The sequence below is a fragment of the Pogona vitticeps genome, chromosome 12, assembly GCF_051106095.1.
Source record: "Pogona vitticeps strain Pit_001003342236 chromosome 12, PviZW2.1, whole genome shotgun sequence".
Taxonomy (NCBI): domain Eukaryota; kingdom Metazoa; phylum Chordata; class Lepidosauria; order Squamata; family Agamidae; genus Pogona; species Pogona vitticeps.
This window is the reverse complement of record NC_135794.1, coordinates 14,867,130-14,971,428: the sequence shown is the minus strand read 5'-3', so window position 1 is coordinate 14,971,428 and position 104,299 is coordinate 14,867,130. Positions and strand designations below refer to the sequence as shown.

Below are 104,299 nucleotides of genomic sequence, written 5' to 3'. Positions count from 1 at the left end.
TAAAGCCCTAAACGGTTTAGGACCTCGATACTTGGCGGAACGCTTACTCCCAACTAGTTCTACCCGTGTCACCCGTGCGAGCCAAGAGGTGAGGCTGAGGAGCCTGACGCCAAGGGAGGGCCGGAAAGAAAGAACTAGAAACCGGGCCTTCTCAGCGGTGGCTCGTCTCTGGAATAACCTATCTCTGGAGATTCGCGCTGCACCCTCGCTGGGTACTTTTAAGAACCAACTAAAAACATGGATGTTTAGGCAGGCCTTCCCTTCCAGTTAATTCCTATCCTTTTTCCTTCTCTTTATTTGATTTATTTTTATTTTTCCCATCTTATAGAATCATCTAATTAATTAATTGTTATAAATTTTTTAGAACTTGTTATCATTTGTTGTAAGCTGCCTAGAGTGGTCGAAATGACTAGATAGGCGGGGTATAAATACAATAAATAAATAAAATAATCATCACCTATGATTTTGGAGCCAACTGTGTATCCATCCGACACATGATCAGCTCACACGTAGTTAGCTTTCCAATCAGGATATCATGGGTCACTTTGCTGAAGTCCAGATATAATAGAGTGTTCCCTCTATCAAGGTTACCCAATGAAATCAGATTAGTCTGGGTAGGGTGTGGTAGCAGCATCTCTTTGCTGTTCTGCTCTTTGCTTCTATCTAACTCCCTTTTTAATATTGTTTATCGCTCAATAGTTTAACTCCTTCCCACATAGTTTTTACATTATTTTTGATGCAGTCTTTTAGCCAGAATTATTGCCCTTACTGAAGACAGGAACATTAGCTCTCCGCCAATCATTTGGCATCTCACCTGTAAATGGACAGTGGTTCTGAGAGTTCTTCAGCACCTCCAGATGCAGTTCATCCAACCCTGGTGATCTGAACTCATTCAGGGTTATAAGGTATTCAATCTTCAGATGCAATCTAGTTTCCTCCCCCCACTTGCACTTCACATTTGTCTGGAGTGTCGTTCTGTGTCCTATGGGAACAGATTCTGATCTGGATTGCAGAATCACCCAGTCCATGAAAGCGTATTGACTAGTTTCTGCATTTCCATTTTAGGTAACAGAAAACACAGCGAGGACACTACTGTAAATAGATCGTTAGATTTTTATTAACTGTAATTCACGGTACAGCCCTTTTCAGTACTGAAACAGGCAAAGTGCAAAAACCTGCCATGTTTATGCTGTACTTTCAGTCTTTGCAGCTGCAGCCTGAACCTTTGCTTTCCCCTTTGCTGCTTTCTCTTCTCTGAGCTTGTGCTGTAGTGAGGAAAAATACCGTTACTCTTATTATTCTGAAACACAGATATAATTTTAATCAACTCTGAACTCTACTCACATTTTTAGCATGACGCAGAATGGTGTTGCGTCTCATAGTCTTGGCATATGGATTCAGTTTAATCATAACTCTCAAATTCTTCAGTGGGTTCTTCTTAAGAACTCTGCGGTGAATCTTCTTCCTGAAGAAGTTAAGAGGAATATGCATAATTCTATTATTAATAGAAATTTGTCTTAATGTTTTAAGGAACATCAATTTTTTATTACAGAGGCAAAATAGAAAGAAAAGGGAAGAAAATTACTATTACCCATGCATGTTTTTGCCAGAACAAGACATTTATAGAAGCAGATGTTTGAACTTTAACTCCTTGTATTCTAAAAATACCTAATTAAGTCATGTACTCCTTTACCATTCACACTGAATTCTGAAAGATAAAACACTTACTTTGGTGGACGCAGGGCTTTCTGGATTTCTTGACTTTTCAGGATTCTTCCAAGATCTGTATTAGTCATCTTGTGCATTGGTAGGCTGTATGGAAACACTGTAGATTACACTACTGCTAAATTAAACTGTCTCCTCTATTTAAAACAAAAAACAAATTCTGTCTAACAAACAAACTACGCGTCATATGGGGTACCATGCTACGTACATATCTTCCATCTCTATTCATGACATGACAGAGCAGAAGTTTGAGTATCCCAACCTGAAGAGGAGCAGTATCTGGCTCACACTGTACTCTAAACCAGTGGTCCCCACCATCCCCCCATGCTTGCACCCATGCACAAAGGGGGCACTCATGCACATGCACAAAGGGGTGTGTGCACATGCTCATGTGCAAAGGGGGGCACTTGCGCGGGGCATGCTTGCACGCATGTGTGAAGGGGCTGTGCAAGGGGTGTAGGAGATCTGTCTCCACGGACTGGGACCCCTGCTCTAAACTATCTTCCAGACTCTACTCCACCACATGCTCTTCTACAATCATTTCAGACTAAAACAGAACGATTCAATCTATATCTAAAATAATCTTACTTGTAGTCACTCTTCAGAGTGGCTGGTTTACGCCAAGTGCCATACAAGTCATCCAACTTGCGGAAAGCACTTTCAGTCCAAATGCAGAAACGTCCAACATGGCCACCAGGAGCAAGTCTCAAAAGATTCAACTTGTTGACATCGAGAAGAGTAATTCCTATTAGATAAGACAATAGTTGTATTAAAAACTGCAAACAAATCCTACCTATGAAAAACCAAGATAACATTCTAAACTTTCAGAAGATACATGATATGTGTCTAAAGGACGTTTCCTCTAAAGATTTCCCAATTTGTATCAAATCAGAACTTCCACCAAATCATGTGTTTCAGAAACACGGACCAATGAAGTGGAATATCATCATTTTTAAACTTTTAACCACAAGCTTCAACATCTTATATCATAACTCAAAACAATACCTGGAATATTCCTGAAAGCTTTAATGATGCCATTATCCTCATTGTAGATTATGCAGGGCCCCCTGCGCTGGATACGGCGGCGATTCCTCATTTTACCTTTGCCTGCACGCATACGCTGGGAGGCATAGACCTGGGTGAAAACATCATAGTTATTAAAAAGCCCACACCAAATAGACCACTTTTTCAGGTCTTAACAAATATGTTTCTGCAACTCAGTATTTCACCATCACCACTGTTCATCTGAAACACGGACCAGTGAAAAATTCATCACTTTGCACGAGTAACTAACAGCAATAAGAATCAGTCTGAAATGTGTTTCAAGAAATTCTAAGTATGAACTTTCAAACTGAATGCACTGTTTTATCATTCCACTACTACCTGATACTACCTTTACTTTGGCATTAATGATCAGATCACCTTTTTAATATCATTCCAGGCTTTCAGCTTCTTAAGAAGTAAAACAGCTTCCTTTGTCTTCTTATAGCCCTCAACTTTGTCTTCAACAACTAGAGGAAGTTCCGGAATCTCCTCAATGCGGTGACCTGACAAGACAAGTTTGTATTTAAATGCACATTGATGGTGATGGCGCAAGACACTGAAAATTAAAGTCAGGAAGAAACTCTTCTATATGGCTATGAATTGAAAAACCTATATTATTATTATTATTATTATTATTATTATTATTATTATTATTATTATTATTATTATTATTATTATTATTACTACTACTACTACTACTACTACTACTACTACTACTACTACTGTAATTTGATTTGTACCCTGCCTATCTGGACCAATGGACCATTGCTATCTACATAGACTGATATTTCTCTACTTCTAGATTTCGAGGAATCCTACTCCAAAATTTACCCAGAATGAGTTTTGTTGGTAAGAGAGAAAAAAGAGTTATACCTATGGGCGTAAGTGTTCCATTCCATGTGTTTGTGCTTTGGCTGCCAGGTGTCAGCTGGAAGTCACTGCAATACTTCATGGAAGGATAGTTTCACCGTCAATTAAGATTTATAGAGGAGCTTCTCAAGAAACTACCTTTCCCACTGCTTGGGGGATTCTGGTGCTTTCTCAGAGTAGGAATCCTAGAAATTCAAAGTCATCCCAACTCCGTACATACCCCCCAAGCTATCAAGCACACTAGTCAAGTATACAGTATACCCCTTTTCTATCAGCTTGGATTTGAGTTAAAGTAAACTATAAAGTATTATTTGAACCAGAACTCAGAAAGGTTAAATTTAATGATGTGATCCCCTCAACTGCACTCCTGCATGTGCAGTATTAGCACATATTGTTTCACAATTTTTGTCCAGATTGTCTCCACCTGCAGTCATCTTCTGTTCACTGATACTGAATGTCTGAGAGTATGCCTTTTCAGAGAGATAAAAGTTGAATTGTATCTACACAAAACTGCACAGTAGCAACATCTAGGTTGTCACTCTAAAGCACAGGTCTCCCACAGCACATCCAACCTCCTTTGCCTTTTTATCTGGCCCTGTGGGCGTGCACAGGAGCGTGTATGCATATCTTCCTTTGGCCCCCAAAAATCGGGAACATGCATTGTTGTGGCCCTCACTCTGAAAAGTTTGAAGATGCCTGCTCTAAAGGAATCAGCATCACTCAAAGAAATTCTTAAGAACAATTCTTTACATTTTAATCAGCCTTTCAAAAACTTCCACAATCATATAACATATTGAGAAGCAAAACTCCAATCAGAAAATAAAGTGAATTGCTGTAGGTATTTCTGGAGACATAAAACCAGCTTAAGAATATAGTTTTGAGAATAGTATTTACCAAAGTATGTACAAAAGAAAATAGATAATTACTGTAAATGTGCGCAGATATGGAACCTTATAAAATTAAGGCACCAATTCAGGAATGGTTGGACCCTATTTACAAGAGTTTTGAAATGACTGCATACACTACTCCATAAGAATTACAATACATTTTAATTAAAACTAAGGTAATTTATCTTTTAAAAAAAGCATTCTAACAATTTTTAAAATCCAATTTGAGTAAAATTAGTTAATTTTTTTAAAAATCTATTTTTTTAGATTTTTATCCACTGTCTTCCACAATCCTATAAATACTAATTCTTCCACCATAGTCCTTCCAGTCAGTTTTATATTAATGGCTACATATAAAGAACATACTTGCCTTTGGACATAACCAGTGCTGGAAGGGCTGAAGCTGCCAGAGCTGAGCAGATGGCATAGCGTTTCTGGGTTACATTTACTCGACGATGCCAGCGACGCCAAGTCTTGGTTGGGGCAAACATGCGACCTCCACGACACATCTATTCAGCCAGGTAAAGAATAGTACTGCAATTTTTATTGTAGAAGACCACCTTCCAGCCTTGCTCAGAGTTAGGTGTTCAGCAACCATCTGTACCAGCCTAATGACAGCAGGCAACTGTCGCTGAGCACAGTGTAAGACGCAAATTACGACATCATAGCAAGTATGGATCTGTCTGCTGTTTTCTAACTATGCCACATATGGTACATGGCATCAAGCTCTCGGTTATCTCTAGCAGTGTTTCTAAACATTGAGCCCTAATGGTTCTCAGAAAGCTTTTAGTCACACTACCACAATGACTTTTTATGTGTTGACATTAACATTATTTTACAGAGAAAACCATTATTAGCTCTCGAGTGCATAATCTGAAGGGGAAACCAGAATTAAGGATACATTGCCGAAAGCACCCTGGCCTGATCGATGAGTTCCACCACCACGAACCCTTGGGATACGAGCAACTGCTCTTCCAGTGCCCCAAGATTCAGCACTGGTCTGATGCCCTAAAAAATTAAATACAGAAGTTATTAATTACTAAATGCAAGGCGTCATTCCTATAAGTGTAAAAGGCAACAAGAGAACTTCTACCCATATCACAGAGCTCAAACACATGGATCAATGAAGTGGAATTTCATTATTGCTGTGTGGCACATAAAAAATTAACTGCTGTAGCTCAGCTTCCACATCTGAGTGACTAAACATGTAGCCCTACAATATCCACACAATGTTTTTATGCAAGCAACACATGAAGTGAACTAAAATTAGTTTACTCTAGATTTTAATGTAACAAATCACTTTATTTCATTTATGTGCCATCTTTCTATAAATGCAGCTTGCAAGTTAATTTAAACAAAGAATTGTTAAAATTAAATAACAGTGCTTCTCAATCAAGTCCATTGATCAAAACTTGCTAGAAGAGAAAAGCTTTTTGTCTGCAGGCAGCAAAGGGGTCCAATGTTGGCTGACATGGAAAGAATTTCCACAGCCTAAAAAAGGCCCTCACTCACATCCTTACCAGAGATGAGGCTGCAGGACCAAGAGAAAGGCTTCCCCTGGTTTTCAAACATGTGAATGCTCATACAGTGGTGCCTCACACAACGATGTTAATTGGTTAAAAAAAAAATCAACGTTGTGTGAAACATCGTTCTGTGAAACACCATTTCCCATAGGAATGCATTGAAAAACGGTTAATCCGTTCCAATTGGAACGGATTGCCATCGCTGAGTGAAAATCCCCATAGGAAACATTGCTGTGTGAAACAATGTTTCCTCCATTGGAATGTATTGAAGCCGACTCAATACATTTCAATGACTTTGCGAAGTCCTTTTTCGCTCCTGTAAAAGTGTCTTACAATGTTTGGAAGCCATTTTAAATGCTTCCAATGGTTAGCCCACCTCCTGAAACCTATGCAAACTGATTTTGGTGTTGTTCTGACACTTCGTTAATTTATGGCAATTTTTTTGTTTTACACCCTCATTGAAATGCATGGAGTTCAATGAGGGGGAAAAAACAAAAAATTACCATAAATTAACGAAGTGTCAAAACACCACCAAAATCAGTTTGCATAGGTTTCAGGAGGTGGGCTAACCATTGCAACCATTTAAAACAGCTTCCAAACATTGTAAGACACTTTTACAGGAACGAAAAACAGACATCGTTGTGTGAAAATCTCCCATAGGAAACATCGCTGTGTGAGGCGGCAAATTTAACAGAAAAAGGCATCGTTGTGTGAATTCATTGTTGTATTAGGAGATAAAGTCTTCAGACAGACTTATGGCTTTGTAGGTCATAAACAGCACTTTGACTTGGTGCCTGAAACAACTTGTCAGTGTAGCTTTTTTAACAGGGAAGTTATAACTAACTCCAGCCAGCTACGTATTGTCATTTTTATTTTAAAAATCAGTGGGCTGTTCCAAAATGTCCACTAAACTTTCTTTATATTATGGAACAATATAACATATTGTTAAATCTCACCTGCAAGTTCACTGACAGCATAGGGCTGCCTATTGTTCTTCCGCAAATTGGTATGAACGAAGTTCACAATATCTGGACGAATAGGAGCCTTGAACACAGCTGGCATGGTGACATTTTTACCCGATACTTCACCTTTTTCAGAGTACACCGATACTAATGGACGAGTACAAGCCTGGGAGAAGGGGAAGAAAAATGAAAACATTCTTAAATATCAACACTCATAATAGTGTTGTGCCAGGTATAGAACAGTAGTAATTACACTAATCTATAAAACACTGCAAACCACATCTAGTGTATTCCATATGCCCTTATTGATTTCTAAATTCTGATGCTTACCAAAGGCAATGCTTCCAAAAACTAATGCCACTACATTCAAGATAGAGATGTGCTGCAAGTGGACATTTTAATGCAGACTGAAATTTAAAATACAGGAAAAAATGTGAACAGGTTGTTAAAGAGGGTCTACATTTTGTATGTTATATGTACTACTATTTTTGAGCATACGAGCAGCAAAAATATTAATATGCATGTAACAAGTAGCCATGTGAGATCAGCTCAAAGATCTAGTTTATTATTCTGTTAGCAGCCAATTAGATGCCTAGGAAGATATCATTACACAAACATAACCTCACTTTCCTATTTGTGCTCCCCAGCAACTGACATTCAAAGCAGATATATGGGACTGAAAAATTTCCCATGCTATATTATTCTGGAGGAAAATTCTCACATCACACATGTCTGTGTTATTTCAAGTTCTCTGCAGTTTTAGTGCAATCAATATCAGATGCACTAACTATAGGAAATGAGCTTGTGTAAGTTATTCTTCTCATAAGTCAAGCAATGACGAACTCTAATATTTAGTTACCAAGGAGGAAACTGAAAAGTAAGGTATACCAACAGCTTCCTGTAGTTGCCTTCTGGGTAGATCTTGATCAAACTTATGTATGGTATATTTGCTCTCTACTGCTAACATTCTTCAATAACAAGCTTAATAACATTAAGCTGAGTAACATTTAGACACACATTGGAAAATTTTCTGGATAAAAATCCTATTTCTACTTTTTCCTGCATTATAGGTTGAGACACATACTTTCTCTCAATCTGGAGAGAATATTTATCACAACTATTGACAGTCGTATTGTCCAGAAATCTTTTATCGATAATTTTACAAACCGACTCCCAGCCACGATTACAGGCTTTTCCACTCAGTATCATCTACTAACACCCGAGGCTCTTCCCTACACTCCCATGCATCTGCTCGGCCTGCAAGCCTTCTTGTTTTCAAGAGCATATCACATCTAGGATGTGCAGATTATTGCTCTGCTGCATCGATATGCAGCATTTAAAAAAAATAATCTGCCTTGTACCTTAAGGCCGGATGGCTCCGTGGCTAAGGTATCGGATTTAAGTTCAATTCCCAAACCGGGCCTCCTGGGAGAAGAGCCAGCCTGTGTGGCCTTGGGCAGACTGCACAACCACAAGAAGCCCCCAAAAGAAGGGGATGGTCAATCACACTTCTGACTATAGGTCAGAACTGACGACAGACTGTTTAATTTCAAACCATACATTTGTCCCTCCTTCCTAAAAGCGCCGGCTATCCGTCCCCTTCTCAGCTCCCTTAATTTCTAAATGCGGCGTTTTCCTCGGGGAGGCGGTGGATCTCCTCCCCCACCCCCGGCCGGCCTCTTCATCCACCCCGCAGGCCGGCCCCCCCAGCCAGGCTTTGCTTCCACGCGGCAACGGTGAATCCTCCGCTCCAAGATGGCGCCTGGCCGGCTGGTTGGCCACGCCAATCTGCTTCCCCGAAGCCCTCGGCAGCCCCTCTTCGCCTCTCTCCGTGGCATCGGCCCTTGAGAAGCCGCCCCGTCCTCGACCTCCCTCCCGAGAACACCAGCCACCCCTTCCCTTCTCTCACCATGGTGGCACCGCTCGCGACGGGCGGCGGAGCGCCTAGAGCTTCACTCTCCCTCGGCCACGGCCCAGCCGGAAAAGGAAGGTCACGTCGCCGCCGACTCCGTTTTGTTCCTTGCGCGGTCTCCCCTGCTTAGCTCCGCCTCCCTCCGTTTACGCCGGTCCCGAAATTCAGTCATTCCTCCTGAGACTTCACTTAAAATTAGTGCCGCTCTTTTAGCTAATGGACGCTGAGGAAAATGATATCTCCAGGCGCGCCCTTCGCATGAAGCCGCCTCAGAAGGGCGAGGGACTATTTTTTTTGGCGAGAAAGCCGAGCCTGCTCACTTTGGCGGAGGGATTCTTCTTCATCCGGGTCGCGCGGGAGGAGGGAAGGAAAAAGTCCTGGCGCGCAGCTTTGATTAGGCGGAGGGGAAAAAAAAAAAGGGGGCGACGAGGAGGAGAAGCCCCGCCGGGGGAGCCATGGCGTCTCGGCGGCCGGGGCGGATGGCGGAAGAGCCGGTTCGCCAGTTCCAGGGCTTTCTCCAGCAGTTAGTAGTCTAATCTTTCTCCTCTCTCTTTCTTTTTTTTGTAATTTGGCCGTGTTTTTTTTTAAAAAAAAGCTTTTTTTTGTTCCAGACTGTCAGACAGCCCTCGCGACTGTCTTGCAAGGTAGGACAGGCAGTGAGTTTTTCGTCCCCGAATGGCTCCTAAAGGAGGGACGCGCTTCGTGAGAGAAGCGGTGAAGGGTGAGGTAAATCCAGAACTAGAGAATGAAAAAGGACTTCATAAATCCACTCCGACGCCAGTCCCATTGGTTCAATGGGTTTCCTTTAGTTGTCCGGTGCATTTGTCTCTCAAGTGAATTCAAGGGGGCATCTTTCTCCTCCCCCCTATAAAGCCTCACAACTGCTTTGTGAAGTAGATCTGTAGGAGTGTTGTGACGGGCCAGAGGTTTCCAGGTGGAAGGTAACAATTGGATTTCGCCCTTATGAGTGTCAGCCCATTAACAACACTATTCTAGTCTCTTACAACGTTAATATATACGAAATTTAATTCCTTTGTGCAGCTTTGATGTGACTCATCAAAGTTAAGGTTTGTAAATAAGAATCTGCTGGCAAGCCTCACATGTAGGTAAAAGTGGGCCAAAGTTGCCTATCTGGGGCTTCTGGTCGAGTGGTGAACACCTCAAGTCACATCTTAAAACCGTGTTTCCCCGAAAATAAGACAGGGTCTTATATTAATTTTTGTTCCAAAGAACGCATTAGGGCTTATTTTCAGGAGATGTTTTATTTTACAGTCCTGTCATCTTCTGGTTACTGCCCAAGGGTGAAGGGTGGGGTTTCACTTTACTGGGGTTTATTTTTGGGGTAGAGCTTATATTACAAGCATCCCGAAAAAAATCCTATTAGGGCTTATTTTCAGGTTAGGTCTTATTTTCAGGAAAAACAGAAGTGAATTTATTGAAAATGTTAGCATGTTGAAGAAAAAGCAACTGAGTGAGACTGTGTTTAGTGAGTTTCGGAGCTAAGAGGAAGAGACTTTGTTCTGCCTTGTCTCAAGTAGCATGAGAACCAGCAGAAGGGCCTCTAAAGAGGGTCTTAACACCCGACAGGTACATATGGGAGACGACAGCAATTTTCACGGTGGAGAGAGTTGAAGAGCGGTGTGCCCCAGGGATCTGTCTCAGGAGCAGTGCTTTTCAGTTTGATCATAAATGACCTGGAGACAGAGATGAGCAGTGAGGTGGCCAAGTTTGCAGATGAAACGAAAATTTTCCGCGTGGTGAAGACCAGAAGGGATTGTGAAGAGCTCCCGAAGGATCTGTCTAGGTTTGTCATTGCTTTCGTCCCAAGAAGCAGCTGTCTTTTAATTTCGTGGCTGCTGTCACTATCTGCAGTGATCATGGAGCCCAAGAAAGTAAAATCTGTCACTGCCTCCATATCTTCCCCTTCTATTTGCCAGGAGGTGATGGGACCAGTGGCTATGATGTTAGTTTTTTTGATGTTGAGCTTTAGACCATTTTTTGCAATCTCCTCTTTCACCCTCATTTAGAGGTTCTTTAAGTCCTCCTCGCTTTCTGCCATCAGAGTGTTATCATCCACATATCTGAGGTTGTTGATATTTTTCTGGCAATCTTAATTCTGGCTTGGGATTCCTCCAGTCCAGCCTTTCGCATGATGTATTTTGCATATAAGTTAAATAAGCAGAGAGATAATATACAGCCTTGTCGTACTCCTTTCCTAATTTTGAACCAATCAGTTGTTCCATATCCAGTTCTAACTGTTGCTTCCTGTCCCACATATAGGTTTCTCAGGAGATGGATAAGGTGGTCAGGCACTCCCATTTCTTTAAGGACTTGCCATAGTTTGCTGTGGTCCACACAGGCAAAAGCTTTTGCATAGTCAATGAAGCAGAAGTAGATGTTTTTCTGGAACTCTGGCTTTCTCCATAATCCAGCGCAAGTTAGCAATTTGGTCTCTAGTTCCTGTGCCCCTTCAAAATCCAGCTTGTAGTTCTGGGAGTTCTCGGTCCACATACTGCTGAAGCCTACCTTGTAGGATTTTGAGCATAACCTTGCTAGTGTGTGAAATGAGTGCAATTGTACAGTAGTTGGAGTATTCTTTGGCACTGCCCCTCTTTGGGATTGGGATGTAGACTGATCTTTTCCAATCCTTTGGCCACTGCTGAGTTTTCGAAACTAGCTGGCATATTGAATGTAGCACCTTAACAGTGTCATCTTTTAAGATATCATTAAAAAGAGGATTTAAAATAAAACAGCCATCATTATAGTGCCATTGTACAAAATGCTGGTAAGGCCACACCTGAATTATTGTTTACAGTTCTGGTGGCCACACCTCAAAAAAGATATAGTGGAACTGGAAAAGGTGCAGAAGAGAGTGACTAAAATGATGACTGGGCTGGGGCACCTCCCTTATGAGGAAAGGCTACAGCATTTGGGGCTCTTTAGTCTAGAGGAATGGCACCTGAGGGGTAACATGACTGAGATGTATAAAATTATGCAGGGCGTGAATAGAGGGAAGCTCTTTTCTCTCATGCAATACCAGAACTAGGGGACATCCACTCAAACAGTGTTGGGAGAGTGAGAATAGACCAAAGAAAATATTTATTTACCCAGCATGTTGTTAGTCTGTGGAACTCCTTGCCACAGGATATGGTGATGGCATCTGGCCTAGGTAAAGGTAAAGATTCCCCTTGACAAATGTCCAGTTGCGTCCAACTCTAGGGGGCGGTGCCCATCCCCATTTCCAAGCCATAGAGCCAGCGTTTGTCTGTAGACAATTTCTGTGGTCACGTGGCCAGCGCAACTAGATGTCACCTTCTCACCATGGTGGTACCTATTTTTATCTACTTGCATTTTATATGCTTTTGAACTGCTAGATTGGCAGGAGCTGGGACAAGCCACGGGAGCTCACACCATTGTGTGGATTTGAACTGCTGATTTTTCAACGTAGCCTAGAGGCTTTGTGTTTTAAACTGCAGCACCACCACATCCCTGGCGTCTGACGTAGATGGCTTTAAAAAGGGATTGGACATATTTCTGGAAGAGAAGTCCATCACAGGTTACAAGCCATGACAGAGTTGTACAGTCTCCAGGCTTAGAAGGAAGTTACCTCCAAATGCCAAATGTAGGGGTATTAGGAGAAAAGTATCTAGTTGTCTCCTGTGCTCGCAGAGGCATCTGGTAGGGCCACTGTGAGATACAGAAAGCTGGACCAGATGGGCCCTTGGCCTGATCCTGCAGGGCTCTTCTTATGTTCTTATGACAGTCCTCAAGGCAGCTTAGGCCTAAACCTAGTTGATAGTAAAAGAGCTTAATTTTCCACTTCATGCCAAGAAACACTCTGTAACCCCAGATGTGTTACATTTATGAAGCAAAAAGGTAAATTTGGGATCTCTTAACAATTAAGATTATAATAGGCTGGATCAATAAGACAGAGAATTAAATAGTCTTATTTTTCAAGCCACCTCAGTTAGACTGGACCTACAGAAATAAATCCGACTTATAAGTCAATTGGGTCTACTCTAGTTGATATCAAAGCTGGATTTTATTGTGAGTTTTTGATTTGCACAGAAATTGATGAGGTGACTGAACTGGTACTGTCCATTCTAGCTAGATTTAACTTATTTTCAAATTCTCTTGTCACATTACATGATTTTCTTTAGTGGGGCTAGCAGTTACAAATTAGAATCTTATGTGGCTTTCTACTTAATGAATGTTCACAAATGATATAATCAGCTACAATCTGAAGCATTTCATTATCTTGCTCTGCTTTTTATGCAGGCTGGTCATCAAATGAGTGAAGTCATCCTCACTTTGTATTCTTGCTTCGGTCTTTCTGAGTCAAGGTTGTAGTCCAGTGTATGCTGTAGTTTCGAAATAGGTACCTGTTAGTCTTTTTCAGCTTGTATAACAAAAGCAAAAAAGGAAGAGGCCTACTGGTACCTTTAAGACTAGCAGATTTATTTTTCCCACAGTGTTGGAAATTTATTCAACAGATCACTCTTGATCCAAAAATCTTTTTGAAACTGACTGAACTGATGATGCGCAGTTAAATCACTCTGAAGATCACTCAAACTCTCTTGATCTCTGCCTCAGCTTGGGTGGGTTGTACTTCAAATGGATTCAAAATCCAATCCAGGATACTCAGGTTTAACAGGTCATTAAATCTTTCTTGCATATCCCTGTGTATCTTCTTGAGATGCTTCACATAAATGGTAAGGTCATCGTCCATCAGTGCCTCTACGATCATCTTTGGATCTGGAAATTGTAAACATTCTTGACATCCTTTATTGTGCCAATAGGCTTCGAGTTTCTGGAGGAAAGAAACAACTGCTTCCTTACTATCTACAAGGTTACTGTTTTTGCCCTGTAAGGTCTTGCTTAACACGTTAAGTTTTGAAAAATATCTGCCAGATAATATACAGTATGTCTGCATTAGCATCGACAAGTTTTTCTCCATGCTCTTTATCAGAAATGAAGGAAATGAAGGTTTCCCAGAGTGTAGCAAAACACTGAAGGCAGTTTGCCTTGGGAAGCCACCTAACCTTGGTGTGCAGCACCAGCATCTGGAAGTCTTCGTTATTTTCTTCACATAGCTACCAAAAAAGACGATCCTGAAGGACGTGAGTTTACGACCTTTATGACAACTGAAAGTGAAATATTGAGGTGTCCTCCCAAGTTCTTCGATACTAGGTGCTCCCTATGAATGATGCAATGAAGAGTAAAGATAGACGATGTAATTGTCTTTAGATGGGCAATGAATCCTCTGTATTGACCAACCATAGAAGGAGCACCATCAATTGCACAAACAGTTACATTCTCAATTGGAATATCGTTCCATTTAAATAACTTTTGACTTCTTCAAAAATAGACAGTCCCTTAGTATGTGTTTTAATTTTCCTGGCAAACAACATCTCTTCCATCAGTTCAATGAAACAAGGAGCCCAGGAGACCTCTTGCCCCTTGGAGGCAAGAGAGGTAGAGAGAGGCCCCTGAGAAAGAGAGAGCAAGCATGCAACCCACTCCTGCATCCCACCTCCTGCCACTGGTCCCACCATGCTGTACTACCAGCTTTCTGACTCACTCCATATACATACACATTACAGTGGGGTCTTGACTTGAGAACTTAATCCGTATTGGAAGGCGGTTCTCAAGTCAAAAAGTCTGTAAGTCAAGTCTCCATTGACCTACAGTGCATTGAAAACCGATTAATCCCGTAACAGGCCGTTTTTGTTCCATTTTGGTTTTTTTCTGGTCTGTAAGTCAAATCTCAGTCTGCAAGTCAAACCTAAATTTTGCGGCCAGAGAAGTCTGTAACTCAAAAAGTCTGCAAGTCAAGCCGTCTGTAAGTCAAGGGTCCACTGTACAATACAGAGAGCAGCAGCCCATTCGCTGCATTCAGAGCTGGCTTCCAATAAAAGCAGGCAGGATGCTTACTTCGGCAATTGCTGGGGAGGCAGCTGGCAGAAATGCCTCAGCAGATCAGGCTACAGTCATGGGTGGCTTCCAATGAAAAACAAGTACGGTGCCTATGTCAGCAATTGCTGGGGAGGCAGTAGGCAGATTGCCTCAGTTAGGTTACAGTCATGGCTGGGTTCCAATAAAAAATAGCAAGGTGACTGGCTTCCAATGAAAAAAAAGGCAGTCTGCCTGCATCAGCAATCACTAGGAAGGTAGCAGGCAAAGTTGCCTCCTTTCTGTTCTAAGAAAGCCATGAAAACAAGGAGCCTGCACAAAGGGCCAGGCCCATGCAGCTTAGGTATTTCATCAGTTAAGTTACTAGGGGTCCCCCACAAGCCCTTGGGGCTTATCTTCTCACAGATCTCAGTCTGTGGCCCCCTTCAAATGTGCCAGGGCCTCTGTTGAGAATGGCTCGTGTAAACTTCTCAGTTCATGTTGATGGTAAGATGAATGTTACTGAAGAGGAAACTTTTCAAGAGATTCCTTTCCATGAGTCCAGATAATAAAGATCTCTCTCAGTTAGGAGAGAGGCTTTAGGGTAGAGGAGCTGAGAAAGTATTTTCCAGGCTATGAATGTGTTTGTATACTGTAGTGTCATATGCATGACCATAGCTGTGCTGTTGATCTGAGAATCAACATTGTCATCTACCCCATCTTGCTCCTCACTACGTGTAGAAATTTCTGGTATCAATATTGTGTTCCTTGTGTAATCCTCACAGTTTGTAATGAAATAAGTTTGTTAATTTCAAAAGTACTACAGGCCTTTTCTTTCAGTTTTGCTATACATATGGTGCTAAAATCTTGCAGTTTTAGCAGCTGCACTGCATAAAGCTTATGATGCAGCAGCATTTTTTTTCAGAAACAGAGAAATTCTGATTCCCTTAAGGAATCAGGACATGCGGGGGGGGGGGATATCTCAGAAATTGTTTTATTTCCAAAATTGGTTGTAGGTCTAATCTACTACTTATCGGGAGTTAATCAAGCCACAGAAGACAGGATATGGCTAAGTAAATGAAGGGCTACGGAAGTGTGTTTGTGAACAGGCTTGATTCTCAGTATGCTTCATTTCTCAGGGCATATGTGTGCTTTGGGTCATATTTTGAGATTTTTGTTACCTGTAAATATGCGCTTTGATTAGGCTCCTTTGATGAAGGTCAAATTAATACATTTAAAATATATCTTAGCCTAACCAGCGCCACCTTGCTTTCTGTAAATTGCTTTGCTACATAATTGTGTAAACCTAATGTATCAAGGTTTTTGCCTAGTAGAGAAGAATAGACAAAGGGAGGGAGGCTACCTGAATTACTGTTGCTTGTAACTAACTAGTCTAGCTGAGAATGTGTCCTTGGGAACATGGGAGGAACATGGGAGTCCAAGCGCCAGGAACTGGGAGGGATGACATCTGCAAAGGCTCCTTCTCCCCTCCTGCTCCTGCCCTTGTTCCTGTCCTTTGCCTCCCCTTACTCAGTTGAAGGTTTATAAAAGTATCCTCCATAATGAGCGCGGCGCGCCTCTTCCTCGCATGTTTCTGTGTGTGAAATGCGACTATTTGCTTGCTCTCAGCTGAGAATAAACAAACATATATTGGATCTCTCTGTCTTTGACTGATTGACTAATATATTAGAGACAGGCAGAAAGCTAGGAAATAGTCTTGGCACCCTTCAGTATGTTGGTTACTCCTTCTCCCCCAACTCTTGCCCTGTGGTTCTAATAGCAGCCAGAAATTTTCTTATTGTTTTTTTTTTCTAGACTTCTTCATGTTAGATCACAATGAAAATGGGGGGAGCCACAACATTTATGCGGAATGAATACACTATACCAGATTATATTTTTTAAAGTCATTTTGCATATTCTGAAAGAGATTGTAAACATTTTTTTTACCAAGAAAGGAAGGAGTGGACTTCAAGTATCTCTGTCGTCTGATCAATAAATGAATTATTTGCTATGTTTCAGAGTATATGAGGAAGGAAAGAAGAGTAGCAATGTACCATGTGCCTTTAAGGTATGCATATGTGATTTTTTTTCTCAAGTAATCATTATGTTTTCCCCAGATACTTGACATGCTTTAATTCTTGTCTCTAGTGCTAAGCTGTGCAATTTTCTTCTGCAGGGTAAATAATCTAATGCTAGAAAATAGAGTTTTTCTAATCAAGGCATTAACTTGAGGGTCATTTCATGTCAAATCAACCAATGCATGGAACCTTGAAGTGTTTAAAAATTTTTTTTTCAGATTGTTTGGTTCACCCGTTTCTGAGATATTGCATTTTCAAAATTGCAAAAAAATGCCATAATTCACTAGGCACCATAACTTCAAATGTCATTTAATAAATACCTATGATAGCTACAGACCTGGAACAGGTGTCATTGTAAAGCTTATGAATAGTGATTACATTTGATATACAACATGATGCAGTTGTGCATTTTCAAAAAAATGTACACATTGAAAAAAATTTAAATTTGAATTTTTTGGAAAATTGAATTTTCTTAAGTTTTCAAATAATTCACACTTAAAGATACGTGTTTTGTAGCCAGTCAATTCAAATTTCAGGCTGGTATCTTATTGTTATCATACCAAAAACATTTTCTTTTTGGCAGTAACAAGGATTTAAAACCCTAAAGTCCATTTTTTACAATTTACATTGATGAAATTCTGTGGTAAACTGAAATGAATCCAAAAAACATTATAGCAGGATTTTTACAATCAGATTGAAACACTCTCTGTGTGTGTGTGTGTAGGGAGATAAGGTGGCTATCTTGGTAAAGGAACTGTTCAAAACATACAAGACAAGCCCTGACATGTTTGTGCCTGTTTAATCATGTGACCTTTCACCACCATTTTACATTCCAGCAAACTGAGTTGTGGTTTGGATCTCAGTGTGTGCACTTCAGTTCATTTGGACAGTGTGTTTTAGTGCAGTTGTCTAGGACATTTTTGTTGTGAAGCTCCTATATTAGTGTTTATTAAGTTTAATTAAATAACTGATGACTACATACTTTTAAATATGGAGGAAAATAAGTGGTCAAAAACTTTTGCAACCCTTTTATAAAAGGGGGCACTGGGTTAGTAAAGACTTAAGGAAAGTAACTGATTTCATGACACATGAGTACTTCCTGCAGATGTTTTCCAACTGATAAGGAAAAGAGAAGCCTTATCAGATGGAAAACAATATACTTGAACAGGAAATTCCTCCTGAGAACTATGAGATTCCTGGTCCTAGTCATAGTAAGGAGTCTGAGTATTTTGACCCTAATGCAGCTTTTAGCCACTTAAATGCCTCTTTGACCTTCTTTGGTGTGTCTTTGGTGTGTAAGAAGAAAGTATTAAAAAGATCTAAGAAGTATTGTAAAGAGAAGATCGGGAAGATTAAAAGGACCTACAAAGAGTTATTTTGTACTTCTGAAGATGATTCAGACGAGGAAGAAAGCAACTGTGCTGACTCAGAAATTATTCAGCAACTACACAAAAATTTTAAAATTGCGAACAGAAGTAAAAAGCTCATGATTTTGACAGTTTTACCAGAAGGCTGGTCCTGTAAAAGAATAGAAAGTGAATTCAGAGTAAGTAACTACATTGCAAGGAAGGCAAAGAAACCCGTGAAAGAAAAAGGAATTTTGTCCTCACCTAATCTCATACCTGGAAAAACGTTACCTGAAGACACAGTTAGTTTAGTAAAGGAATTTTACTACAATGTAGAAGTCAGCAGGCAAATGCCCGGCAAGAAAGATTATATTTAAATCAAAGACAAAGATGGTTGTCGAACTCGTGTCCAAAACCATGTGATACTTGGTAACATTAGAGAAATTTACCAAATTTTTAAGTCCAAGTACCCATCTGAAAAGATAGAATTTTCAAAATTTGCTGTGTTAAGACTATGGAACTAAATTATAGCAGGAGCTAGTGGGATTCACAGTGTGTGTGTGCACAAAATACATCAGAATATAAAGCTCATGATTGCTGGTGCTAATTTAAACAAAGTGAACCTGCAAGGACATGATACTCTTTTAAAAACATATCAACATTGCTTATCAAGAATCACATGTAATACTCCAGCAGAGAAATGTTTTTTTTGGTTAGCATGATTCATGCCCTAGCAGTGATGAATTCAAGGAAGCCTTACTGACAAGTCTTGAAGAAGGAATGATTGATAACATCACCTACAAGCAGTGGGTTTCAGTGGACTGCTGTTCATTTGAAACTTAGCAAAACCACAGAGGATTTTGTTGAGGAGTTTTCAGCCTAGCTAATCATCTTGAAGAAGCATGATTTCATCACCAAACAGCAACCTGCTTTTTTTGCAGAGACGAAAATTACACTTTGCCCTAACGAAGCTGTGGTGATGTGATTTTTCTGAGAACTATTTATTCATTCAAGATGAAGCCCAGTCATTCCACTGGAACAACTCGATGGCAACTGTTCATCCCTTTGTTGTGTACTACAAGGAAAATGATCAACTAAGACATAAGAGTTTTGTTTTCATCTTCGAATGCCTGAAACATGACACAGTTGTTCATGCTTTCCAAAGAAAACTTCATTTCTAAAGTGCCCATCTCTAGTTTCTACACTGAATCAGAGAGCACATGCGTAGCCCTGTTCAATACAGACAGTAGAGCAGTGGTGGCAAACCTTTTTGGGCTTGCATGCCCAAACTGGGAGAAAAAAAATGTGGGCGGCAGTGGCAGCAGAAGGGGGAATCCCAGCACAGAGGTGCCTCAGGACCCCACTCTGGATCCCCTGCCAGTACCAGCTGCTCCAGATCTGCCTGCGGAAGCGTCAGCACCGCGGCTGCAACCACCTTTTCAGGTTTGGCTGCACGGGGTGGGGGAATTGCGATCTGGCGACTTACGGCTCACGTGCCGGCAGAAAGGGCTCCGTGTGCCAGCTGTGGCACGTGTACCATAGGTTTGCCATCACTGTAGTAGGGTAGCAGGCCTACTGTTACAATACTCCTATGAATCTCGGGATAAAGGCTTCCATGTACAGCAGTGGGAGACCACTTCATTATAGGTCTGAAGTCCAAATATGTATTGCTATTAAGGGGATCTGCAAGAGCAAGACTACATCAAAATTATGCTTGAGATATTATTTTGAGAGGTAGTTGTTAGTTAGTAGACATGAACAGTGGAACATGCTTGAACATGCTAATGATATAAATTAGTTATAACGTATAATTCTTCAAATGTTTAAAAAGTGAACTATGCTAACAATCCTGTTTATTTTGGCAGAGTGAAATGCAGGGCTATTTGATTGGCGAAGGATGTGCAAATCCTTTAGAGAACTTCTGGAATAGAAGTGATGTAATGTTTGTTATAGAGAAAATGGTACGTTGTGTATACTTGTTCAAAATTATGAAGTGGCTTTTCTAGGAGTTGTCTTAGTACCAGAAATAAGAATATTTATTCTTGTAGAAACCATCGGAAGAACCCATCAGTTTAGAAGAGGAACAAACCGATGACACTCCTAGTTCTTTGATTGTCCCGAAAAGCAGTTCTTCAGTGCTTGCTTTACCTGTTTCAAGAGCGAGGTGATTTTAATCTTGTTATCCTTTAATTTAAAAAAACAACAACCTCTTATCCAACAACCAAAACACAAACTCTTGTATTTTTCTGTTATTTAGCCAAATAGTTTCAATTATGTGTGTATATGGAATAGTCAGCGTTATCCTTAATAAACGGTCAGATGTAATGGTTCCAAAACTGGTGCAAAATGAAATAGATTTTATGTTTTTAGCTAATCTGTCAATCATCTAGCTGGTTCTTAACCAAATAACCATATTTTGAATTTTGATGGAAGTTGAAACTGTGCTTAATTGAATACAGTAGGGCTGCGGTACCTGTGGGGGATCAGTTCCAAGCTCCCCAGTGGATGCCTAAAAACGTGGAAGTACTGAACGCTATATATTGCATGGTCTCTGGCTCCCTTTAGTGGCCAATTCTGGAAATACATAGACATTTGTATTTCTGGGGTGTTTTTTTTTAAACATATTTAGTATTTTCAGGCAGTGGATAAGTAAATGAGCAGGTACTGATCCCACTGATGGGGGGGGGTGTCCTGCTATTCTTCCCTGTTTATTGCATTGTGTTGGGAAGTGACAGTGTGAGGATACGATAGTGAGGGAAGTTTTCTGTAAAGCTCCTCTTACTAAAGCAAGAGATGAATCTCTAGTTGGACCCTAAGGTTCCAAGCTGGAGCTTTATATGTTACAGTTTACTACACAGTATTGAGCTACTCCAAGTCAAGGAAAACAAATGCAAGAGTAGCAGGTAACTAACAAATAAAGGTAACTAAAATTGAACATATGTGACAATAGAGAAGATTTTACCAATATTCCCCTTGCAGTGAACTCTGACATTAATGAAGTGTGATGTTTTTGCATTTGTTTCTAGGCAATTGATTTCATTCTATACAATGTCTCAAAATCCAAATATGAACCACTTAAAAATAAAGATGCCAACAGGGTTTCCTCCCCTATGGGTGCGATGTGATGGCTCCGATCCCAAACAGACAATCTGGCTGGGAGCTGAGCCACTCAACACAGAAAACAAACTTACAGGGATCAGCCTTCATACAGTCAACTGCACTGGTAAGACTTTCTCCTGGTTGGGACATTTCTCTAGGTGTTTCACCTCAGATTGCCATGGCATAAAAAAAGAAACAAAAGTTTCTTAATGTTTGAAAGTATGTAAATCCCTTTGAGATAAAAGGTGTGTGTCTGCTACATAAATAAAATCTGCTTAATTGGAGTCCTTGAGAAAGAGAGTTTTTCAAATATGATTTTTGGTTGTATTAGTTGATGCAGCATTAATTTAAATTCTAATGGCAATGCTTGGAAATGCAGCAATTCAGTCTTGATCAGGTACATGTGTTCCTTTGTTTAAACAGATGCAGGATGTGTATTATTGGTTACTAGTGATCCCTTTTATCCAGTGCTCTGCATGTCAATTTACACATGTGTAAGTGAAATTCTCTAAGTTGCACTTGGAAGTTAAGGGATTTCTGGGAATGCATCTGATCACATGATTCTGACCAGCATCCATTGCAGTTCATATTGTTTGTTTGTTTTAACGTATGGCATAAGTCATTGATGAACTATATTAATATTAGGGGGAAACTTCTAATTGAGCAAAACTTCAAAGCAAATTGACCCATCATTCTGCAAATTCTTTGGTATTTTAATAATCCATGCTAAACTCAGATTCTTTGTCCAGGTCCAGTGTCAAATAAAAATTATTCTGCGGACTTGGAAGAACTGAAAGAGAGACACAAAATGAGACATCATTCATCTGATGTAGGTATTAGTATATGTATACTTTTGGTTCACATCTGTAAAAGTATTAAAACTTAATACATTTTTAAAGGCACTGGACTGAAAAATTCAAGGTACCGTATTTTTCGCTCCATAAGACGCACCTTTCCATAAGACGCACCGATTTTTTAGGAGAAGAAAACAGGAAAATATAATCTGTTTTCTTCGCTCCATAAGATGCACAGACTTTCCACCCCCCTGTTTTGTGGGAAAAAAGTGAGTCTTATGGTGCAAAAAATACAGTAAGTCTTTGATTTGGTTCTTAAAACAATGATAATGGCGTTTAGAATGGAACTCATATAGAGGTGGAGCCTTTGAAGAGCATCTAGCTCCCAGAAATTGACACCTCAGAAATGAAAATATTTTATGAGTAGTCTGTTCATTTAAACTCTGAAGAAATTTGCTCAGAAATAAGCCTCTCTGATGAGTACTCCCATATAAGCAGCTAGAATTACAGGGTTAATGAGAATTTGCATGGTAATTACTTTCACTTGGACTTTCAAAGTCTTTTTCTTAAGTATTGACTCTTTGAGCTAGCTTGGTATAGCTGTATACCTTGTTCTTTCTAGCTGACGATAAAGGGTTTTGCCCGTTACGAGTTCCTCGAAGTTACGTCATTTGGATCCTTGTCTTTAGAGGATACCCTTACTCCACTGGGGAGACATATACATGCTGATTTTACCTGGAACACTGTAACAAAGTTGCTGCAGACACCCCCTCTCACTTCAGTTGCTACACTGGTAAGTAGTGAAACTCTGGTTTTATTAATGAATATTGTGAACCAGTGACAGTTTGTAAAGCTATTTATTAAAATAAATTGGATCTTGTAATGATTTGTTCCATTTCAGTAATCTTATTTTTCAAAATTTTAGAAAGTTCAAATGGCATCTGGGAGCCATTTGAGTTCTGTTTATGAGCTGAACAGGGAGCTGCAATTCCTCCTTGTAAGTATAATTATGACGTTTCCAATTCAGGAGAAAACCATTGACAAGGATGCTTGTTTGTTTTTAATCAATAGTCTTTTGAAATTTGAAAGTTTTGGAAGAAGTATCTAAAGAAAATGAAATTGGTTCAGTCATTTTAAAATATGGAGGAAAAAGATTATGGTAGTTTCAGCAACATTTTCTTCTTTTTTTGGAAAAGCATAATTAAGAATGAAATCTTAGCTTACTTATTAGAGAGTAATCGCAGTGGGACTTCCTTTTGTGTAAATATATTTAAAGTGCTTAAAATAGGATTGCATGTTTGTTTTTGTATATTGTACTAAATCTGGAACATGACCAATACATAACTCTACATTTGTTTGTTTTCTTTTGGGGTTTTGTTAAAAGAGTTTAGCTGAGAACCTGAAAACTGGTACGATTGACTTGCCTAAGCCTTCGGGACAGAAACCTGCTGTTGAACTAGTGAAGAAACTTTTGAAAGGTAAGTTGGTAATTTTCTATAAACAGTTGCAGTTGTTATGCAAAACTTAATATAACTATATTTTTAAAAGGTATTCAAAATCCTGATAATTGGATGCATTAGAAGTCTGATCTGTTCAAATTCAGTGATGTGTAACAAAATGATCTGCTTTACATTCATATGACTCTTCTAAAAGTGTCTTGTTTTTGCCTTGTAATTGCATCTTCTGTCTCCTCTTTCAGATTTAAAGGATGAAGTGAATGGGTTGACAATGCCAAACCAAAATGATTCAGAGGTATTAATAAGACTGTTCAAGGAAAAAACACTTTTGTAAACGGCTGATATTCTTCTTCTCATTGGATCCCAGACAGAGACTCACTTTGGTGCCTTTTGAACCTTTTTTTTAAAAACTGAGTATAATGTTTATAAATTTATATATATTTTTTTGCAGAACTGTATTGAAACATACAATCACAGTTGGCCCTCCCAGGAGATAAAGCTTGCTAAATTTATCAAATGTCAGTTTGTATCAATGTAGTGTATGATCTACACATGTCCAGAACCACTTAAGGGAGGTAAATGTCAGTAAGCTACCCTAATAGTTTCCTAGCGACAGTGACTGGGTCTTGCGACTCTGGCAGCAATGCTGCTATAGCCATCGATTCTGTCCTCCTTGGGAGAGGACGGGTCTGCTACCAATCTTCTTGCATAGCACTTACTCGCTTCCAGTCTTACCCAGTGCCAGCAGCAGCTTGAAATAGGAGCAGAGATGCTGCTCACATCTCAGTCTACTGCCAGTAAGCCTGCTAGGGCGTTGGACGACCCAGCCTCTGGCTTCCTTCGTGTGCCTATGCTTGGTGGTGATACCATAATGGGGTAGATATATGAGCCATTACGAGTGAGCTCCACTTTTTGTTCCAGGCTTACCTGGTGGTGGTAGCTCTGTAGTGCCACCACTGCTGCTATCAGCACTAAGTATGTGTGTAGGAGAGACTGGCAGTGGCCTTCGAGCTGGGTGAAGCAGTCATAATCTCAACCAGCTCTTTCCAAGGGGAAGGCAGATAAAGATTGACACTGCCCATTTCAACTTGAAGGGGCACAAAATACTTGCAAGTGATAAATCTCCTTACGTAAAAACAGTTGCGGGGAGGAGAGATGAGATCCAGAGAGGAGGAAAGTCGTGAGTCTAAGACTGAATTCCACAATGTTTGGCTTGGCTGTCAGTTAGCAAAAGAGTAGGAAAAAAACAACTCCCAGGGCAGTCCTGCATATGGCTACTCAAAAATAAACACCATTCAGGTTACAGATAAGTTAGTACAGTATAGTTAAAAGTATTGGTTACAAAACTACACCCTTTTTCTTTTGCCGCCCCTTCATCATTGATTAGTATGACTTGATTTTTTAAAAACTTAAGGATGATTTTTAAAGTGTCAAATTTGGCTTTAAAAGCAAGGACATGCCTTTCTGAGGTGGATCCAAAGCTTGCCTGCTTCGCCATGAATCTGTCCCTGGGGGTCTCAGGTATCTGGGACTGTGTTTTTGTCCTTGTAGTTTAAGAACATTTAAGCATCTGTTTAAGAACATGAATTCTGGATACCTTCCAGATCTCTGGAATGATCTCTAAACAAAATATTACTCCACAATTTTCCTTTTCTGCTAACTTGCTTTTAATATTTCATGGTATAATAGTTCCCTAGTGCTTGCTCCCCAGTCTCTGTATAAGAAGGATTAGCAAGGGAATTCTGTCAGACGTAATGGGATATACACAGCATTATACTACATGAGTTGAAAGCGGATAATCCTCTGACAAGCAACACTGAACCTTAATAATGGAAAAAATATTCTGAAGATAAAAAGATATACATATTTTTTAAAATTTACAAATGCTCTGGTTTGTGTTCCATCAAAGCACTTCTAATATCGAATAAAAGTGTTGGAGTAGGTAGGTTTGAAGGAAGCATGGCTTTTGTTTTGTTTTCTGGAGAGCTGTGGGTTATGACGCAGTCCGGGAGAGAGCTAGGGTGCAAGTGAGAGTACTCTATGAATCTGACCAAACGAGGGATTACTCATTATCAGTCCTCCTCTTTGGCAGTGATGATAGTGACAAAATGGTGTTTCATGCCTCCTCTTCCTCTTGGTATTGCTCAACAGCTTTTCTCTAAATTGTTTTGCAGCTGTTATTACTCTATGGGTTTCTTTTTAAATGTTCTAGAACTGTGTTCCTGTTTCTCTTGTAGAGATGGGGTGGGGTGGGGAAATAACATGCAAGAGTGAAATATAAATAATTGACATGTGTGGCTTTATTTTGAAGGATTGTATTGAAATTATTTCCTTTTTCTCAGAATTCCCAGGATGATGATGCTTCAGCTTGTGACGCCATGAAAACATTTTTTAGTAAGAGAGGAGACCTAGACTTTGTTGAACAGCTGTGGTGTAAAATATGGAGGAGTAGGTATATTTCTAGATTGTAACTCAGGACATCTTCATTATTTTAAGATTTTTAGCCTTTATTCAACTGGCTGGATGAATGAAATGCCCTTTTGAAAATTCATTTGTTGGTTTAATCTACTTTAATTGTTGTCCTTCCTATATTTTAACATTTAATTCTTTCCCCCAAGATGTTACTTCATATGGAGAAATGGTGGAATGTTTCACACTGATAATGAAATCCCTTCAACGCGGCGAATTGCAGACATGGGTATGTAGGACAGGACAGGAGTGGAAGCTGGGCAAGGCAATCCTATAGATCAGTGGTTCCCAACCAGATGTTCTTGGGGTGAAATTCCCAGAAGGTTTCATCAATAGCAATGCTGGCTGAGATTTCTGAGGGTTGCAATCCAAGAACATCTGGGTCACCCAAGGTTGGAAATGACTGCTACAGAGCATGGAATATGGGACACTATTGCCACTGCTCCAGCAAAATGGATAATCATATTTTGTACGTACTCGATGTGGGAGGAGAAGGAGTAATCCATAACTGGAAAATGAATAGATGGTTTTAATATAGCTGGACTGCTCCCTGTGTCCCTGGAAACACTAGCAAAGACCACCAGTGAGAGGCTGTGCCGGTGATGGCACTTGCTAGCTGCCAACAACGAAGCTGACGATAGTGGGACAACCCTCTCCGCTATAAACGTCTGTCTTACCATGCACAATACCTTGCAAACATACTGTTCCCACCCCCAGAAGAAAAAACAATGACAAAATACTGGGAATTCTAAAAATTTATCTTGTTCTAATTCCAAAGGAATATTTACTTTGTCATATTGGCAAAAGTTCTAGTTGAGCTTTCTTTTGCTGTTTCAATATGCTTACAAGGAAAAATAAACAAAAAACCTTTTAGCAGCTCAGATTGGTTCCTTCTTACAAGAAATCTAGAGGGCTTTAGAGGCATGCATCTCCATTCTTCTTCTTGCTCTCTTAATCTAAGACAGAGCCATCTAGAATCTGGCATAACCTGTGTTTTTACCAAGAAGACTCAGTCTGTGAATATGTCATGTAACTGAGTTTCCCTAGAGATTACATACAGTAAGTGGCATGATTGTATACTGAGTAAGTATAAGCAGCGTTGGGCAACCAGGATGCCGTTTCATGTTATGAAAAGGAAGCTGCAACTTCTTCTGTAAATGGAAACAGTAAATTGGAGTTTGTTTCACACCTTTCTGATGAATCTGTAGGTTCGAGGCAACAGCAAACAAAAGGGATTTGTTGTTGTTGTTTAATCTTTTAGTCGTGTCCGACTCTTTGTGACCCCATGGATCAGAGCACGCCAGGCCCTCCTGTCTTCCACTGCCTCCCGAAGTTGGGTCAAATTCATATTAGTAGCTTCGGTGACACTGTCCAACCATCTCATCCTCTGTCGTCCCCTTCTCCTCTTGCCTTCGCACTTTCCCAACATCAGGGTCTTTTCCAGGGAGTCTTCTCTTCTCATGAGATGGCCAAAGTATTGGAGCATCAGCTTCAGGATCTGTCCTTCCAGTGAGCACTCAGGGTTGATTTCCTACAAAATGAATAGGTTTGTTCTCTTTGCAGTCCAGGGACTCAAGAGTCTCCTGCAGCACCCATTATGCTGACAAATGAGCTGAAAACTGAATATTTTGTATGACTGCTTGGTTGCTTAGCAGCCGTTTCATGTTGCTAATAGTGACCTGGCAACATCCTAATGACAGGCATGCCTTTCGTTGATGTACAAAAATCAAACATATCAGTCAACTTAATCTAGGAAAAAGAGAAACTAAGATAAAGATAACATGAAAAAATTAATCAGACAGGATGGTGGAACAGATAACTTAAGCACTGATACATAGCAAAGGATGTAATAGATTTCTGCCTGATTCCTTGTCTTGCCAACTGCAGAGAACAATAAACAATAGTAGGTGTAAGAATTTCCCAACTTAACATGTTGGAGGATACTAGCCTTGAACCTTAACCTTTTGTAGTCATGAATCCAGGGCACTGGGTACCCAGCATGGTGTAGTGGAGAGAGTACTGGACGAAGACTCAAGAGACCTGGGTTTGATTTCCAGGCCTTGCCATGGAAACTCACTGAGACAGTTGGAACTGGTGAAACCATTCCTTAAATATTTCACTTATCTTGAAACCTAGTTAGGGTCTCTGTAACTTATTTCTGGGTTGACAGCACGGAACAGGAACAGCCAAGATACAAATTCTAAGAAGGGGAAAGTATCTACTAGAAACAGCTAACTGGAGTTCACCTTACATCTCTTCCCCTTTCTCCTAAAACATTACTGTATAGTGCAGAGAGAAGAGTTGTTTTACCCAAAGTCAAGCAGCCCTTGAACTTAATCCTCCCTCTGAGATGCTTATGATGTTAGAGGCTTGGAAAAGCCAGTTCTTCCTTTTCCCACAACGCCTCCATATCCCATTCTTCCTGGAAGAATTTCTTTTTCCTAATCCACAGTATAAATCTGTATACTTTTGTGCAGACGGTCTCCCAGACATGAAATCATTACTATATTCTTGTTAGTTCTTTTTTGCTTCCAAATTCATAGGCAGGCAAACTCCTAAATTTGCTATTTGGAAAAAAAGGATTATCAGTATATAATTTAACTGATCAGGTTTTAATTTTACCTACTATATTTCATATATGCTCATAATATGCAGAGCATGCTGTGCAATGCTCTGATAGGGATAAAAGAAGCAAAGCAAAGTGTGCTGCTTATATACCGCCTCATAGCTCTTAAAGCACTTTCTGGGTGGTTTACAAGTTAATTATGCAGGCTACACGTTGCGCCCCCCCCCCCAGCAAGCCAGGTACTCATTTTACTGACCTCGGAAGGATAGAAGGCTGAGTCAACCTTGAGCCAGCTACCCGGGGCCGTCTCATTTGTGTAGTCTACAGAAATAGGTTCATTTAAATATAACTTTCATTGTAAATATGGTATATTTTAAGATATGTAGTGATACAGCTGGATAGAAATAAAATGTTATGTCTCCACAGGTTCATCAAGGAAGTAGCAGCTTACTAAGTCAATTGATCAGGCAATCTTATCATGGAGCTGTAGAGACAGTTTTTCTTACTGGTGAAACTCCAATACAAATGCTTCTAGAAATTGGTATGGACAAAATGAAGAGAGATTATGTCAGTTATTTTGTAGGTATGTCTGAATTTTCACCTAGCCATTGTGTTACCCTTTAGCTTTCTCCTAACAATCTGCCACCTTTTGAATTAATCTCCTTCAATTCCTAAACTGAGATTGGGCAATATATTCATGAAGGCTGAGATTGGGCACATCATCCAATTAAGTTTGGAAATTCTAACAAGCTAATTATTTAATTAGAAGTTGGATTTGACCCCACAAATAAGGCTTATGTATATAACATTTACAATAATGGTCAAGATCTTCTTGCAAATTTCCCTAGTGCAGCCGGAATGACAGTCTCATCAGTGGCGGATTGCTGCTATTTAAAGAGCTCCTTTTTTATATTAAATTGGATGCAGCTTGCGTCCAATGAGATGAAGTTGTGTCTGGCCTGAAATTGAAAAGAGAGTTCTTTTAAAAAAGCAGCAATCTGCCACTGCAGTGATATCATTTCCACGGTGGCCGTGGAGTTGCATAATGAGTGTATTCCAGAACAGACCATCTCGTCTGAGGTGGTCAGATGGCTCATGCCTTTGGCCCATTTCAAACAGAAGCTAACGTTTGGTTGTGGCAAACTTGCAAGGTGCTGAGGAGCTTTCCTATCCATCTGGATTGCCATTCCAGTTTTCTTACTAGACAGGATATATTTACAAAGCAAGTGTGGAGTCTCACGGTTGTCTATATAACCTTACAATTGTGGGCCTTTAAAATATATTAAAGCTAAACCTCTCAGTGTTCTAGTGTATATTTTTGTCGTGTAAAACTATACCTAAGGAGAACAATGTTTGTTTCAGGGAAGGAATTTGCAACACCCACTCATCTGGTAAGATACCTCAGTTTTTTTTCTATCTGTTTGAGAGCAAAAGCAGTAATTTGGGCTTTTGCCGTTTAAGGGGACATGGGAAAATTCTGTTCAATGTGCTGTGTGTTCAATAATTTTATTGATCAAACATACACAGTTAACGTCTTAAGTGTTGATTCTTTTGGTTCATTGTCATCTCTTTGTGTCAAAGGATTACTTCATGTCTACTTCAGTAGATCTGCCGGAACAAGTTCATCGTCTTCAGAAACTTCATCACATTCTGGAAATTGTGGACAACTGCGTAGAACTTCTCAAACTTGAGCACGAGAACCTCATCTTTTTGACACAGTAATGGTTTGCCAGGAAATCTGTCTAAAATATGAAGAACAGCAGATTGCCTTAAAATGTCAAATAATATGGAAAGATGATCACAAAAGTTCTAGTACTGAAGTTGAGAAAGCACCAAAATTTTGTTTCTCCTTTTTTCCAAATGTGTGCAATAACTACACTCATCTTTTTTATTTGTAAGAGTACAGTGGTGCCCCGCACAGCGAGGTTAATCCGTTCCGGATTAACCTTCGCTGTGGGAAACATCGCACTACGGAACACAAAAAGGCATTGGAACGCATTAAACAGCGTTTAATGCGTTCCAATGCCATAGAATACTCACCGTTGTGCAATGTTTCCCAGGGGCCGGCAGCCATTTTCGCGCCCTCCCCTCGCACAACGAGGGCGCCAAAATGGCTGCCATCAGCTGTCCGGCGGGTCCAAAATGGCCGCCGGAACAGCCGAAAGGGGCCGGGGCGCAGCATTTTCACGCCCTTGGTAAGCAAGGGGAGCGCGCGAAAACGCTGCCGGAAGCCCTGAAATGGTTGCGCGCAGCCATTTCGGGGGTTCCGCAGCATTTTTGCGCGCTCCCCTTGCTTACCAAGGGCACGAAAACGCTGCGCCCCGGCCCCTTTCGGCTGTTCCAGTGGCCATTTTGAAGCCGCGGAACAGCTGATTGTCGGGTCGCGAAGCGAAGGTCGGTAAGCGAGCAGCTTACCGACCTTTGTTCTGCGATTTCCCGCCTATATGGGCACCGTTTTGCGATCGCATTTGCGATCGCAAAAACGGCCTCATAGAGCGAATTCATCGCTCTACGAGGCGCCCGTTGTGCGAGGCACCACTGTATTTAAGAGAGTTTTGCACAGCATTAAACCCTCTCAAAAACAACTGCACAGTTGTTTCTCATTGACTTTTTTCAACTTTGATATTCCTTTTTATGGGAGAAGAGCAATGCTTAATTTTTATCAATATAGTTTTAAATTGCTATATTTTTATTAGACAACTCAAAATCCAGTTGAAGTAATGTAAGCCGTATCACTATTTTTTCCTGAAGAAACAGCAGGTCTGTGATGTAGCTGCTATCTTGCCCAATGTTGGTTCATGCCAGGGCTCTTGCATAAGACATTCCCACTTGGTTGGGCTATGCACAGGTCTTCCTAGTACAGAGGTGCCCTGCATAGCAACGATAATCCGTTCCGGATAAATCGTCGCTATCTGGAAATGTCACTATACGGGGCAAAAAACCCCATAGGAACGCATTGAAACCCCTTCAATGCGTTCCTATGGGGGATAAACTTACTGCTAAACGGAAATCCTCCATAGGGCCGCCATTTTTGCCGCCTCGGTAAGCGAGGAAATGGCACGAAAACGCTGCGGGCAGCCATTTTGTTGATGCAGCGGACATTTTGGAACCGCCGATCAGCTGTTTTAAAACATCGCAATGCGAAGATCGGTAAGTGAAACGCTTACCGATCATCGCAATGCGATGTTTTCCCTATTTAAACATCACAATGCGATCACAAAAGCGATCGCAAAATCCGCATCACTATGCAGATTTGTCGTTAAACAGGGCGCTTTTTATGCAAGGCATCACTGTATTTGTTTAGTTTTTAGCCAACTGATCTTTATAAAGAATACAATTGGTGTGCTATAGATTGGTTGCAGTGGTAGATGTTCTTGTGTTCCTCTTTCAAGATTATAGATGTTAAGAGAAAATACATATTTCCATAGGTCCTGCATAAACTACTACAAGGAAAATCCCTTGAATGAAAAGCATGAATTTCAGCTACCTATCAGGACAACTTTCGTGAAGGACTTCTACCAAAAGTAAGCCAAATCTTAGTACTTAAACCAGGTGTGGGCAAATTTGGAAGCTGAGGGCCACATTTGCTCAGGAGGAAATGTTTAAGGATCACACACCAACTAAATGCCAAAGAGCCATTGAATCACCTTCTCTCTTAATTCATTCATCTTTCATTCTCTCCCACTCGCTTGGATTCCCAGTCCTTGTCTCTGTGATTTTTTTTATTTTAAAAAAACAGAGCAATACATCATTGAGACTGGGGAGCCATACTAACCTACTGATGAGTGTGTACCTGTTTCTGTTGGTAGTTTGGGAAAATGAAGCTTTAGAACAGAGAGAATGCTGAGCCTTCTTCTGTGAACCAAGGAGAAGGATATTCTTCTCTCCTGGAGAGATGTTATGAATTGGGAAAACATGAAACGTCATAATAGCTACATTATGTTGTTTATTAGGCAGAGAGAAAAAAAATCCAGATAAAGGAATGGGAGGAAGGATGTTGAAAGATGTGGGTTGTCAAGTGATCTGAGCCTGCAAAAATTATGGAGAAGGGAAGGCTATGGTTCTTGTGGGCTTTCCGGGCTGTTTGGCCGTGTTAAGGTTTTTCTTCCTAACGTTTCGCCAGTCTCTGTGGCCGGCATCTTCAGAGGACAGGAGTTAGAACTCTGTCGTGTGTTCACAGATTCTCTCTGTGTGGCTATGGCCCTGTTCATTCTGTAATATGCTTCTTCCACAGGGAGAGAGACAATTTCTGCTATGAACCCTGGAATCTCTGTAACTGTTGAGTATAAAATGTTGGTTCTTACAATTGATTTTTTTAAAAAATTTAACTGTTATTTCAGTGCTGATCCCCAAGTATGGAGAGTGGAAATCAGCAGTGGACAAGAAGAGAAAAAGGTTAAAACAATATGGCAGCTGAGCACCACCCTTCCGGCTGAACACATGAACCCAGCCAATGTAGGTGAGCAGTCTTCATAATTGGAAATGCCATGTGCTGCCTTGCCTGTTCCATCTCCAGTGATATTCTTGCAATTGCCTTTTTGAAACATCCTGTGTAGGAAACTTGTGCCTCTGGTAAGGGAGTCAATAAGGCATTGGTACTATAAGAACCTAAGTGCCAGCATAGGCACTTTCATAGGGTCACTCCAAAACAGTTATTAGGGGCCATGGCTAGCCTCTCCCATCTGAATAGCTTAATCTGCTTGATGGCAGAAGAGTCCTGTGAACCATTCATATCCTTTAAGTGAAGATGTGTGTATCAACAAAAGAGAGACCATCCACCTATAGATCCTGGGACGTGGAGAACAGGATATCACAGACCACGTCTGCAGTTTTGATCTGTGAGAAAATTTGGAGCTTTTTTCTGCTAGTTAAAGTAAATTGAATCCAGGGATGAGTGTCTGTCCCAGCCTCCTTTTATGTGCAAGGAAGATGCTAAGTTTGTTCCTTAGCAGTGGGGAGGTGGACTTTTTCAGTGCTTATTTTTCCATGGAAAATGTTCTGATACTTAAAAAAAAGAGGTCCATAACATACATGAGTACTGTAGATGCCAATATAATATTCAACAGCCATGGCAGTTTCAGAGTTGTCTGAGCCAGCAAAGCCATTCTCACATGAATACAAAGAGCAGTATTCCATTTATTCTGCTCACGGTGAGATATTTTTACAACGGTCTTATGAGTCCCTGATCACTGCACCACAGTGACTTTCCAGTTGCGATTCTCACTGACATTTTAGATTTAAAAAGCCAGAATGCAGATGTGCTAATGACCTCTGTGCTGGTGGTAAGACAAAGAGAGAGTGGCTGCCCGAAGGTGAATAAAGTGATGTCTTTAAGACTAGCATTCTACTTCTGCATTCAAGGCACATCATACGTTGTTTGCTGTGGTTTTCCTAAAATCTGTTGATGCTTTCCTTGGTCTTGCAGGTCTCCTGAATGATACAGAAGCTTGCGACAGCAAAGAGGAAATGTATTGTATTACCCTCATGGAATGCTCATCAGTGTATTTCTTATAAAAATATACTCTTTCAGCCTCCATAATTAGTGTCAAAATGGAACTGAAGTAACTGTTTCCACTTTGTGGACTGAAATTAGTGGTGTTATATTTTTAAAGCACTTAGTGCAAAAAGAGAAATTATGAACATAGGAGTTAACATATTACACATAATTCTTTCAAACAGTTAACATAATATTTACAATATACTAGAATTTATCTTCTCTTTTGTTCTCTTTCTTTAGTTTTTACATTAGATTACAGAGGGAAGGAGAGGAGTGGTCATAGAGTGATAACTGAAGGAATAGATGGTGGAAGTGGTCAGGTAGCCGTAAAAAAGGAGCTGCCAGGGAAGCATACATGGAACTTGGCACTTCCAGGTTATCTATTTTAAAAGCATGTTTATTTTAACTGTAAAGTAATTTCAGATGAACCAGCACCCGATTCCATCTATTTTTAGAAATTAATCCCTCACACGAAGTTCCATCACAAGGTGGTTTCTTGCCAAACTATGCAAGAATGTGTTGTGTTACAGTGTAGAGAGGCCAGAGCTAAACTGAAAAAGGGTATTAGGGACACCAAAGCTATGTACAGCCGGAGGAGTGAGCAACATCTTGAGAGCTCTGACACTCGTCGGGTATGGCATGGCCTGGGACAAATTACGGGGCAGAATAACAAAGACAGTCGGGCTGAGCACTTAAATCTATTTTTCAGCCGTTTTGAGGTGGAAACAGGAACAACCATTATTCCAGCACCTACTGTCTATAATACATCACTAGAATCTACCATTGACAGACAACCACTGCTACTGCAGATTTCACATGTGAGACGTGCTTTTCAGAATATTAACGTTCGAAAGGCAGCTGGACCAGATGGAATCATGGGACGATTTGTATGGGGCTGCACTGCAGAATTAGTTGGAGTTTTTATGGATATTTTCAATCCTTGTTGCAGTGTTCTGTCCCCACTTGCTTGAAGACATCTATTATAGTGCCAGTCCCTAAGCAGTCAGCTGTGGTGTCTCTCAATGATTATAAACCAGTAGCTTTATTATGAAATATTTTGAGAGATTGGTGCTGGATTATATTAAGGCTAGTCTTCCACCTTCTTTGGACCCATGGCAATTTGCATGCAGGAGAAATAGATGTACAGTGGTGCCTCGCATAACGTTTTTAATTGGTTCCAAAAAAAAACCTTATGCGAAAAAAACTTTATGCGAAACACCATTTCCCATAGGAATGCATTGGAAACCAGTTAATCCGTTCCAATAGGTACGGATTGCCGTCCTTAAGCGAAAAAACCCATAGGAAACATCGTTAAACGATACAATGTTTCCTCCATTGGAATGTATTGAAGCCGACTCAATACATTTCAATGGCTTTGCGAAGTCAATTTTTGCAAATTTAAGTGTGTCATAAAAGGGTCAAAAATGGTTTTAAATGCTTGGATTAGCTTCTGCACCCTCTAAAACGGATGCAAAAGTTAATTTGGCTTTGATCTGACTTTTCGTTAATTTATGGTGAATTTTTCCCCCCAACTTTTGACAGCTGTCAAAATCTGACAGCTACATTGTTTCCTATGGGGGAGAAAAAAATTCACAAAAAATTAACGAAAAGTCAGATCAACGCCAAATAAGTATGCACACATTTTAGAAGGTGCACTAACGATTCCAAGCATTTAAAACCGTTTTTCAACATGTTAAGACACTTTTGTAATTGAAAAAATGAACATCGTTAAGTGAAGCAGGGGACCTAAAACAAAAAACGTTAAGCGAAGCATGGTCCCAAAATCGCTATGTGAAAATCGCCCATAGGGAAAAACGTTATACGAAGCACAATCTGACTCTGAAAAAATAAACGTTAACCGAAAAAACATTAAACAAAGCAAACGTTATGCGAGGCACCACTGTACTGATGATGCTATGTCCATTGTTCTGCATACTGTATTAAGCCACTTAAAACAACAGGGAACTTATGCGAGGCTGTTGTTTGTGGATTATAGCTCTGCTTTTAATACCATTCTACCTAATAGGCTGTTTTTTAAAATGATCAACCTGGGATTACCTCAGAAGATTTGTGTGGGGGTAAAGGACTTTCTGACAGAGAGGCCACAGTCAGTAAGGATGGGATCTCACCAGTCTTCTACCCTGGTACTAAGTACAGGAGCTCCCCAGGGCTGTGTGCTAAGTCCCTTCCTCTATTCCCTGTACACACATCCCACTGTATAACACCAACACAATTAATAAATTTGCAGATGATACGACAGTGGTGGGCTCATAAATAAGAACAATGCGTCGAAGTACAAGGGTTGCAGACGATACTACACTAGTAGGACTTATCTCTGGGGATGATGAGTCTGCGTATCGGGACGAGGTATTACAGCTATCCCGCTGGTGCAAAAAAAACAATCTTTTATTTAACATCCAAAAAACCAAGGAATTCATAGTGGACTATAGGAAAAAAAGAGCAGACATTCAGCCACTGTATATAGATGGAGTTTGTGTGGAACAGGTGGTTGAATGTAAGTTTCTTGGGACTATCATAACAAATGACCTGACTTGGAGTGCAAACACCGCTGCGTTAATCAGGAAGGCACAACAACGGTTGTATTTTCTAAGGATTCTTAGAAAGCAACAATTGACTGAGAGTTTGTTAATCACCTTCTATCGGAGTTCGATTGAGAGCATATTATCCTACTGTCTCTGTGTATGGTTCACGAGCTGCACAGTGGCAGAGAAAAAGGCAATTCAAAGGGTGATTAAGACGGCCCAAAACATCATTGGCTGTTCACTCCCCTCTTTGGAAGAATTGTATAAGAACAGATGTAAGAGGAAGATATCTAACATACTGAAAGACTCCTCTCATCCGGGATATCAGCTCTTTAAACTATTACCATCAGGAAGGAGATTCAGGGTATTGAAAGCAAGGACAAGCAGATTCAAGAACAGTTTTTACCCAAGTGCAGTATTGAGTTTAAATGTGGGGCCATAGGTTTTTGGTGGATTTTAATTGCTGAGAGAAAACGGGGTATCTATATTTGGATGATGAAAGTTGTGTATATTTTAACTTTTTTTTGTAGTGTTGTCCAGTTTTACCTTGGGGAAGAGCACCTCATTTCGTTGCACCCACTTGTGAGCGCAATGACAAATAAATTTCTTATGTCTTATGTCTTATGTCTTATGATACTCTGCTGTAAAGAAAATAATCTTACATTTAACATCAAAAAACCGAAAGAACTCATAATTGATTTTAGGAGGACAAGAAATGCACATTTGCCACTGTACATAAATGGCGAGGAAGTGGAGAGGATTGGTAGTTTTACATTTCTGGGCACTTACATCTCAGAGGACCTCTCATGGACTATAAATGCCAACATGCTAGTGAAGAAGGCAGAGAAGAGGCTGTATTTCCTGAGAATGCTTGGGAAGTTAAATTTATCTCAGCATTTCTGTCCTACTATCGTAGCACCATTGAGAGTGTCCTAACCTATGGCATTCTGGTATGGTTTGGGAGTAGTTCTGTAGTGGACAAAAACGCTCTACAGAGAATCATTAAAATTGCCCAGAATATCATCGGGCTCCAGCTATCAACCCTGGATGACATCTTCACATCCCGCTGTCTGAGGAAGTCACACAACATCCTTATTCCCATCCTGTTTACAACTTCTTTGAACTGTTGCCATCTGGCAGAAGATACTGAACAATTAAGACTCGGACCACATATTTTCTGAATAGTTTTTATCCCAGAACTATAATTGCACGTAATAATGAACTTAAAGACCACCAATAGTGAACAGTTGGACAGTGTTACTTAGCCTATGGTGTAGATGTTTGTATTTATAGTGGGGGATTTTTAGTGGGTGGGGATTTTTTATGTGTGTGCATGTGGGTCTGGTCCTGGGTGTCTGTGTGAATTTCATTGTATGTATATACTATGTATAGATTTATGATAACAGTAAATAAATTATTTGATAATAAATTAAAGTCATAATAACTGTCAAATTTCTCAATATGAAATTGATTCCAAAACCCTGCCTCAAGATTGCTGCATAAACATCACTGTCCTTATCTCTATGAAAGGAGATTATAAAAACAAAAATCCTATGAAAAAGAAGCCAACAACTTGTCTGTGTGATATTATTGAAGTTAATGCTCAGTTCTGGCTTTATTTACTTGCGTTCTAGGTAACAGCTACTAATACTTTTGTTGAAGAGGTGAGTTCAGGGGCGATTTTCATCTCCGTACAACTATTTCTTCTTCGATATCATTAAATATTCCAGAATATGAAGACTGTTGATTTTTAAGATTGCATTTGACTCCTTATACAGTGAGAGACTGTAGACTATTAAGCATTGTTTGGTTCATTTAAAAATCTCAGGCCATAGCCTGAAGCACTTGGTTTTTTGAAGTTAGACAAATTTAACTCTCTGTCTGAATGGAGAGCAATAAGAACAAGAGCTTTGTCACTTTGCTGCTCCCCAGCAGAATACACGAGTGTCATGACATATGGTACAAATCAGCAAGTGCCAAACAAGTGGATGTAGCTCTTAAGGAATCTTGTGGGGTTATTACTGGGTGCCTGAAACCTGCACCCATTGAAAAAGTCCATCATTCGGCAAAAAAATTACAAGTTAACATTAGCAACCTCCTATAAAGAAATTTATATAAAATGTTCTATAGATGGCACTTGCCTTCAGCCAGACTTGCAAAAATGTTTACAAACATGTCAAATAAGTGTTGGAAATGCAAGAATCATGAAGGAACTACCATGCATGGTGGACATGCGATAAAGCAAGAAAGCATTGGGTTAAAATTCATATGTGGATTAAGCAAATGTCACAATAGGAAATAGAATTTAAACCAGAAATATTTTTATTGGGATTATTGCCAAATAACATAAATACACAAAGCTACTACCTAATACTACATGTTTTGACAGCAGCTAGGTTAGTTTGGGCACAGGTCTGGAAAGGAGGAAAATCCACCAAAGGATGACATGATTATTAAGAAAATATTAGAAAGTGCAGAAATGGACAGATTAACAGAGATTAAAAGGACAAGAAAAGTCAACTTTTTACCTAAACTGGAATTTATTTTATGATTGGTGGAAAGCAAAAATCCCCTAATCATGGAATTAAAATGAATAGTATGGATAGGATCTCGCCAGAAAAATTATACCAATAAATAAGATTGCTTGCAGGTGAAAGCTTATACTTTTATGTTTACACTTTAAAGATACATGATGTTGTACTTAAATGTTTTTAAATTTTATGTTGGAAAATTATATATATATAAAATATATATATATATTTAAAAGTCCATTATTTGGCTGGCATTGCCCCTCAGGAAGTATGTCAAGCGGTACTAGCAACTCATGAACAGAATAAGGAAATACGGCACCAAAACCATCCCCTTCATGGACACCAAAACTATGGCTAAAGTTGAGCAGAAGTTTTCAGCACACCTCTCGAGTTCTAAACAGTAAACCTGAGGTTAGGCTAAACCTAGGGAGAGCAAAAACTACACACTTTGCCGAAAGGATGAGTATTGAAGAGTGTTCTGCCACCAGGACAAGACTCTCGCTGGGCCCCCTGGAAGTTACTTGCAGACTCCAATGTGAAGTAGAAAGATCAAGGAATACTCAAGTAAAATGAGGTTACTTGGGTACAGGACAATTTTTCTGTGGCTGTGGAGAAATTCAATCTAGGTGCATGCAATTTATGTCCCACCACAGGTACAAAGGGATGGAGCAAATGGCCGAGGTAACGCTACTGAAGTAGCCCGGTTCCTGGTTTTAAAAAAAAAGTCTAATATTTTGATTTGTTTTAATTTTACCTACATTTCATATACATCCATAATTTTAGATTGTGCAACTCTGAGACAAATAAAGAAAAGAGTTATATTTGCATGTTGCCCAAAACAACTAGCTACAGATTAACATTACTTTTAACGAATTGTTTTCAAGCTGTGGCCTATTTACCCTCTTCTTGTGAGGATCTGTTCATACAACAATTGAGTTGGATGGGGCCTGTAAGGCCATTTGAGTCCAACCCCCTGCTCAAGGGAGGAATCCAAGCCAAAGCAGATTTGACAGAGGGTTATCCAATCTTTTCTTGAATGCAGTGGTGCCTCGCAAGACGGGTGTTCTGTTTTATGATGAAACCGCAAAACGATGTTTTCTATGGGGGAATTTTGCTTTGCGATGATCGGTTCCCTGCTTTGGGAACCGATTCTCGCAAAATGACGATTTTAAAACAGGTGATTGGCGGTTTCAAAATGGCCGCCGGGTAAATAAAGTGGCTCCCCGCTGTGTTTTTGGACGGATTCCTCGCAAGACAGCCACCGAAAATGGCCACCCCTATGGAGGATCTTCACTGGACGGTGAGTTTCCAGCCCATAGGAATGCATTAACCAGGTTTTAATGCGTTTCTATGGGCTTTTAAATATCGCTTTACGATGTTTTTGTTCTATAGCGATTTCGCTGGGACGAATTAACATTGTAATGCGAGGCACCACTGTATCTCCAGTGCTGGAGAACTCACCACCTCCTGGGGTAATTTTCCGTTGTCATACTGCTCTAACAGTTATGAACTCTTTCCTGATGCTCAGCCTAAATCTTGCTTCCTGTAGCTTGAGCCCATTGTTGCATGTCTGACACTGAGATGATTGAGAAGTGACATAAATGGTGGAAAGGAAGGCAGAACACTTATGGACCTGGGGGATTGAGCCAAATTAATAAAAATGAAAAAAAGTGCCAAGGATAAAGAGCTACAATTTGTGGTATGGCTTAGGCTACTTCTCACAACCTCCTTGGGGTTAAGATGAAATAGCCCTCCCCACCACCCTCCCTTTTGTCCTCCAGCCCCTGGGCCTCCTTGCAAAGCTAGACTGCTCACCCAAGGCAAGGCTGCGGGAATCAGCAACTGACTCTGGGGTCCCCTTATAAAAATCTGTCTCCATGGGCAACTCATCCCAGCTGTGACATTTCACCCTTACTTTCCAAGTCTCACGCAGGTGGGCGGAAAGTCCTTTGTTGAGATGTTTCCTCAATTCCTTCCCATGCCCAGAAGAAAATGATATTTCGCTCTGAGGGAACATATTTGTTCTCTCCTCTTAAGCGGATTCGAGCTCTCTGTCCATCCGAGGGAGCCCCAGCCAGCCAAGCACTCGAGGAAAACAGGCAGGAGCCAGTCCTGTGGGCGAGCCGAGTAAAAAGGCAGGGAGACGAAAGGGCAGGAAAAGCACCCTGGCTTTCATAACACAGGGCTCTGATTAAAACAGAAAGAGTGGAGAAGGAAGAAAACCCTGCAGGCCCATTTCTCTTCATTTCTTTATAGAGTACATTCTTTTTGCCTCCTCTGTTTATTTGTTATTGTTGTTTTTTTTTAGCCATTTAGTCGTGTTCGACTCTTCGTGACCCCATGGATCAGAGCACGCCAGGCCCTCCTGTCTTCCACTGCCTCCCGGAGTTGGGTCAAATTCATGTTGGTCGCTTCACAGACACTGTCCAACCATCTCACCCTCTGTCGTTCCCTTCTCCTCTTGCCTTCACACTTTCCCAACATCAGGGTCTTTTCCAGGGAGTCTTCTCTTCTCATGAGAGGGCCAAAGTATTGGAGCCTCTGCTTCAGGATCTGTTCTTCCAGTGAGCACTCAGAGTTGATTTCCTTCAAAATGGATAGGTTTGTTCTCCTTGCAGTCCAGGAGACTCTCAAGAGCCTCCTCCAGCACCACAGTTCAAAGGCATCAATTCTTCGTCTGTCAGCCTTCCTTATGGTCCAGCTCTCACTTCCATACATCACTACTGGAAAAACCATAGCTGTGACTATGTGGACTTCTGTTAGCAAGGTGATGCCTCTGCTTTTTAAGATCCTATCCAGGTTTGTCATCGCTTTCCTCTGAAACCACATCTGGCTGGATCTCTGGGGGAAGGGACGCATGAACAGCATGCAAGGAATCTGGCTACCGATGTTGGCTGCATTATGCCTTTGAACAATCTGGAGTTCTTATGTGTCAAGATTTTTTTGCCTGCCTGCTGTGAGAAATTTGCTTTTCTTTTCTTCTTTTTCTTTCTTCTTTTTCTTTTTCTGCATAGCAGCTGCCTTTGTCTTTGTAGATCTTGAGTGCAACCAGGTAAAGTTCTGTTTTCCCCCAAACTTGTCTTCTTAAACCTTTTGTATTTCCTTTACTAATTACCTTTGGCCTGGCCACTGACTGAACCTGGGGGGTTGCAATCTAGTGCCCATTTCCTATGGCAGGAGCCCCACTGAACTCAATGAGATTTCTTTTTGAAAAGATCTTTGTAGAACTTTGCTGTTAGTCTCTCATAAAACAAACAAAAAAACAAAAAAACAGATGTAATGCACAAACAATTAGGAACCCTCCCCTCCATCTTTATGGAACAATAGCTGTTTAAAATTCACAGTGATTTAAACAGCCTGGATGATTGTATAATGAAAGCTGGCAGTCCGTTTCTTACGAAAGCTGCAGTTCAGTTGATCCCAAGTACACTGCAAATTCGCACACATCCCAAAGCCCTTCAGAAAAGGTCTTGACTAATTAGTGCTCAAGGATTAGAAGAATTTCTGCTTATAAAGAAATCTTCTCTTTCTTTCCCTCCGACCACCTATACATGAAACGGAGGGTGGTAATCTCCATCCCTTCCAAGGTTTATGGAAACAATTAAAAAAATTAAAGACAGTGGTTGCATTGTGGCTAGTGCTATCCTTCTACTTTCCCAGGTGAATTCCTAAGTAGTTGCTCCAAGCATCTTAAAAGCTGGCTGGTTGTTTTGTTTCATTTGATGCTTGTTCGCTTTTCAAAAGTTGTACTCCACCGGTGCAGTTGTCAACGGACTAGTCTCTTAAGGAAACTTTCACCTGCCATCTGGAGTCCTTCCTGACAAAGTTCAGGGGAGGGATTTCATGAAAAGATAGTGCGCCTGAGCAAAAACCAGCATTGTCTTGACTTCAGGGCAAATGAGGCAACTAATTAGAACATGGGCCCATCTTTGTGGTTTTTAATAAGAAGCATTAGTAATGTTTGCTTTCAGGCTAGAGAGGGTGAAATATTTGTAGAGGAGAGAGTGGCCTTTATCTTTTACGCATCACTTTAAATCACCTGAATTTAAATCTATGCACAGTACTTCCTTATCCCTTTCTATACATGCTAATTGTTGCATTTCAGGTCCCCAAACCCCTCCCCCTCTATGCCCAAAATTGCTTTTCTTGTGTGTTTAGGTCTGAACAGACAGATTCTGATTTTTAGAACAGAGCAGTTGCATCTTTCATCAGCTTATTTTGTTGTTTTAGTAAATCTCTGTGCTGTCAGGAAAGGGAAAACGGATGGGATTCCCACCCACGGTGACTAAACCTGAATCTTTGTAGGAAAGCTGTGGGGTTTTTGGTTGACCTCTTTCAAGAGAGGTTAAGGATTATTCAGTCAGCCTTCCTCCCTCTGTCTGTGCCTTTGATGTACCCAAAACATGCTTCAGACTTGCCTCAACACCCAGAGGTTAAATGCTCTAAGTCTTCAGGATGTTAGTTAGCCATTGATGAATGTTCATTAAAGAACGAGGGGGGGCAGTGCTAATCTTTATCAGCAACAAGGATAATCCTTCTGAAGCAGTACGTAAATCAGGTTATGATGTAATTCAAGAAAAGAGTGTGTTACTGTTATTCTTGTGTTCCATCAAACTGTGTGATTTATGGAAACCCTATGAATCCTGGATAGCCCTGCTCCGCTCCTGTAAAGGCAAAGGCCATGGCTTCCTTTATGGAATGAATGCATCTCATATTTGGTCTTCCTCTTTTCCTGCTGCCTGCAACTTTTCCTGGCATGGTTGGCACCTCCGGCGAGTCTTGCCTTCTTGTGATCTGGCCAAAGTATGACAGCCTCGATTTCATCATTTCTGTTTCCAGAGAAAGTGCAGGCTTGGTTTGATCTAGGACCCACTTGTTCATCTTTCTGGATGACCAAGATAGCCACAAAACTCTCCTTCAGCACTACAGTTGAAACAAATCATTTTAGCCACAATTCAGCCGGTGAAGCTTTTCCCCAGCTTGGAGGTGCAGTGAAGGAAGAAAAAGGTATTTTAATGGTTAAACTGTTGGCTGCATTGCAGCAATAGTATAAACTGAAGGGGGAAAAGAAAATTCTAAACTGGGAATTGCAATTTTCGAAGAGTATAATTTATTTATTTGATTTATATCCCGCCCACCTGGTCTGGTCAACCACTCTATAACCACCCAGGTAAAGTAGTTTCTGGATCGCAGCTGCCAGTATCCACCAACCAACAAGGCCTGTAGTGAATTGAAAGCGGGGAGTGGGGGACTGAAAGTTATTTGCAAAAGTTCCTTTTTCCCAAGCTCAGCAGCAAAGCTTCCCCCCTCCCATCCCCCACTACCTTTTGTGTGCCCTTTGGTGGGAATACTGAACAGGGGCTCCTGACATGTGGCCCCCAGTCTTTGAAACTACATTTCTTCAAGAGGATAGATGAGAGAGAATTTTTGTTTCTCGTTAAATATCTAAAGCTCCAGACTTGAGATTTAAAATAAAACCCACCCACCCAGGGAGAGCATCAGGCGGAGAACTCCTGTGTTTTCAAGGCAGGAGACCTCCTACCATCCAGGAGACGTCATAACAATGCCAAATGTCTCAGTGCCTGCTGGGGGCCAACCCTGCCAAAATGCCCAATATCTCCATGCCTGGAGGCAAACCAAACTACCTCTGTGCTATCTGTCTCTGTGCCTGGAATCTTCTGTGGACCAAGCTACTGAATAACAGAACAGAATAACACCTTACTGACATTGCATGTGCAACGAAATCACCAGAGTGCTATCCATCACTCATTCAGCTAAGACTCCATGTAACTCCTTACAAAAATTACAGCATAATCTTCTTAGGCATCCTTCAGTCTTGAAAGAACATGGTAATGCGCTCTGTATGAGTGTCCTCTCCAGAGCACGAAGCCTGGGTAAAATAATATGGAGGATAGGCTGTTTCCCAAGCAGCAAATCCCCCTCTCCAGGTCGCTGAAATAGTCCAATGGAAAGGCAAGGGCCAATACAACTGGTTCCAGCGATGTCGCAGGAGTTGCCAGAATGATACGAACTGCCTCCGGGACTCTGGCTCTGTATTTTGCCTTGAGGTTTATTCCTGAAGCCTCAGTGGATATAGCCACAAGGCAGTGGAGGTTTGAAATCGGAGTCTTCCTTCTCCTAGATGGGCTGCCTTCCAAGGCTGACGAGCCCCACCTACCCGGTCCAGGTGGATCGCGCTGAGTCAGAACTCTCCACTATGACCTGTCGGTCTTGGGTGCCCCTGCACGGCATAGCCCATAGCTTCTCTGAGTTACTCAAGCCCCTTCACCATGACAAGGCAGCAGTCCGTGAGCAAGCATCACACAAACAAGTTTAAGGGGGGGGGGGTGAGAACCACAGGGTCAGTTTATTCGCAAGGCGTTCTTTGCGGCTGGTACACGGTCCCTGGGAGCCGGTCCAGCCCATCACTTTCTTCACCTGGGACAGCTTGAGGGGCTGCATGGTGGCTGGGTGGACTCTTCTGGCAGGCTCGCTGAATATACAGCAGACACAGACAACTATTTCTACTTTGTCATACAGCCCTACAATAAAATCAAATTAAATATTAACTGAATTTAACAAAGTCGCCGCCCTTGGATAAGAACTGTGTCTTTGCTTTAATAGATCTCTATTGTCTTCCTGATGGCAGTACTTCAAGCAAAGATGTGTCCCAGGTGCGAGGTGTCCTTTATAATATTGTGTGCTTTTTAAAGACAGCAGGACCTGTACAGGTCCTCCAATAGTAGCTTCTGCTATTGAGCAATGGCCCCCCTCCCACACAAATCTTTGCACTGCTTTGGACCCTTCCCATGGCTCAGTGGGATTTGAACCTCGATCTCTCAAGTCCCAGCCCAACACTCGAACCACAGGACCCTACAGCCTCTAGCACCAGAAGGCTTCACATCTGAAGTTACAGAGTCACACGCCAAGCAACCCAGCCTTGAGTGCAGGGATTGATTTACAGTCTGAACAGAAGGTGTGGATTTAGAGACCCTGAGGAGATTTGGTAGACTGGCGATTTATGGTTCAATCAATAATTGTCAGGCCACCTCTAACTCCCCTGTGTAAAACACAGGCTCTCCCTTTAATGTATCTCATCCCATGCTTGTCGTCATATTTCTCAATAGCAGAATCTCATATTGTGTTTAATTGGGTTTTTACATTTTGTAACTTGGCTGCGGTCACACTTGCAAAATGTTTCCAAGTTACTCTTTGTGAATTTTGACACTTTTAAAACAAAGTCAGACAATGTACGGCCATTATTGATTCTTTTGTTTCCCCCCTGTGCTATATCCACATCAAATCCAGCCCGCTGGGAGGCTTCTACCATTTTTGTTCCACATTTCGTAGAGCAATACTACCGGCATTTATTGCATTCAGTATGTACTCCTAAATCAATTTATTTCCTTTACTTCTGGCATCCGGTCCCACCTCCCACACCTACTTTTGACCAACTCTCTAGCATTTTTAAAATTAACTTTCAAATGGGAATGTTAGCATGTTTGTATTCTTCTGTCCAATGTGGCATGAAGTACAAGAGCGTGCTGGGGGTTCTCCTCTATGGAGGGTAAATCTTTCCAAAATATGGCACAGAGCACTATGTGGCCAGCAATGGATCACCCTTGAGCTTGCTGGCAAGAGGCTTTCTGACATCAGCTTCAGCAATCCGAGGAGCTCTGCACAGGCAGCCTGAGTTGGAAAGATGGGCTTGGTGGGCATTAGGGAGGTGGGCCAGGTTGTACAAAGGTATGCAGAGGAGAAGCCAACTCTTGATCCCCTCCTGACTGGAAAATCATCACAACCCTGAGCCAACGCTGGCCCAAGGTCCATTGCAATTGTGTCAATCTTAACAGCAAATTGCCCCTAGTTAGAGTCACCACTTGTACTCCTTGGCATGCACATTGAGCATGATGAGGTCAACAAGTGGCAGTTCACTGCTGTGATTTATGCATTTAACACCAGTGTAAACCACTGATAGGATTCTGGCCAATACAGTATGTAGATTCAATTTGGGGACCTCACAAAGAATCCGCACATGACCAACCACCCTACTGAGATGCACTCCAAGCCCTTGTCCGTTAGCTGCATTGTTCTTCAGTAAGTTACATAGACTTGACATGAACACCAATCAGATTCTGGCCACCCACACAATATGCCAGTGGCTTCCATTTTGTAAGCTGTGTGCATACAGATCAGGTGACAGGCACCCTGCCAGCCTAATGAACCCTACCCCCTCTTCACATTGCCCTGGCAGCAAGACTGAGGTCTGCGCTATTCCCAGCAGGCCTATTGATGGCTGAGAGAGGAAAATGTGAGATTAAAAGCAAAGCCCCTCTCTCTGATTGTGAGGCGACAGCTGTAATCATCCTGTGACGCGGAATCAAAGGGGAAGTAATCAGAGAGGGCAACAGGCTGTGACTAACGACTCTTTGGCAGAGGAGGTTGGGTGGAGAGAAGGGTGAAATCGCTCAGGGCAGCACAAGGAAGGGACTCCAGCTTAGTTTCTATAGCCGTTTCGTGCGCCACGTGCTGACAACACAGAGAGAACAAAACTGCCTGTACCTTGCCTCTGTAAACAGGCTTCCTTCAATCATAAGGCTTAGCTTCCTCCATCACAAGCCTTATGGAACTGACGACAGTGGATACGGAACAAACCAAATGGAACACACCTCTTGGAGGTGGAGCCTGTAGGCTCAGATGCAACAGGGACTCGTGAGTGTTCTGAGCCAAGAGGATGAATTCTCAAAGCTAAGTTTTCTTAATTTGGGGGTTAGAAAATGGGGAGGACATCTTATAAACGGAAAAATACAGTATTTAATTACTACATGTCTAAACTAGACAAGGGACGTGGTGGCTGTGTGGGTTAAACTGAGGAAGCCTCCGTGCTGTAAGGTCTGTAGATCTTCAGCTGTAAGATCGAATCCACGTGATGGACTAAGCACCCGTCACTTGTCCCAGCTCCTGCCAACCTAGCGGTTTCAGAGCATGCAAATGCAAGTAAATAAATAGGGACCACCTCGGTGGGAAGGTAACAGCGTTCCGTGTCTAAGTCGCACTGGCCACGTGACCACGGAAGATTGTCTTCGGACAAACGCTGGCTCTATGGCTTGGAAATGGGGATGAGCACCGCCCCCTAGAGTCGGACACGAATGAATAAAAATTGTCAAGGGAAACCTTTACCTTTACCTAAACTAAACAAAGCTGCTCTATTCATTTGAAAAAGCGTGCTTGGAGAGTAAAAAGCTTATGAAAAATAAAAACTAGTTCCACTTACAGGTGCTACTTGACTTCCACTTCTCCTTTGCTACAACAGACTAACACAGCTACTGTCTAGATTACACCAAAGCTAGGATTCAGCCCTTTAGACCTACCTTTTTTGGTCCCTCGGAGAATAAACTGAATGGATTGAACCTTCGGTTGCCTGTTTTCTTCTGAAGCCACAGGATTCAAAAGCCAAAACAGAGAGGAAAGAATTCTCAGTTTCATAGACTTACGCAGTTCTTCCTCTACAACCTATGACTACATTGATTAGTGCGTCTCATTTGGGGAATCACTGCCTTGCACCAGTGGAGTCTGGAGACTCTGGTTTTGTGAGGGGTAGTGAAGCCGCTCTAGGTTTTAGCGAAAGGATATGAAAGAAGCTATTCAACATTCAACGTGCTGGGGCTATTTGTGGGGGAGTGGAATTCAGTACCTGGGATAGCTCTGGCCAATTTCAGACTAAAATCCAGTGTGCCACTGGCCCACTTGCCCAACCCACTCTTGCTTTTACTTTGCTATAGTTTAATAGAAACAAAAGCTTTGTAATAAATAGAAAGTAAATGACCAAAATGAATAATATGGAGAAGATATTGCTGAAAAAATGTATTGGTATACAAAAGGCTAGTAAGCTAAGCTTTACAGTATGTATTGTTTATATATATATCTATATTTCTATATAGATATAGATATAGAGATAGAGATAGATAGATAGATAGATAGATAGATAGATAGATAGATAGATAGAGAGAGAGAGAGAGAGAGAGAGAGAGAGAGAGAGAGAGATAGACAGACAGATAGATAGATAGATATGATGCTGTTTCTTCCATATTTGTAAGTTTTATGTTGGGAAAATAAAATTTATTAAATACAAAAAATATAAGATGCTGTTTGTTACATATTTGTAAGTTTTAAGTTGGGAAAATAAAATTTATTAAATACAAAAAAAGAGAGGCCATTTTACCTCAGCTCTACTTTTTGACTTAGCCTCAGGAGGATGGTTTTCCTTGTTTGCCATTTCTTCAGACATGACCAGTCCAGGTGTACTCCCCCCCCTCCGGTCTTCAGGTGTTCTAGCCAACTTCAGGGAGATTTACTGGGAAAGCCAGTGAGCAAGTTTACTCACCCGGTTGTGACATCATCAGCATCACAGGCCTGAGGCCAACATTATTATCTCATGATACAGACAGACTGATCTTAAAATTTTATCAGTCACATTGAACTGGACTTCAGAGTACAGGGCAAAAATTACATACATCCTAGAATATTTCATTTGTTCTGAGCCATTTTCTCTTACAGCCTCTCTCTGGGCGAGTCCCTCTAAAGTCCCACAGTTGTTGGATGGGAACAAAAACAGGTGATAAGATATAGCTCATCCTTCTGTGCTGAAAACATAAGCTGAAATAAAAACTCTGCAGGGAGGAAAGCAGAAATTCTACTCTCTAGATCAATTGTTCCCAACCTGGGGTAACCCAGGAGTTTTTGGGAGCGCAACGTCCAGGAGCCTTTGCCGGTAGCTGGGAGTTGGAGTCTTAGCTTTCATGTTCACCAACCTATTATATTGCTGACTTTTCCCCCTCAACCATCTACACCTGCTGAGAAGTCCTTACACCTGCTTGATGTTCGCAGGGTGTTATCTTACTATGTTCAAAGAACTGCTTCTTTTAGGAACTCCAAACGTTTGTTCATCTCTCCTCACCGGCCTCATAAGGGACATCAGGTGTCACCTCAAACCATTTCTCGATGGATCGTCCAGAGACCATACCATACATTTGACTTACGAACTGGCACACAAGCCTCTTCCATGCTCAGTCAAAGCCCACTCTGCCAGAGCAGTAGTGACTTCCACGGTGTTTCTGCAGGGCGTCCCACTTCAGGATGTCTGCAGGGCTGCCACCTGGTCCACACCGTCTACTTTTGCATCCCATTACAGACTGGATGTCCGGGCTAAAAAGGATGCTTGCTTTGGACGTGTGGTTCTTGCTGCCGTGTTGCCCTGACGTCCCTCCACCTGTCACAGGTAAGCTTGCTAATCACCCATTAGTGTGCATTCACAGAGGCCATGAAGAAGAAAGAGAGGTCATTTACCTGTAACTTTGGTTCTTCGAGTGGTCCTCTGTGAATTCACACTTCCCACCCGTCCTCCCCTCTTTCTATCACGGCTGTCTCACCTTAAAGCAGCAGCGGAATTTGGGGAACTGAGGTAACTGTTAGGGCAGGCGGACCATGAGGGCTTGAGGGGAGGTGCTAAAATGGTTACTTTAAGCTCTAGAATGTTCCAAGGCCTCTGCGCACGCACAGACATAACCCATTAGTGTGAATTCACAGAGGACCACTCGAAGAACCAAAGTTACAGGGAAGTAACCTCTCTTTTCGTGAATTACAGTTAAAGAACAGTGTGCATTCTTGAACATTGGCTCAGAGAATGAAGGCAAACCTAGTAAGATGGCTCAAACCCGAAGAGAAAACAAAGGAGGAAATCTTAAGAGATATCGGTAATGGAGCAGTTGGTTACAACTCTCGTGAGCAGCTTGAAGAACTGGGCCCAGAGAAATCATCCAACAAAGTTAGAAGAGGAGGTCCAACTTATAGAGGATTTTTGCCTGGCTGAAGAGGGCACCAGAGACAACTTCCTGACCTGGGAAAAGGTGCGGCCATGTGAGAAGATGGCGACTGGAGGAAACAGAGCTGTGCCACGAGGAGTTCCCAGCTCACAAGACCTTGCTAAAGGGCACCTCTTTGAGCCAATGTGGCCAAAGCCAGTGCGCCCAATGACAATCGACTATTGGCTGTTCAAGAGCGTTCCTGGGGCAAGAACGGGCAACCTGTTTGTTTCGATTGCAGGCATCTGGGGCACGTCCGTCGCGAGTGCCTATGAGCGAGAGTCACCAAGTGTGCCGTCCTCCCCAAAGAATCAACCAAAAGAGACCAAAGGATGTGTTGTAGGAGAACTTATTAAAATTGACGAGGGAGAAATGGGTTGGAACAAGGCGGTTGAAGTATTCTTGGCTGAAGGAAGGCAGAGATAGAAGTGGGAAGATAGATCTGATGAAGTGGGACAAGATAAAAGAGGAGGAGGAGGAGGGGCAGAGGGAAAAGGATGACAAGAGCATGTAGACCAAAGTAACAGGAGAGATAAGGTACAAATTCATAAATCTAGTAAAGGAATCCCCCAACGTAAAGATAGGGTGTAGTCTACTGTCGGACCCTCCTAGTGAAGTAAAGAGGGACAAACCAAGTCAAAGATCTGGATGGAATACAGGAGTAGTTTATCCTACAATGGATGTGGGGAGGAAGGAGATCCCTTCTGGTGCCAGCAACTACCTCCCCCATCTGGAGGGAGATTATGTGAAACACCCATGTTGCGGGACAATGTGTGCAGTATTGAGCTTCCCAGTACAGAGCAGAGTTTCTCCAAACATCTTTGGAGTGAAAAAGGAATGAAGAAAGAAAGGAAGAAATGTAAAGTTTGAGAAAGTTATAAGCTGTTGCAGGAGGTGAACAAGTTGGACCCACTTGGTTTAGGTGTTTTTGATGTTAAGACAAATAAAGAACCGTTATTTGTACCAGACGCCTCCTCTTCTTCTGTTCTTCCCGCCGAAACCCTGGGCCTGCCCACACTTACGAAAGAACCCAGTCACAGTGCCCTGGTTTGGACTGCTCCTGGGTAGGAGCGGAGCAAGGACCAGTACAAGTATGGGGATCGGAGAGGGATGGTAGGGAGATGATGGCATGGGTGAACGGAGAGAAGAAGAAGGTGTTTATAGACACTGGGTGCGGGAAGACTTTGGTGCAAGACTGGGGGGGGGGGCGAAGCCAGGAGACGAGTTTACCATCCAATGTATTCATGGGGACTCTAAGACGTATTGGGCTGAATGGGCAGATGTGTGCGTGGGAGCTGAGAGCAAGTGGATCAAAGTGGGGATCATTCCAGGGCTATCTCGGGAAATGTTGCTGGGGCGTGATTGGGCAGGGACACAAATGTTTGTACCATTCAAAGAGGGTTTACAAGGGGAAGAGACTGAAAATATGATTGAAACTGGCTTTCTGCAGGAGTCTTCGAGAGGGCAGACCAAGATGTGGCAACGAGACGACAAGACGTTACAGGAGGTGTTACAAGAAGCGGGAGAAGTAGGGAGCTTACAAACTGGAGAAGTAGGGCTAGAGATGGTAGAAGGGCTTTTATACCCCATAGATCAGGAAGGGAACAAGCAGCTAGTAGTGCCCTCTAAGTGGAGGAAAGAGGTAATGCGATTGGCTCATGATATCCCAATCTTGCTCTAGAGAAGATGAAATCCAGGATTTTACAGAGGTTTTGGTGGCCAGGCACGGGAAAGGAAAGAGGACTATTGTAACACTTGCCAACAATGCTAGATCACGCAAAGGAAGCCATGACAAGCCCCCTCATTCCCATGCCCTTAATTGACCATCCCTTTGATAGAACAGGAATTGATATTATGGGACCCTTATTAAGATCTGCAGGGGGTCACACTCACATCCTAGTGTTGACTGACTATGCTTCCAAAAATTTCCATTTTTTTCTTGGAAAAAATGGAAATTTTTGGAAATTTTATGTTGTTGTTGTCGTTTAGTCGTGTCCGACTCTTCGTGACCCCATGGACCAGAGCACGCCAGGCCCTCCTATCTTCCACTGCCTCCCGGAGGTCGGTCAATTTCATGTTGGTTGCTTGGCAGACACTGTCCAGCCATCTCATCCTCCGTCATCCCCTTCTCCTCTTGCCTTCACACTTTCCTAACATCAAGGTCTTTTCCAAGGAGTCTTCTCTTCTCATCAGATGGCCAAAGTACTGGAGTCTCAGCTTCAGGATCTGTCCTTCCAGTGAGCACTCAGGGTTGATTTCCCTGAAATTTTATATCTCTGCTAAAAACTAAGATTGTGCGGGTAGTTAGGAGTATCTTTTACTTTGTTATTATTATGTTTCATATGTCTCAGCTTTCCTCTAAGGATTTTATATACCTATCACTCTAAAGAGCTTGCAGAAAACTGAGCAGAGGGAAGACCAGAGCATTTCTTTGAGCTCAGAAATCACAAAAATCACAAATGCATTTGTGGGTGCCCAGAAACAAAAGGGGACCCAGAACAAAGGATAACAAGCTATCTTATACCCTTAGCTGGCATGTTAGGTAAAGGTAAAGGTTCCCCTTGACAATTTTTGTCCAGTCGTGTTTGACTCTAGGGGGCGGTGCTCATCCCCATTTCCAAGCCATAGAGCCAGCGTTTTTGTCCGAAGACAATCTTCCGTGGTCACATGGCCAGTGCGACTTAGACACGGAACGCTGTTACCTTCCCACCGAGGTGGTCCCTATTTATCTACTCGCATTTGCATGCTTTCGAACCGCTAGGTTGGCGGGAGCTGGGACAAGCGACGGGCGCTCACTCCATCGCTTGGATTCGATCTTACGACTGCTTGGTCTTCTAACCCTGCAGCACAGGCTTCTGTGGTTTAGCCCGCAGCACCACCGCGTCCCTAGCCGTGTTATTCAATGCTAAAGCTGGCATGTTATTCAATGCTAAATCTGCGTCAAGCCACAAAAAAACCCTCCTCTTTTCTTATTCGTTGAGAAGTTTTTTTTACTATGTAAAATTAGGGGTCTAACACTATGTGAGCTCAATACATGACAGTATTTCTTCTAATTACAGTGGTACCTCGACTTACGAACATCCCTACTTCTAAACATTTCGACTTACGAACAGCTCTGATGGCAACTTTTTGCTTCGACTTGCACAAGGAGCTGCGACATAGGAACAGAAAACAGGCAGGGAAAAAAGGCGGGCAATTCAACTTTCTAACTAGGTGGCGCTGAGGCTGCTTCTTTGTGCTATAGCTCTTTCAGCAGTTATAGAGTGTGTCACAGTTGGAGGCTTGGGAGAGCCTCCTGCTTCCGAGTCAGCCTGTGTGTGTGTGTGTCTGCAGGGAGGCAAGCTGCTGTTTTCTCCTTTTAAAAAACTTCTGGGGGAAAAGCCTCTAAAGAATACTCAATACAATTTTGGAGAGGTAATCTGTAAGAAAAAAAAAATTATCACAGTAAATAGAGTCCCGTGGGTATGGGTGCACATTAGAATTTAGTTTATAATAAGCACTATTACTTGTAATTTTTTTTTGTATTTTTGTTGTTATGTATGAGTTCTTTCATGTATTTTTTTTGGTATAAAATAAAAAAATTTTAAAAAAACCTTCTGGGTGGGTTTTGGTGGCTCTGCTTCTGTGTGTGTGTGTGTGTGTGTGTGTGTGTGTGTCTCTCTCTGCAGGGAGAGTTGGTTTCTGTGCTCAGCTTCGGAGTGAGCATTTGTGTGTGTCTGTATTTTTCTTAAAAGCCTCAGCAACGGAGCATCTTCTGACTGGGCTTCCTGTGCTCTTTTAATTTTTTTGGTGATTTTTCCCCCTCCGTGTAGCGGGGGGGGGAAGCTGTGGCTGCTGACCGGAGTGAGGGAAGCTCCGGAGGAGATGGAGGAGGCGGGCAGGCATCAGGTGAGCGCTTCCTGGCCAGGTACCACTGTATCAGAAAATACATGTCTTCTAAGGACCAGAAGCAACTGAAACCAGTTTCAGCTGGACTCTAAAGTGGGGACTCAGGAATGCTAAAAAAACACCCTCTCAACTGTGTGAAGGTCAAGGTGTACATGTTTGGTTCCCTTGGAGCTAATGGAGAGAGACAGGGAGAGAGTGTGTCTTATTCACCTCACATATGTGTTTCCTGTTTTTAATGTAGAAGTTTTATTATTAAATACATGAACATCTACTATACATCTTTCAAAAAAAAGTTTTTAAAAGTGTTGTGATATATTTAAAAAGAATAGATGTATATTAATGTGAGATTAGAAGCCACTTGTTTGAATGTATCAAGTGCAGTCTTTAAACCAGAGGTTTATAAGCACAGTAGCTGTGATAGTGGGTGAGGCTCGAGTAAAAGGCAATACAGAAAATGAGAATATATCAATAGAGGTTGCAAACTTTGAAAGGGCTGGTTTGCAGAATCATCCTACTTTCAGCATGCTTTGCGTGTTGCACCAAAAATGTCATTTATGCACATGGTAATTCATAGAGGCAAGAATACAGTGGTCACTTTAATAGAGTGAGAGAAGAAGGCCCAAGGAAGCCAGCTTCTAAGCAAAAACATTTAGATCCTCTCTAAAATCTGACCTGTCAAACAGTTGCCAGAAGGTGGATCAAATATCTGCACATTTCTCAGTTACCACTTTCTGTCTGAACAGCATCCATATATTATGTTTCACTGTAAGATAATGCATTTGGCCACCTGCAGAAGCCTATGTCCCATTCCAGTGCAAAGCCCCGATTTACCCTTACAACAATCCTGTGCACTAAAGGAGTTTAGGCCAAGCCGAGGGTCACACAGTGAGGTCCACATGCTGTCTTCCCAACTGGTGTGCCAGGTCCCAAACTGAAATGTAAGGTCTCGCCATGTTGCTATGCCTTTCTGGGTCTTCTCTTGTGTTCACTTGGCATAGAAGTTAAAGTTTTAAAAGAATCCATCATGCCATGTTTTGAGTAAGGAGGAGGGATTGATTTGGAGGTTGAACTTTTTGGCATTTGCAGGGTGGCATCAACTGTGACTTTAACCTTATATTTTCCCTCTTTTAGGTATTTTATTCTTGCAGACCGTCTCATTCAGAGAATTTAAGAAGGGATTAGAAAAGAGCTTCAAGTGTAAGGATGTGTCACTGGAGACCAAGACCTAGAACATTCACACTCTTGAGTCACTGTATTGGTGTGAAACCTGGACAGTTAAAAAAAGTTGTCAGGAAAAAAATTGCTTGAAATTTGGTGCTGGAGGAGAACTTTGCAGATACTTTGGACTAGCAGAAAGATGAATAAGTGAGTCCTAGATCAAATTCAGCCTGAACTACCTCTGGAGGCAAAAATGTTGAAACTGAGGCTGTTCTATTTTGGGAACATCAGAAGAAAGCAGGAATTGTCTTTGGAAAAGACAATCATGCTGGGAAAGGTGGAAGGCAGCAGAAAAAGAGGAAAACCAAATATGAGATGGATCAACTCCTTGACTTTGCAAGAGCTGAGCAGAGCCATTGACGACAGGACATTCTAGAGATTGCTCATTCATAGGATCGAATAAATTGGAAGCAACCTGATGGCACATAAGAACAAACAACAAAGGACTGGCTGGGTAGCTTAGTGGGTTGGACTACCTGTCCATCAGGAGTCAGAAATGTCTGCTGTATCTGCCTACCATCGCAGTCATGAATAATCTACATAATTTACAAATGAAATTGCAGGCTTCATGCTACTTACCCGAAGATTATAATCTAATCTTTCAGAACCAATATGTTGGCTTCACTTTACTGTTGACCCAGGAAGCTGTTCTTTTGACATCTTCCCGTGTGTCTTTTCCTACAACCAAGAGGGTGCCCGCCACCCAGAGATGGACTGACCTTTGTTTTGTGCAACACAGTACTGTAGTTGCTGAACTAATACTTTTACTGCACAGACTTCTTTTATTCCAGATGACAAATATCTGTATTTTTTTTTTTTTGTCCATTTAACATGCAGAGTGGAAAAAGAAGTTTATCTTTGTTATGACACCTGTTGGGGAATAACATCTTTCTGTCTTTTAGCTTGAAAACAAAATTGGGGGAAACGTGAAATCCAACCTGAGGGGAGGGCAAGTTCCTTATATTCTGTTTGTGCCACAACAGCTAATCCCGCGAGAAGGGATGCTTCCAGACAAGGCTTCTAATGTGCAATGGCCATAACTTATCCAAACAGTTTCTCATATGAGCTGGATGAAGTTGCTTTCCAGTTGCAAGCCTCTGGGCTTCTCACTGCTTCTCCCAAATTCTTGTAGAGGTGTGTGATGAGATGGGATATGTGATTAAAATCTTGTATTGAACATGGGTTTTGTAATTAAGAAATGTGCAAGAGAGGTTCCATCTTGTTTCTCTGTAAAAGGGATCTTTGCAATGCTAACAGGTTGTTTTCTAGTGAGATCTGGGAGAATGCTTTTCTGAGAGCATGAGAAGGAACTTTGTGATAAGATAGATGGGTATTGTTGTGACTCGTTGCAAAACCACAGAAACCCAAATAACATGTTATCCATGAGAGAGAAGGTCAGGTGGTACAACAGGACTGTTTGCCTAACGACGGACTGTGATTGGATGACATCATGGGAAGGAGCAGATAAGGACTTACCAGTTACTCTTGAAAAAGGAACTTTTACCTATGGACATAGTCATTCGTGACTCACTCCAATGTCTTTCGTGACCCACCCTTAAGTCTTTCATAACTCTCACATGGACTATACTGGATTACCCTTTGGACTGTTCCCATGGACTATTTCCTATGGACTACCCGTTATGGACTATTCTCTTGGATTATTCTCAGGACAATGGGATATTTTCTTTTACAGGATTTTTCCTTTTGTGCAGTATTTTTTTCATTTACAGGATTATTAAGGACTATGGACTTTTTCGTACATAATTGGATTATTTTGTTTTCCTGATGGATTTCCTTATTGAAACTGTTTTTATTATTTTTCTTGGCTTTTGGAATTCTTGTAAGGTTTTTGGACACTTGCATATTTTTCTTGTTTTCTTTGCCACACAGCTTTGTAATTAATTAATTAATTAATTCTTCATCGTGGTCTTCTGTGAATGCACACACAAAAGGGTTAACCAAGTGCCAGCGTTGGTCCTCTCGGAACATTCTCGAGCTGTAAGAGAAATGTAACAATTATAGGCTGCCTATATTGCGCATGCTCCGCCCACCCGAGCCTTAGTTCCATTTTTCCGCGTTGCGGTTGGGACCTCTCGCTTCGAGCTCTCTATCTTTTTCATTACTATACCTAAGAAAAATTCGGTTTTTTGACACGGACTGGCTTCGGATTTCGTTTACTGCCGTCTCCCTACATATGGACTGTTTTAGACCATCCTTATTGCATTTTTCCCTTAAACGAGGCTGCCATCGGTTCCCCCCCCCCTTTTTTTCCTACTACCACTAACGGCTGGCTTATGCCTTCTGGGCCCTTCAGTCACTGTGTGGACTGTGAGAGGAAGATTCCCCATCAGGATCCACACGACCGCTGCCTTTTTTGTCTAGGTGAATCCCACCAGACAAAGTCTTGCCGCCACTGCAAAACTTTCACCAAAGCGGTTCTTAAAGCAAGGCAGCAGTGGCTTAAGTTCCATCTCTGGGAATTGACCCTTGCAGCCACAAGACCCATAGATTCAGAAATGGCCTCACCGTCGACGTTTCATCAGTCTGAGGCAACGGCTGCTCCTCAGCCTGTTCCATCAAAAGCTGTTCCAGCGAAAAAAACCGGTCGCTGCGAAAAAAGTCTTCCTCGAAGACAAAGTCGGCTGTCTCTTTGAAATCTGCAAAGACCAAGACAAAAGCCCTTGAGACGGCTAAGGATCTGACTGCTAATCCTCCACCGATTTCGCAGTCTTTGCCGTCCCCTATATTGGAAGACTCCTCTCGGGATCGAGAGTCCTTGTCGGAGACAGCACCCTCTCTGCCTCCTTGACAAGTGGAGCCGTCTCTACCGCGCAGAGCACCCTCTCCGACACCGAGTCAACTCGCTAGCGTCACGGCAGGTTTGACGTCTGCCCCACATAGCCCATCCTCTAATGGGCGGGGATCTCTGGCTCCTTCGACCTCGTCATCATCTTCGAGGTTGAAATCACCAAGAAAGAAACATTCTTCAAAGAGGAAGCGTAGTCCCTCCAATCGACGCCGTGATAAGCGCCGACGTCGACGGAGTCCCTCTTCGACCGACTCGGATTCCTCCCATAAGCGTCATCGTCGACGTCAACGGCATTCTACCTCATCGACGTCTTCGTCGACGTCTACAGAGCGACGTCGGAGGAAGCACAAGACCAAGTACATATACATCTCTTCCTCTTCGTCCAGTTCTCAGATTCGGTATCGACATCGACGTCGAGAGGGGGGCTCCAAGAAATACAAGGCACCCCAGCCACAGCCACAGTTGCCGGAGCCTGCTCCACCTACAGCTCCACCCCCTGTGACTATCCCTCCGGTTCAACCCTCGACGTCGAACCTAACTGTCGGGGTCGACAAACCACCTCAACGTTCCAAGAGGGATGTGTTTTCATCGGACCCCGATGAAGTATCCTCAGTTCTCTCTTCTGACTCGGATTGAGGGCTACCAGCACAACCAACCCAGGGCACTTTACCTGAAGAAGTGGTTGGGTCTGACATTGGGGATGCTAATGCCTCTTCACCTTCAGAGAACTTTTCATCCTATTCCCAGATGCTGGTTCGGCTAGCACGTGCTTTCACAAGCTAGACCTCGACCAGCCTACACCTCCTACAGAAGACCTCATCTTCGGGGACATAAAGGAGAAATCTCCTCCACCTAGTTTAACCTTTGTCCCAATCATTATGGATATAATTAAGGAGTATTGGGAACAGCCAGCTAACACACCTACGCTGCCTTGCCGTACTGAGAATTTCTACAGGGTCCATGGACCTGATACTAAATTTCTCCTCAAACATCCAATCCCAAATTCTTTGATTGTCGAAACAAGCTGTACTAAACCCACGGGTAAATCTCATGTAACCCCTACTAATAAAGAAGGGAAGAAATTGGAGATCATAGGGAGGAAGATTTATTCTCTTGTCGCCTTTTTACTCAAAGTCATCAACTACCAAACTGCCCTTGGAGCTTACCAAAAGCAGCTTTGGCTCAAGATGCTACCTGGACTTAAGTTAATCCCAGAGGAATTCAGGCAGAGTTTCCTCAATTTCTATGAAGAGGCTCAGACAGTGTCTAAGCACCGGAGATTAGCAACTAGACATGCGGCTGAGGCTGCTGCGAGGGTGCTCACGTCTGCAGTAACACTACGTTGGCATGCTTGGCTGAGGGCTGCCAACATCTAGAGGATGTAAAGAATAAGGTGGAAAGTCTTCCCTTTGACGCCGCCGGCCTCTTCAACGAGAAGACAGATTCTCACTTGGAAGAACTTCATAAAGCCAAGAAGACAGCAAAGTCGTATTCCATCCAGCCACAACCTCGCTACCATAAGTTCCAGTGGCGCAGGTCTTATGCACAGTACCAACAATCATCGCAACAATTTAAGCCTTATGCTAACTTACCTCCTCAAAGGTCTTCTCAAGCTTTGTCCTCTGCACCCAGCTACAAGTCTCAGCAATTACAACGCAGGCAGTCCTACAAACCTTCTGCGAAGAAAGCAAAACGTTATCTTTGACTTGCCCCTAAATTGCAGTCTATTCACAAGCAACACCAGGCTCTATCCCTTCCTTTCAAATTGGTGTGCCATTACAAGCGACACATGGGTTTTAAACATCATCGAGCACGGCTACCGTCTGGAGTTTATAGAGTTACCTCCTTTAGGGTATGTAAGTCATAAACACTACAACGCAGCCCTAGAGGAAGAAATTCTATCGCTTCTACAAAAGGCGGCCATTCATATTGTTCCTATGGCAGATTTAAAGAACGGTTTCTACTCAAGATACTTCGCCGTGTCAAAAAAGGATGGAGGTATAAGGCCTATTCTAGATCTAAGGATTCTAAACACTTACTTTCATCCTCGCCGATTCCGCATGGTGACCTTAGACTCCATTGTTCACCTGTTAAACAAAAACAACTGGTTCAGTCATAGATTTGAAGGACGCCTATTTTCATGTGACTATCCATCCATTACATCGAAAGTACCTCCGGTTTCTCTTTCAAGGGACCATTTACCAGTTTCTGGCTTTACCGTTCGGACTCTCCACAGCTCCCAGGACCTTCACGAAGGCAATGGCTCCCGTAGCAGCATATCTAAGGCTCAAGGGTATTCACATCTACCCTTATATAGACGATTGGCTACTTGTCTCCAAATCCAAGAAACAAGCTCTAAAAGACACAAAGTTCGTACTACGGCTGCTCCCGCACCTGGGCCTTACCATCAATCCAAAGAAGTCTCATCTTTCACCATCGAGAACAGTACACTATACCTAGACGCCAACAGGGCAAGGATCTTTCTAACCAAAGAAAGAATTCGAAAGCTTCACAGGGCCATAGAAAGGTTCACTCCAGGGGCACGTGTAACAGCAAAGCATGCACAACATCTCCTAGGCCTCATGGCTTCCACCACGTCAAGGGTGGCTCATGCTCGGCTCAAACTACGCTCTCTCCAGGCGTGGCTTCTCACATTATTTGACCCAGCCATAGACGACCAACGCAAACGTCTTCGGGTAACCCCGGAATTGTCCAGACAGTTGCAGTGGTGGGCTTACCCCCTCATCTGCAAGTTGGCAGGCCTTTCAAGCCACTACAGTTAACAATACAAGTAACAACAGATGCCAGCCCCACTGGCTGGGGAGCGCATTCAGGTCAACACCAGATGCATGGTCTCTGGCTTCCCACCGAACTTCATCTTCATATCAATCATCTGGAAATGTTAGCGGTCATCAAGGCTATGGTGCAGGGTCGTGGTGTCCAATTGATAACAGACAACACCACGACCATGCATTATATCAACAAACAGGGAGGGACTCGCTCCCAGTCACTGCTCTACCTCACCATACATCTTTGAGAATGGTGTTACATGCATCACATTTTCCCTGTGGCTACACACGTGTCGACGACAGAGAATGCACTAGCAGACCATCTCAGTTGCTGTCCATATCAGACGCATGAGTGGCAGCTGAAGCCTCAAGTGTTCCAGGAGATATGTCACCTCTGGGGAAACCCTGTTGTGGACCTTTTTGCCTCACAGCAAAACACCAAGTGTGTCGCCTATGCATCCAGAGCCGGGATCGGCGACAATTCTCTAGGAGATGCTTTCATGATTCGTTGGGACATAGGCCTACTGTATGCCTTTCCTCCCTTTCCGTTGATACAGAGAACTCTAATCAAGCTTCGACAGTCACAGGCAAAAGCGATCCTCACAGCACCCTATTGGCCTCGACAAGTGTGGTTCCCGACACTACAAAACATGTCCACGGCATTCAGGAGGTTGCCAGTACTCCCAAACCTCCTGACCCAAGACGCGGGATCGATACTCCATCCAGATGTCGAAACGCTGCAGTTGACCGCGTGGAAGATTTGCCCTCCATCACGGAAATATTAGATCGGGCTAAAAAGCCGTCCACTAATAGACTATATCTTCACAAGTGGAAAGGCTTCCTCAAGTTTACAGAAGAGAGGGGACTCGTTGCATCCCCTGTATCTCTCTCTCGACGTTACTGTTATACTTACGTTATCTGTTTGACTTTCAGTTATCTTTGTCTACTATCAAGGTTTACTTGGCTGCTATAGTGTCCTTCCAATCTAAAGATTCTACCTCTGCACGGTTCTTCTCTCATCCTACAATTAAATCCTTTCTTAAGGGTCGTTCTAACCTGAGACCTTCAGTGAAACCACCAGTGCCCCAGTGGTCACTTCAGTTAGTCCTACGTGCTCTTACCCGTCCTCCCTTTGAGCCCATGGCAACGTGTAATCTTACATTGTTGTCCTTCAAAACATTATTTCTGGTGGCTGTTATTTCTGCAAGAAGGGTTAGTGAACTGGCTGCACTACGTTCTGACCAGCCCTTTTTACAGTTCTTCAAGGGTAAGGTTCAATTGTACCCAGATGTTTCCTTTCTTCCCAAGGTTGTATTGGACTTTCATCTCAACCAACCACTTTTGTTACCTACTCTATTTCCTGAACCTACTTCTGACACTGAGCACATGCTCCACTGCCTGGATGTCAGGAGGGCTCTTGCCTTCTACGTTTCTAGAACCAAGGACATTAGGACTTCCAACAAACTTTTCATATGTTTTTCTGGTCATAAGAAGGGTTCACCTACAGCAAGGTCCACCCTATCCAGATGGCTCGTCTCCACCATTTCGCTGGCTTACGAACTGCAGCATAAGGTTCCTCCTGAAGGGTTGCATGCTCACTCCACCAGAGCTGTTGCATCTTCCACGGCCCTAATACGTGGCGTTGATGTCCCAGAGATCTGCAGGGCTGCCACATGGTCAAATGTGTCAACATTTATTACCCATTACAGACTTGACCTCAGAGCCAAACGAGAGACGAGTTTTGGCAGAGCAGTCCTCACTTCTGTCCTACAGTGACATCCCACCATCCGGTGAGTAAGCTTGCTAGTCACCCTTTTGTGTGTGCATTCACAGAAGACCACGATGAAGAAAGAGAGGTTACTTACCTGTAACCATGGTTCTTCAAGTGGTCATTCTGTGAATTCACACACTCCCACCCGGCCTCCCCTCTATCTGTCACTGTTGATGGTTACCTCATGCTCAGGTACCAGTGGTGGATAAATGGAACTAAGGCGCAGGTGGGCGGAGCATGCGCAATATAGGCAGCCTACAATTGTTACATTTCTCTTACAGCTCGAGAATGTTCCGAGAGGACCAACGCTGGTGCTTGGTTAACCCTTTTGTGTGTGAATTCACAGAATGACCACTTGAAGAACCATGGTTACAGGTAAGTAACCTCTCTTTTTCTTTTACAGAATTTTTCCTTTTGTACAGTATTTTTTTCATTTACAGGATTATTAAGGACTATGGACTTTTTCTTACATAATTGGATTATTTTGTTTTCCTGATGGATTTCCTTATTGAAACTGTTTTTATTATTTTTCTTGGCTTTTGGAATTCTTGTAAGGTTTTTGGACACTTGCATATTTTTCTTGTTTTCTTTGCCACACTACAGCTTTGTAATTAACCAGCATAATGCTTATTTGCTTGCTTTTGCATAATTCGACTTTTCCTTTATGGAACTTACTATTTCTTTAATAAAATAATGATTATAAAAATCAATTGTTTTCCTGAACAGTAAACTTGTCCTAGGTCATCTGATGGTGCTTGCCTCGGCCTTGCATACTTAAGGAGTCCTGACTGTGGTGCTTAAGAAGTCTAAGGACTACAAAGCCCACATGGTTTTCTGTCAGTAATATTCAAAGGTACAAGGGTGTTCTTATTAGGGCAGACTTGTGAAAGGGAGCATTGACACGCCTAGCTGAGTTCTGGGACTCACTCAGCACATTTTAGGGTGTACAATCTCCTGATTACTCTCTATCCGAGCATTCACGCGTTCTCTAGGGAACCGTGTTTGTCACACGGCACCTGATTAAAGAGTGGTTGGCTGTTGATAAAGCAGTGCAGAATATTCCACATTCAATCTCCAAGTTGGGCTGGGAATAGGAAATAAAAAAAAATCACACCTGACACCTCAAAGACATGCCTGTACTCAATCTATAGTGATATACTGGATGGCCTTGGTGTATTTTTGACACTTTCTTCTTACAGAGAATCAGAAACAAACATTAGATAGAAGCATTATGCTAGTTAGCACAAATTGTGCTCTCTTTAATGTAGGCATTTGGATCAAGCATTAGCAATTAGTTCACATATGCAATGTGGTTTGATTGGAGTTGCAAATTCAACCTCTATCTGCCTAAAATTTTATGGCAGCAGGCATGCGAGGCTGAGAATATCATTCTAAAGCAGTGGTTCTCAACATTTCATATTTCATCTCACCCATCACTCTTTCAAAGTTCCCGAGTCCCACCTTGAAATCTGACTTTTTTCATGAAGGACATTTATGTTTGCATGCACTGCGTTCAATGATTATTTGCAGTAATTTGGAGAACAAAAGAAACCGTGGATTAGGAGAAATAATTACTTTCATGCCAAAAGGTATGAAATATGTGAATATTTGGAGGCAAGGAAATGTCCTCCGATATTTTACCAGTCAGAACAGGGACTGTGTTTTTTTAGAGCAGTGACTGAGTTATGAATGAGAATGCACATGCAAAGCTGCAGAATTTTAAACACAGAAATCTCTGAATTTGTGCATCGCATTTATGAAAGCTTGGGGAAAGGGCAAATGTTAAAAACTGACACGAGTGTATGTCAGTTCAGATACACATCCCACCAGCTCCTGTTTGCCCCATTCAGGGAAACAGTACGGATGTGTTGTATTTCACTAAAAATAACTATTTTATTAAAAAATAACTGATCACTGTGATTGAACAATGTCAAAATGGAAGGAAAACATTTACTGCATCTACAGTGGTGCCTTGCTTAGCGATTGCTTCGTTTAACAATGTATTCGCTTAGCGATGGGTTTTTTTGAGGAATTTTCCGCATCGGTTAACAATGTTCTCTATGGGCGATTTTCGCTTAACGATGTCCGTGTTCGCTCATATAAAAGTGTCTTAACATGTTTGAAACCTGTTTTAAATGCTTGGAATCGTTAGTGCACCTTGTAAAACATTTGCAAACTTAATTTGGCTTTGTTCTGAGTCTTCGTTAATTTTTGGTGAATTCCCCCCCCCCATTGGAATGCATTGAACTCTCCGTTCAAAATTCACCAAAATATGAATGATTTCACTAATTGTAACACCAAGGGAGTGGTTAATGCTCTAAGGTGCCCATGTCATAAACTATACACAGGAAAAAAATCTAGACCTCTTAAAAGTACGAATGAACACCTTAGTAATTTAAGAAATACACAACTGGGTAGTCCTTTAGTTGGCCATTTTACAGAAATGAATCATACAATAAAAGATCTGGTATTTTGGACCGTGGATAGAGTTCCTGTGAACTGTGAAAGGTCTTTACTAAAAAGGGAAATTGGATCCTGAAACTCAACATCCTAGTACCTCATTGGTCAAACAAAGAAGTAGACTTTCTCCCTTTATTATGAGTGCACTGCTGAGCTGGTTACCTCGCCACCTTCATCTCTACATACAGCTGTGTACAAATGCCTCCTTTTTCAGTGCCTTCACTTCCAAACACTTCCAAATAGTTTTGGAGCTGCTATAGACCAAAGTAAGGTGCAGAAAGTATAAAGAAGCTCGGTATGTGTTTTATTTTCTGTCTAATAATGTGCTCAGTATAAATGTATATGTAAAATTGAGAGTCCCAAGACAGATGTGTGTAGTGTGTATGTATATATGTATATGTATGTGTGTGTGTGTAATATATATACATTCAAAAGAAAAACGTGAATGAATCAATATCTAACATGTGGTTTTATATAATGCTTAGCTCCTGAAGAAGGCTTCGCCGAAACATGTCGAGCCTGATTTACATCCTGAGACTTTGTCTCTCATTTATAATCTCGACTTCCATGGATGTACCATTTTCTTTTGTTCTGCTCTTCTTTTGCCTGGAACTGGCTGGAGGGAGAAGAGGGATCTTTTGGACAGATCAGGCTGGGGGCGGGGGGGGGTCTGGACCCTGGTCCATTAGCCTGAGGGGCAAAAAGGAAGAGCCCGTGAAGTCAGAGGCCCTGGGCAACAAATGGGAAGGACAGATGCGTGAAGAAGACATAGGAGACAGCAGAGAACTGCCCTCCCCCAGTGTTTGACCCGGAGACCAAACTGGTCTATTTTGGCTCCTCGAGTTGACAGCCCATTGGCTTTAGACTAGGTGAAGAGAGTGCTTAGCCCTTTTTCCTTCAGCTCCTGTGGGAAGTCATATTCTCCATTTCTATAAGAAGTGATTTTCCAAGGACATTTTTAAGGCATTTGGCCAGGGGAAAGTCAGTCGTGGAGGCTCTCGTTTCTGTCATTCTGTCCTCCCTACTTTCTGAGGAGGTCCCTGAAGACCATGGAGGACAGCAGATGGACCCAGAACCTGATCTTAACTCTGGAAGATCAGATAGCCAGCTAGGCAGACGGATCCCTTGAAAAGGTTTGTTCCCCAGTTTCTCGTGAAAGCAGCAGTCCTGTGGCGGGCTCTTCTGGCCAGTCCGTCAAACATAAAATCTAAAGAGGTTCAAGTGAAACCTCCCCTCTGATCTACCCCTCCTTCTCTTTCAGAACTTCCTCTATCAGGTCCTGGACTTGCCACTGGCCTGCTGCAAGGACTACAAGTATAGAGCGCTTGGTCAAGAATGGCAATTATTTGGAAGCAGCAGAGAAAGAGGTGAGCCTCTAGCGAGTCAGGCCAGCCTTCTGAGTTCTGTACCCACCTAGTTTCTCTTTTGTCCTTGGGGTGGTGGTGGCGGCAGCTTCTTCTTAATAGACGGATGTCTTGCTCTTCAACCAAGGTTTCTCCACCTCTCTTAAGTTGAAACCCTCCACAACACTGCAACAGAATGAAGAGCAACCGGGTCTGCTGGAATGCCACAGAGTCAGGGACACAATGGTGTGATAGGGGTGGTCTTTCCTCTTCCCTCCCTTCCAAACGGGGATATCTAATCCAGTTCCTTGAACGGCTCACAGAACAAGTCTCAGAAACTGGGTGGGGGCAAACATGGAGATCCTTCCCCACTGAAGTTATTTCTCACATCAGCATCCCTTCTCCAATCTCTCTCTCTTGGTCTTCTCTCCCCCCACCCCCACCCCCTTACAGAAAGTTACCGAAATCCTTTTGTTTGCTGCTGTGGAGCACTTAGACCTGACTCTGGCCACCTTGGATGAATGCGGAGCTGGCATGGAGCTCAAAATGAGGCTGTCTGCCCCCCTCATCCGCCATAAGGTAAGCCAGCGAGCGGGACCAGCAGGTCGACGCCAACTCTAAAATAAGCCACCGTGGATTCAACAGGATCTAAAACTGGAGCTTGAGCCTCCTCTGATGCCAGCCATTTATATTCAACATTCCATGGGATTGCTGGCTGCAGAGAGAGGAGGTTCACTCAACAGATGGGATTGACCTCAGGTGTTGACGTACGACTCACCAGTCCAGTCAGTGGCTGAATTCCTGTTGGGCAGCTCCACCTGCACCTGAGGACGACATCATCATCATTGGTGGCAAAACGCGGCTCATTATGAGCCCATTGCTGCTGCTCAAAGGCAATTTCAGGGTGCAGAACGTGACAAAGCTGCATAAACCCTGAAATTGCCAAGAGAAGGCTGTCATCAAAGGGCATCTTGTGCATTCGATTTGTGCACAGATTCATTGTGCCTGTGGAGCTGCGCAACAGGACTTCAGCCACTGGACTTCTGCAGACGAGACAAGTGGAGCGCTGGACACTTTCCATAACCCTAAAAGTGGAGTTAAGCATATGATCCTGAAGTGTTTTTAAAGGGGGAAAGTCAGTCCTTCTTCCCCCACTCACCCCCAGATCACAGGACATAATACTGTAAAACCAAATCAATCCTGCTGCCATGACAATAAAAGAAGGGACAGAAGAGGGAAACAGGCAGACAGAGAGGGACAGATGATAAAGTAACAGCCGCCGCCTTGCCAAATACCCCTTTCTGTTGCCTACCTAGGACTACAAGAGCGGCAGGTGAGGGCACCTCCATCAGGCCCTGATCTTGGCCTATGGCCAGGTCGCCCTCCGGGCCCCCAAAGAGCTCCTCTTGAAGAGTGCGGAGACGGACGTCCTGTCTCTGCGCTAAGCCTGTGTCCTTAACATTTAAAAAAAATAAAATTAAAAAAAGGTCAGCTGCCTTTCGTGGCTTGTGCAAAGAGCTCAATTCTGCCTAAACAAAAAAAATATATGTTTCTGATGATGATGATTTGTGGGTTGATGATGAGAATGATCGACCCCTCCCCCCACTTGAGAAATCCTAGAGAGATGCTGCCAGACAGAATGAACCAGAGGTAAAGGTAAAGGTTCCCCTTGACAATTTTTTTTTTTGTCCAGTCGTGTCCGACTCTAGGGGGCGGCGCTCATCCCGCTCTTCAAGCCATAGAGCCAGCGTTTGTCCAAAGACAATCTTTCCGTGGTCACATGGCCAGTGTGATTTAGACACGGAACGCTGTTTACCTTCCCACTGAGATGGTACCTATTTATCTACTCGCATTTGCATGCTTTCGAACCGCTAGGTTGGCGGGAGCTGGGACAAGCAACGGGTGCTCACTCCGTCGCGTGGATTCGATCTTACGACTGCTTGGTCTTCTGACCCTGCAGCACAGGCTTCTGCGGTTTAGCCCACAGCGCCACCACGTCCCTGCGCTAAGCCTGTGTCCTAAACATTTTAAAAAAATAAAATTAAAAAAAGGTCAGCTGCCTTTCGTGGCTTGTGCAAAGAGCTCAATTCTGCCTAAACAAAAAAAATATGTTTCTGATGATGATGATTTGTGGGTTGATGATGAGAATGATCAACCCCTCCCTCCACTTGAGAAATCCTAGAGAGATGCTGCCAGACAGAATGAACCAGAGGTGCCTTGCTATTGTTGTTGCCCTGTCCAGTCGCTTCCGGATGGCAGCTCTCATGCCACTTCCAAAGGGTGGGAGATGTTCCCACCACAGTTTGCCAAACTCACCCTGGAACCCTAGAATCCTTCAGTTGACAGGCCATTGAGTCCCTCTGTTCAAGGAAGGAATCCCCTGTCTCCCTGCCCTGATCTTGGCCTATGGCCGGGTCGCCCTACGGGCCCCCAAAGAGCTCCTCTTGAAGTGTGCAGAGACAGACATCGTGAAGAAAGTCTTGGCCCATTACAGGATGAGCTGCCAGGTAAGAAGGGGGTCGGAGGGATGGATTCTCCCAGCCTGAGACAGCCCTTTGGGGTCTCTGGTGAAATGGGGCACGGAGGGAGCAGGTCGCTACGAGGAGGGGTGGGGATGGAAGAGGAGGAGTACACTGCACTTCAGAAACCAACCAAAGGGGTGAGACGGGGAAGTTAGACCGGTGATTTTATGATCAAATAACCCAGAGGATTAGCTTTACTAGCGCAAATCAGAGAGATCCCAGATCTCCTGGACATTTTCTGCTGCTGCCTGCCGAGCATCACACAGGGGGACTTGGAGGAGGTCCTGATGGAGGCGGTCTGGGCCATGGCCCACTCCCAGCCGGACACAGTCTTGGGCCACCTCCTCCACCAACGCCTTCTCTTGGACAGGTGGGTGCTGGAGTGAAAAGATAGATGCAATCGTGGTGGGAGACGCCAGAAAAGGTTTCTCCTTGCCCTGTGAGCAGAGGCGGTTCTGCACCGCTGGTGCGCAGCCCGGGGCTCTCCAGCCGCGCTGTGCTTTTTCCGAAGGTGCAGAGGTTCTGCAAATGACTGACTCCATGCCCAGAGAAAAGGATCCAGAGCTCCCCTTTCCAGCCAACCTCCTCCCAGGACGGTGTCCCCTCTATTCGCTCACAGCCCCCAGGTAAGAAGTAAAAGGGGGTTGGAGAGACGGATTCTCCCAGCCCAAGAGAGCCCTTTAGTGGCTCTGGTGAAATGGGGTACAGAGGGAGCAGGTCGCTGTGGGGAGGGGTTTGGATGGAAGAGGGGGAGTACACTGCACTTCAGAAACCAGCCAAAGGGGTGAGGAGTTAGGGAGAGACGGGGGGAGGTAGACCGTTGCTTTTATGATGAAATAACCCAGAGGATTAGTTGTACTAGAGTAAATCCGAGCAAGGGATCCCTATCTTGCTCCTTCCAGATCCCAGAACTCCTGGACATTTTCTGCTGCCGCCTGCCGAGCATCAAGCAGGGGGACTTGGAGGAGGTCCTGATGGAGGTGGTCTGGGCCATGGGCCACTCCCAGCTGGACACAGTTTTGGGCCACCTCCTCCACCAACACCTTCTCTTGGACAGGTGGGTGCTGGAGTGAAAAGATAGATGCAATTGTGGTGGGAGACACCAGAAAAGGTTTCTCCTTGCCCTGTGAGCAGAGGCGGTTCTGCACCGCTGGTGCGCAGCCCGGGGCTCTCCAGCCGTGCTGTGCTTTTTCCGAAGGTGCAGAGGTTCTGCAAATGACTGACTCCACGCCCAGAGAAAAGGATCCAGAGCTCCGCTTTCCAGCCAACCTACTCCCGGGACGGTGTCCCCTCTATTCGCTCACAGCCCCCAGGTAGGAAGTAAAAAGGGGTCAGTCGGACGGATTCTCCTAGCCCAAGAGAGCCCTTTGGTAGCTCTGGTGAAATGGGGCACAGAGGGCGCAGGTCGCTGCAGGGAGGGATGGGGATGGAAGAGGGGGAGCATCACGCAGGGGGACTTGGTCTTGAGCTCCCTCCTCCACCAATGCTATCTCTTGGACAGGTGGGTGCTGGAGTGAAAAGATGGAAGCAATCCTAGTGGGAGACACCAGAAAAGGTTTGGTGTGGAAAGTGGCCCTCGAGAAGGCCCACTGAAGCAACAGAATCCTGAGGGAGGCATTGACACATTGCCCCACATTCAAGGAGCCTCCACCGCTGCATGCGGCTTGTGTCCATGGCGGCCAGGCGGGCTCTTCTTCTGGCCCATTCACCCAACATAATGCAAGAGCAACAACTTGCTTCCACATACAGGCAACTACTTCTTCTTCGTCATACAGCCCTATAATAAAATCAAATTAAATCTTAACTGAATTTAGCAAAGTCGCCGCCCTTGGATAAGAACTGTTTCTAAATCTATTTGTCTTTGCTTTAATAGATATCTATTGTCTTCCTGATGGCAGTACTTCAAAGATGTGTCCAGGGTGCAAGGTGTCCTTTATAATATTTAGTGCTTTTTAAAGACAGCGGGACCTGTACAGGTTCTCAAAGGTGGGGAGGGGACACCCAATAGTAGCTTCTGCTATTGAGCGATGGGCCCCCTCCCACACAAATCTTTGCACTGCTTTGGACTCTTCCCTCAACCTTCATCAGAATCTTTGCTTCCATATTCTTTCACCCAACAAGATGGCCATTACTATTTTTACAATGAACGTTTTCTGCTCAATCACAGGCTCCCTGGTTATCTGGGCGCATAACGAAGCCCTCAGAGGGCACTTCAGCATTACACTCCATCACCCACCGGCATTTGCAGGAGCTTTGGAAGAATAATCTAAAATGGTCCTTAATCAATGGACAAAGCTGGCGCTGTTATTCCAGGGTGACAGAATACAGATTGAGGACATAAGACAAAGAAGCGTTTACACAGCTGGCCCTCACCAAACCCTACCATGTGTAAATAAATAGCTCCTCCAAATTTGATTTATACCAATTAAGGGCCTGACCCAAAAGAATACAGACCTTGTCTTTCTCAATCATTCCTGGATAAGGCAGGTAGAGAGGTACATCAAATATTGTTTTATTTCACTTAAACAACAGCTGTAATGGAATTATGGGGAGGGGAGTCGACCGGCTGCCGCTGGCTTCATTTCACCAGAGTCTGATGTTAATCAAATCACAAACTCTAATGCCATTAGCATTATTACAATCATCCACATAACATTGCTCAGCTTGGGACAATAAAGATCAAGTCACCAGAGCAAATGGCTACTGCCCTGGGGAAAGCCTCTGAATCATCAAGGATCATTTCCCTATCTGGCATGAAAGGATCTGGAAGGAAGTAACCCCAGATCGAGGAAACGAGAAACCCAGTTAACTCCATGGGAGCAGAGCGGGGACCACTTCCAGCAGACAATTTTGCATCAGGTGCAGTGTTTAACACTCGAAGAATCCCTGTTCTGATTTAAACAGATATGAAGAAACAACCGTATACTTTGTCTGAAGACAGATAATCTCTCTCTCTCTGTCTCTGTGTGTTTTCTGTGCCGCCTGAACCAACCCTAATAAGGCTTTTGGTGTGAGATATTTAAGGAGTGGTTTTAACAGTTCCACTCTCCCAGTGAGTTTCCATGGCTGAGCAGGGATTCAATATCTTTTCTCCAGAGTCCTAGTCTGTTGCTCTATCCATTACACACCACTAGTCTTTAAGAGAGTGTAAACTCAAGACATGAAATTATCAATACTGCTTTTATATAAAATCTGTGTTATGTCCATATTGGGACCACTGTGTCCAGTTTTTCTCACTTTGGAAGTACTGTAATTGAAGAGAGGGCGAGATTTTACAATCATTTTTTTTTAAAAAAAAGTATTAGACTTATTTGAGGAAATCCCACACAGCAAATGATAGGGTCATGGGCAAGGGTCAGGGCCTTTTGGGGAAGTTCAGAGGGCCACAGTAAGAGGTTGCTGAACAAAAAGAAAACAAGATGTGAGATCTGGACCTCTAGTGATGGAATAAAGGCTGTGGTGTCTGTTGGGTACAGAAGATTTCCTGGGGTTCTTCCTCCGCGTAGTCCCCGCTTTCCTCACTGCCAGAGCTGGATGTCGTTCCCAGGATGGAGGGCTGGGTCATGCAGGACATCAGCTTGGTCAGGACCGGCAGGGCCAGGGATGGGTCCCGACCGAAAGCCCTCCACAGCTTGCCAGTCTCCCTATAAGGAGAGAAGGTGGGAGTTGCAGAGATGGTCTGAGGCAAGACTTGGCCTTCAGAACCAGCAGATTGGGTATAAGATGCTCCTGGTGGGTCGGCAACTCCCGGCAGTGAGAAACCAATTTGGGGCAGGGAGTCCAAAGGGAGATCTCTTCGCTTCTTCTTCTGACCTTCTCAACGCTTGGCAAGCTTTCTTTTCAATGAGAACTTCCTGAAAGCTCCCAGGCAGCCCAATCCCCTCCCGCCAGCCACTTGGCCTCAGTGACCGAGATCTTGACTGAGGGACAGGGAAAATACTTGCTCAGCCCCTTGTACTCCCCAGGAAAAGCTATCTTGACATCCCGAGTCACTGTGGCCAGGAATTTTCCAACCCTGCCAGGTTTCTCCCCTCCAGGAGAAGAGGGAGACAAGGGTCTGTGCGCTTGTCCAAAAATGTCTCTGCCCAAAACTTGTCTCTTTGAGCAGAGCAGAGCAAGGCAAAGCTTGTCCAAAGAGATGCAAACAATTTCTCCTCTGGCTTTGCTCCTTATTCTGAGCAGTTAGAGCCTCCATCGTCAGAGTATTGCCCAATTACATGAGTTTTCCCCATTAGACTAATTCGCTAGAGCACACTTGTGCAAAAGTTGTCAGGAGCACTAGGAAAAAATTCTCGAAGGCCACTTTCCACACCAAGGAACTGGATTTCGGCCAGAGTTGTCCAGCCTCTGCTGGACGGCCTCCAGTGAAGGACCGCCGGCCCGAAGATCTAGAGAGGTATCCGAATGTTCAACTGAAACGTTCATTATTGCAGAAAAGTTGCCAATTTCATGGTCAAACTATACATTGAGGATCATCTGTAATTACCACATATATATAAAATGCTGAAATGATCTGATGGTGACAATTCGGACAAAATCACAGACTAATGGAATTGGAAGGGGCCTCTTAAGGGCATCGATTCCAGCCCCTTCCCAGTGCAGGAATCCCAATCAAACTATATCTGACACGCAGTTGTCCAACTTTCTCTTGAGGTCCTCCAGTGTCAGAGCGCTCGGCCAGCTCCTTGGTTCCATTGTTCGACAGGAATCTGGTTTCCTGGAACTTGACGCCATCATCACCTGTTTGCTTATGCGCTTTGACGTGACTGAGAACCTCTCTTGCCCCTCCTCAGTGTGACAACCTCTCAGCCTTCTTTTCTCAAGGTTAACTATGCCCAGTTTCTTCCGTCTTTCCTCACAGGGCTTGGTTTTCAGTCTCCGGATCACCCTTGTGGGCCTCCTCTGAACCTGTCCTAGCCAGTCTGCATCGCCCAGACTGATCTCTCAGACACGAAAGTTTTCCTCAAGAGTGAAGTGATGTTGCCTCTTAGGACGGCACAGCCGGAAGGGAGCCTAGGGAGCCCTGAGTCTGGGCCCTCCTCAAGGAGGCAGAGTGGGGAATCGAACTCCCAACCTCTGGCTCCACAGCCAGAGCCCTGAACTCCTGAGCTCTCCAGGAGTGCTCGAAGGAGGGATGATCCACAACATGTAGATCGGGCGGGGGGGGGCTTCCCCCTCTCTCGGTGTTTCCACATTTCACCCACCAAGGCCATGAATGACCAATTGCGTTTTGCAGCCAGATGGGCTACGTGTCTCCCATCCGGCTGTGGGATATCTCAAGGAAAAGCAGAATATGTTTGTAAAACGAAAAAGGTTTGCCCCTCAGAGATGTCTCATGAATGGGTCTGTGTTCTTGCTTGACCTGTAGCTGATCGAGCCCTGGTTCCTGGAGTCCGAGTGGAGCCGAGCGAAGGCCCTGCAGGCCAGCTTCCAGGTTCTGGCTCCCTTCCAGGCCACCCTTAATCTTCTGGTGAGTTTTCCTCCTCTTCCTCCCGCCTCCTCCTCCTCTTGCTGGCCCAACCAGAAGACCCAGAAAGGCTCCCCGGAAAGAGGCAAAACTCTCCAACGGGAAGGGAAGCCTCTCCTTGGCGTCTTTGGACTTGGGCTCCATGAGATTAGACCAGCCTTTCCCAGCCTGGGGGCTTCTCTAGAGTAAGGATTTCATCTTCTAGTTCCTTCTCCTGCGTGGGCTCAGCCATCGGATCAGATGGGACAAGCATGAGAGAACTCAGCTTGAGTGCGATGAGACCACAGCTGTCTATAGAAGAGAATGCCTTTCGTTCGATGGGTATTTAATTAATTAATTAATTAATTAATTAATTAATTAATTGGATTTTTACCCCGCCCCGAGTTATAACGTATATAAAATACAATTATAAGAATTAAGAGGCCATTTCTGCTCTGCTGATGTGGTGATCTGCACATCCATCTGGTTCCCTTCCATCTGAGGCCCATCAGTTGGGATAGGGTGGGTGTGCGATTTCGGAGTGATGGAAATCACTGATGGTGTCCCAAGAAATGAGAAATGAATGGTTTCCTTCACAATCAGCACAAAAGAGCAGACGTGACTTTGTTGAAGAGACATCTCAAAGGAGACCAGAGTGTGGCGACCGCCCTGGGTCTCCACTAGAAATGTCTTCTCCTCGATTGACACTCACCCCTCCCGGTAGCACCTCCCACAGCAGCGGCATTAGAGCCAGGTGGGCTCACCTTGGACCCAGGCTGGCTGTGGCTTTCCTCCCCGCTTCTCCCTTCTCTTCCCACCTACGCCAGCCTGATGTGTCCCAAGCCTGGACAAGAAGGCGACCCCAAGGGCTGTGGACAGGCCTGATCCAGAGCTTCTCTCCCCTCTGGGATGATGCAGACGAGCTTGCTCGGTTTGGGGACTGGCCTTCCAAAGGCAAGGAGGGTTCCCTTGGAAGTTGGCTTTCACAAACACAGGAAGGCAACCTCCCTCACCTCTTGGCAAGATGAACATGCAATTCGCATCAATGTCCAGGCTGTCTGTAAGGTCTGTTTCCGGCCTCGGAGAATCCCTTACGCTGCAGATCTTAGAGGAGAGGTCGGTTCTGCCAATCCTCAGGCCTTCCAAGGCCGTTTCAATCGGTTTTGTTCTTTTCTTGGTAGGACGGAGAGAATTTCAAAGGCTACGGTTTCGCGGTAGCCTTCCTAGCCCCTTACATCCTGGAGAACTCCATCGCATGCCGGCAGTGGGCGGCCAAGTGCATCAGCTACCTGATTCATATTCAAGGTGAGAACGTGGGTGGGGGAGATAGGATCAAGGGCTTCAAGGCATATCAGTGGATGCCTTCACTCTGTGACCGCTAGCATTCTTGGAGTGACTCTATCTGGAGGTGAACCTGGATGGATGTAGGACCCCGGGAAACCTCTTTCCAGCTGAGATGGACCCCACTTACAAATGGACAAGGGGATTATCCTCAGGGGAGGCAGAAGGTGCTCCTTCAAGGCGTCAGATCCCAAGGATGAAAAACACTGCCCCTTCGAGGTGGCTTCATCCCAGAGTCTGCAAATCAGTGCTTAGAAAATGATGGGGATGACCTTCATTGGTCAACTTCCTGGGAAACCATTCAAAACTTTTGGTTTAGCCCAGGGGTGTCCAACCTTTCACTTCCCTGGGCCACATTAGAAGATGAAAATTTGGTTTGGGCTGCATGGGGGGCAGCCCTAGCCATCCTCCGCAGCCCCACTCCAAGCACGCTTAACAACAGCTGCGATCTCAGATAGCAGAGGCTGTCAGCTTCAACTCCGGCGGCTTTATGGGGCTGGGAGGGGGTCCACCTATTGACAGGGATGGCGCAATGCAGTCACGTAGACCCCCTCTCCCCTCGCTCCTTCCTTCCCTTTCTCTCCCCCCCCCCGTTGTGACGTGCCCCGGCCTCATTCCGGCCGCAAGCGCCGGCAGTGTAACTTGAAACTTTCGAATTTCTTTAAAAATAAAACATTGCACTGGGCCGCATTACGAGCCGACCTGGGCCACGGGTTGGACAAGCCTGGTTTAGCCATTAAATGACACCAAGAATCCCAGGTTGACCCATGGCCAATGTTCCATGTTGGTTTTAACTATGAGGGACACTGTAGGCGTGAGTTCCACTTGGAGCCCTACGAGTCAAAAACCAAAGGAAAATAATAATAAAAAACTTAAAAACATGCTGACACCTGAAAGACTAACAGTGCGTTTTCATGGGCAAGTCCGCTTCCTCAGACATCAGGGTGGGACTACAGGGCAAATCCATCTATAAAAATATGCATATATGGAAGTGGATGTGACCACGAAAGTTCACATGAAAATACAGCAGTTAGCTTTGAAGGGGTGCAACTTTGTGTTGGTTTTCTTTATTTTTTTTCTTTTTCTTTGTTTTTTTTGCCGGAAGTGCTAGCACAGACTAACATGGCTATGTTACAGGTTTACCTGTGTCAGCTGTCTGCTACCTCTTCGAAAACTATTTAATTCATTACTAAGGATTTATGGAATGAATTGAGTTGATAACAAAAAGGTGGTTTGTCTAGGTTCATGGTTTGTTGACATCCGCACACCACGAATTTACAAATTATTTACGAACAACCAACCCTGGAGACCTCCTTGCCTGCAAAACCTGGTCCCCCCCTTCTTCCCACTGCCCCATTGACTCCCTCCCTTCTCCTTCTTCGGCTGTGACTTCCACTGCCCTCTTGACAGGGCTACACAGACCAGGGGGCTCTGCTGACATCCCCACCACTCAGCAGACAGTTAGGGACGTGGCAGGAGAGGTGGCCGGACAAGGCAGGGAAGCAGTGGCAGACAGTGGGAAGGGGGCGGGGCAAAATGGCGCAGGAAGTTTGTTAAATCGGGCAAAATCAGTTGATAGAGAGCCTCGTGGTGCAGTGGTTAAACCCCTGTACTGCAGCCAAAACTATGCTCACGACCTGAGGGTTCAATCGCAGGTAGCCGGCTCAAGGTTGACTCAGCCTTCCATCCTTCCGAGGTCAGTAAAATGAGTACCTAGGTCGCTGGGGGGCAGCAATGTGTAGCCTGCATAATTAACTTTTAAACTGCCCAGAGAGTGCTTCAAGCACTATGGGGCAGTATATAAGCAGCACACTTTGCTTTTTGCTTTGATTCCGGAAACTTTGGGTCCTCCAGTTTGGATGACCCCGAACCAACCCGAACAGTGATTTCCTCCCCCCGATCGGCTTCTCTGTTTGTTCCTTTCTTTAGTGAACATTCCCTTCCCAGATTTGTGACCATGACTTTGTTAATATTGTGGCCCACATTTTGGGCCCATTTTATCATACATTCTTTAACCATTTCATCTTGCGTTTTTAATTCTAGTAGATACCAATACCACATTTTAACCCGTTTTTCCTTTACATTCAGAAGTATCTTATCCAGTGATGTCCGTTACTTACAAAAGCCAACTGCTTTATCGCTTGTACATCTCGAGTCTCTTTGTGTTTTTGTCCACCAATCAAGTATTGTGCCTTGTTCTTCTAGTTCTTCCCTTACTTTCATACTTAAGGCCTCTTTTAACAAATCTCTAAATCTCTATAGAGTTTCTTCTGTTCCATTAATGTTGGTTGTGTAAATGCTTCTGTCGGTTGAGACCCATTCAGGAACTTTCTGGTCATTTTCCCCCCGGATCTTGGTCCATACCCAGTTTAAAGCTTTCCTTATTAGATGGTTCTTCAATGATTTGTCGTCTTTTGGTTTTTGATACCATAGGAAGGTGTGCTGTCCTAGATTTAAATCACGTCCTTCTGATTAGAATCTTCTGTCAGTTTCTAAAGCAGTCCATTTCTTTATCTAAACGAGAGCACAGGCTTTATAATATGATTCACCCTCTTTTCTTTCCAGGCCGATCGAGAATCACATAGGAGGAAGAAAAAGAGGTGGCGTCTGCCCTCTGTGATCTCCAAGCGGAAGTCCCCACTGATCTGTCTGGGGCCTAGGCCAGACTGGCTAAGGTGATCCCCTTGATCTGGTCACATGCACCTCCCAAATAGGTTGGAATCCTGTTTTCTCAGCAAGCCGTGTCAATGGCCAGGCTCATTGGCAGTGCCATCATCTCAAAACTGATTATCATTATTAATGTCTTTTTCCAAAATTATGGTGGAAAATTTGGAGAGATCATCACCCACCCATCTACCTCACCCCACCTCTGAATTGCCAGTGCCTCTGTGCACATGGGTAAGACACTGCAGAGAAGCCACCTCACGGTGAACCTTGACGTGTGGTTGCGTCAAGGTTCTTTAGAAATGGGAGTCATCTAATCTGATCCCTGCTCGGTACCAGATCTACAAAGCGGGGGGGGGGGGGAAATCATGCAATGACAACATCCTTGCAATCCTGGCATTGCCATGAGCCTGGATGAGCCTCAGGCAGTAGATTTTGCCTGTCTTGAAACTGAAGAAACTAAAGAAAACTGAAGTTTTTTTAATGATTAGGGTTGCATTTTAATTGCCAGGCACAGGCACTTATGGGGTGGTGGCCTCAGGTGGCAAAATAACATGGCTTGCTTTGGGTACCTGGGACTTTGACCTGGGAAACAGGGACTCTGGCAGCAAAATGCTTGCCACGTATCTTGTCTGTAGCTCCAGACATTATACCAAATTGGCCCAATGAGTGCTATCATTATCATTCTCTTGTTAATGACATATGGCAACAAATCCCCCCTTGGATGCAGAAACCGAAGCAGGTGTTCCCAGATGTCTGCTTTGGTCTTGTAGGTGTTGTCCATCCATCGCTTCTTCCATAGCCAACAGATACCACGGTCTTTATTCCATCACTAGAGGTCCGGATCTCACATCTTGTTTTCTTTTTGTTCTGTAGCAAAGGACCCACAAAAAAAGAGAGCCAAGCATGACATCAGAAATGGATGACGTGTCAAGTGAAGAGGAAGAGGGTAGGGAATGCATTGGAATAGGAGTGAAGATGATTGGGCTCTGGGGCCAAATACAGGCCTTCTGGGTTCTCACTGTGTCCCTTTGAACTTCCCCAGAAGGCCCTGACTCTTGCCTATGACCCCATCATTTGCTGTGTGGGATTTCCTCAAATAGTCTAATACTATTTCCTTGTGCAGCCTTTCTGTGGACACCCTGAAGGCTCTGGTAGTGAAGGGGACACCAGATCCATCCCTGGTGGCATCAGGAGGGAGAAATTCTGGGGCTTATGGGGATCCCATGACGCATCATGAGAGTGTCTCTGACGGTCACCTCTCTCCTCTTGGCAGGCTCTGTGGCTGTGGCTGTTGTGCTTTTTGTTGCCTCCGGAATACATGCCAGCTCTGACACCCCTCTGCAAATGCCTGAAGGAGCCGCCTGGCCTTTGGCCAGAAAAATCCTTCCTCTTCCTTGGATCTTGCAGAGGAGATTGATGGGTCGGTTGGTTGGGCACTAAATACTGTTCCCTGGGCTTGAACTGTGTGTGGCTGAGTGTGATTTGCACTCACTTCTCTTCCCAACAGAAGGAATGGGTCCCTCTCTCCTTTGGAGAGGTCATGTCTCGTTGAAGAGGTATAGGATGTGGTCGCAATGGCAATAGGTGGGATATAAATAGAATAAATAAATAAATAGCTTTCCAGGGGCCAATTTTGGACACATCCCAGTTGCCCACCCTCTGCTGGATGGCCTCCAGTGAAGGACTGCCGGCCCAAATATATCCGAATGTTCAACTGAAATCTCCCCTCTGGTCTATCCCTCCTTCTCTTTCAGAGCGTCCTCTTATCAAGTCCTGGGCTTATCACTCGCCTGTTGCGAGGACGGCAAGTATGTTCAGCACTGGCCGGAGCGCTTGGTCAAAAACGCCAATTACTTGGAAACAGCAGAGAGAGAGGTGAGCCTCTAGCGAGTCAGGCCAGCCTTCTGAGTTCTGTACCCAATGTTCCCTCAACCCAGGCCGGCCAACCACTCAGCTCTCGGTTCCTTCGCCTCCTGCCTTGCAGCACTGCGCTCTCTCGGGGATTGAAATCAGTCCTTACTTATTTTATCTGCTATGCGTGTTTCTCGATCTTGGCCACTCAGGCCAAGTGGCTGGCAGAAGGGGATTGGACTTCCTGGGAGCGTTTAGGAAGTTTTTGTTGAAAATAAAGCTTGTCAAGTGTTGAGAAGTTCAGAAGAAGAAAAGAAGAGGTCTCCCTTTGGAGTCTCTGCACTCAATTGGTTTCACACTGCCGGGAGTTGCCGACCCACCAGGGGCTCCTTGCGCCCAATCTGCTGGTTCTGACGTGACCTTACAGTGAAGGAAGGAGGTTAAGCCTGGAAACGAAATGCATGCTCGCCTTCACTCGCCCCCAACCTTATGGATCAGCGGATAGGATGTGGTTCTCCAGCGCTGGCAGAGCAGCAGCCTTTCATACAAGACACCCTCAAGCCAAGATCAAGTTTTTTCTGGCACAGTAGCCTGTGCCCACAAGCTGGTATAGACGGCAACAGCCAGGCATGTTTCGATAAGCAGCTTGTTCCTGCCAAGAGAAGAAATAAGAAGGGACAAGAAACGCAGCAATGGGCTCAGGTTACAGGAAGCCAGATAGCAGCTGAACATCAGGAGAACTTCCTAACTGTTAGAGCAGTACAACAATGGAACCCATGATCTCCAGAGGTGGCCTGTAAATTTTCCTTGACACAGGGTGACTGGTCATTTGTGCCCAGGACTGTGCTGCAAGCAAGAGGAGCTGCCAGACTGTCTTGTTTTGCGGCTCTCCAGAGCATTTATTTGCAGTGATGGCACTGAGAAGGAGCCTTCAGGCTTTCTGGCACCTGAGGAGGTGTTGCATGTTTGGCTGCACAGGACTGAGCTGCAAGCAAGAGGAGCTGCCAGACTGTCTTGTTTTGTGGCTCTCCAGAGCATTTATTTGCAGTGATGGCACTGAGAAGGAGCCTTCAGGCCTTCTGGCACCTGAGGAGGTGTTGCATGTTTGGCTGCACAGCCACCCCAGAGTTTGAGGATGAACCTGAAAGTGTCTCTGTGGAGGAAAAAAAAGTAGCCTCAAGAGAAAAAAGGAGCAGGAGGAAGAGGCAGACTTGAGGACTTCAGCTTCCTTGTGTTCAGTGAACACTGGGGACCTGGAAGGCCTGCTGATGATCTCAAGAGAATCTCTGAGGAACATCAAAAAGAGGAGGAGCAGCTGCTGGCTTCATGGGCTTCACGTGGCTCGTGTCCATGGCGGCTGGGTGGGCTCTTCTTCTGGCCGGTCCGTTGAACATAAAACAGCAGCAAACAATTGCTTCCACATGCAACCCTACAATAAAATCAAATTAAATCTTAACTGAATTTAGCAAAGTTGCCGCCCTTGGATAAAAGTCAAGGTCGCCTCCAGAGGTCTGTACAGGTCAGAGGGCAGGTCTTTGCAGGAGACATCTCGGCTGCTCCTGCTTCTCCTGGGGGGGGGGCTGCACTTCCAGTGAACCCTTCTTTCCTTATAGGGAGATTGGCAAACTGTGGAGGTATTTCGCTTGGGACCCATCCCTGGCCATGCCAGTCCTGAGCAAGCTGATGTCCTGCGTGACCCAGCCCTCCATCCTGGGAACGACATCCAGCTCCAGCAGCGAGGAAAGTGGGGACTACGCGGAAGAACCCCTCAAAGTACACTCCAAGGGACACGGGATGGCCCATCCTTTTAGACCACGTTGGGAAAACCATCTCGGTTGTTCTGATCTGAGAGACGCTGCCTTGTGGAGGAGGGGAGGATACGGGAACCCCAGTAACACCTGGTCTCTCCTCCCCCAATTCCCTTCCTCTTCCTCCCCTCTTCAAGCCACCTGTGCCATCTACGAGGTCTTCTCAGGACTGCCCTCGGAGGCAAATCTCCAGGAAGTGTTTCCGGAGCTCCTGTTCACCCTCCTGTGGCAAGTCAGCCAAACCGTGGGGCAGAAGATGCCCCAGTGTGAGGGCCACCTGAGGCTCTTCCTGAGGAAGCAGCACCTGACGCCAGGGAACCCTTGCAGGCAGCGTCCCCTCCCTTGGTCAGGCTTGGGAAACCTGCAAGCCAGAGGGGAGTTCCTGTGTGGGTGGGTGGTTCGGAGGGCATGATGCGGTCCTTTCTGCATGGGGGAAGCGTGCCTGCGTCTTACATGCAGCAAGGTATAGCCCCATCCCATCCCATGAACCTGTGCCCGTGTCCCCTTCTGGGCAGAGGAACACATCCCCTCCCGGCTGCGTGGAGGTCTTTACCAGCCCTGCTCCTGGAAGTTCCCCGCTTTGTCTTTGGAGGGGGCAGTTCTGAGGACCTCTCTTGGTCCTTTCCTTGTGCAGCTTGTTTGTGGCCACCATGAAGGCTCTGGTGGTGAAGGGGACACCAGATCTATCCCTGGTGGAGATCAGGAGCGTAAACCTCTGGGGCTTACTCGGGGATTCCCAGACCCATCCTGAGGGCCTTTGCAGGTTGCCCAGGTAAGTGATTTATGAATAGCTGAAGGAGAATAAAGGGCTTTGAAGATTGTGGGATTCTGGGAGGTGGAGCACATCTATCTCTGCGATGGCTGGTCGTCCAGGTGGCTATAGATGGCCTCCAGGCTGGATCATCGGCCACCCTAGATCATGAGAAGCAAAGAAGGGAGAGTGGGCTTGCCCCACATTTGGAGTAGGGGCTTCCCAAGAAGCATCCAGAGTCCTCTGTGAGAAAAGGAGTCCTGCCATTTCCCCTCCTGCTCCCCTAACGAAAGAAGGGCAGCAGTGGTGGCACCCCCAGAAGCTCATCCCATCTAAGGTGCTCCCCACCTCCCCTCTCTCTCCCTCTGTTGGGAAATCAAGAAGAAATCTGCCATAGCAGGATCCACAATGCAAATAGGCCTGAGAGAAGGTTCTCCCCCCAGGGATGGGTTTTCCCGCAGGGAGGACCAGTCCTGCTCCTGGAATTGCCCCACTTCTTCTTCAGAGGGGGCGATTCTGAGGCCCTCTCTTGGTCCTTTCCTTGTGCAACCTTTCTGTGGCAACCCTGAAGGCTCTGGTGGTGAAGGGGACACCAGATCCACACTGGTGGAGATCAGGAGGGTGAACTTCTGGGGCTTGCTTGGGAATCCCATGACCCAACACGAGAGTGTCTCTGACGGTCACCTCTCTCCTCTTAGCAGGCTCTGTGGCTGAGGTTGTTGTGCTTTTCGGTGCCTGAAGAATACAGTCCTGCACTGACACCCCTCTGCAGACGGCCTGAAGGAGCTGGCCACCCTTTGGGCAGAATGATCTGTCCTCTTCCTTGGATCCTGCAGAGGAGATTGCTGGGTCGGCTGGTTGGGCACTAAAGGCTGTCCCCTGGGCTTGATTTGCACTCACTTCCCTTCCCATCAGAAGGTAAGGATCCCTCTCTCCTTTGGAGTGCTCATGTCTCATTGAAGAGGTATAGGATGGGTGGGTAGCCTTCCAGGAACCAATTTCGGACACATCCAAAGAAAATCCAAACCAGAGCACTCCCAGAGGTGCCAGAGATCCACTGCCACTGTGATAAGACGCAAGGCAAAACCTCTGGGCTTGAAGGAGACCCGCCAGTCCTTGAGGCCTGAGGGAAATGGAGTCCAGGGCCCTCCAGGAAAGAGCAGGTTTACATCTGGCCCATGTGCCACCTCCTGTCCACCCCAGACCTCTATGTTCTTTTGTAGCTTTCCAAATGAGCCTACTCCATTGCTGGGACAGTGCTAGTGACTAGACCTGGGAAGGATATGAGGAACAATGGGAAACCTTCCCAGGGCTTGAGTAACAAAATCCCCCCTTCTTCTCCTCTTAGTCAAGCTTCCAAGTCCATAAGAAGTCCTCGCACGGCTTCAGGAAATCAATGCTTCAGGGCAAACAGATGGACTGGATAAATGAAAAGGCTGAAACCAACAAGACCGTATTGCACAAGCCAATGTAAAAGCGAAAAATCCAGGAAACCAAAAGCATCCGTACCTCAGCTCATAAATCAGACTAACCAGGCGATGGCAAGAAGGGCGGCATCTTTCCAACCAGAGCCTGACGTGAGGATGCCCTCCAAGGCTTCAGGGAGCAGCCTTGTTTTGAGCATCCTCTTCAAGGCTGGGATGATGCCCTGCAGCAGGATCCCCCTGGACCGAGCAGAGACAGCACCAACGGGTCACTGGGACCCACTCTTCTCAGGAGGGCAATGCCAATTTCCATGAGATAAACGACTCCTGAGTATGAACCATTGGCAGTTAGAGATGGACAGATGAGTCCTGGCTTCTCCTTCGGGGGCTCTCCTTTCTCATGTTTCCTCTCCTGCCTACAGGTATTTGTCCTCCTCTGGGAGCCAGAGAGGGTTCTGGGCACTCCAGCTTCTTCATGCCCTGTGTGGTGACATCCACAACGCCATCGTTCAGCTGTGAGCAGAGCAAATCCCAGTGCTTTGGGGCTATTGCCAGGCAGGTAAGTTGCCTGACAGGAGGGTTCACGGTAAAATGTTTCCTGCCCCCCGCCTGTCCGCGCCCCCTCCATCTCAGCCCAATTTTACTTCAAGCTGAACCTCCTCATGGACATTTTGACTTTGGAGGCAGCTGCTCGACCTTCAGCCCAGCCGTCCGGGTGCTTCATACCTGAATGTCTTCTCCTTCTTGTACTTATTTCTAAATCTCTGAAGAGTTTCAAGCAGTTTTAAAATTGAAACGTGCTGCACTTCACCTTGCAAGCTACCAGAGGAATAGCGCTATCTTCCTAAAGGCCCTTCGATCTCACTTTCATTCTTTTAAAGATCCTGACATTAGTTTTATTCGTTCATCTGATCTTCGTTGTATTTTATTTCTTTGGTTCATATTTTGGATTTCTTTTTCCTGAATGAATTCAGGGGCACCTGGCAATCCAAAAGCAGGCTGGCCTTTTCAGACCTTTTGCAGCAGACCCTGAGAGGGCTTGGCACCTAAATAACCACCTTTCACAATGTAATTCGTGCCAGGAATGTAACAATTGCATATGATGCAGCTTTTAGAAAACGTGCATCCCAGAACGCTAAGGCTAGGTGGGACCTCCTAAACAGTCAACTCTGGCTACTTGCCGCCCAGAGTAGACTATCTGTCTAACATGGGCAGGATATAAATCTAATAAAATAAATAAATACTGGAAGTTGGCCCACATATCAAGGAAAAAGGGAAAGGCACCAGAACTGGACATTGGAGGAAGAAGGATAACACGAAGCAGATTGCCCCCCCAACCCCGGAATAAAACGCGAGACATTAATATGGGTTTAAATATGGGCCACACTTTATTGATCGTACAATCATATACCAAGACTTTATTCTGAAGGAGGGGCCTGCTGTAGTGCGGAAACATTTAAAGTGATTAACGTAAGGGCGAGTCCCCGGCCCCCAGGCCCCCGCGACCGCGAAGGATAGCGGGGACCTGGCCGGCCGCTAACCCAACACCCCAGACCTTTATCCCCCTTTGTTTGAGGGTTGTTAGTCTGGAGTGGCCCAGCGCATCTTTCCGCCACAGGCACTGTAATCGCAGTGCCGGGCGGTAGGATGTACTGTTGGCTTACTTGAACTTACTGCGGGACCCACCGTAGATGCCTATTTTTCCGCACTACCCACCTTAGTGTGACCAGAGCTAGTTCCACCTAGATGCCAACGAAACCCCCCGTCCAGTGTGGGATAGGCAAAAATTCCCCCATCCGCAGGCCAATCGGGATGGGGGCCAAAATTCCTATCCGGCCCCGTAACGGCAACCAGAATAACTCACACTGGAGTAGGGGAGGGCGGGTGGGTGCCCGAAAAGAAGAGGGCGTTTCGGAAGGGGAAGGTCCTTTAAATACCGGGGCTTTCCCCTCCCACCTGGAAGCCACGTGGCCCATCTCGCGCTATCCCGGGTGAGGGGCAAGGCCAGCCTCGCTGTTTAAGGTCACGGACCCTCCAGCGGCTGGATCATTTGCTGGGAATGCAACGCAGGAAAATGTGGGAGGCAGCACTGAGAATTTTACCATGTTTGTGATCGTTGCTTTGGACCTCCCCACAAGGTTGCCGGCCCCCACCAAGGCTCCTCACAGCTGCCCTTTTGGGGAGCAAACAAATAGACTGGATCGACGAGAAGGCCAAAACCAACAAAGACCGTATAGAGCAAGCCAATGTAAAAGCCAAAAAACTTATTGAAAATTATTGTACCTTTGGGAAGGTTTCAGCAGGGGTTTCAGAATCTCTTATGTGGGGGCACATATACCAACAGACTGTGATAATTTGAAGTCAGCAAGGGAGCTGCGTCACAGAGTGGAAGCAAAAATTAACAGGACGTTTGGCCAGCCCATTCCCCCAACCCCCCATGGAGGACTTGCCTGTGTCCCCATTGGGGGTAGTGCGAAAGAAGGCGCCTGGAGAGTACTGTCTCATTCACCATCTACTGTATTTTTCACTCTGCATTCGCTCTGTGTCTCTGCATTCTTCAGAATGGGTCCCCCCTCCCACCACCATAGGGAGACAGGGCAGGGCCACTGGGACAGAGCAGTGGCCGCTCAGAGGCTCTTCTTCATCCTTTTCTCCTTCTAGTGATGTTAACTGTTTATTTTTTATAAATAATTTATTTATTTTTCCATTTATTTTTCAAATACAGTATCCATGCTTCCAAATTCTCTGGATTCTCAACCAGAATAGATCTCATGCAAGTAACTTCCACAAAACTCTCAACATCTTGGCTTTCTTCACTAATCGAAATCTAAATCTCCACCAAGACACATTTTAGTCTTTCTGGAAGGCATATATATGTATTTCCTTACAATTACCTTGAAATGTTTACCTCAGGAAATACTTTAAAACTGTTCCTGACACTTCTTTCAGTGATCAGGCTGTTTCTTCAGTGTCTTCTTACATTATTACCCCAGAACTTTTACCTCAGAAGAACACTGTGCTAATTGTTTTGTTTGTTTGTACAAAGCACTCTTATAACCTTGAAGTTTCATGTGTTAATAGAATCAGCTTTCCATGCTAGGACCAGCTCTATAGTATATAACCTACAAAAATTAACTATAATACATGGCTCCCTGGAAACGCACCCTCCTGTCCTGAGATACACTCTCTAACTGCTTCTCCTTAACTGTGCAGGAGGAAAAGGAAATGAAAAATGTTCCAGCATTGGGAAGTTAACACTAACATGCTGTTTATGCTGCATTTGTGCATGCAATGCACCCATCTCCATCAGGATTGAACACTAAATGATGCCCATTTACAGCACAATAAACCTAACAGAGCAGCTTTTTAAAAAAATAAATTAAATCCATTTATTTCATTTTTTGAAAGTTCTCAGAAGCAGTCACATGTTGCTAGGAGAGTTTTCTCTCACTACAACAACCATGTGGCTTAGCAACCTTGGGAATGGCACCCCCACACTGGGTAACAATACTGGGTACAGTAACATCTTTCAGTGATCAGGCTATGTTTCTTCAGTGTCTTCTTACATTACCCCAGAACTTTTACCTCAGAAGAACACTGTGCTAATGGTTTTGTGTGTTTGTACAAAGCACTCTTATGAGCTTGAAGTTTCATGTGTTAAAAGAATCAGCATTCGATGCTAGGACCAGCTCTATAGTATATAACATACAAAAATTAACTACATTGGTGCCCCGCATAGCGACGTTAATCCGTTTCGGATTAATGTCACTATGCAGAAACATCGCTAAACGGATCGAAAAACCCTATAGAAACGCATTAAACCTATGGGGCCCAAACTCACAGTTCAGCGAAGATCCTCCATAGCGCCGCCAATTTCGCGCCCTCGGTAACTGAGGGCAGGGCGCGAAAATGGTTGCGGCGGCCATTTTGGGCACCTGGCGGCCATTTTGGAACAGCCGATCAGCTGTTTAAAAAACATCACAATGCGATGTTTTGTCCATTAAAACATCGCAATGCGATCACATTAGCAATATAAAATAACAGATCGCTAGGCGGATTCATTATTAAACGGTGCGCTCATTAAGCGAGGCACCACTGTATAATGGCTCCCTAGAAACCCACCCTCCTGTCCTGAGATACACTCTCTAACTGCTTCTGCTTAACTGTGTTCTGACTGTTAACCCACTAAAACCTCCTCTCTTGTTTTTAAATATCTCTTGTCTTCTCTGGATTGGTTTCCTTTCAGCCAATCACATTTTTCTTGATGTTGCTGGGTAGAATAGGCGAGGATTCTTTTTGCAGTATGAGCTGGTTCAGTGGTTCAGTCTGCATAGGTGTTTCCTCCCCCACCACCTTATCGGGGGGGGGGGGTCACCCACTCAGACAAGGGAGTGGGGCAGGGAAGCCCACGGTGTAGTGGTTCCCAAACTAAGTGCTATGGCACGTCAGGATGCCACCAAACCGAGCCAGAGAGGCTGCAGATTCCTGATCTGGGTTTCCCTTCCTTGAGCTGATTCAAATATCCTGGGTCTATATGTGCACACTAGTGTAGTAGGTTTAAGGAAATGAAGCATTGCAGTGCACTCTAAAGGAGATCCTTTGCATTGCATGCTAGGTCATTATTTAGCAGCAGCATTCCTTTCAATCAATGGGCCTCCCTACCCAAGGATCACTGGCCCTGATCCCTGGCAGCAACAGGGGTAAAAATATTTTCAATAAATAAAAAATAAATTCTGGGAAAGGTGGTTGGTAGCAGGAAAAGAGGAAAACCAAATACGAGATGGATTGATTCCTTAAAGGAAGCCACAGGCTTGAATTTATGAGAGCAGAGCAGGGCTGTTGAGGACAGAACATTTTTGAGATCACTCATTCATGGGAACACCATAATTCAGAGGTAATTTGACAGCACATAACCACAACAGGTCTATCTTCCATTTCCAGCACCCTGGCATTTGCTGCTGAGGCATACAGGGTGTGTGTATGGGGAGCACAAAAGGACTGGGCCGAGCCATAGTGGGGGTGCAGATGATACGACAGCCCCTTCCGACCACCCACAGGTACAGACTGTCTGAAAACGCGAGGGGACCAGAACCTGGGAAAAGACAGCCTCCATGGGTGGAGGCCACATTTAATTATTATCATGGCTCCCTACTGTGGATGGGCCTCTATGATGCCTCATCACAACCGCCCCTCCCCACACAATTCCTGCAGTTCTAAGCATTGTTAGCTCCTACCAGGGCAGAAAGCAACAACGGGAGCAATAATAGGAGAAAGTGAAGTCTAAAGGGTTATGATTACAAGGTATACTAGGGATCCCTGATGGCTAAATGGAACCTCAAGGTAGAGAAGCAGTCTACCTCTTCGGAGGCTCGCTGTGGTGCTCGACCTGCAGTTCCCAGTAAATCTTGTCTGCCACTTGCTCTTTCATTTGGGTTTATTTATTAACTTTAGAGAGGGAAGTAGTTATTCCAGGCATTTTCTAGATTATGCATATATATACTGTATGTACAGTACATATACTGTATTTATATACAGTACCTAGTGTGGCGTACTTGGTAGAGTGGTCGCAATGACCAGATAGTCGGGGTATAAATTGAATAAATAAATAAACAAACAACAACAACAACAAGAGTACTACAGCATTTTGGTGGGTTTGCTGCAAGAGACTAGTGTAACTGCTCCACTGCTACCCCCTGAGACCTCCCTCCAGGTTGAGCCAAAATCCTGGGAAGACATTAGCTTGTTCTTGCTGTTTTATCCCTAGCCTGTTAATCCTACACATGCCATGCCTTTGCTGAAAGCCATTCAAGGAAAGGAGTGATTCTCTGTTTGGTGAACAAATTAAAATACAGAATGTTGAAAAAGTATAGGAGAATTTTTGCACAGCGGTTTAAAGTGTTACCGGGAAAAAAACCACACAAAGTAAAATGGTATTCTCCCTTGTGTGTGTGTGTGCCAGTAGTTGAAAACAAATTAATATGCAGTCTTGGTTCAAATACATTCAAAAGCATTTACTGTACAACATGTAGAAGAGAGTAAAGAGTGTTCAGAAATTGTTACTTTAAAGATAAACTGCTGCTTGACTTGTTTATATAGGTATATTATTTTTGAACTTGACAGTTATTCCTTCTTGCATACATCTCTAAGCAACATATCATGTCTAACAGACATCTTCTCCAACAGACAACGAACAACCTAACTGACCAACGGACAACCAACTGCCTCCTTGCTCTAGAGATCCACCTGACAGTTAAATTTCCCAGCTTCTCTGGGTTCCTGCCAGACAGATTCTGATTAGTTAGACGGCTCTATCCTGCAAATGTCACATTTGAGCCTCTCTCCCATAAACACATAGAGATACCAATACATATTATTAGTACTTCTATGAATTTGTAACCTTAATCTGATAAGTGAAATCCTGGACTCGTAAAGCTGGAATCTTCATTGTCCTGCAACAGATCTGTGGTACAGACATGCTGTTTTGTACAACTCCATTTCCCAAGAAATCCAGCAAATGCACCTGGGCCCAATTCATACAGAATGTGCAAGCATGCAGACTTGTTCACAAATAATATCTTCCTTGGAATTATGCCTTGTTATTCAGCAACCCAGATGTAATCCATGTTTTCCTTAATTATGTCTGGGAGAAGGCATTTCTACCCTTGTTTATACATCATGCATTGCATTTCTATTATACCAAGTTCACATGGAAGGTAGACGGCTGCCCTGGAGAAAAAATGGTATAGAAAATGGGGAATGCTTCTTATTGGGACAGGCTTCCCTGCCACAGTTACTTTGATATTAAAATGTAGTTAAAGTTAGGAATGTGCACTTGCACCAAAATTCAGATTCAGAATTATACCCATGCTGGTTCAAAATTCAGAATGACAAACATTTGGAATTTCCAGATATCTGGAACTATTTTACGCCCAATGTAAGTCCAACATAGTCATTATTTTGGGTGGTTTTGCTGCAAGAGACTAACATGACTGCTCCACTGCTACCCCTTGAGACCTCTTCCAAGGTGAGCCAACATCCTGGGAAGACATTAGTTGGTTTGTGTGGATCCCTAGCCTGTGAACCCTTCACATAACATGCCTCTGCTGAAAGCCAGCCAAGGGAAAGGAGCAATTCTTTTCTCGATTCATAATTGAGCAGGGAATCTTCACAAAGGAGGCTCTGATCCTCTGTTGAGAATACACAGGGGGAGTTTCCCAATTGGAGGGAGGAACTGGCATGAGAAATTCTGTGTGTGGACTAAAGCTCTCCAAAAGTAACTGCTTTTGCCTCCTTTTCTTCTTTTCCTTAGCCTAGACATGGCTTTCATTAACCACAAAATATGCAAGCTCAGATAAAAATAAAGCTTGCTGTTTTATTTATAAATGTATATAATATGTAAAGACTTCTCAAAAAGGATGGAGGGCTTCTCTGTTTTGTGAACAAATAAAAATACAAGATGTCAAAAATGTATAGGAGAGTTTGTGCACAGCACTTTAAAGCACAGCATTAAACTCTCACAAAGAATCAAACGGCATTCTCCCTTGTATGCGCGTGCCAGTGGTTGAAAATAAAAGATCATTTGGTCTTGGTTAGAAAACGTTCAGGAACTTTTACTGTATAACATGTGGAATGGAATAAACTGTGCTTTGATATTTGGTACTTGTTATATATACCTGCACCTGAGTTATTTATATTGATCTTTGGAAATAAACGGTTATTTCAGGATATTTAGATCTAACTTCTTCCTGGGTTGGGTTAACATATTTCTTGGTTGAAACAACAGAATCATAGAATGAAGTGGAAAAGTGCCTATAAGGCCATGAGTCCAACTCCCTGCTCAATGCAAGAATACAAATCAAAGGGTATCTGCCAGGTGGTTATCTAAATTTTTTTTAAATGCCTGTGTTGGAGCATTCAACCCCTCTCGAGGTAATTGATTCTATTGCCATACTGCTCTAACAGTTAGGACTTTTTTCCTGATATTCAACTAAATCTGACTTCCTGTATAGCCCTTTGTTGCATGCCCTGCACTCTGGGACAAATGAGAAGAGATCTTGTCCCTGCTCTGTATGACAGCCTTTGAAATATTTGAAAAGTGTTATCATATATCAACCCTCTGTCTTCTTTTCTCAAGGCTAAACATGCCCAGTTCTTTCAGTCTTTTCTCCTAGGGCTTGGTTTCCAGTCCCTTAATCGTCCTTGTTGTTTTTCTCTGAACTTGTTCCTATTTGTCAGTACAGTATCCCCCTTGAAGTGTGGTGTTTGACCCAAATACTCAAGATGAGGCCTAACCAATGCCAAACAGAGGAGAATCAGGACCTCGTGGGATTTGGAGACTATACTTCTGTTCATGCAGCCTCAAATAACATTTTCCCTTTTTCAGCTTGGGATCTACTACAATTCCAAGATCAATCTCACTTGTAGTATTGCTCAGCCAGCTATCCTCCATCTTGCAACTGTGTGTTTAGGTTTTTTTTTTGAGATGCAGTACCTTGCACTTAGCCCTGTTGAATTTCATTCTGTTCAGTGCTGCAGCCTATCCAGATCATTTTAAATTTAGTCTCTGTCATCCAGAGTATTTATTAGCTATTCCACTGAATTTTGTGTCATCCACAAATTTGATTAGCATTCCCTGCATCTCCTGATCCAGGTCATTAATAAAAATCCTGGAGAGCACAGGGGACAGCCCCGCAGTAACCCACTTGCCACCTCCACCCAGCTTGAGAAGCAGCCATTAATCATCACCTTCTGAATACGATTCGGTAGCTGTGTATCCACCTGACAATTGTTCAGTCCAGCCCACACCTAATGGATAGAGGGAAGCTCTTTTCTCTCTCATGCAATACTAGAAGCAAGGGACATCCATTCAAATTGAGTGTTGGAAGAGTGAGAATAGAAAGAAAATATTTCTTGACCCAGTGTGTTGTTAGTCTGTGGAACTCCTGGCCACAAGATGTGGTGATGGCATCTGGTCTAGATGCCTTTAAAAGGGGATTGGACAGATTCCTGTAGGAAAAGTCCACCACAGGTTATGGGCCATGATGGGGATGTATATAATCTCCAGGCTTAAAAGGAAGGTACCTCCAAATGCGAGATGCAGGAGACGGGGATCAGGAGACAGAGGTCTCGTGTGCTCCCAGAGGCCTCTGGTGGGGCCACTGTGAGATACAAGAAGCTGGACTAGATGGGCCCTTGGCCTGATGCAGCAGGGCTCTTCTTATGCCCTGCATACAGTGCATACTCTTTTTCAGGGATGGCATTACAAAACATGATATTCAGTTATCTGAACGGTATAATGTGATTTGGAATAAACTGGCTGTGTTAACTATTCTTTTGTTATGCCTAATAAATAGCTAGAGATGTGGAAACTGCCAGAAGCCACTGGCAATGGTGCGGCTAAAAAATATTGTAAATAAATAAATAAATAAAATAACTCATGACATGCCCAGGTGCTTATTTGTTTTGTTTCAGCTTGTGCTTTGCTTTGGTATGTATTAACTGAAAATCCCCCCATGTATTTCTAAGTTTTTTTAAAAAAATATTTCTTTATTCAAGTAAAATCAACAAGGTTTTTTTTATTTACATATAGACACCTGAAAGAACAGAGATAAGCAGTGTACAATTTCTCTATTTTTCCTCTAATGTAACTGAAGGAAATTGAACAAAGTTCAGTAGTTGAGCAGTTTTCTCCTCACAATCTGAGTATTTCTTTCTGACCAGAAGATGTAACGTTATCATTTTTATGAAAAGGTATTACATGCCATGTCATAGTCTTTATGAGAAGGTATTATTATAAATTAATTTAGAAATGGCATTTAACACTGATAAAAGAAAATCATAAAGACATTACATATTCTAAATTATGCTGGAGTTATAGGTGTGCATTTTCATATGTGGTGGGAATGCAAAACAATCCTAAAATGTTCAAAGTCAGTGCTTAAAAAATGTAATACTAAAGTTAAATATGGAACATGTAGCCCTTTAGACCATTACTATGTAGGTATGAAAAAATAATTGATTTCTACTTTGCTAACAGCAGCAGGACTAATATTAGCAAAAAAAACCAAAACACCCAGAAGATATGATTTTCAGTTATCTGAATGGTATATGGACAGTTGGAATAAACTGGATTATCTATTGTTTTCGTATGCCTAACAAACAGCTAAAGTTGTATTTAACTGCCAAAATTCAAAACATCCCCCAGCACTTTGTTTTTTCTTAAGCTGCCCTTCAAGATTTTTCAACTGAAAATGCCTGTGTGTATTTCTACAAAGTGGTTTCATTTCTTCCCTCAAGTAAAACCCAACAAGCGTTTATGGTGAAGAGTGCATGTCTATTTTCCCTCACATCTAAGTAACCGTGTATACAAAGATCAGGGATTGAGAACTTCTTAGCTTCTGAAGGCTTTCTGACTGCCTCCTGTCCTGTTTACCCTCCCTAAAAACGGATTGACTGGCTTTAAACGTTCAGATCACCTCACAGTTTCCCCTTCTCCTCTCCTAAAATGGCTGCCCTGAGGAAACCACCTCAGAAGACTCGTTCCCTTCTCCTGCTCTGCCTCACGGGCTCCAGCCCTGACACGCCCTGGAGGTGGCCCTGAGCCCCATTCTTCTTCCACCCTTTTCTCTTTCCCTGCCAACAGCTCCCTTTGCTTTCCTCTCCCTGCAAAACTCTGGCGCGCTCTGTGTCTGCCTGTGTCGGAGGAGAGAGATAAATAAGCCTCGTGGCCAGGAGAGCTCCTCCCCCGCCACCGCCCCCTCCCTTCCCAGGGCAGGAAGAAAATGGCGGGCAAAATGCAAGCTTTAGGAAAGCGAGTAAAGGGAAAGCAAGCGAAGAGAAACCAGAAGAGGGCGAAGGGGGAAGGGTCTCCCTCAAGCCCTGGAAAAGGGCAGGTTGCTCAGCGCTTGTTATCCATTAGAAAAGGGTTCTGCTGCAGAAAAGGCTGTGCTTTTCTTCTACGGAACCCCTTCCCAGCAATTCCTTTCTTTCCAAATAAAAACCGCCTTCTTTTGATCTTATTATCTTGTTCTTGAGCTGTCAGGTAACACTGAAAGAAAAATGCTGTAAAGGGAAAAGTGACATGTGAGGCAAACTACAGGGACCACCCAGTAAAGCATGCCATGCCCAGTTCCAAGAGAAATGGCTGCATTTCACATGAGCAATGACTTATGGCCTCTGTTTGGGGTTCAGTTATTTTAGTCTGTAAGCATTCCAATGAGAAACAAAGCAAAATAAAAAAAGTTTGGAGAGGTTGTGGGACTTCAAAGACCAACTGTAAGCTGGTTTGTTTTCCACCACATGGCATTTGTACCTGCATATCAGCATGCAAGTATACAGATCATCATGACCCTCTGATTCTGAGAAAGCCACCCCAAAATCTCCTCTCTTGGAGTTCAGAGAATCAGATGAAGATGGAAGAGGGAGCTTATCCTTGTTTAGCTGTTGGCTTCATCACACATCAACCCCAAACTGTAACTGTCAGCCCATCCATCTGTTTGTTTATTTATTACATTTATGTACCACCTTATGAGTGTAATGCACTATTCTGGGCAGTTTACAGCAACAGAAGCACAGAACAGTCAAATTAAATAAAAACACACAGATAATAGCATGAACGTGGAGAGGCATAAAATTATCCTTCCTTCCCTCCATCCCACCCGTAACCTTCTCTCCTCTGCAGACTGCGTTCTCTATGCAGATTATTATGTACTTCACACAAGACTGTATGACTGCACCATGGGAGAGATTATGTTCTGTGCCTTTCACAGCCATCATCCTTCAGCCTTCACTGCTGTCTTTCATGGCCATCATGGTTTTCAACCATGGCCTTCTATTTGGAAAACATCAAAATTAATCTTTCCCTTCTTTATGGTTTCACCCCCATGTAAAAAGGTCTTCCTGTGCCCATCTGAGAAAAATTAAAAGAAGAGCAAGGTCCCTAAAGAAGGGCTTATTTCCTCCATCCATAGCCTGGGACCCCGTTATTTGTTGGAGCCTTCTTCCCCAATGCCATCAGCCTGAAAAACCAGATCCTCCCTGAGGGAGGCCTGAAATTCATCCAGAAGAGACAGAGCCTTCTCCGCAGTGGTACCCGCCCTATGGAACCAGCTCCCAAAGGAGCTACACCTGGCTCCCTCCCTGTGGTCCTTTAGATTAGGAGACAACTCAAAACCCTGCTTTTCAGAGTGGCTTTTCAGACTGACCCAGGTTGATGGACTCTTTGCCTCTTGTCCTGCTTGCTTATTTATTTATTTATTTATTTATTTATTTATTTATTTATTTATTTATTTATTTATTTATTTATTTATTTATTTATTTATACCCCGCCTATCTAGTCGAACAACCACTCTAGGTGGCTAGTCTTGGGAAACTGCCTCCGGTGCCTTTTTGTTTTTATGCTGTTAGTGTTTTAAGTTTTGTTCTCATTGTTTTGTTTAATCTATGTTTTAGGCTGCTGCCACATAAAAGATTTCACTCCGTTACACAATAATCACATGATTAGGCATCCTTTAGTCTCAAGAGACTATGGTAACATGCTCTCTATGGAAGATTCGGAACAGCCTTTGTCTCAGTCTTGCTGCCTTCGCAAGAGCCTTTGGTGGGAACATGGAAGAGAGGCTTCTCTGTTGCCGCTCCCAGGTCTTGGAACACCTTTCCACAAGAGGAGAGGCTGGCCCCAACTTGGGGCCAAAGACCTTCAGGGAACTTTCCCCGAGAGACTGGTTGCCCAAGTGGGCTTTTAAAAAAATGGTTGTACTTTACTACTTTGAATGTGTTTTGGTGTTGCCTCTGTGTGTGTGTGTGTGTGTGTGTGTGTGTGTGTGTGTGTGTGTGTGTGTGTGTGTGTGTGTGTGTGTGTGTGTGTGTGTGTGTAAAAACAAATATATAGTCAATATGCATTTAAACAGTAGACAAAGTGTAAGAATCTCTAATCATCAAACAATAAACAAAGATAATCTAAATGCAAAAAAGGAAAAAAAGCCTAAGGCTCAACATAGAAGCAGTCTTGTATACAGTATTTGAACAATTCTTCTGATGAGATCCTATTCATCACATCCCATGTTTTATTCATTTTCTGTTTCTTTACTGCAGGATTTTTACTTTCCACCAATTATAAAATAAATTCCAGCTTAAATAAAAAGATGATTCTTCTTATCCCTTTAGTCTCTAAGTTAATCTATCAATTTCTGCACTTTCTAATTTTTTTAATGTTCATATCATCATTTGGAGGATTTTCATCTTTCCAAACCTGTGCCCATAATAACCGAGCTGCTGTCAAAACATGTAGTATTAAATAATAGCTTTATATATCTACAGTATTTGGTAGTAATCCTAACAAATATATTTCGGGTTTAAATTTTATTTCCTGTTTTGACATTTGCTTAGTCCACATGTGGATTTTAGCCCAATAATTTTTTTTGCTCTATCACGGGTCCACCATACGTGGTAATAACTTCCTTTATAATTTTTACATTTCCAACACTTATTTGACATATTTGGGAACCTTTTTTGCAAGTCTAGCTAGTGACAAATACCATCTATAAAACATTTTACATAAATTTTCTTTGTAGGAAGTTGCTAATGTTAACTTATACATTTTTGTCCAAAGTTGTTGACATTTTTCTAATTCTATATTATAGCCAAAGTTTCTAGACCATTTTAACATTGTGTCTTTAACTTCTTCATCTTATGTATCCCATTGCAGTAAAAATTTATACAATTTTTGAATTTGATTTTCTTCTATAGTAAGTAATATTTTGTCAAAGGTTGTATATTCTTTATAAAAAGCTTGTGCCTTCTTATCTTGATTATAAATTGATTGTATTTGCATTTGAGGCCACCATGAAAAGGTTAATCCTTTATTTTTCCTCCTCAATTTCTGCCATCAAAGTGGTATCATCCGCATATTGGAGGATGTTGATATTTCTTCTGGCAATCTTAATTCTGGTTTGGGATTCATCCAGTCCAGCCTTTCGCATGATGCATTCTGCATATAAGTTAAATAAGCCAGGGGATAATATATAGCCTTGTTGTACTCCTTTGCCAATTTTGAACCAATCAGTTGTTCCATTTCCAGGTCTAACTGTTGCTTCCTGTCCCACGTATAGGTTTCTCAGGAGATAGATAAGGTGATCAGGCACTCCCATTTCTTTAAGGACTTGCCATAGTTTGCTGTGGTCCACACAATCAAAAGATTTTGCATAGTCAATGAAGCAGAAGTAGATGTTTTTCTGGAACTCTCCGGCTTTCTCCATAATCCAGCGCATGTCAGCAATTTGGTCTCTGGTTCCTCTGCCCTTTCGAAATCCAGCTTGTACTTCTGGGAGTTCTTGGTGCACATCCTGCTGAAGCCTACCTTGGACGATTTTGAGCATAACTTTGCTAGCATGTGAAATGAGTGCAATTGTACGGTAGTTGGAGCATTCTTTGGCACTGCCCTTCTTTGGGGTTGGAACGTAGACTGATCTTTTCCAGTCCTCTGGCCACTCTTGAGTTTTCCAAACTTGCTGGCATATTGAATGTAGCACCTTCACAGCATCATCTTTTAAAATTTTAAATAGGTCAACTGGAATGCCATCACTTCCACTGGCCTTGTTGTTAGCCATGCTTCCTAAGGCCCACTTGACTTCACTCTCCAGGATATCTGGCTCAAGGTCAGCAACCACACTATCTGGATTGTCTGGGATATCCAAATCTTTCTGGTATAATTCTTCTATGTATTCTTGCCACCTCTTCTTGATATCTTCTGCTTCTATTAGGTCCCTACCATTTTTGTCCTTTATCATGTTCATCTTTGCACAAAAGGTTCCTTTAATGTCTCCAATTTTCCTGAACAGATCTCTGGTTTTTCCTTTTCTATTATTTATTTTATTTATTTATTTATTCGATTTTTACCCCGCCCCTCTAGACATCTACTCTATTTTTTGCATTGCTCATTTAAGAAGGCCCTCTTGTTTCTCCTTGCTATTCTTTGGAAGTCTGCATTCAATTTCTGTAACTTTCCGTATCTCCCTTGTATTTTGTTTCCCTTCTCTTCTCTGCTATTTGTAAGGCCTCGTTGGATAGCCACTTTGCTTTCCTGCATTTCCTTTTCTTTGGGGTAGTTTTTGTTGCTGCCTCCTGTACAATGTTACGAGCCTCTATTCAAAGTTCTTCAGGTACTCTGTCCACCAAATCTAGTTCCTTAAATCTGTTCTTCACTTCCACTGTGTATTCATAAGGGATTTGCTTTCGATTATACCTGACTAGCCCGGTGGTTTTTCCTACTCTCTTCACTTTAAGCTTGAATTTTGCTCTGAGAAGCTGATGATCAGAGCCACAATCAGCTCCAGGTCTTGTTTTTGCTGACTGTATAGAGCTTCTCCATCTTTGGCTGCAGAGAATATAATCAATCTGATTTCGGTATTGCCCATCTGGTGATGTCCATGTGTAGAGCCGCCTCTTGTGTTGTTGCAAAAGAGTATTTGTGATGACCAGCTTGTTCTCTTGACAAATCTCTATATCCTTTGCCCTGCTTCGTTTTGAACTCGAAGGCCAAACTTCCCTGTTGTTCCTTTTATCTCTTGACTCCCTACTTTAGCATTCCAATCTCCTAGAATGAGAAGAACATCTTTCTTTGGTGTCAGTTCTAGGAGGTGTTGTAAGTCTTCATAAAATTGGTCAATTTCAGTCTCTTCAGCAATAGTCGCTGGCGCATAAACTTGGATAACTGTGATGTTGAAAGGTCTGCCTTGGGTTCGTATTGAAATCATTCTATCATTTTGAGATTATATACCATTTCAGCTTTTCCCACTCTTTTGTTTACTATGAGGTCTACTCCATTCCTCCTATGGGATTCTTGCCCACAATAGTAGATATGATAATCATTCAAATTGAATTCGCCCATTCCCGTTCATTTTAGTTCACTGACACCCAGGATGTCAATGTTTATTCTTGCCATCTAATTTTTAACCACATCCAGCTTACCAAGGTTCATAGATCTTACATTCTAGGTTCGTATGCAGTATTTTTCTTTGCAGCATAAGATTTTCCTTTCACTTTCAGGCATGTCCACAGCTGAGCATCCTTTTGGCTTCTGCCTTGTCCTCTGCTCTTCCTCAGTAACATGTTGGACGCCTTCCGACCTGAGGGGCCCAACTTCCAGCGTCATATCTTTTAGCCTTTTATTTCTGCTCATGGGGTATTCTTGGCAAAGATACTGGAGTGGCTTGCTAGTTCCTGCTCCGGGTGGATCATGTTTAGTCAGAACTCTCCACTATGACCTGTCCGTCTTGGGTGTCCCTGCATGGCATAGCCCATAGCTTCTCTGAGTTACTCAAGCCCCTTCACCACGAGAAGGCAGCAATCCATGAAGGGGATTCTAAGTCCTACTGAGTTCAATTAAACTGACTCCCAGAGAAATGCATGCTTGCAGCATAAGCCATACTTGCAATGACTTGTACAAATTAGCCAACAAGGGGAGAGCACGCAGGCATATTTGCAACCAGCGGGGAACACAACTGACATTTTTAAATACATCTGCAGGCTTTCAGTTTTTTTTGGGGGGGGGGGTAAAAAAATAAAAAAAGTGCAATCCCTTTTCCTAAGACTGATGCTCCTATGACTTGTAGGCACTAGCATTATTCTTGGCAGGGATCCTAGAGGAGTGATGTTCTAAATAAAACCAGAACCGCTCCCATCATCACATACACACAAAACTAATTATCTGAAAGAAAGAAAGAAAGAAAGAAAAAGAAAGAAAGAAAGAAAGAAAGAAAAAGAAAAGGGGGGAGGCCAAGTTCTCTGCTTAAATTAAACGACAAAGCTGGTGTGTATTCAGGGCTGCTTAGTTTACAGAGACAGACCAATCAGCAAGCATGTTTCTTTGCATATTCTTGTTTGGGCAAAATGAGCTATTCATCCCCTCCCCACCCAAAGAGTGAGGAGGAAACTGCCAAGATAAAAATGCGAAGGGAGTTGTGTCTCTAGATTTGGGAATGGGGGCAGCGGCAGGGGCACACAGCAAAACAAACACAAAGCGTCCTGCTTATACATCACCCCATAATGCTTTAAGCATTATCTGGGCAGTTTACAATTTATGCAGGATATGCATTCCTCATTGATTCCCCAGCCATCTAGGAACTCAGTTTATGAACCTTGGAAGGATGGAAGCTTGAGTCAACTTTGAGTTGGCTACCTTAGTCTATTGGGATTCAACTCAGGTTATGGGCAGAGTCTTCACTGCAGTACTGCAGTTTAAGTATTGCATGCATGCAGGAAATGCTATCCAGTAACCTAAATCAGGAGTAGAGAAATTGTGCCCCCCAACTCATATTACTGGTCATCCCTGATCATTGGCAACACTGGCAGGGCCAACAGGAGTTATGGTCCAAAAATGTATAATGGGCTGTAGGCTGAGCACCCTGGTCTAAAGGAACATGGAAAATCAATACTTGGTTTGGTATTAGGGCAAACACCTCCCAGCTATCCAGGTCTAGCAGAGATGCATCTTCATGTACTTGAATGGTGCACATGTTCTATAAAAAGACGATCAAAATACAGAAACACTCTGCCTATTACATCCCACGCCACTTCAGATCACTGAAGGAGAGGAATATACTGGTGCAGGAGAAGGTAATGCCTCCAGGGGGCAAACTGTGTGAAAGGGAATCGCACACACAGGGAACTGTGCCCAGAAATGGACCCTAAGTTGCTATTTGTCACTATCATCACTTCCTAGATCCCATAAAACTGGATGTGGGCAGGGGGACTCTTCTAAGAATTTTTTTTTCAAACCCTGAAAACCACAGGAATTTGGGGGTATATTGGGTCTTGCATGGGAAGCCTCTGGACCTGCCAAAATTGCCTACTCTGACTGTAGTGTATTCTGGAGACTGGACAGTATGGACAACCATGGAGCTGGCTAGCTCCCAAGTACGTCCTTCTTCCATGCAAATCTCTGATACGAGATACATCCCTATCATGTCCTCTTAGGAGAGCAGTTCCATTGTGGGGTTTTTTGCTGAACTCCCAGCAGAGTTTTTCCATTCCGTTCCATTCTTCCACAAGCCCTATTTATTTTTCTTCCATTGCTCGTGGTATTTTGGATTCCATTGCACCCGAACCGGAGCAGGTTTTGCCGGGATCTGATATTATACTACATTACACTCAGCAGCATGGATTAGAGAATATTCTACCTTTCTAACTTCCATCATTTTATACTGTTTGGCAGATAGGAACTTAAATTAGGAAGGGTTGGGTGATTTGCTGCTGGCTTCACGCAACTGCGTAGCTGTATTTTCGTTAAGCAAACAGGGTCAATAATGTAAAGGCAGGGGCGGAATTGTATGTCCAATCTATCTGTTTAAATTCTGTTTATTTGCCGTAATAGCATACACATGTTTGAAAAGCATCTGATAAGCTGCACATAGCTTATGTTGCTATGTTGTGATTTTAAAAAAATCCCCAGCATTAACTACATCTCTAACCAATAACCAGAAAAGCTGTTTCATGTGAAACTGGAACAAGATGCAGTAGTTTTCAGTTCTGAGTGTTTAAAGCATTAAGGGTTTTCCCAACTTCAGATGAAATAGGAGAAATGCAAGAGCAGTAAATTTGAGTTATACATAGGTATGTATTGTGGGCTGCCAAGTCTCATGGTGACCCCTTTCAGGGCTTTCCAGGTAGAGAATACACAGAAGGGGTTGACCCTTCCCTTCTTCTAGGGGTTCCCTGGGACTGTGCAGCTGGCCCAAGGCCACCCAGGCTGGCTCTTCCCCCAGGAGGAGCACAGTGGGGAATCAAACTCCCAACCCAACCTCTGTCTCTGCAACCAGATAAGGAAACCACTGAGCTATCTAGCCACAAGAAAAGAACCATATTTTTCTGTGTATACGAGCCCCCCCCGATGTATGACCCCCAATTTTGACCCTTGCCGGAGGTGGAGGAGCAGTCAATGGGCAGCCGCAAAGGGCGGCCCAGTGTGACTACGCCTCCCCCGATCGCCTCCTCCAGTGTCAGTGCTGGGCTCACCTCCAGCTCATGTCGCTGCCTTGTCCCCTGCCCTTTGTCCCTAGCTGAGTGGCGCTGGAAGAGGCGATCCGGTGACGGCAGCAGTCAGTGGGCAGCTGCGAGAAGTGACTGAGCGCAGCTACTCCTTTGCCTCCGCCTCCTTCC

General features: G+C 43.6%; 2 protein-coding genes, 2 long non-coding RNA genes and 2 other non-coding genes across 7 annotated transcripts; 1 reads left to right on the top strand and 5 right to left on the bottom strand.

The window, feature by feature from the left end:
• Positions 1 to 1,099: 1,099 nt before the first annotated feature.
• Positions 1,100 to 9,060, bottom strand: RPL4 (ribosomal protein L4). Its single transcript, XM_020805680.3, has 10 exons — positions 8,921 to 9,060; positions 7,006 to 7,177; positions 5,428 to 5,534; positions 4,897 to 5,035; positions 3,148 to 3,272; positions 2,731 to 2,860; positions 2,314 to 2,470; positions 1,729 to 1,812; positions 1,345 to 1,465; positions 1,100 to 1,265 (listed from the first exon to the last, which is right to left on the bottom strand). Exons 1-10 carry the CDS (start codon positions 8,921 to 8,923, stop codon positions 1,185 to 1,187), a joined length of 1,119 nt encoding a protein of 372 aa, XP_020661339.2. The 5' UTR covers positions 8,924 to 9,060; the 3' UTR covers positions 1,100 to 1,184.
• Positions 2,610 to 2,680, bottom strand: LOC140702484 (small nucleolar RNA SNORD18). The gene has a single exon (XR_012081672.1). It is a non-coding gene; the product is annotated as a small nucleolar RNA SNORD18 (small nucleolar RNA).
• On the bottom strand, positions 5,097 to 5,196 carry LOC140702485 (small nucleolar RNA SNORD16). The gene has a single exon (XR_012081673.1). It is a non-coding gene; the product is annotated as a small nucleolar RNA SNORD16 (small nucleolar RNA).
• Positions 9,061 to 9,256: 196 nt separating the features above from the next.
• Positions 9,257 to 35,180, top strand: ZWILCH (zwilch kinetochore protein). 2 transcript variants are annotated; one of them, XM_020805677.3, is made up of 18 exons: positions 9,257 to 9,446; positions 16,835 to 16,883; positions 20,105 to 20,200; positions 20,288 to 20,403; positions 21,266 to 21,462; positions 22,088 to 22,167; positions 22,755 to 22,925; positions 23,058 to 23,129; positions 23,517 to 23,610; positions 23,832 to 23,884; positions 25,932 to 26,037; positions 26,208 to 26,287; positions 29,051 to 29,207; positions 29,987 to 30,015; positions 30,206 to 30,342; positions 32,053 to 32,148; positions 32,965 to 33,083; positions 34,050 to 35,180. In XM_020805677.3, the coding sequence occupies exons 1-18, from the start codon at positions 9,379 to 9,381 to the stop codon at positions 34,136 to 34,138; spliced, it is 1,809 nt and encodes a 602-aa protein (XP_020661336.3). In that variant the 5' UTR covers positions 9,257 to 9,378; the 3' UTR covers positions 34,139 to 35,180. The 2 variants fall into 2 exon arrangements, with proteins under 2 accessions (XP_020661336.3, XP_020661337.3); XM_020805678.3 differs by having other exon boundaries at positions 32,965 to 33,079; positions 34,050 to 34,163.
• Positions 30,261 to 49,547, bottom strand: LOC144584561 (uncharacterized). The gene is made up of 3 exons (XR_013538892.1): positions 49,418 to 49,547; positions 48,567 to 48,626; positions 30,261 to 30,366 (listed from the first exon to the last, which is right to left on the bottom strand). It is a non-coding gene; the product is annotated as an uncharacterized LOC144584561 (long non-coding RNA).
• Positions 49,548 to 55,246: 5,699 nt separating this feature from the next.
• LOC110085475 (uncharacterized) lies at positions 55,247 to 67,797 on the bottom strand. Its single transcript, XR_013538891.1, has 5 exons — positions 67,405 to 67,797; positions 61,011 to 61,058; positions 60,564 to 60,647; positions 58,689 to 58,819; positions 55,247 to 58,158 (listed from the first exon to the last, which is right to left on the bottom strand). It is a non-coding gene; the product is annotated as an uncharacterized LOC110085475 (long non-coding RNA).
• Positions 67,798 to 104,299: the final 36,502 nt, after the last annotated feature.

Excerpts from the sequence above, each read along its gene's own strand:
- ZWILCH (XM_020805677.3), top strand. The coding sequence starts at position 9,379 with ATGGCGTCTCGGCGGCCGGGGCGGATGGCGGAAGAGCCGGTTCGCCAG. Across the intron at positions 21,463-22,087 it reads TCATACAGTCAACTGCACTG|GTCCAGTGTCAAATAAAAAT; the intron begins GTAAGACTTTCT and ends TTCTTTGTCCAG. Across the intron at positions 22,168-22,754 it reads TGAGACATCATTCATCTGAT|CTGACGATAAAGGGTTTTGC; the intron begins GTAGGTATTAGT and ends TGTTCTTTCTAG.
- RPL4 (XM_020805680.3), bottom strand. Across the intron at positions 2,861-3,147 it reads CCTGGAATGATATTAAAAAG|GTCTATGCCTCCCAGCGTAT; the intron begins GTGATCTGATCA and ends GTTTTCACCCAG. Across the intron at positions 2,471-2,730 it reads AGCTTTCAGGAATATTCCAG|GAATTACTCTTCTCGATGTC; the intron begins GTATTGTTTTGA and ends CTTATCTAATAG.